The following is a 113,403-nucleotide window of genomic DNA, read 5'->3' on the forward strand; positions in this document are numbered from 1 at the left end:
ATTTTGTTCTTATTCTTAATCATTATTTTTAATCATTAAATCTTACACAACACACACACACACACACATTTAAATTGATTGTTTCTATACATTACATTGTTATGTCAGTGGCAAAGCACTTTCACTTTCAAAGCACTGAATCATCCAGGAATTAAAAAACCTATAGTATATATGCCATGTAAATACTGTGGCAGAACAGAACAAGAATTTTTCATTAAAAAGAAAAGTAATTCTAACTTTTTGGTTCCTGGATGATTCAGTGCTTTGAAAGAATCGGTTTAATGACTCATAAAGACTTATTTATGCCATTGGCATGTCATGTACAGAAACAATCAATTTAAATTCCACACTACTAAATTGTGAAGTGAAAACCAACATCATGTTTGTAATAAATCCTTTATTAAGACATTTTATCTTTCAAGTCCAAAAGCCCATCTCCTGTTGTCTTTCACATCAAAATCCAGCCACATACTTGTTTAGCGTCGTTCAGAGCTGTTTTGTCTTGTAAACGCTGCTTGATCTGCAGATTTCTCTCCTGATTCACTCCAGAACACTGTTTCACTGGAGGAAGCATTATTATGGATTATGGACTCGTATTTTAGTTAAAAACGTCTTAATGCTGGATTAGTTTCAGCTTTTGTCTTCTCCAGATGTTAACTGATGGACTGGAGTGCTGTGGATTATTGTGATGTTTTTATCAGCTGTTTGCACTCTCGTTCTGGGATGAGATCTGGGATGTTTTTATTTTTTATTTCTGTGTGAACTACTCCTTTAATAAATGAACATACTGACAGTCTGTCTGGGTAACAGACAAGTGAAGTGATAGAAACTGTCAGAAAGATGCATTTAGGGGTCTGATGAAGTTACAGCATCTAGCAGCAGAAGATTATTGGACCATGATAAGCAGCCAAACCCAGTGAGATCTGTCAGGTACAGTGACATTATACGTGCCATTTAATTCCTAATACTCTGAAGGCCAGCGGTTCCCTCTCGAGCTTCACTCGATATCGCAGAGCTTTTCTCCGCTTATGGGAACTCCTTCCCTTCCAACTTTTCCTGAAGTCCTATTGGCTCACACCAGTTCAATTGACTGGGCAATTGTTGCTAAATATGCAAATTGCATGCAAATTCAGATGCAGACCACCTTGTTTCAACGACGTGGCGTGGTCTCTAACATTGTCTTGCAATGCTCTGGTTCTGAGATAAGAGGTTTGCAGCCTGCTCGAGAAAGGAGCAATAGAGCAAGCTTTACAGCCGCTATCTCGTGGTGCCCAACAGTGATGGGGGACTCTGAATTCTAGATCTCAGGCCCATCAACAGAGCACTTAGCAAGCATCCGTTCAGGATGACAACACTGAAACAGTTCCTGCCCTGGGGACTGGTTTACGTCAGTGGATTTAAATGTACTTTCACATTCAGATAGCACCGCATCAGAGGCTTTCTGAGGTTTGCTTTCAAGGACACAGTATACTAGTACTCTGTTCTCCCGTTTGGGCTGGCTTTAGCTCCGCACACTTTCTCAAAGTGCATGGATGCAGCTCTCACCCCCCTCTCAGAGCGAGTGGGATACACATTCTCTATCTGGACGATTGGCTGAGTTTAGCGCATTCACGAGACATGCTAGTCAGCCATATAGACACACTGCTTCGTCACTTGGAGTCCCTAGGGATATGTATCAACATGCAGAAGAGCATTCTTGCCCCGAGTCAGTCTATAACATCAGGGCCGCATTAAGACCACACTGGGCCCCCGGGGCTATGACTCACTGCAGGGCCCCATCACAATAATTATATATATATATATATATATATATATATAGTTTCATTGTTCATGGCCCCTATTTCTGCCAATGGAGAATAGTTTCTTTTTTAAAAATGTGGATATATATAAAAAAGACGGCAAAAATGGTCTGTGGTACCTTTATAGTCTTTATTCTAAAAGATTAAAACACTTTACAGTCTAAAAACTTTCAATTATAAGATTAAATGGCTCTGAAGGAAATACATTTCAGATACATTTTGAAGTAACAAAGTTTGTGTTGTTACGACAGACAGTAACACCAAAGACAATTCAGCCTAAATCCAGACTTTTCTAAAATGGAGGCTGCCATCATGATGATTTCAAGATCAGGGGACAATTTGGAAATATTAGCCTAATAAATATGTATTTATCAAAATTTTGATTAAAATATGTCAGATCTGCAAGTTATCAACATAACAGACACTAATAAAGTGCGACACATGAAATTGTCAGAAGTTTAGCTAAATTTAAGAAAATGAATAAGAAAGAATGTACTCCCCATGCACCCCTCAGATCATCCAGCTCCTGCAGTGACCTTTACACACAGGAAGTAGTCCAAATAGAACCCCCCCCCTTTTCTTAAAGAGGCGACATCCATTGTAGTAACACCACAGACATGAATTTGGGGGACAACTTTTTTCTTAAATATAACAAAATATGTATTTTTTAAAACAATTTAATAAAATCGTACATGTTGGTCAGGTATGTCATCTGGGGTTACTACACGGATGCTACATGCTACATTACTACACATGCACCCGCTGCAGTTATGACTGAAATCTTGGGTCCCATGGAGGGCGTGGATTTCAGGCCGTTTGCGCATCGTGGTCTCCTGTGGCTGCATCTAAACTTTGCGGCCGTGGCGTAACCAGGATCTCTTCAGCCAGGGGTTCCCCTGGGTTTGGTGACGTTGCCTGTTGTGGTCATGACGGACACATCGACTCGCGGCTGGGGAGCAGTGTGCGACAGCATGCCGGCTTCAGGGCTATGGTCAGAACCTCAGCCGGTGGTACATAAACCGCTTGTACCTGGAAGCAGTGTTCTTAACTCTAAAGGATTTTTCAGCCTTGGTTCCCGGACCTGACAGAGCTGCTGGTGGCGCCGCCCTGGCCGATCCCCACCAGGAAGGAGCGAGCGGCTCGGTGTGGCACCCAAACCCAGAGTTATGAGGCCTTCATGTGTGGCTGCTCCGGGGATATCAGAGGAGCTGAGCGCCCTGCCTTCTCGCCTGCTTGCCACGCTCTCAGAGGCGCGGACACCCTCCACGAGACGATTGTATGCTCTAAAATGGGGAGAGTTTGTGAAATGGTGGCGTGATGTTCATATCGACCCAACTGCTTGATCCGTGTCGGATGTTCTGCGTTTTCTACAGTACAGGCTGGATAGTGAATGTCCGTTGTCAACACTGAACGTCTATGTTGCCGCTATTTCCTCGTTTCGTTCCCCGCTGGGAGGGCAATCGATTGGTAGGTGAGATTTCTTAAGAGGGCGAGGATATTGCACCCCCTGCGTCCGCCTTCAGTCCCGCCCTGGGACCTAGAGGTGGTGTTAAGAGCTGTTTCGCAGCCAACAAACGAGCCTTTAGCATCCATTGCTATAAAGGAGCTATCTCTCAAGACTGCACTTCTTCTTGCCCCTGCTTTGGCTAAGCGCATAGGGGATTTACATGCGTTTTCTGTGGACAGCGACTGTATTCGCTTCGGACCCGGAGACTGCAGCATCATTCTCCAGCCGAGACTGGGCTACGTGCCTAAATCACTATCTACCCCCTTCAGAACGCAGACTGTTTGGCTGTCTGCCCTGTCTTCTGAGTCATCGACCTTGCGTGATGCGGACGCTCAGATTCGGTGTGCCCCGTCAGGAATTTGAGGATTTACATTGACCGTTCGGCCAGCTTTCAACAATCTGACCAGCTTTTCGTGTGCTACGGTGGTTGTATGAAAGGCTGGGCCTTTCGCCTGCTCCTGGGCGTTGTCGAGAGGTATGTCTTTTCAGGATATATGCTTTGCAGCCGGCTGGTCTTCTCAGAACACCTTCGCCAGGTTTTACAAACTGCTGTCAGTGAGTGACTGACTCACGTCAATGCTATCCTCTATGCTATTGTTGTTGTTGTCTGCCCTGTACTCAGTGCAGCTTCCTGTTATTCAACGTCTGATTCACTTTGTGCTACCATCATCATGTTATGTTGCTTAACAGAGTTATCTCTGTGCAGCCCCCCTCACAATACTGTTGTTGTTGTTGATTCAGCCCTGTTCTCAGCACTATGTTATTACCAACCAGATATGCAAATTTAGTATACCTGGGGTTTAGATATTCATTGGCTTATTTCCAGCTGAGAGCCCGCCTACCAAACGTCGCTACTGGTTATGGGAATTATGTGTGTGTTCTGTCTTCGCTGAGTGTGTAAAACATGTACAGGCTGCTCTTAGCCTCTCTCACGGCGGGATTGAATATCGTTCCCATAAGTGGAGAAAAGCTCCACGATGTCGAGTGAAGCTCGAGAGGGAACGTCTCCGGTCGTAACCTTGGTTCCCCGAGAGCGGGAACGAGACATCGTGGAGATCGCTGTGCTCGCTGCTCGACCTGCAAAGCAGTGTTCAGTATCAGGTTCTGACGTAATTGTTGCGTGCCCCACATTTTATACTGCCTCTCGAGCTCGTCTGTATTTGCATGCGATTTGTATACTTCGTGACAATTGGCCAGTCAGTTGGACTGGCGTGAGCCAATAGGACTTCAGGAAAAGTTGGAAGGGAAGGAGTTCCCATAAGTGGAGAAAAACTCAGCGATGTCTCGTTCCCGCTTTCAGGGAACCGAGGTTACGACAGTAACCGGAGACATTTTGTTTTAACAACTAGTCAGAACTCATTCTCCTTGCATTTGTAGCATGTCAGCGTGTGTGTGTGCTAGTGTTTAGTGTGTGTGTGTGTGTGTGTGTGTTTGTGGTAGTGTGTAGTGTGTGTGTGTGTGTGTGTGCTAGTGTGTGTGTGTAGTAGTGTGTGTGTGTGTGTGTGTGTGTGTGTGTGTGTCTGCTAGTGTGTAGTGTGTGTGTGTGTGTGTGTATATGTGTGCTAGTGTGTGTGTGTGTGGTAGTGTGTAGTGTGTGTGTGTGGTAGTGTGTACAAGGCCACCCTTAGGGGGTGCAACTGGTGTTGTCGCACCGGGCCCCGTGCTTGAGGGGGCCCCGTGGTAAACGGACCACCCCCCACCCCCGGAACGCGATGGTGAACGGATTAAAAGGGGAGCAAAAATCCACGATGGCGCACGGATTGGCTACCCAGAACGCAATCACGAACGGACCGAGGGGGGCCCCACCCCTACCTGGCACCAGGCCCTGCGTCAGCTAAGGACGGCCCTGAGTGTGTGTGTGTGTGTGTGTGTGTGTGTGTGTGTGTGTGTGTGTGTCTGGCAGTGACGTAGGCTGATGCAGTCCAGCTGCTGGAGTCACTCAGTCTGTGAGTCTGCAGATGCACTCATATTGTTGTGCTGGAGCTGATGCTTGTGTTTTATTCAGCAGACTGGATCTCCAGCAGGAGACTCATCTGATCCCGCTAGCCCCGCCTCTGCAGCCCGATCTGTATTTATAGCTTATTGCAACAGCACTTTCAGTCAGTCAGTCATTCAGTGAGTGAGTGAGTGAGTAACTCTAGTGTAAGATCATCAGCGGGTCTCTCAGCTCTCTCTCTCTCCGCATCCAGACCGGACCAGCATGACGGAGACCGCGTCAGACCCCGCTCCAGGCGCCGCGGAGGAGCCAGAGGCGAAGCGGGAGAACGGCGACTGCGCGGCGGACGCGCCGCAGCAGCTGGAGCCCCCGGAGGGCGGCTGGGGCTGGGTGGTGATGCTGGCCTCGATGTGGTGCAACGGATCGGTGTTCGGTATCCAGAACGCGTTCGGTATCCTTTTCGTGTCTCTGCTGAAGGAGTACGGCTCCGAGGACGACGAAGATCTCCGCTTCAAAACAGGTAATAACGCAGGAGAGCGAGCGATCCACGTGCGTGTGCGTGTGTGTGTGCGCGTGCGTGTGTGTGTGCGCGCGTGTGCGTGTGTGTGTGTGAAAGAGAGAGAGTGAGTGAGCTGCGAAGTGAAACATTATACCGCTTCGCCTGCTTTCGAAACAGTCATACATAGAAAGTACGGTACTTTAGTGTCAGGAAATCGCATCATATTTACAGCTTGTTGTCACGGTGCATGTTCATCAGCCTGGATTTAGTTTCGAAAGTCAGTTCAGATCCTATATGTGACCCTGGCCCACAAAACCAGTCATAAAGGTCAATTTTTCGAAATTGAGATTTATAGCCTACATCATCTGAAAGCTGAATAAATAATCTTTCCATTGATGTATGGTTTGTTAGGATCGGACAATATTTGTCTGAGATACAACTATTTGAAAATCTGGAATCTGAGGGTGCAAAAAAATGTAAATATTGAGAAAATCTCCTTTAAAGTTGTTCAAATGCAGTTCTTAGCAATGCATATTACTAATCAAAAATGAAGTTTTGTTATATTTACAGTAGGAAATTTACAAAATATCTTCATGGAACATGATCTTTACTTAATATCCTAATGATTTTTGGCATAAAAGAGAAATGTATAATTTTGACCCATACAATGTATTGTTGGCTATTGCTACAAATATAGCTGTGCTGCTTATGACTGCTTCTGTGCTGCAGGGACACATATAGGCTCAAACCTGCATGAAAACCTAGACCAGGAAAATATTCAATATGAATTTTGACAACATGGGGATCTATTATAGGCTTTTCAGCTGAAGCTGTGTGCAGCACAAAACAACCCATGGATGTTTTATGTTAATATAAATGATGTTAAATCATTGTTTTTGCCAGCAGAAATAAAACCTGCATAACAACTCTTGCTTTGACTTGACATGTCCTTAGAAAATCCTCAGTTCATATGAGTATGTCAGTTGCTGTATCAAACTAAGAAAACAGTGGTAATGATGCAGTTCTAGTTTAGAGGACAGTTTTGGCCAAGCACTGCCAGAGAAACTGTAACAACCTCACTGTGTGACAACTAGCCCCATGTTCATATTCCGTCCCAGTGTAGATATATCAAGAGAGGAGCGGAGCCGTATGCATTTATGAGCCGAAATGTTGTAGTTGTTGAGTTATTGTTATTGAGGTGAATGTAGTGAAATGAGATTTTTACATGCCAAATGATGAGTTTTGACTGAACACACCAGAAGACAATGAGGAGCGTGTATTTCTTTCTCAGTCACGTCACGCCAGTGTTTCAGTCAATGATTCGTTTACTCTGTAGATCATTAAAGTGAACATATTCTCACTACACATGACTGTAGTCGGCAGGGAAGTCTAGAAGCGTCTGTAATGCTGTCGTGGTGTGATAGTTAGCCCTTCTGTTATCATGTGTTTACAGCAGTTCTGTGCCATCAGAGGCTTTCAGATCGTTCTCTGTGAAAGTGTTTGTGTGAGCTGCGTGAAGCTGCTCATCTGCATCTGAATGCTGAGATAGCTCAGCCCAAACCAGTGATGAAGATCTGACGCTGCTCCGGAGTCGTCGTACGGCTCTCTCACATGCCAGGGTTTCTTCAGGTCTTCAAACTCTATCAGACAGACAAATGAAGGCCTTCAATTCATAAAGTCACGGCATTAAATGTTACATGTATCGCCAAAAAATACCTTCCTTGGTAGTGCAAAATGTTCTTAAATCAAGCTACATTTATTTGAGATGAAGTCTTGTTTCGTAAACTGAACAAAATAAAGCGACTTGATGCTTTAAACAAGAACAGATATCTGTCATTGGGTATGAAAACGTGTTGAAAAAGTTGATTTTTACATTGCCAGATATTTATTCTTGCTTTAAGCATAAACTCACTTCATTTTGATCAATATCTCAGAAAACAAGGCTTATTTTATGTACACTCTTAAAAATAACGGTGCTTAAAGGGTTCTTCACAGCGATGCCATAGAAGAACCATTTCTGGTTCCACAAAGAAACATTCAGTCAAAGCTTCTTTAAAGAACCATCTCTTTCTTAACTTTTATAATCTAAAGAACCGGTAACACTAATTACCTAATTAAGTACTTAGTAGTAGCCGTTGTACTTACATGAAACAAAATATACTTACCATGTAACTAAGTTCTGGAACAGCCTGTAATTACAGTTAAGTACAATCTTGATACACTTTATTTTAAGTAGCTTATGTCTATGTACTTACATTTATAATTACATTGTTTAAGTCTGCAACACATATGTAACAATCTTTTGGTTACATAAGTAGCTGTGTAACAGACTCGGTCTGATACATATGTGTAACAGTAGCTTCCTGTTACATCTACATGATCACAAACTGTAATTACAGGCTGTTCAGAACTTAGTTACATGGTAAGTACATTTTGTTTCATGTAAGTACAACGGCTACTACTAAGTACTTAATTAGGTAATTACTCTGTATTATGGACACCTTAAAATAAAGTGTTACCGAACCTTCTTTCGCCACATAGAAGCTTTTATGAAACAGAAAGGTTCTTCAGATGTTAAAGGTTCTTTATGGAACCATTTAGACAAAAAGGTTCTTCTATGGCATCGTGAAGCTCCTTTATTTGTAAGAGTGTAATTTTGTTTCTCCAGTGAATTTGTCTTGATTTAAGAATATGAATGCATTTGCACTGCAAGAGAACAGTACTGAGGAAGACCAGTGCTTTTTTTGCAGCGTGATCAAGTTATTTCCATATTCTGTTCACATGTGTGACCCTGGAGCACAAAACCAGTCATAAGGGTCAATTTTTCGAAATTGAGATTTATACATTATCTGAAAGCTGAATAAATAAGCTTTCCATTGATGTATGGTTTGTTAGGATCGGACAATATTTGGCTGAGATACAACTATTTGAAAATCTGGAATCTGAGGGAGCAAAAAAATCTAAATATTGAGAAAATCTCCTTTAAAGTTGTCCAAATGAAGTTCTTAGCAATGCATATTACTAATCAAACATTAAGTTTTGATATATTTATGGTAGGAAAATTACAAAATATCTTCATGGAACATGATCTTTACTTAATATCCTAATGATTTTTGGCATAAAAGAAAAATGTATAATTTTGACCCATACAATGTATCGTTGGATATTGCTACAAATATAGCTGTGCTGCTTATGACTGCTTTTGTGCTCCAGGCTCACATATCGTTTTTGTGAGAAAATCTGTTTAAACCTTGAGCTTTTTTTGTAAAATCAATTATGGAGCCCTATTGAAAATATTTTTTAAACATCTTTGAAGCATTGGTAATAGAAGACATAGAAACCATATTGAAGTATTGCATACAATTTATTCCTTCCATTTTCATGACGTGGTTTTTAAGAAGTCCTGAGTCTCTGTAGAAGATCTGCAGAAACCCAGCAGAGGCGTGTGAGGACATTGTGATTGTAATGAGCTGCTTGTGCTCAGAGTGCTTGACGTGCTTTCAGAGGAAATCTGTTAAAGTCATTAACACAACAATAGAGCAGATATAGCTGTGAAACGCTCCTGACGTTGTCATCTGTCTTCACATTTGCAACTGGCTGACTCGATCTGATTTGAATAGTGCAGTCAGTCAAAGCAGTGTCTTCATTCCCTCATTAAACGCTTCCTGCGTAACGCTGCTGAGGATTGCATCATGTCCAGCTGTCTGTGCGCACATCAACACGGAGGTCAGAGGTCAAGTCTCCTTGTCACTCCGTCAAGAGCAGAAGCAGCTGATGGCACATTTGATACCCGAGGATCCAGCTTTATCCACATACACTACAGTCACACGTTTATTTGATCCAAAGTACAGCAAAAACAGCAATATTGTGAAATATTTTTACTATTTAAAAAACTGTTTCTATGTGAATATCTGTTAAAATGTAATTTATTTCTGTGACGCAGCTGTATTTTCAGCATCATTACTCCAGTCTTCAGCATCACATGATCTTCAGAAATCAGTCTAATATGCTGATTTGCTGCTCAACAAACATTTATTATTGTTATTATCAATATTTAAAACAGTATTTTTTTCAGGATTCTTTGATGAATAGAAAGATCCAAAGATCAGCATTTATCTGAAATAAAAAGCTTTTGTAACATTATAAACTATACCATTCAAAAGCTTGGAATCAGTATAATTCTAGAAATTAATATTTTTATTTACCAAGGATGCCTTAAATTTATCAAAAGTGATGATAAAGACATTTGTAATGTTACAAAAAGATTTCTATTCCAGATAAATGCTTTTCTTCTGAACTTTCTATTCATCAAAGAAACCTGAAAAAATTCTACTCCGTTGTTTTCAACATAATAATAATAATAATAATAATAATCATAATAATAATAAATGTTTTTTTTTGTTTTTTTGCAGCAAATCAGCATATTAGAATGATTTCTGAAGGATCATGTGACACTGAAGACTGGAGTAATGATGCTGAAAATACAGCTTTGATCACAGAAATAAATTACAGTTTAAAATAGATTCAAATAGAAACAGTTATTTTAAATAGTAAAAATATTTCAAAACTGCTTTTGCTGTACTTTGGATCAAATAAATGCAGTCTTGGTGAACAGAAAAAACATTAAAAATCGTACTGTTCAAAATCATTTGACCGGTAGTGTAGATATTACAGAGCAAATAATAATAATAATAATAATAATAATAATAATAATAATAATAATAATAATAATAATAATAATACGTTTTATTTATATAGCGCCTTTCCAGAGCTCAAGGACACTTCACAATAAACATCAGAAATGGGAGGAAAACATCAAACAGTAAACAGAAAGAAAGGAACATCAGAAATCCAAAGAGTAATATACAACATAAGACAGAATAAACAGAAGTTAACTAAGAAAGATAACATTCTGTAAACAAGTGAGTTCTGAGCAGCGATTAGAATTCAGACAGACTATTGGCAAGACAGTGAGATCTGGGTAGAGTTCCATAATTTAGGAGGCAACGAGAAGATCAAACCTCAGCTGCTTGATTGTTATATTGTTGCAAGAAAGTAAACTATATCACCATCCAGCTCTAATCCGCTGAATGTGAATGCAAGGCATGACGATATTATAAACATTAACATTGTGATTTTCAATGTGTTTTGTGAAAAGCGCTGTACAAATAAGTTTGACTTTGACTTGCCTGATGTTCAGAGTCTCATGTTTGTCAAACATGACGAAACAAAACGCACACAAGACCTGCCATAAACTCACTCTAGCTACCTTAGCAACCACTCTGAGCGCCTTAGCAACCGTTTAGCAAGGCTGACATCCATTGAGGCCCGTGTGAGCCGAGCAAATCTTTGTTTCTGGTGTGATCTCATCCCACAGTACAGTTAGAGTGAGAAATGAGATTTAACCTGCAGATGACGTGAGTAATGATGTTAGACGTGTGTCTGGTTTCTCCGGCGTTTACCTCGTTTCTGTCTCAGACACATTGAATTATGCAGGAACTGCAGGATGTAGCTGATAAATACAGTGAGGTAGATGTTTGATGCTCAGGTAAACTACGACTAATTCAGACTAATTGTTCATCTGTTAGCAGTGTGACTGTTTGGTGCTCAAACATTATGATTTGTTCCAGTATGTCTGCAAAGAATAATTTTCCGCCCGGCGATCACTCAGACTCCGTTTGACAGATCGTGTCAGTCTCAGGCGAGCTGAGGGACAATAACAATACAAATCTATAGAACGTGCATTCTACAAAAAAAATATTTACAAGTTTGCATCATAATAGTAATCTCAACGAATCTTAGACTCCAGCTCAGATTTCAACATTCATGTTCAGTCCAACCTGGAATAAAGAAACTTCTAAAACGTCAGTTTGAGCAGTGTCACATTACAAGGAACACGAGTAACGTAATCAGATTACTTTTTTTCCAAGTAACTGTTAAAGTAATGCATAACGAAATATCTGTTACTTTTCCAAATAAGTATCACAAGTTACTTTTGTTATTCACCCGTGTTGAGAGGAATCAGGATTGAGATACAGAGACACTTCCTTCAGATTGAGGCTCATTCATTTCACTTTTTGTGTGAAAGGGCCTTTACAGCTGCCAAAAATATTGGATTTTATTGTTATTAAATGTAAATAAGCAAGCCCAGCCCAGGTGACAAAAAGTAACATAACGCATTACTTTCCATAAAAAGTAATGCAATTAATTACTTCATGGAGTAATGCAATATTGTAATTCATTACTATTAAAAGTAAATTTCCCCAACACTGCTTTTGAGTTTGAAAGAGGAATGAAAGTGCTTGCTTTTTAGGTTTATTGTCCATTTTCAGTGAGAAGTCCTGTTTTATAAAGTGTAATCATTTTTTGATGTGTCAAATATATCAAGTTTCATTTTCTGTAAGCAAAAGCCAATTATCTCTCAGACTGAGCTTTAGTCTGATTTGGCCATTGGGATGCAGATGTGGAAGTTAGAGGTGTTAACTGTGATAGTACCTAGTTAGTGGTCATGTTTATTATAAGTGACTGGGCTTGTTTTTCATCAGCATGCTGCCGTTGTTTTGTGCAGTTTCAGAATACAGTGACGTACTCGTGTTTTCAGTGTCGACACGCACAGCTCAGTAAAGCATGATTCTTCTCAATCAGTCGTGGCATCCCAGCATTCATGAGCAGAGAAATGGCTTTGACATGGCTCGTTCATACACTGAACATGTATGCAGCGCTGTTATCAGTGCAGTCATGTTGTGCTCATGTTCCTGAGATAAGAGCCAACACTGGGCCGATCCATCTCCAGTCATTCGGAGAAGTGAAAAACTGCCAAAGGAAATGTTTCCCAGCGTCAGAAGACTGAGATCGGCTCAGTTCCTTCGCAGTCTCGGTCAAACACGTCTGAGTGACCGAATGTTTCCAGAGCACTTTCTCTAGATCAGCTTCAACACATCTCATTAATGGCACACAATATCTGACACAGCAGGAGAAACACAAGCAACTAATCGTCTAATGAACTAGTCAAGTCAAGTCAAGTCACCTTTATTTATATAGCGCTTTTAACAATACAGATTGTGTCAAAGCACTTAACAGTATCAGATTGGAGGATAGAGTGTCAGTAATGTATAATGATAAGATTAAACACTCAATTTTCAGTTAAAGGGATTTCATTATTGAATTCAGAGATGTCATTGTCTAGCTCAGTTTAGTTTAAATATTATCTGTGCAATCAAATCGGCGATAAACGCTAGAAATTAAGTGTCCCCAACTGAGCAAGCCAGAGGCCCTCTGTGACAGAATGGAGAAAAAAACCTTGGGAGAAACCAGGCTCAGTCGGGGGTCAGTTCTCCTCTGACCAGACGAAACTCGCAGTTCAATTCCAACCGCAGCCATGTCAGATTGTGTAAAGGGCTTATCTGATTCCCGTGGTCTTGTCCCGATGGAGCATTTTAATTTATAACTTAATGTATTTGTTAAATTTGTGTTTTATTCATTATTTGAAGTTTTTCATTTATATGATTTATTCATTTGCTATAATTGTAATGTATAGTTTGATGCATTTATTGTTTCTCTGTCTATTTTTATAATATACATTTGTTTGTTTATTATAAATAAAATGTATAGTTTAATTCATTTAATATATTTCTTTTGTGTATATATATATATATATATATATATATATATATATATATAAACAGTGGTGTGAAAAATGTTGGCCCCTTCCTGATTTTTTAATTTTTTTGCATGTTTGTCACATTTTAATGTTTCAGATCATCAAACAAATTTAAATATTAATCAAAGATAACACAAGTAAACACAACATGCAGTTTTTAAATGAAGTTTTTTATTATGAAGGGAAAACAAAATCCAAACCCACATGGCCCTGTGTGAAAAGTGCTTGCCCCTAAACCTAATAACTGGTTGTGCCACCCTTTGCAGCAACAACTGCAATCAAGCGTTTGTGATAACTGGCAATGAGTCTGTTACAGCGCTGTGGAGGAATTCTGGCCCACTCTTCTTTGCAGAATTGTTTTAATTCAGCCACATTGGAGGGTTTTCGAGCATGAATGGACTGTTTAAGGTCATGCCACAGCATTTCAATTGGATTTAAGTCCAGACTTTGATTTGGCCACTCCAAAACCTTAATTTAGTTTTTCTTGAGACATTCAGAGGTGGACTTGCTGCTGTGTTTGGAATCACTGAATCATTGAAAATCATTGATTTTCTGATAGAGTGCAGAATTCATGGTTCCATCAATTATGGCAAGTCATCCAGGTTCTGAAGATGCAAAGCAGCCCCAGAACATCACACTAGTCCACAGAATATTTGGCCAAAAGTCTTGGGGATAATCAAGATATTTTTTGCCAAATGTGAGACGAGCCTTTGTGTTCTTTTTGGTCAGCAATGGCTTTTGGCTTGGAACTCTCCCATGGATGCTGTTTTTGCCCAGTCTCTTTCTTATTGTTGAATCATGAACACTGACCTTAATTGAGGCAAGTGAGGCCTGCAGTTCTTTAGATGTTGTTCTGGGTTCTTTTATGACCTCCTGGATGAGTCGTCGTTACGCTCTTGGAGTAATTTTGGTAGGCCGCCCACTCCTGGGAAGGTTCACCACTGTTCCAAGTTTTCTCCATTTGTGGATAATGGCTCTGACTGTGGTTTGCTGGAGTCCCAAAGCCTTAGAAATGGCTTTATAACCCTTTCCAGACTGATACATGTAAACTATTATGTTTCTCATCTTAAGATCACGGAATGATGTGTTGCTCTTTAAACATGCTTCACTTTGTCAGACAGGTTCTATTTAAGTGATTTCTTGACTCAACAGGTCTGGCAGTAATCAGGCCTGGGTTTGGCTACTGAAATTTAACTCAGCTTTCTAAAATAATGTGGTTAATCACAGTTCTTTCATGATTTAATAGGAGGGGGCAATTAATTTTTCACGTAGGGCCAGGTAGGTTTGGACAGCTTTTTTCCCTTAATAAATGAAATCATCATTTAAAAACTGCATTTTGTATTTACTTGCATTATCTTTGTGTAATATTAAAATTAGTTTGATGATCTGAATCTTTTAAGTGTGACAAATATGCAAAAAAATTAAAAATCAGGAAGGGGGCCAACACTTTTTCACACCACTGTATATATATATATATATATATATATATATATTATACTATTTATTATTTTAGAATGTATTTATTCATTTTTTCATATTTGTTTATTATTATGTTTTAATTAATTTCAAATATATAAATGTATTATAAATGTATTATATTTCTATTTTTATATTGTTGCAATTTCTAACAATAATAGTATTATGTAGTTAGGTATTTTATTATATTTTAGTTATTTTGTTATATTTTTAGTTTTATTGTATTATAATCGAGGTCTTCACTGGGGATATGTCTCTGGGGGTCATCTGCGTGTCCTGGTCTCCGCTGACGATCAGGGCTGTAGACATCATCTCTTGGTGCTGATCCACCATCTGACCGGATACTGACTGAGAAACAGAATAAGAAAGAAACAGACAAATATTAGCGTAGATGCATTGTTCTTACGATGTAACGAGTACATCGTGTGTTATGGGGAGTGTTCCCGGTTCCGGTTGATCTAATTAATGCAGCCTAACAATCCTTTAACGGATTTGAATAATAGAAGCGTATTAGTGTGTTATGTGTAAGCCAGGCTAAAGAGATGGGTCTTTAATCTAGATTTAAACTGACAGAGTGTGTCTGCCTCCCAAACAGTGTTAGGTAGATTGGTAACACTTTACAATAAGGGTACATGAATAATCATGTACTAATGCCTAAATTAATACTTAATTCAACACATACTAATGATTATTAAGGGAGTTAACTAATTATGAACTATCCTTAACTACGACTGGAGTCATGCGGATTCATGCATGAATAACAGCAGCCTTAACTACATGTTAGTACATGTTTGATAGTTAATGCATTAATTAACATTTATGGGTAAACTAAATCAAACAGCCTTTCCAGTTTTTGAGCATTTCTTTGTGGGTTTTTATTTTTTTATTAATCTGTGTATAAGTCACAATAGGGTGAGTTTAAAGGGAACGAGATGAACATAAAACAGACAAGATCAGTCATTAGTGTATTTAGTATTTTCTACACTTGAGGAGGATCAACTAATCCTTTGCCACCCAATAATGTTTATGACAAAGCTGAAGATGTCAAATGCTCAAATTATGATAGTATTAAATTATTTAAATTAATTTCAAATTCAGAGTATTTCTTATTCCTTCTTAAAGAGGCTGTTTGATTTAGTTTACCCATAAATGTTAATTAATGCATTAACTATCAAACATGTACTAACATGTAGTTAAGGCTGCCGTTATTCATGCATGAATCCGCATGACTCCAGTCGTAGTTAAGGATAGTTCATAATTAGTTAACTCCCTTAATAATCATTAGTATGTGTTGAATTAAGTATTAATTTAGGCATTAGTACATGATTATTCATGTACTAATCATAAACGCATGAATTAGTATTTCTGCATTTGACGATGAGAGCATAGGTCGCAATTTAGATATGTTTTTGAGATGGAAAAACGCAGTTTTACAGATGCTAGAAACATGGCTTTCAAAGGAAAGATTGCTATCGAACAGCACACCTAGGTTCCTGACTGATGAAGAAGAATTGACAGAGCAGCCGTCAAGTGTTAGATAATGTTCTAGGTTATTACATGTGGGGTTTTTAGGTCCGATAATTAACACCTCTGTTTTCAGAATTTAGCAGTTAGAAATTACTCGTCATCCAGTTTTTTATATCGACTATGCATTCCGTTAGTTTCTCAATTTGGTGTGTTTCACCGGGCCGCGAAGAAATATAGAGCTGAGTATCATCAGCATAACAGTGAAAGCTAACACCATGTCTCCTGATAATATCTCCCAAGGGTAACATATAGAGCGTGAAAAGTAACGGCCCTAGTACTGAGCCTTGAAGTACTCCATACTGCACTTGTGATTGATATGATACCTCTTCATTCACTGCTACGAACTGATGGCGGTCAGATAAGTACGATTTGAACCATGCTAAGGCACTTCCACTAATGCCAACAAAGTTTTGTAGTCTATTCAAAAGAATGTTGTGGTCGATAGTGTCGAACGCAGCGCTAAGATCCAGTAGAACTAATAAAGAGATACAACCACGATCAGATGATAGAAGCAGGTCATTTGTAACTCTAATGAGAGCATTAGTCTAATACTACACTCTTTTCATAACCCAGATGATGAATCCCAAACCCAGTCCGAGTGTGCTACAGTATTTTAGCAGTAGTATCTAAATTGTCACATAAAGTTTCAGTGAATTTGGATTACACAGTTTTAACATAAACTAATGAACTCAATGCGATACATATTTGTCAGCCATATGAAATAGGTCAGATTTCTGTAATTGTACTAATAAAGTAAATGTGTTTTAAATGCACAATAACCAGCTTTATATATTTAACATCAATAAATCTTATTTGTTTCCATGCTTGTTCCACAGCTAACCACATTTAACCATCTTCATGCTTTTTAACTGAATACATTTGAACTGTTTTCACAATTTTTGATGCTGCTTAGCAATTTAACCAAATAAAAATGTAAATAAAAATTAAATTAAGTAAACATTTAAATTAAAATGCATGCATTTCATGCATTGATTGTTTAAATGGAAAAAATAAATGATGCAAATAGTTAATAAAAAGCTGTAAACCATGATTTTTTGATTGCAGAAATCCGACCTGTTTTATTTATGTATGACTGACAAATATGCTTTTTTTTGTTTAAGTTAAAACTGTGTAGTTCAAATTAATGGAAATTTTATGTGCAGTTCAAATACAAACTTGATATTTTTCGATCAAATTTGATTCGTTTGATTTCAAATTCAAATTAAATCTTAAATTTGGGCCTATTTTTGGATTGGGGATTTATGTTTTCATCTATTTATGTGAGATCACAGTAAGCTGGCAAGACTTAACGAGTTCATAAAGACTGACTCCACACAGCCGTTCATTTATATTTTATGCATTCACACACACACACACACGTTTGTTTTTGTGAAAAGTGGAGACATCCCATAGGTGTAATGGTTTTTATACTGTACAGAGCGTATATTCTATTATCCTACACCAACCCTACACCTAAACCTACCCCTTACAGGAGACTGTCTGCTATTTCAGATTTTCAATACACTCCATTCTGTGTGATTTATAAGCGTTTTGAAAAGTGGGGACATGGAGTAATGTCCTGAAAAGTCACCTTCTCCTTGTAATACCTGTCATACACTTGTCATTATACACATCTATGTCCTGATTTGTCACAAAAATGCGCACGCACACACACACACACACACACACACACACACACTACAAAATTAGATTAATATCTTATAGCAGTAGAAAGTGCACAGATTAGTTCATCGACTGCATTATCTGTGTATTATCTGGTTCTGCATTACTGCCTGCGACTGCTTTATTTGCTGTCAGACCCAGAATTGTAGGAAAAGAGCTAGCTGTTACAGTCTAATCATAAAGATGCTCATTATAATCAGTCTGATGTGTTTTTCATGAACTGCAATATATTGGAGGTTAGTAGCTCTGTGTGTGTGTGAGTGTGTGTTTGTGGGAGAGAGAGAGAGCGTGTGTGTGAGTGTGTGTGTGTGTGTGTGTGAGTGTGTGAGTGTGAGTGAGTGTGTGTGTGTGTGTGTGTGTGTGTGAGTGTGTTTGTGAGAGAGAGAGAGAGAGAGTTTGTGTGTGTGTGTGTGAGTGAGTGAGTGTGTGTGTGTGTGTGTTAGGGATGTGCATCTCCATAACTGAGGCCGATTCGATACGCATCTCGATGCATAGCCAACGATACGATACACTGAAGATACACATGAAGCAGCTAGCGATGCGATGTGATTCACCCCATTACGGTCTATTTTTATTTGATTTCGATGCGATTCGATGCAATACGATTCAATGGAAAAAATATGATCGCTTTTATTTCTTTGGTTCAGACAGACAGCAAATCATAAATTAACTTATGTGTCTTCTGACTGCTGACGCCTCGAGGTCTGTTCCATAAAACAAGTTTACCAAATAGGCCAGGCTTATTTCAGTTAGTCTGACTCACTGACAAATGATTTGGTTCCATAAAGCAAATTGAACAAAGATCAACCTCAGTCACTGTGGCTGCTTATGCTGGAAAGCTAACCTGGTCCAGGGCAGGCTAACGGTCAGGCTAAGCTGAGCTCCTCTAACACTGACCAACAGGAAAGCAATGATATTACCACTGACTCTCTCACGTACTATCATAGCCACGCAGCCTTTCTCTCTGGTTTTATAACTGTACCTTTTATAGTTAGAACAGATAGCATTAGAACATTACAATCTAACATTGCTCTTTACAGCATTAACAATCACTAAACTAAAATTAAAATCACTCAATTTAAACTACATTTTAACTGCTATAAGAAACACATGAACTCATCTGAGCTTAGTAATTAGGACTGTATTAGCTTACATTTGATTTACTCATTACAATAGTCCCTTTACAGTTACTGCTATCATAAAATGCATATTTGACTCTTGCGCTCCGTCTGTATAGTGCGCATGCGTGCAGCAGCGCTCGTCCACTCGCGTAAGCCCACTCCTGACAGCAAAATGGATAGATTTACATGACTTCCTAACATTTACAGATGAAAAATATAGTCGTGACATGTCAGATATGCACTGTGGGAACGTGCTTGAGACACAGTTTCGAGAGGAGAAATCAATCTATATATAAAATATTGGTCACTTTCTAAACAATAAAAGTGTAGCGCATCCACTAGTAATTATACATAAATAAATGGGTTTTTACTGATGCTAATATGTTAGAAACGATGCATCGCGATACAAATGCCAACTTGCATCCGATGCACACTTTTTAAACCGATGCATCGCATCGTTAACTTTTTTTTTGCCGATGCACCGAGCGAATTGGGGAATCTTCCCATCCCTAGTCTGTTTGTTTGTTTGTGTGTGTGTTGTGCACCGCAGCAGTGGATGTTTGAGGCTGATTGTTGTCGTTCCTGTAGAAACTCTTCTTGGGTGTCTTTTATTGACTTTACCTTGACAAATAAGAAGAAAGGTCTGTCAGTCCAGCCTTATTCTGTGCTGTGAGCTCAGCTCTTGTCTTCTGGGATGTTCTCTGTGAGTTTGTTTATGGAAGCAGACGTTGAATAGGATGTGTCCAGTTCTTCCTCAGTTCCTCCTTCATATAAGCAGCGGCGTCTGGCCTTGGCTCTGTCCGCGGTGAAGCAGGTGGCGTTGGTGACAGACGACACGTGCGCTGCCGCACATGCGAGTTAATGGTCAACAGAGCACTTGATCTGTGTTGACATACGCTTTAGGTGAAGGTTCCTGCAGATAAACAGGTAAGGTAAACACGGGAACGGCGAGGAGCGTCCTGTAGGAGCACCAATCGCCGCCGCTCTACAGCATGGCAACATCACCCTATAAGTCCAGCGCTCTGTGGGAAAGCAGACGTGGCCGCTGCTTGTGTGTTGATAAGGGTCCGATACGAGCGGAGAGAACATGAGGCCTGGGGGAGCTCCTGTGGACAGAGAGCAGCTTTCTGACCGACACTAAAGTTTCTGCCGTATTCCCACACTTTCTTAACCTCCTAATGTGTTTCGGGTCAGTGTGACCCACACACTAGTTAGACTATTTCCTTTTTCTTGAAATTTTGTGACTCTTTCTCATTTAGGGCCTTGATTGTGCATGCAAAGATTCAACATATACCTTTTCAAAAGGTACAAAGATGTATCATTAAGGTACTAATATGAACTTGTAGGGGTAAAAAAAAAAAAAGGTACAAATATATACGTTTTTCAAAAGAATACAGCTTTTGTTCTTGTTTTTTTCTGAGTTTGTATAGATGACTTTTGGAAAATCTGTAATTCAGTTGCCATGTAGAACAACAGCAACAACAGCAAACAAGTAAACCAAACAAACAAACAAAAAAAAAAAACAGGAACACTTTGTTGAAACTTTTTATTAGAACAAATATTACAACAAGAAAACAAATTATTACACAATATTATCAATCCTTTTTTGTGTAAGATAATACACAACCACTAAAAAGACAAAGCAAAATAAATAAATACATTCAATAAATAAAATCTACATAAATTATATAAACATAATAATATTAAACAGGAGACTTAAAGTAAACTATAAAACGACTCCATTTACTAAAATAATGACTTTTCCCAGAAAATCTTATTTTTTCTAATTTCAAAATTCCAAACCATGGTATCCACTGGCCACTGAGAGATATTTGGAGTCTTGTTAGATTTCCATTGGAGCAAAATACGGTGCCTAGCTAATAAGGAGGTAAAAGATAAACTATTCAATTGTTTATAATTAAACTGAGACCAAATCTATGATACCCCAAAGATTTCTATAGCGGGCAAACTTCAATTCTAACTGTCATCACCTCAGACACAGTGGTAAAACAATTAAGTCAGTCACCTTTAAACATATAGCACTTTTAACAATACAGATTTAACAAAACAATGTCAAAGCAGCTTTACAGTATTAAATAGGAAAATAGTGTGTCAATAATGCAAAAGGACAATAGTAAACACTCAATTTTCAGTTAAAGGCATTTCATTATTGAATTCAGAGATGTCATTGTCTAGCTCAGTTCAGTTCTAATAGTATCTGTGCAATCATGTAGAGGATATCGCTGGAAAATAAGTGTCCACAACTAAGCAAGCCAGAGGAACCAAAACTCCATCGGTGACAGAATGGAGAAAAAAACCTTGGGAGAAACCAGGCTCAGTCGGGGGTCAGTTCTCCTCTGACCAGACGAACCAGCAGTTCACTTACAACTGCAGCAAAGTCAGATTGTGTAAAGGACTCGTCTGGTTCCCGTGGTCTTGTCTAGATGGCCGTCTAGGAGACGAGGTCTTCACTGGGGATCTGTCTCTGGGGCTCATCTAGGTGTCCTGGTCTCCGCTGACGTTCAGGGCTGTAGAGGTCATCTCTAGGTGCTGATCCACCATCTGATCTGGATACGGACTGGATCAGGTGGCAACAGTGATCTCAGAATAAGAAAGAAACAGACAAATATTAGCGTAGATGCCATTCTTCTTACAATGTAACGAGTACATCGTGTGTTATGGGGAGTGTTCCCGGTTCCGGTTGATCTAATTAATGCAGCCTAACAATCCTTTAACAGATTTGAATAATAGAAGCGTATTAATGTGTTATGTGTAAGCCAGGCTAAAGAGATGGGTCTTTAATCTAGATTTAAACTGACAGAGTGTGTCTGCCTCCCGAACAGTGTTAGGTAGATTGTTCCAGAGTTTGGGTGCTAAATAGGAAAAGGATCTGCCGCCCGCAGTCGATTTTGATATTCTAGGTATTATCAAACGGCCAGAGTTTTGAGAACGCAGTGGACGTGGAGGACTATAATGCGATAAGAGCTCGCTCAAGTACTGAGGAGCTAAACCATTCAGGGCTTTATAAGTAATTAACAAGATTTTAAAATCTATCCGATGCTTGATAGGGAGCCAGTGCAGTGTTGACAGAACCGGGCTAATATGGTCATATTTCCTGGTTCTAGTAAGGACTCTAGCTGCTGCATTTTGGACCAACTGTAGTTTGTTGATCAAGCGTGCAGAACAACCACCCAATAAAGCATTACAATAGTCTAACCTTGAGGTCATAAATGCATGAATTAACATTTCTGCATTTGACAATGAGAGCAAAGGTTGTAATTTAGGTTTTACAAATGCTAGAAAACGTGGCTGTCAAAGGAAAGATTGCTATCGAACAGCACACCTAGGTTCCTGACTGATGAAGAAGAATTGACAGAGCAGTTCTAGGTTATTACATGTGGGGTTTTTAGGTCCGATAATTAACACCTCTGTTTTTTCAGAATTTTGCGTCATCCAGTCATCCAGTTTTCAATTTGGTGTGTTTTGTCGGGTCACAAAGAAATATAGAGCTGAGTATCATCAGCATAACAGTGAAAGCTAACACCATGTCTCCTGATAATATCTCCCAAGGGTAACATGTAAAGCGTGAAAAGTAACGGCCCTAGTACTGAGCCTTGAGGTACTCCATACTGCACTTGTGATCAATATGATACCTCTTCATTCACTGCTACGAACTGATGGCGGTCAGATAACTATGATTTGAACCATGCTAAGGCGCTTCCACTAATGCCAACAAAGTTTTGTAGTCTATTCAAAAGAATGTTGTGGTCGATAGTGTCGAACGCAGCGCTAAGATCCAGTAGAACTAATAAAGAGATACAACCACGATCAGATGATAGAAGCAGGTCATTTGTAACTCTAATGAGAGCAGTCTCAGTACTATGATACGATCTAAATCCTGACTGGAATTCCTCACAGATATAATTTGTCTCTAAGAAGGAACATAGTTGTGAGGATACTACCTTTTCTAGTATCTTTGACAGAATATTGAGATTCAAGATTGGTCTGTAATTAACTACTTATTTGGGGTCAAGTTGTGTTTTTTTAATGAGAGGCTTAATAACAGCCAGTTTGAAGGTTTAACCCAGAAACACTTTATTTATGCTTGTCAAACACTACAGTATGAAATGAATAAGAACTTCAAAACAAAGTTTATAAATGTAAGACTCAAACTTTACACTAAATTAAAGACTTGTCTTCTGAATTATCAAGAGAATTAGCGGTTTCTTCATCTATTTGAGTCTCAGTCAGAAATCTGTGAAAGGATGTGTTTTTTTGGATCTCAGTTACTAGTCTGTTGCAGCATTGAAAATAACTGAGAGGCATTTTACCCTCAAAAAGGTTCGAGAAAGACATAACAGAGGCTACTTGCACTAATTACAAACAGCAATAAATACTACTTACATTAATTACAAGTAAGGGATAATCAACGGCTAGCTGTGCTAGCAATTAAACGATTTGAATGCACGACGTGGAGGCGAAGAACCACCCGACGCACAGTGGAGTGCATTCAGATCGTTTAATGCACAGCTAGTTGATTATCCCGTTTATGCCATGGCCATTTGCCAGTATTCACATATTAAAGATGTTAATAATATTTGTGCTGCAATATTTGACCGGAACGATAAAAATGACGGTTATTTTCGTCTGTATTACTATTCAACTGTAACTGTATGTTACTGTGGTTACCAATGTTTATAGGAAGCGCATTAATATAGAACGTGATTAAACTGACCTGGAACTACCTGTGCAGTTAAACGAATTTAAGCAACACCTGCCAGCCAATCAGAATCCAGTATTCAGACAGACCATGGCATAAACAGCCATAAATACTACTTACACTAAGTACACATAGTTAGATACTATTTATACTTAGTTGTAGTCATTTGCACCTCAGTGTGAAAATAGTCACTACAAATAGTCATTAAAATAACAAAAAAATAAATAAAAATTTGTGCCTGTACAGCTGATTTTCAACATAGAAATAAGCGAGTTCATAACATCTAATTTTATGTGTTTTCTTTCAGTTTCTGATAAGTTACAATATAGGTTTCTGTTTGTAGATGAGTCTTATTTTTTCCCATAGTGCTGATTTTTGGAAAATTGCATAGAAATCAGTGGGGGTCAAATTAAACCCGCAGATATTCAACACAACGGGAGGGTAGATTTCAACACGGGACGCTGGAGTTTGAGCTCCATCCAGCCTCCCTCTCGACACCTGTGGCCTGTCTGATGTCCTGAAACGGGACACTGAAACATTAGGACTTGAGTTCTCTACATTATGGGTGCGAGTCTGTAAGCAACGCTCGTCTGCTGCCAGATCCTCCAGCGGTCAGCCTAATTGGTGCCAGCTGTGCATGGATCCCCATAAAGCCTGTTGCAGATTCTGCAGAGTCACGCTGAGGATCAGAAGTGCTTCTGGGTAATGAGCCGAGGTTAGGAAACGAGCTCAGAGCTGGAAACGCTCAACGGAAGGATTGGCTGATGCAATAAAGCCTCTGTGATCTTCAGGAAGAGCCTGAGGCGGTGTGCTGCAGATCCTGGAGTGTGTGTGTGTGTGTGTGTGTGAGAGAGTGAGTGAGTGAGTGAGTGAGTGTGTGTGTGTGTGTGTGTGTGTGTGTGTGTGTGTGTGTGTGTGTGTGTGTGTGTGAGAGTGAGTGAGTGAGTGAGTGTGTGTGTGTGTGTGTGTGTGTGTGTGTGTGTGTGAGAGAGTGAGTGAGTGAGTGAGTGAGTGAGTGAGTGAGTGAGTGAGTGAGTGAGTGTGTGTGTGTGTGTGTGTGTGTGTGTGTGTGTGTGTGTGTGTGAGAGAGTGAGTGAGTGAGTGAGTGAGTGAGTGAGTGAGTGAGTGAGTGAGTGTGTGTGTGTGTGTGTGTGTGTGTGTGTGTGTATGAGAGAGTGTGTGTCAGTCAACAGCAGTGCTCCCAGAGACTGGACTCACACAGCTCTGGACGTTTCTGTAAGCGCACACAGATGTGTCTGTGCTGTTCGCTCAGTCCTGTGCAGCCGTGTCTGAATTCTGCTGTACTCATCATTCCTGCGTTCGTGTTCTGTGAAAATTACAGAAACAAACTTCACCCACCTACAAGTGACCTGATTCAACAGATAGGCTGTAGGAAGATGAACTGGAATTACAGGAAATAGAATATGCTGGAACATAGCATACACAAGTATTTTTCATAGGGATTTCTTAAAGCGTGATAAGTGATGAACGAAAGCAGCCAGCTACGAGGAGAATCACAACGACATGAATAGGGCTGGGCAAAAAAAAAAATCGATTTTTCGATTAATCGTTTTTTTAATGACGTCGATTCGATATCAATTCTCAAAAGCCACGAATCGATCTCAGCACACATTTAAAACAAGATCTGATTAATGTGATTCTTATCATTAGTCTTCTCCACTAGATATCAGCCTTATTTACCATTCATTCAGTGTTTATGGCGGAGATACTGTTGATGAGAACCAAGAACAAAGCCATACGCGTGATTGGTAATGCTCAGGTGAAACGCTATAGTAATACTATAAATCTGTGAAAGCATTTGATATCACGCATAAGGCGTCATGATTTCTGCAATGAATGAATGAATGGCGGATGGCGCGACACACTGTTTTGTTTACTACACACTTAATAAGCGCGGACGACGCTCGCAGTGTTTTCATCTTCTGCCGTCTCACTATATGCTGATATTAACACACTGCTGCTCTGAGAGTGATTTCATTAGCATTTTACAGTTTAATTTGAGAAAACTACCGTCATATCACATGATACACAGCAGCTGCAAGTTCCTCACGGCAACCTGTCAAAATAAACGTTTAGTTTAACATTAAGAGCAGTCTTAAGACTCAATGCTACTACTACTAATAAACATTAATAAATCTTTATTTTTAAAGGAATAATCCCATTCGTTTTCTTTTTAATTTTAACAGTAAACCTCTGTTGTGCAGCACTTTGTTTGCCAAAAAATAAAAGGGGTTAATTTTCATTTGATTAGGATAAATAAAATTAATGTTTTATGCCTTCATCTGATTACCAGAAAAATTAAGAACATTTTATAGGGCTCTATCATTGTTTAAGAAAGGACCCTATACAAAAAAAGAATAGGTTTAAAATACAGGCCTGTGGGTCTTAATTTCTTTTTATTAATTCACCATTTGTAAACTGCGTTTACTGTTCATTTTTTAGAAATATCAATAGCTTTTGTCTTAAAACTATATTCACTGAATGTAATAAAAAAAAATCGAGAATCGAATCGAATCGAGAGCTTGCGAATCGAATCGGGACATCTGAATCGATACCCAGCCCTAGTCATGAACTTTGATTTGAAGCACAGAAAGTTTTTGAAAGCCAGACAAAAGTACAAGACTTGAACTTAAAAGCTTTATTAAGGGAAAGAACTGCAATCCCATGAAGCACTGCGGAAGATGTGTGAATGATGATGTACAAACAATATCTTTTGTTGCAATACATGCATATTATTTTCATACAAATATTTAAGTAGTTTGAGAGGTCAGGAGTTCTAATCATGAGAAATTACAAAATAAATTGAAATAATGCAAACAGATTTAACAAAAGCGCACATCACACGTTGACATCCTCTGAGCTCACAGCAGATCTGTCTTATCAGTTACCATTCAAATCAGTCTCTTATGAACACAAATGAATGGGATTTTTACCTCCAGAGCCCAAATCCATATGATTTGGAGAAATTCAGCAGGTTATTCTGGGAAATAAAGTGTTTTCCATCCTGGTCCGTTCATTTTGTTAAATTGTGTAGAATTGTCCATATGTGACATTTTAAACAGATCTGTCTGTACTGACTTTCTAAACCTATATACACATTCAGACCAGCTGTTATGTCAACAGTAATTCATCAGAATCACGTGCCTGATAATATCGACCCAGCGCTGTTGATCTGAAGTCTGAAGCGGTCCGGTGTTTCTTCAAGGAGTCTGCTCGGATGGGACAGGGTCTCCAGACATCGCTGTGAAAGCTGGATTATTTTTAACTTTGGCATGCCATCTTAAAAACACTTGTGCTGGGATGCTCAAAATATCAGCGCGAGACGCGGCACAATGGCCAAAGACGTGCGTCTGGCTGATATTTTTAGTGGCAGTGATATATAGTGTGTATCCAAACACATCTGTATTTATGAAAAGCTCACCAATGGAGTCGCCTGAAGTCATAGAATTGTACAGAAGAATTCACTTCTCAAGAGGAATATATCACAATTTTTCATTTTAATTGAAACTGTAAACCTCGCTGTGCAGCACAATGTTACCAAAAAATAAAAGGAATTGTTTCAGTTTCATTTGATTACATTTTTAAAAATGAGTTAAACTGTTATATAAAGCTGTATAGGCTACATTCATTTGATGATCAACTTTTTTTGACTGAATTGCCTTCAAATATAAAAAATACACATAGAATAAAACACATTTCTAATCATAGGGCATACACTGTAAAAATAAAAAAAAAGTTTCTCAACTTCTTTTTTTTATTTATTTATTTTACAGTGTATGACTGTAAAATTTTAGCAGTATTTTACTCATTTTGTAATATGACTGTAAAAATGTTAATAGATTGTTATATTTTGTTTTATGAAAAACAAAATGTATGAATTAAATTGATTAGACATGCTTTTTGATTATTAGTTTAATTAAAACTGAATCCAGAAAAATTAAAGAGAGGGGAAAATGAATGTAGGAAAACATGAGAAGGAATACGGCTGATTTCATTGAGCACTGAAGACCCTTGTCCTGTAAAGCTCACATGTCTGTCAGCATAAATACAGATCAGCACACTCTGGACTCGATGATAACATCCACAATCTTATCATGAAGTGTGATAATCTGAGCTGGACTCTGGGTGTGTCGCTCGCTGATGGATCTGATCGCAGAAGACAGAAACAGGAGATGGACTGGATCTTAATCTGCTCTTCACGTCACACAGTCAAGTGTTTGCAGGCGAGAGGCTTGTTTGCGGCTCTCAGGAAGCTGGTTTTCAGGAACAGGAGGACATAACTCTGTTTGAGGAGACAGCGACGCTTTTTCTCTGTTTCCGTAGTTTGGTGTTTCCATGGTCCAGAGTAAAAACACAACACAACAGAAGCGTCTGAGCATACGGTTGCGTTCACGCTCGGTTATGAAGGAGACGGACAAGAACTCAAGATGAAGACAGATGAAATGTGTCTCGTTGTCTCACTTCGATCAGTCACTAGAAGTGCTCTGTTAAGCTTTGGCCACGAATGTGAAAGGATAACAGACGTTTGGAATAAAAATGAAATCCTCAAAGATGGGATATGAAGGCTTGTAGTTTGCTCTGTTTTGTCAGGGTTAAAACCATAAAAAATATTTATATTACTAATAATTAGATCCAGTGTGAACAGGAGTCACTCCTGATCTGTTGCCAGACATCTTTATTTTTCTGCAAATCATTACTCATTTGTGAGTAATATTTTAATTGTATTCCTTGCATTTTCAGTTCTTGCAATTCAAAAATGTCATTCACATCGTTTTTTTCCCCTCAAATTAAACAACTCAAGTAACTGAATTGTTTGAGCTGATACTGATATTTCTTAACAGAAGTCAATAGAGCTTTATTTGAGCTTCAGCTGGAATATTCCTTTAAAATCAGCAGTGTTTATGCAGCAGCAAAGTCTGGACTTCAGATGGGGTTTAATATTCAGTTTAACTGTGCGTACACTATCGGATGAAAACAGCACTTGAACTGAATTAATTGTGCAACATCAGTTACTGAGCTAAACTGAATTATTGTGTTCTAGAGCAGCGTTTAGAGCTGAAATGGAAGTAGTTTCATATTTGATGAATTGCTGTTGTTGTTGTTTGTTTGTGAAGCTGCATTGATCTGTATCGTATGAAGCGCTGTGTAGTGCGTGGTCTCTCTGTGTGTGTTTGGTCCGTCTGTCCTCAGTCTGCTGTGTTTGTTCGGGACACACGGATGTGAGTGTGTTTTGTTTGCTGTGCTAACAGAGTGTTTCCAGCATCTCTGATGCTCACTGGAGTGTGTGACGAATCATTACAGACCGGAACACACACCATGGTTTCACACAGGTCCTCCTCTTCAGATGAGGCTGCACCACACTTTGTCTCACAGTGATGCCACATTGCTGGTCCTTGTCTTATTAAAAAATTAACAGAATTTATTTAATAAAAAACTTATTCATATGAGACTCATCAGATTCAGGACAGTTTTGATGAAATAAAGTAGAATAAATAGGGCATCTTCATGAGTATCATATGTGGTGTTCTTTAGGGAAGTTAGATGGAAGTGTGTGTGTGTCCTTGTGTTTCTGTTGGAGAGAGACTCGCTCCATAACCCAGATCATCACATGATCGCTTTGACTTCCCATGTGAAACTGCAGCATGAAGGACAGTAATGTAAGTCAGAGGCTCACGAATAAAACACAGTAGTGTTTGAGTGACGTTTGTCATCCAATGCATGCTAAAACATGTCAAAGCTCAATTAAGGACATTTAATTGACTTTTGTGCAACAGCTTTCTCTCCCCTTGATGTTTAATGTAAAATCTCTGTCCTGAAGTAAAACCGGTGCATGTCAACCCACAGAAATATAATGGAAGTCTGTGTGTTAGATTAATGTTTCTGTCTGTGTGTAGTATGTTGCTCTCTGTGCTTCTGTGATAAGAATAAACGGACACAGTATCCAGCGAGGACTGTGCAGAAATACAGTAGCACAGTATGAATCATTTTACAGTAAATCACAGTAGGGTTATACATCACTATATAGCTATTTCATGCTGGAAATAATAATGCTCATTTTGTATGATCTGTTGAATGAATTTCTTTACAAATGAAACATCATTCATCCCATTTGATTATTTTCTTGATTTATTTGAATTGATGGACACTGATGCACTCTTGTCATTTGACTCAACTTGGCCTGTGTTGTTGGTTTTTTAAAGGGGTCATATAATACGATTTCACCTTTTTAACTTTTGTTAGTGTGTAATGTAGCTGTGTGAGCATAAACAACATCTACAAAGTTATGAAGCTTAAAGTTAAAATGCAAAGGGAGAAATTGTCTTTTACAGAATTAGCATAGCATTGCCTACAGCGAACGGCTGGTAAGGGACTACAACAAAATAATTCTGGGTTAGTGACATCATAAACCCAGATAAACCCCGCCCCCTGGAACATGCAACAAAGGGGGCAGGGCCATGCTGCGCTGCTTTAGAGAAGAGGAAGAAAACTAGGGGTGCATGTAAAAATCTATTCATATACTGTCTTCTAACGATTCTAATGGATTCACAAGTTTCAAAATCAATGTTCTAAAGCAGCGGTTCTCAATCCTGTTCCTCGCGTCACCCTGCTCTGCATATCTCTCTCTCTCTCTCTCTCTCTCATTCAGATCAGCTCAGCTGCTCCAACAATAAACTGTTCCATTTATACACTTATTTTCACATAGCTATGACAAGCGTTAAACATGGACGTGCATGCAGTTGCCATACTGTATTAAAGCTTTAATCGTGATAAAACCGTATATTAAAAGCTAACATAAGCAGTAGCATAGCGTATCTAAAAGTATGAGACAACAACAAACAAAAAACATAGGCCTACCATTAAGAGCCGTGCTTGCACAGGTTCTGTGCGATCCCCTTCACTAATATCCTCCGCATCTCAATTAGGCTCAAACATACAACTGGACCACATGCCGCTGAGGTGAGGGGCGGGGCTCTAGAGGTGGTTTAGCCAATCACAACACACTGGGCCAGCTAACCAATCAGAGCCCATCGTGTATTTCTAAGGGAGGGCCTTCACAGAACCAGGAAATCAACCGGGCCGTTTTTATGCTAGCTGAAAAGCAGTGTACAATAAAGTTAAAATATGTGAAAAATAATGTGATTTTTGAAAAACGAAGCATGAACATATGTTGCTGTGCACCCCATAAACACAATCAAGCCTTCGAAAAATCCATTAGACCACCCCTTTAATGTAAATCTGTAAAACACGATTTTATAATGAGCTGTTTGTTATCACACACATGTAAACACATTTAAATATTTCTAATGGAAGTTTCATTTACTTAGACTGCTGGCTTCATCTAAATGAACTCTCTCTCTCTGTGTGTATGCAGCATGGGTCGGCTCTCTCTCGATGGGCATGATCTTCTTCTGCTCGCCGATCGTCAGTGTGTTCACCGATCTGCTCGGCTGCCGGATTACAGCGGTTGGAGGGGCAGCGGTAGCATTTGTGGGACTTCTGGCCAGTTCCTTCGTCAAGTAAGTGCATTATTTTCACCTCAGGTTTTAAATAAAGACTTTTTTTTATTGCTAAGCAGTTAAATTTAAGCTCTTATTACATGTAGTAATTGCTTTCCAGTTGCACTAACCCATTTGTTTTTATACCCTACTATCCTTCTTGTGTGATTTTATGTTCACTGTCAAAAGGGAGCAATGGATTTGTCTGTAAGCAGTGGATGGTGTATTGATCATCCACTGGATGATCGATGGAGATCATTCTGAACACCTGACAATAAAATGTTTTTATTTTGATGCATGATTTGAAGGACTGTGCGGATCAGCTCACAGTCTTCTCATCATACTCAGTCCTTTGAGACCCAGAGTTCAATTAAATAAATTAAACTGAAATATACAACATTATACTCTTTTCGTCTAACACTGGGGTCCCACAAGGCTCTGTATTTGGCCCTCTTTCTCTTCTCTTGTACATGTTGCAGTATGTTGCTGAGCTGGAGCGCATAACAAGCTCCATATGGAGTTTAGCTGAACACAAAACAATTATTTCATTTTTACACCACTAGCATGAGCAGAACTGAACTGAAAAAAAAAAATCTCTTTTTCCATCTGGCAATGGTCAGAGAAACAGATGAATGTTTTGAAAGCGTCACAGAGTTGCAATGGTTCACTCCTTAGGAGAATTAACCTATTAATTTCTTACTTGCAGTGACGATTAAACTGAGAGATGGTGAAGAATTCTGAGTGCACAAACATTCACTGGGGAAATTTCATAATTGTGCTTTGAATTACATTAATAGTAGCATTACAGTAATAGTAGCATTGATTTAAAATGTGCCTTCGAAGCTAATGCGGTCTGATCGTCATTCTCTGCAGGTCTCTCGGGCCGTTGTACTTCACCTACGGCATAGTCTTCGCCTGTGGCTGCAGCTTTGCCTATCAGCCGAGTCTGGTGATCCTGGGTCACTATTTCAAGCGGAGACTGGGCCTGGTGAACGGCATTGTGACAGCGGGCAGCAGCGTGTTCACCATCACGCTCCCGTACATGCTGTCCGGTTTGTTGAAGCGCGTGGGACTTGCCAACACGCTGCGTGTGCTGAGCGTCTTCGTGTTCATGCTCATTCTGGCGGGATTCACCTACAAACCCCTACTGCCCAAACCCGTCAGCAGCAGCAAGTCGGGCAGCCGCTGTCCCTCGCTCAACAGGGTGTTTAACATGCACATCTGGAGGTCTCTGGGATACCGCATATGGGCCTTTGGGATCCCTGCTGCCCTATACGGATACTTCGTGCCTTACGTTCATCTGGTGAGTGTGCTGAATTCCTCTGTTCTGCCTTAGACTTCACAACATCTCAGGAACGTCGTCACAGAAATATTACAGATAGTTCACCCAAATGCGAGCACTCTTACCATCTCTCATGCTGTTCCAAACCTGTATGCCTTCAAGGAACAATTAGAAATGTACAGGTGCATCTCAATAATTTAGAATGTCGTGGAAAAGTTAATTTATTTCAGTAATTCAACTCAAATTGTGAAACTCGTGTATTAAATAAATTCAGTGCACACAGACTGAAGTAGTTTAAGTCTTTGGTTCTTTTAATTGTGATGATTTTGGCTCACATTTAACAAAAACCCACCAATTCACTCTCAACAAATTAGAATATGGTGACGTACCAATCAGCTAATCAACTCAAAACACCTGCAAAGGTTTCCTGAGCTTTCAAAATGGTCTCTCAGCTTGGTTCACTAAGCTACACAATCATGAGGAAGACTGCTGATCTGACAGTTGTCCAGAAGACAATCATTGACACCCTTCACAAGGAGGGTAAGCCACAAACATTCACTGCCAAAGAAGCTGGCTGTTCACAGAGTGCTGTATCCAAGCATGTTAACAGAAAGTTGAGTGGAAGGAAAAAGTGTGGAAGAAAAAGATGCACAACCAACCGAGAGAACCGCAGCCTTATGAGGATTGTCAAGCAAAATCCATTCAAGAATTTGAGTGAACTTCACAAGGAATGGACTGAGGCTGGGGTCAAGGAATCAAGAGCCACCACACACAGACGTGTCGAGGAATTTGGCTACAGTTGTCGTATTCCTCTTGTTAAGCCACTCCTGAACCACAGACAACGTCAGAGGCATCTTACCTGGGCTAAGGAGAAGAAGAACTGGACTGTTGCCCAGTGGTCCAAAGTCCTCTTTTCAGATGAGAGCAAGTTTTGTATTTCATTTAGAAACCAAGGTCCTAGAGTCTGGAGGAAGGGTGGAGAAGCTCATAGCCCAAGTTGCTTGAAGTCCAGTGTTAAGTTTCCACAGTCTGTGATGATTTGGGGTGCAATGTCATCTGCTGGTGTTGGTCCATTGTGTTTTTTGAAAACTCACTGCACCCGTTTACCAAGACATTTTGGAGCACTTCATGCTTCCTTCTGCTGACCAGCTTTTTGAAGATGCTGATTTCATTTTCCAGCAGGATTTGGCACCTGCCCGCACTGCCAAAAGCACCAAAAGTTGGTTAAATGACCATGGTGTTGGTGTGCTTGACTGGCCAGCAAACTCACCAGACCTGAACCCCATAGAGAATCTATGGGGTATTGTCAAGAGGAAAATGAGAAACAAGAGACCAAAAAATGCAGATGAGCTGAAGGCCACTGTCAAAGAAACCTGGGCTTACCACCTCAGCAGTGCCACAAACTGATCACCTCCATGCCACGCCGAACTGAGGCAGTAATTAAAGCAAAAGGAGCCTCTACCAAGTATTGAGTACATATACAGTAAATGAACATACTTTCCAGAAGGCCAACAATTCATTAAAAATGATTTTTTTATTGGTTTTATGAAGTATTCTAATTTGTTGAGATAGTGAATTGGTGGGTTTATGTTAAATGTGAGCCAAAATCATCACAACTAAAAGAACCAAAGACTTAAACTACTTCAGTCTGTATGCATTGAATTTATTTAATACACGAGTTTCACAATTTGAGTTGAATTACTGAAATAAATGAACTTTTCCACGACATTCTAATTTATTGAGATGCACCTGTAAATTGGCTGAAAATGTGCTCACCCTCAGGCTATCCATGATGTAGATGAGTTTGTTTCTTCATCAGGTTTGTAGAAATGTGTCTCTGCATCAGTGTCTCAGTAATGGATGCTCTGCAGTGAATAGGTGCCATCAGAATGAGAATCCAAACAGCTGATAAAAGCATCACAATAATCTACAGGAAATCCACACCACTCCAGTCCATAGTTAACGTCTTTAGAAGACAAAAGCTGAAGCAAAACCATCAAGACGTTTTTAACTTCAAACTATTCAACTGTTCAACTTCAAACTTCAAACTAACTTCCTCCAGTGAAACTATACCTTTAAGGCTGGATTACACAACGCAACTTTTGTAAAGATTTTAGCTCCGATTTACAGTATGGGCGAGCTGAAGATAGTTAGCAAAAGTGAAAGTCAGTTTGTTTTATTTGACATACTTCACATTATTATTTGTTGGTGAATGTTCTCTGGAGGAAACCTCTGGTGTCGTGATATGTTCGCAGACAGACAGATGCTGACAGCATCATGATATTGCGTTTCTGAAGCTGTCAGCAGTCATGTGCCGAAGCATTAAGAAATGCAGATTAGCACTTTCAGCAGTCACAGTCCGTTCTTTATTCGTTTATGATCTTGATCCAGCAGATAAAGGCCAGTGGTTCACCTGCAGTTACACATGAACCATCATCATCAGTGAACCGTCATCATCAGAAAGTGATTCTGTCCAGTCGTCGGAGATCAGATATGTTTGCTATTTTTTGAGATGTTCCAATTTTATCCTTTATTTCTTCTGCAGAGCACAAAACGAGATATTGTGAGTGCAATACTCAAGATTGCTCTGACAGGGACTGGAGCTTGCAAGTGTCTTCAGAGAGCATCATAGCAGCAGTTCACATTACTGTATTTTCAGGTTAAATGATGATTTGTGTGAAGAACAGACAAACGTCTATGTGTGTTTTGTCTAATGAAGGTTGAGGTTGTGATGTTTATTGGGAATGATCCAAACCTGGCTCAGATGGCCCACGAGAGCCATCAGCAGATTATCAGTGCAGTTCCTTCATCTGTACGCTGGACTCCCATGTGGAGGGATGTTGATGCTGTGAGGTTTACCGAAATAAAAGGTCAATTTGATCTGAGGAGCACGGGGCGTAGCTGCAGACTGTGCTCTACACAAACATCAGCTCTGTTATTGTAGTATCTACAGACGTGTTTTGCGCAGGTTAAGTTGCCCTGCAGAGGGTGGATGATGGGCAGCACTGAAAGGGAAAGAGGTTGTTTATATGTGGAGAGCCGCTCTCTCGTCCGGAATCCTCTGGATGTTTTCCTGCCGCTCTTTCTGGGTCGAGGAGGTTAGCGGTGGACAAACACACATCTCAGCATGTTTTTGTCATCTGCCAGTGGCTGAAGAGCTCACTTGAACTGTTCAAGTCAAAACAAAAGCATGTTCCTCAGGGTTAGAGGGCACAGTTGTTGTGGGTTTGAGTGTTGTTGTGAAGTCCTCACAGCAATCTCCACTCACTTCAGATCAACAGCAGGTTTAATACACAGAAGTGTTTTCTTCATGTATTTTCTGTTGATATAGTCTCTAGTAGTCGTGGCTGTTAGCATGCAAGCTCTGATATATTAGTCTGAGGTGCTCGTGTGTGGTTGACTAAAGCTCAAATCTGGTACACGTCTTTTCCTGATCATTTTTATAGGCTAGCAGGAAGGACAAGAAATGTTGGTGGAATCTTTCAACCACAAGGTCTTTTGGTCGCTTTCTGTTCCCTTGTGTAAAAGAAACACACTTTAGCTAACTTTAAAAAAAGAGCTCTTATTATGAAAATAATATATTTTAAAAGGATCACAGAATGTGGTGTTTTCAGACACTTAATTGCATGTTATTTACATTCAGTCTGGCTTTTGTTCTCATCATTGTACTGAGACTGCCCTTGACTTATTGGTAGCAGCTGACTCAGGACTTGTATCTATATTTATTGTTCTTGATTTAATGGAAACGTTCAATACTATTTCACATAAATTCTTATTAGATAGATTGCAATCTATAGGAATTGTTGGTCCTTCATTTCTCAAATCTCTCAGGTCATGCTCAGATCGAAACTGGCTTAGTTGTACAAATCAAGCCATCTAATCATGACTGGTGTCCCACAGGGATCGGTTCTGGGCCCTTTGTTATTTATCATGTACTTACTCATGCTTGGAAGCATTTTCAGAAAATTTGGCATTGACATTCATAGGCAGACACACAGAGACGAGCCCTTGTGTCAATAGTCATCTGCAGTAGTTTCACTCGTCCCGCAGCTCACCACATTTCATCACTTCCATTTTCTAAGCCATTTTGTTGGCACATGTTATATATTCTGTGTAGGTGAATTTTCTTGGGACACGTTATGTATTTTTTGTTATTTTTGTGATTGAAACCTCTGGTCTCGTGATATGTTCGCACACAGACAGATGCTAACAGCGTCATGATGTTGCGTTTCTGAAGCTGCTGAGGTCAGCAGTCATGCACTGAAGCATCAAGAAATGCAGATTAGCACTTTTAGCAGTCACAGTCCGTTCTTTATTTGTTTATGATCTTGATCCAGCAGATAAAGGCCAGTGGTTCACCTGCAGTCACACATGAACCATCAACGCAGTCAGTCTATTCATAATGAAAGCATCTAAACTACATGTGAAAACTGAATGAAATGTAGTAATATGTAAACAATATGATTTACACACTAACTCCAGCACAATCTGTGTATTTTAAATGCTCGAGACGAATAACACAACCGTGACTGTTTCTCAGCTTGAGTATTTCTCAAGCCTGCTTACATGTGCTGTCAGGGAAAACATACAGCCTGCCGGATATGAGCGCAAAATTACATTTACACTCATTAGACATTGTTAATTAAAGTGGTGGTGAAGCCATTGGAATGGGTTGGATTTCTGCATTAATTGGTTATAAAGTGTTCATTAAAGTCATAATATAGACTAAATGTGTGCAAGCTAGTTACACGCAAACAATTATAATATTTCATGGACAACAAGTGGCTCATGAACGACTCATGAAACTCAACAAAACAAAAACAGTTGTGGATCATCCTGGTAAGAACAACAAGGTAAAGTTCATTTACATTTTCCACAGCACTGTGAATGTTTGATAGGATGTGTTCAATAAAGCCATGAAAGATTATAATTGTGTATCGTTAGCTTAAGCACATTGTGTTTGTCTATACTTGTGACTTTGACGAAAATCAGATGACATTTTATGACCAATTAATGTGAAAAACCAACCAATTCCAATGGGTTCACTTACTCTCTCTCAAACTGTCATCTGTATTAGCCAGCAGGATAACATGACCAGCACAATCCATTCAAAATGTTCTATTCCTATTTGGGGTGGCACGGTACACAGATGTCACGGTTCGGTACATACCTCGGTTCGGGGGTCACGGTTCGGTACGATTTCGGTACAACAGGGGGAAAAAATCTACTATGCTCGGTTTCTTTTCATTTATTTTGAACAGACAGTAGTGCAAATTACTATTTTTTCCACCTAGATGTGAAAATACCAAATAGTATTACATTATGTTATATACTGTATATAAAATCTGCAGTACATACACACACATATATATATATATATATATATATATATATATTTATTTATACATATAAAAGGAATAAATTCTTGAAATATATTTGATTTAGTTTACAGATAAACAAGGAAACAGTGTGACACATAACAGCCTAAATATGCTGAGTTTCAGTTCATTTTTGTGACACGCTTAATTTGTTCACAGAAAGGAAACTCAGATGGCAGAAAGCCACATCCTATTTGTTTTCTTTTTTTGTTTTCATTGTGAGTGCACACAAATAAAAGCAGACCTTGTGATGCATTATTAGTAAGACAATAAGTGTTTAAAGTTGATTCTGCTGGTATAAGGAAACAGTTGAAGTGATCGCGCCGGAACACACACACACACACACACACAAAACACATCAGTTCCAGCATTGCTAACTTGACAGCGCAGTTGGTACTTTATCAAAATAAAATACAGTGAGCCAAACATTAGCGCGCTCCTCTGAGTCACCGTTGGAATGCGATTGAAGTACAAAGCCTATCATTTACATAATAAATAATAGTTTCGCATTCAGATACGTTACATCGCACGGAATATTTGGATTTGTGCCGAATGAGAGAGGTAGGATACTCGAGCACAAAGCTCCATTTCGCAAACAGTTCAGTGCGCAAGCCTTTAAAGTATACTTCTTTGTCAGTCTATGTGAGAGACGCGTTCAGAATCAGCACATGGTCACTGTCTGGGGGCTTTGTTTTCAAACGCAACTCATGGCATTCGCTGTTCTTCTGCTGGCGGTTATCAAACAGTGCTGCATTACTGCAGGAGCTCCCTTCTGGATTGGGGGTGAATTGCCTGTATTCGTCGTAAGGCCTCATGCACCGAACCGAGATGTCCGTACCATGACGGTTCGGGACGAATACATGTACCGTGCCACCCCTAATTCCTACAGTAAAATAAGAAAGACTGACGGCCCGAGTCAGAGAGATAGAGAGAGTTTCAGACCCGTTCATGTGTTTATATGCCTTAAACATGTACTTATCTGTGATAAAATCTACACGTTTAAGGCTTAAAGACTCATGCATGGTTAATTTTGTTGCATGAGTTGATAGAGTATTGTCTGTAAGCTCCTCATGTGTCCAGCACAGGTCAAGAATGAAGTCTATTAGGTTGAGCATTGCTGATGATGTTCAGACTGCCAGGTGTTATGTTATTCTTCATTTTTTACATTGTGAAACTCTCTCTCTCTCTGTGTGTGTGTGTGTGTGTGTGTGGGCCGCTCCTCTCCCAGCCCTCAGATTGGTGTGTTTTGGGAGGAGGAACCCGAACGCCCAGGATCCCGTCTACATCTGCTCCTGTGTTTTTTATGTTTCATGTCGTCTTCTGTACTAATTCTACACCTCTGGATCTGATCTGCTCACATGTTTCTCTCTGAAGGAGGGAGTGTGTGTGTGTGTGTGTGTGTGTGTGTGCGTGCGTGCATGCGTGTGTGTGTGTGTGTGTGTGTGTGTGCACGCTGGCATGCAGTAAGTATGAATAATGAGCATTCATGACAAATGGCTGGGTGGTGTGTTGCTCTTACACACACACACACACACACACACACACACACACACACATACACAAACACACACACACACATAGTGCAGGAAGTGGGTTAAGGTGTCTGTTTGGAGTGTTGTAACAGAATAGTCCCTAAAACAGGCCCCTTTTCCTGCCTGTTCACTCCGGGTGAGTTCCTGTGTGTCCTACACTCACACACACACACACACAGAGACACACACGCACATGCACATGCACGCAAACACCAGCAGCGATTGCTTGAGAAACACGGGAGTCTTCTTTCTAAATGCACCAATGGTGTTCTTTTACAAACAATATCTGTATGATTTTTCAGGCGGAGACACTTCTGACGACCTGAGAGATTCTTCTGCTCCGTCTGATAAACATGATCACGTGGAATAAAGACCAGGGCTATGAACGTTTCGTATTACCACAAATACTTACAGAGTTTCTTTCGGCTGTTGAACACAAAAGAAGATATTTTGAAGAACAGTTGTTGCTCCCCATTGACTTCCCTAATATTTTATTTCCATAATATTGAAGTCAGTGGGGACCAACAACTATTTGGTTACTCAAATTCTTCAAAATATATTCTCATATCTAAATATCTAAAACGGTCTGCATCGGTAAAGACCATGTGCTCCTGTCACATCAGACACAAGGAACAACTTTCTGGAAAATGTAGCCATAAAATGATTTACATGATAATTATGACAGTACTGAGGACTTGTTATTTTTTATGAAAATAAATATAAAGTGTACGTGAGAGAGAGAGAGAGAGAGAGAGAGAGAGAGTGTGTGTGTGTGTGCACTTGTACAGCTATCTTTGTGAGGGCCGGTTTGAGTTTTAGACCATCGGAGTGAGGACAATCTTGTAAAGTGAGGACATTTTGGTCGGTCCTCACTTTCTGGGACCCATTTAAAGGCATGTTTGAGGGTCAAGACTTGGTTTTAGGAGTCAGGTTATAATTGGGTAAAGGGTAGGTTTAGGGTAAGGGTTTGGGTGAGGCACTTAGTTCTGAAGGTTAGGGTCAGGAGCTAGAGATTGCATTGTGTCAATGTATGTCCTCACAAAGATAGCTATACAGTTGTGTGTGTGTGTGTGTGTGTGTGTGTGTGTGTGTGTATGTGTGCGTGTGCGTGTGTGTGTGTGTTCAGTCTCTCATTGAGATCAGTGATGTCTCGTGGTCCGTTCGCTTTCACATACAGACATCTGAAGAAAAAAAGTCTGTAGGAATCCTAATGGCCAAATGAATGATATTTAATTCAGTGATGTTTTTAATGCAGGTGTTTTGAGGCTGTCCATCACTGATCATTGTGTGTCTCTCAGATGAAGCATGTGGAGGAGCGCTTCGGTGCGGACGCTAATAAAGAGCTTCTGCTCACCTGTATTGGCATCACGTCTGGAGTGGGTCGTCTGATCTTCGGGAGAGTGGCCGACTACGTCTCTGGAGTCAACAAAGTCTTCCTGCAGGTGAGACACTGATCTGAGAGCCGTCCAGACCTGCTCTCTCTCTCTCTCACACACACACACACACACACACATACTGTTAAGTGCTTTGACACAATCTGTATTGTAAAAGCGCTATATAAATAAAGGTGACTTGACTTGACACACACATGTTAGTTTCTGTGAATTGTGGGGACTTTCATTGTGGAATATTTACGTTTACATTTACATTTAGTCATTTAGCAGGCGCTTTTATCCAAAGCGACTTACAAATGAGGACAATGGAAGCAATCAAAATCAGCAAAAGAGCAATGATATCTAAGTGCTATAACAAGTCTCAGTTAGCTTAACACAGTACACGTAGTAAGGTTTTTTTTTTTAATTATATAATAAATAAAAAGAAAACAGATATATAGAATAGAGCAAGCTAGTTAGAGGCCTTTTTTGCTTTTGTTAATTGTATAATAAATATAAAGTTTTTTTTTTTTTTTTTTTAAAGAATACAATTAGAATAGAGAGTGCTAGAATTATGGAGCTTTTCCACTGCGTGGTACGACTCGGCTCGGTTCAGAACGGCACGGCACGGCTCAGTTCGGCTCGGTTTGCGTTTCCACTGCAGTTAGTACCGCTTTAGAGTGGGCAGGATTATTCACGTGTCGTTATAGTTGCGCCACCTCTACTGCCGTGACTCCTGAAAAACATTTTAATTCCGCGTCGCTCCATCACGCTCTCGCTGGATCCGCTCCTCGGCTATCAACGAGAGACAGTCTGTACTTCCTCAATAGACCACGAAACAGCCATTTTTTTGGTTGTTAAAAGAAAGGTGCGCTCATTCAAAACAGTTGCGTTCGATCCTTCGCTGGCCGTGCTGATTTAAATCTAGCGGGTCTGTTGTGTCTCGTGCCGCAAGTTCAATGACGCAGGCAGTGAAAAAGCGCCATTAGAGGGTCAAACAAAGATGGAAGAGATGTGTTTTAGCCGATTCTTGAAGATGGCTAAGGAATCAGCTGCTCGGATTGCGTTGGGCAGGTCATTCCACCAGGAGGGAACAGTTAATGAAAAAGTCTGTGAAAGTGATTTTGTGCCTATTTGGGATGGCAGAATAAAGCAACGTTCACTTGCAGAACGCAAACTTCTAGAGGCACATAGGGGGTGCAGAGCCAGAGGTGGTTTTGTAGGCAAACATCAGTGACTTGAATGTTATGCGAGCAGCTATTGGTAGCCAGTGCAAATCTAGCCGCGTTCTGGATTAATTGTAAAGGTTTGATAGAACTGGCTGGAAGACCTGTCAAGAGAGCATTGCAATAGTCCAGTCTGGACAGAACAAGAGCTTGAACAAGGAGTTCCCAAGCATGTTCCCAAAGAAAGGGCCTGATCTTCTTGATGTTGAATAAAGCAAATCTGCAGGACCGGGCAGTTTTAGCAATGTGGTCTGAGAAAGTGATCTGATCATCAATCATAACTCCAAGGTTTCTGGCTGTTTTTGAAGGAGTTATGGTTGATGTGCCTGACTGGATGGTGAAATTGTGATGAAACGATGGGTTTGCTGGAACCACAAGCAGTTCTGTCTTGGCAAGGTTGAGTTGAAGGTGATGGTCCTTCATCCAGCAAGAAATGTCTGTTAGACAAGCTGAGATGCGAGCAGCTATCGTCGGATCATCAGGATGGAATGAGAGGTAGAGTTGAGTGTCATCAGCATAGCAGTGATATGAAAGCCATGTTTCGTTTACACTTTATTTTGATAATCCACTTTAGACATTCTACTAACTATAAATAACTTTGTAACTACATGTCAACTAATTCTCATTAATTTGCAACTACATGTCTACTAACTCTCAGTAGGGTAGGTTTAGGGTTAGTAGAATAAGTTGACATACTTGTAAAATTTCTCATAGTCAGTATATTGTATGTTGTCGACCCATCAAAATAAAGTGTAAGAAGATATTAAGCAGACTACTACTCTAATGACTGCTAGTTGACATGTAGTTGCAAAGTTACTTACTGTTAGTAGAATGTCTAAAGTGGACTGTCGAAATAAAGTGTTACCCATGTTTCTGAATAACAGAACCTAGTGATGCCATGTAGACAGAGAAGAGAAGTGGTCCAAGAACTGAGCCCTGAGGCACCCCAGTAGTTAGATGTTGCGACTTGGACACCTCACCTCACCTCTCCAAGATACCTTGAAGGACCTATCTGAGAGGTAAGACTCAGACCACTGGAGTGCGGTTCCTGAGATGCCCTTTGCCAATAGGGTCAACAGGAGGATCTGGTGGTTAATCATGTCGAAAGCAGCAAACAGATCCAGCTAGTTAAGTAATGAAGACTTGGAAGCCACTTTTGCCAGTCTTAGGGCTTCAACAACTGACAGCAAGGCAGTTTTGGTCAAGTGTCCACTTCTGAAACCAGACTGGTTGCTGTCGAGGAGGTTGTTCTGTGTGAGAAAGGCTTGGTTGAAGACAGCTCGTTTAAGTGTTTTTGCAATGAAAGGAAGAAGGGAAACTGGTCTGTAGTTCTCTAAAAGTGATGGGTTAAGGGTGGGTTTCTTAAGTAGTGGGGTTATACAAGTCTGTCTAAATGCTGAGGGAAAAATACCAGTGTGAAGGGATGTGTTAATGATTTGAGTGAGTGCAGGTACAACTGCGGGAGAAATGGCTTGAAGGAGATGAGATGGAATAGGATCAAGCGGACAAGTAGTAGGATGATTAGAAAGGATGAGTTTGGAGACTCACTCCCAACATTCCTTGAGTGTTTCGACCCTTACCACAACACTCTCCAGTTGGTGGGTCGGCAGGGGTGGCCAAGTCACTGCCCATCTGCTCATGGCTTCCAGCTTTCTTCCAGCTTTCATGAAGCTCGCTCAGCCTCCTCTCCCATCCTACGAGCAGCGTGTTTCTTGCTCTTCTCGTCCATGCCTAAAGCTGACATCAGCCGCCATACTGATTGGGAAGGAAAGCCACTACAGCCTATTTCCACAGGAAACAGCCATGCCTGCCATCCTTTGTCTTTACACTCCTGAATTAAAGGATGATACTTCAAGGCCAAATAAGCCTGGGCAGAAGGTCATGCTGGTACAGCCAGGATTTCAATTTTCCAGGGAGTCCGGACCTATTGATCTTCTTCAGCCACTCTTCTGTTTGCCTCACAGCGTCTGCAACATTGGCACCATCTTTCAGTGATGCATTGAACCACTTCCCCAAGCACTTTATAGGGCTGTCCTCAGTGGATGGAATGACCTCGCCTTGAACTTGGAGGCCAAACTAACTCGTGACTCTGCCCTTCCTGATGACCAGCCTTCTGGACTTCCTGGCCTTAAATGACAACCTTGCCAAAGTGGCTACATTGTCCAGAGACAATGAATGTGTCATATGTGTCACAGTTGTTATTGTTAGATCATCCATAAAACCCCGCAGCACTGGCTGAGTAACACCTGACTCCAGGCCGCAGGTCGGTCCCCACAATGTCAAAGATTTCATGTTTTACCTTCCTTGTGGGGACATTTGGTCACAAATGTCACACACACACACACACACACACACACACACACACACACACACACACTCACTCACTCACTCACTCACTCACTCTCTGTGTATCTGCAGGTGTCCTCGTTCCTGGTGATCGGGCTGATGTCGATGATGATTCCTCTGTGTCATGTGTTCGGTGGACTCATCGCCGTGTGTCTGCTCATGGGTCTGTTCGATGGCTGCTTCATCTGCATCATGGCTCCCATCGCGTTTGAGCTGGTGGGCTCCCAGAACGTGTCGCAGGCCATCGGCTTCCTCCTGGGCATGATGTCCGTCCCCATGACCGTCGGGCCTCCCATCGCAGGTAATGCCACCCGCTGGCCGGAGCTGGTACTGCATCACTGAGCCCTCAGACATTCACACTCATGCATTCAAAAGAGGCCAGACACACAATAACATTACAAACGATCAACACGTCTCGTGAGATTCTTAAACACTCACACACATGCAGTTAATCAAACTTCCTGATCCATTGCCAATGTGGATTCTGTGTAAATCTGAACTTATTTTTCGGTCCCACTTTATATTAAGTGGCCTTAACTACTATGTACTTAAGGTGTAAGTGATGGGTCAAAAGTGTAATTATAAATGTAATTGCAGAAATTAATTACAGATGTAATTGCATGCAGGTATTTTTAAAGTATAAGATCAATGTAAAAACATGTATGTACACAATAAGTACATTGTATCAAATTATTAATTTAAATGTAAACCAACCTATACAACCAAACCTGTCCCTAATCTTATCCGTATCCCACCTCAATAGCAGCAGACGTGTTTTGCAATACAATATGAACACAATAAGTACATTGTAATTATTTTTTGATGTAAGTACATAGTAGTTAAGGCCACTTAATATAAAGTGGGACCCATTCTTCACTGTAAAAGCTACAGTAATAATGATAATTGGTTAACTTACTAAAAAATACATTTATGATACATTTCACAGTAATTGTACAATTAAACACTGTTAAATATGCAGTTTGTGGAAGTCAAACCGAACATTCATCTTCTAATTTACAATGAAAATCTGTAAACTGACATTCCCAAAATCCTCATTATGGTTTTTCATTGAATTAGCTTTTTTTCTTAGTTTTTGTCAACAGTTTTGTACATTAGGTTTTTATGTTACATTTCATGTTGTTAAATGAATTATTATTGCATTATTTATGGTTTGTTTGAACCATATTTGTGACGAGCTTTGATTCATCACGTCAATCTGTTTTGAGGTGGTTGTCGGTAAATTGTAAAGGTTAAAAAAAAAAGAAAAGATTTTAGTACTTCAGTAGGTTGGTATATTACCATATCAACATTTATGTCTGTTTATAAAAATGCAAATTTTAAATTTTTTTTTTTTTTTACTGTAATTTTAAGTTCTAAAAGTTAGTACTTGGGCACTAATATGCTCAACATTCAATGTAAAGATGCAATGTCGCATAAAAGCTGGACTAAATTATGCCAGATTAGAGCCACCTCAGCCCCTACCCAGCTGGCACACAATGTGATGAGACGTTGATATTTGGTTAAACTTCGGTTGCGACGTCAGATGGCCAAAATTCAATGTCAATTCAACATCTAATGTCAATGTTAAATTGATGTCCAATACCAACACCAGCTAATGTTGATATTTGTTGTTTTTAGGTTGTGTAACCAAAATCCAACCTTAAGTCAATGTCAAATTGGCGTCAAATACTGACGTCAACCCAATTTTCATTCTCAACCAAAAAGCATCATCTGTCCGACGTCAACCTGACATGATATTGACGCCTGTGCCTGCTGGGTAGTATCAGACACATTAAACACACACCTGTAATTGCAGTGTAAATGCATTCATGCCACCTCTGAGCAGCATTGAAGCATCTGTGTAAAGACTCCTAAATGCAGCTTCAGAAGTGTCTTTCAGTGTAAAGGTCGTATAGTCCAAAATTGTTGTATGCGTTTTTTCGTATTCGTCATCCTAAACATTCGTCACGCACAGAAACCTTGCACACTGAGTCCAATGCATATTAATTAATCCGTTGCGAAAAAATTTGCAAAACAATAAGAAATGGAGTCTTGTGAGGATGTCTTGTGTGGATGATTTTGTTGTCCTCTCTCTTGGATGGACCCAATATTTCCTCTTTCTTTTTCTATTTTAAAGAGGAAATATTGGGTCCATCCAATCCAGAGATTGTGTAGAGAGAAAAGAGAGTTCCATCTCCTTATCAAGGATGATCCCGAGCGATTCAAAGTTTATATTTATATATTTATATTTATATTTCGTCTGTTTCACACTTTGTTTGTGATACAGTGCTTTGTGCTGCGAGACGAAGTTTTTATTATGGACGAAAGTTTCGGGGGCAGTGTGTAAAAGTGACTGACATAACGCGAGGTCGTATTTATTTTTTAACGTGCAAAAATTTCACACGAGAATTTCGGACTCGGTGTGCAATGGCCTTAAATGCACAATATGTACGATTTTTTAATTAAAATATCGAAAAACCACTAGAACAATGTTATATATTTTGCTGACTTGTGTACTTACATTATCCCAAATGTTTCGAAGAATGTTTAAATCCAGAGAAATAACCAATTTTAACTAGTGTAACGGACCGTGTCCTTGCGTCGCCTGCCAATGACGGTTTGCATCCTCGATTTCAGGTTTTATTTTGTAGAAAACATGGAAACACCAAAGACACTTTAATATGTTATGCATTTTATGAGACAGGTGACGAATGCACAGAGTAGCATTATAACAGAACTTTCAAATGTATCTAGTATGATAAAACAGTGCTGCTTTACCCCACACACACACGACCGGAAGAAGAGGAAGCACTCGACTTTGGCATAATAAAAGCTCCTCTGCTTTCGAGCAATCGCTCCAGCGTCCTCGTTTCACGACTTTCAGCCTCACCATGCTTCATACTACAGTGACCTTAATAAGTCTTCAATACATTAGCTCATCCATGGACATGATTGCATCGGCTGTGGGGATGAAGACAACAACTCCCATGATTCCACACTCAATCATGGCATCATCAAACTACGCCTTCATTTCTCTGTTTTGAATATGCGCCGTCTAGCGGCGAAAACTTACATATTGTGCGTTTAAATCTGGCGTAGCTGAGCCGGTTTTCTGTCTGGTTTTATACGCAGGGTTCCTCAGAGACCGTCTGGGCAGCTATGACGTGGCGTTTTACCTGGCAGGCATTCCTCCGATCATCGGCGGGGCCATGCTGTGCCTGATCCCGTGGGTGGAGGCGCGGAGGAGGAGGAAGGAGGCGCAGCCGGCGGCCGAAGCCTCCGAGAAGATGCTGGAGATCAAGAGCGGCGCGCAGGTCGAGGTGAAGCCCGAGGAGCCCGAGTCCGTCATCTGAGAGCACTTACAACGGACAGACAGACTCACAGACGTGTGTGTGTGTGTGTGTGTGGAGAGCCTTGATGTGATTTTCTATCCCTGCAGGAACATGCAGACCGGGCATAAAACAGGGCTCTCCATTAATGTGATTTATGAGCTATGCATCTTTCAGAAAGTTTCCTTGAATATTTTTGTACTGAGCTTCTAGGCTTTGAAAGTTAGACAATCGTCGGTTAAGAAGGGAAGATGTTTGCTGGTGCTTCTGCGGGTGAAGCCCTTAGAGAGGAATCAAGGCATTTTATTTTAACCCGCGTTTCCTTTACTCTTATAATCTAGCTATGCATTGTGTTATGTCAGACTATATGAAGTCGCTTATATATTGTGTTAAAGGGAACGTCATCTGTGCCATATGTAATCATGTCCTCCTGAGCTGGGAAGATTGGAAAGAGGTTTTTGCGAATGCGCACTTCAGCCGTGAGTGTTTACTAGAGCAATCGTCACTGCATGGCGACAGTGTTTGTATATGCAATTATCAAAGATGTTTATTTTCACTGAGAAATAACAGTTGAGGAACCAGTCATGCTGCTTTAATGCACAGAGCAGATATGATTACGCAAGCAGATGTTTTATGATGCCGTCCCAGTGTTCTCGGTGAGGCTTTGTATTAAGCGTCGCGTTTTATGTTCGAGGAACGCTGCTCTGGAACGTTTACAGGATGGTTTCCATGTGTTTTTGCCAAACCAGAGCAGATCTCAGTGTTTGACATGAACTGGGATGGTTGCTCTTTGAAATACTATTTTTGTAAAGATGTTTTAAGAATCTGTCGTGTCTGTTGATTAAATCGAGCTGCCATTGTGAGCTCAGCTTTAATAGAGACGTCACCTTCACATTTACTGCCACTGAGGCCTTGACTGAAAAAGCACATATGCAAAGTCCTTTGCTTTAATTCAGCGAATGAATATGAATGTCCTCCGGTTCCTAGTCACATGAAGCAGTGTTTTCACAGTGTCTGGAGGTGGTGTTCTCTCGCGATTGGTCTGCAGGTTGATCTACCTCAATTAACATGATTCTGGAATCATCAGCGGATCAGAGAAGCGAATCACTGTAAACTCACTTGAAACGACGACCACCGCTCATACTTCATACCTATCCCATGTTGTGTTTCTTTAGTTTTATATCTCTTATATCAACTAGCATTATTAGTGCCTTGACAATATGATTATTGACTGATGAATTATTGATTTGTATGGAATCTTAACCAGAGGCACAACCAACAGCTTCCAAAGCATGTACTCGACTCATTTCAGTGCGACACAAACACATTTACAGGAAAAATAACCTTAGCAGCAATACATGCCGAGAGGCGTCTGTCTTTTACATCCATTGGTTTATTATTTTTAAACCATTTCCATGTTTTTGAGAAGATTGTCTCTTTTTTACTTTTTGTACATGGTCCTTTTTTTGTATTTTATTTTTTTTTAAATTTATACTGTTCATGTAAATCATTGTTGTACACCAAACCATAGAGGTTTTGCTACACACACACACACACACACATTTGTTTTTGTGAATTGTAGGGACTCTCCATAGGCGTAATGGTTTTTCTACTGTACAGACCGTATATACTATTGTCCTACACCAACCCTACACCTAAACCTACCCCTTACAGGAGACTACAGGCATTTTTACTTTCTCAAAAAAACTCATTCTGTGTGATTTATAAGCCTTTTGAAATATGGGGACATGGGGAAATGTCCTCATAAATCACCTTCTCCTTGTAATACCTGTTATACCCATGTCATTATACACATTTATGTCCTCATTTGTCACACTCACACACACACACACACACACTCACACACACACACACACTCTCTCTCTCTCTGTAATATAACCGTGGGTAGGTTTTGACGGTCCGCACACAGCAGTGATTTACTCAGGGTAATCATACATGCCAAACAACTCCAGGCCTCAGCTAAACACCAAATAAACGACTTGTCTTCTTGAAGAATTTATTGAAAACTTTTTGTCCATCCATTTGTGATTGTAAAATTAAAAAATGAAATTGACTTAATAAAAAGGAACAACACTTTAACACTTTATATTATAGTTTGTGCACACACTTACCGTGTACTTGCCAGAAGTTAGTACCTAGTTATTATTAGAGTAAGTATACAGTATGTACATGTAGAAACGTGCTGTAAAATAAAGTGCTTCTGAAAACAGACTAATGACAAAAACAGAATCACTAGTAGTGGATACTTGTTATGCTACTGCAGTTTCATTTCAGTGACCTTGATCTCTTGAGCTGCATGACTTAGAGCTTCTGTTATTTGTTGTTGTTGTTGTTGTTGTATGCACCACACAATTGGTTATAAATACTATTTTGAACTACAATAAAGAAAACATTATTGGTTTTATTAATGACATGTTTGTGTTATTGGTTTTATTAATTATTCTGCAGTGATGCTGTTGAGGAACCACTGTGTTTCCTTTCAGGAAAGAACCTCTCAGGGGACTGTTCTTCAGATTAATAACATGTTGTTCTCAATGCTAGAACCCTTTTCCATTTATAAGAACCTTCTGTCCAATCGACAGCTTAATATAAATACACTAATTAGCACTAACACTTCTTTTAAACTAATTTTAAGTGTAGCCAGATAAAATACTAGAAGTGTTTTATAATTGCATTGCTTAAAAGTGTGCTACGATCGCTTTACATTAAATTTTAGTGGATTTTAATATATATATACTATCACTAAGTTCTATTTGGATTTTCATGAAAAATACAGTAGAAATGCATTACTTCAGCAAAACTCTGTAGGTTATTGTGCTTAGGTTGCTATAAATGCACTAATATCACATGATTGGATTCATTCACATGTGTTTAGATCCCAAAATTCACAATTTAACAGTAAGCATGCTTTTAGCATACTTGAAGTGCTATATTTGTAATGTGGAAATAGTGCTACTAATGACACAGTAATTGTCACAGTTGCCTTCTGTGGCAAAACGAGAAACTCAAAACTAAACGAGATCATTAATAAAACACAGGTGGAACAGAATTAACTAAATGGGGACAGGAACAGGAACAGAACCAAATATGGGCGTACAAGAGGGACAACTAGGTCACGGGGAGCACGTACAGACAGAAAACACAGACGTGACAGTAATAGTGCACTTGATTGTACTATTTAAAGATACCATAAACATGTAGTTAAGCATATCATATAAAGGGATTGTTAACATAATTACATTACATTTGAAATTAATTAATTATTTAATCTATAAAAATATGTGGGCAATACATTATGAATGCATTTCGTATATATTCATTATATATTAATCTTACGTTTTAAATATTAAGTGTATTTTCTATGTATGATGAGTTTATTTAAAAATGTATGAAAGATGGTTTCAAGTGTACTACAAGTGATAAATAAATACATTTTTAATACAGAGAAAGTGTGTTAAAAGCACATTTTAGTTCATATTCATGGTGTCCCAAAATAGCACATTTGAGTACACTTAGATGATCTTAAGAAGTACTAAAGAATAAGTTTTCGTTTATAAAGTACAAAAGTAGAGCACTTTAAGTGCATTATGGAAGTGCACTAAGTCAAGTGTACTGTAGTGTGTTTCTGCACGTTTCTCCTGTTTTCTCCTCGTGCTGTAAGAACTAATTACGCTGTGTGCATCAAACACACAAGATTAAACACTCAAACGTCAAAATGTTATTTAATTTAGCAGACGCTTTTATCCAAAGGGACTTACAAATGAGGACAATAGAAACAATCAAATAAAACTGTTCTTTAGACCACTTCCATCTGATTTACTCAAAACTATGAGCTCAACGTGAACGTCGTAATAACTGCACTATTCATTTATTCCAATGACAGGAGTTCGAAACATACAAACCTCAAAACTCATTTAGAAGATGTCCAAACATTTGCAAACAATTTTTGAAATCGAAAGAAAACATTATTCACTGGACAATGTCTTGAAGAAGCCATCAGAATGTCATTCTGAACTCTTTCACACGCAGAAGGTTTATAACTTAAACCAGAAGCACAGGCTCCAGAGGAGGGCAGCACTGAGCAACACAGAGATTTAACCCCGTAACGCTCACTAAGAGTCTGACGCCACCCTCAAACACAGACGAACACTGTTTTCACTTCTGCAGGGTTTGTGCTACAGTGACCCAGAAAACTATTTTATTTCACACTTTAAAAATGTGCAAATGTTGTTGCAATTGACACAAAATATCAAAGGCAGTGTCAGTGATAAGAAAGAATGACCCGCAAACACACTGTACAACCAGAGCGTGACAGACAGAAAACACCAGATGAAGTGTTGAAGATGTGTGCAGCTGTATTCATGTCACTGACTGCCTTCTGATGAGCGACAGAAGACACGTCTCTACGAGCGAATGAGCTGTCCCAGTGTGCATCTGATTCAACGATATGTACAAGAAACCAGGAACATCATATCTGTCTGATAGCGCTGCTCCATCACAGTCCAGATTGAGCAATAAACGAAAGTACAGGAACACGCTCAGGTAACATCAATCATTAACAGAAACACCTACAGATCGAGCCAGTCAGCAGCCGAGTGAAATTAGCCTTGAGCCGTCCAGAGCAGATTAGTTACACAAGTTACACACACACACACAAATAATAATAATAATTCAAAATATTGATATTACAAATGCATTTCACAATACCCACGCATTTCCCACAAACCCTATTTCCTATTATTCAATAAAGCAGTTGATAATGGAATCCATCTCCTGCCGGAGGGCATCAGCTCTCGCTGCTTCTGGAGAACATGGCTTGGATCACCAATATTTTTAAGGCTCTTTGCAGACCTCTCAAAGATCTCCTGAAGAGAAGTTATTACTCCGGCTCTCCTAACCACATTATGAAGTTCTGACCTAGATTTAAGAGAGAAATTACCAAACCACATTGTAAAAGCATAACATAACAGATCTATAGAACAAGAAGTGCAAGCGCTGACAGACACGAAGTTCAGAACCACCGGATCAAAGTCTGTTTAATAAAGCATGTCTAATTCACTACAATCATCAAACATACAATTTCACACCAATTTATTCAAAGTCTAACAAAAATGACATGTTTAGGGCCCTATGAAATGCTTTATCTTTTTCTCACCTTATGTTTTATTGTTATCAAATTCTGTGTTTTAACATGTCTAATTATTTGAATGCATAAAAACAACTTAATTCATTAAAATTTATTCTTAAAATAGCTTTACGAATTTTTATTCCCTCAGAAATGTTCGGATTATCAAACGAAGGCATAAAACATTAATTTCATTTATCTTTTAATTATAGAAAATTAAACAAACAAAAAATAAAATTTTTGGTTTGTTTCATTTTGTGCATTCTACTGAACAAAAGTAATATATTTCTGTCACAATGTCTTCAAGTTGAACCAGACTTTTATTTTAAGGGGTTGCTGTGAATACCTTTACATTTCTGTGTGCATATGATAAGATGATAGTTTCTAAACAGTAAAATGCTGATGAAGTGACTCTCAGAGCAGTTCTGGAGATGTTGTTCATGTAGTTATCTCCTCATTTAGTGAGACGACAGACGCTGAAGTCACCACAAGAAAACTGTCAGTAAAAATAAACTGACCAAAAACATTATCAAGTCAAGTTGAGCTTTATATGTGAACATGGTTTGATCCTAAGCTCACAGACAGGTTCTGTGAGCTTCGTCCCATCTGCAGTGTGATTGTGTTCCCTGATAGTGCTCCACATGACATTACAAACACAGCTCTCAGACACGGACTTCAGCACAGACTTCAGCACAGTTAGCTGATGAAGCTGAAGGAAACGCACCCCAGAACACACGTGCTCAGCATCGGTCATGTGATTGACATTTTCAAATACATTAATTTAGCTTCGGAGCTGGTTTATCTCCCAGCAGGAGCTGATGCTGTCCACCTCTGATCTATAACAGAGATATTATATCAGTCTAAACACTAGAAATCTGAGACGTAGATAACTAACAGAATGTTGGAGCTTTTTTCTCCTATGAAAGTAAGAAATAATTAACAAATTAAGAATTGCTGGAATTGCTGCCTGCAGCCGAGATGCTGGGATAGTCTTAGCAGCAGTGAAGAGAATAAACACATCATTAATGAATTAAATTAAATATTAACATCATATGTGTGACAGAAGGCCTTTGTGACAATGTGTATCTTTCACACAGCAATTAAATAATACAATATACCAGCAGTGACATGTTAAAAACAAAACAACAACAACAAAAAACATGTAAATGTAAATTAATAACCTTTTTAACAAAACGGTGGAAGATTCATCATTTTCTATTTTCATAATAAAGGCACAATCATTGTCATTTGAAAAAATAAAATAAATTGTATTATTAATTACTTCATATTATGTAAACATAATATAGGGCCATAAACTGATGCAATCACACAAATCGCTAGCTAGAATATGGTTATAATAACAGCTTTTCTTGTGATAAATAGCTTTTAGGTTGTGTCATGATAATAACCTTTATTGCCACAGATTTGGACTTGTATTTCAGCCTTCCTCTCGCCCAAGCAGTAGAGCGTTTAGTATGCATATAATAGCCAATTACAGATATGGAAAATTAATGTTTTTACAATTCAAAATTAAGTTTTGATGTCAATAATTATATTTTTGCGAGTGATTGTCATTTTAGATATAAAGGATTACCAATGTTATCAATAAAAATGCATTCCTGACATAAAAAATTATAATTTTAACAATTAAAAGACATCTACTATTCATATCCTGTAAATCGAACCAATGTTTAACGCCGTACGTCATCAGTGCACGTGAGTCGTGCGCATGCGCAGAACGGAATCCCGGATGTTGACAGTCTTCTTCTGTTGTGAGACAGACAAACAGAAAGCGTCGTGCTTCGTCTGACAGGTTTGGAGGCGACAGAAAACGGTGAGATTGGGCTGTTATCAGGCTGCTCGTTTGTTTGTCTGTGTTAAATGACTGTTTGTGGTTTGTGCGTTACATCAGACTGACGCTGTGCCGTGTTCTGTTCAGTAGCGAGGGGAGAAACGAAACTCCGTGAAGCTTCGGATCAATTGAACCAACTGTTTCGCAAAACGAGTCACTGTTTCGAAGCGCTCCACACACACTAGTGACGCCTGCTGGACAAAAGTGTGTAAATGCAACAAAACTCAGGCTAAAACGTGCTTTTTAAAGCCCATTACAAATGAGTTCTGGAAAGTATAATACATTAAATGTAATAAAAATAGTAAAATACCATTAAATATGAAGTCTATGTATAATATGTGGTTTTTAACATATTTTATATTAATTTGCACGGCTTGCTTTGTTTGTATTAATGGACAGCTTCTATATAAAGGCCAGTAAAGAGACTATTAACTACTTCTCATTCTTTTAATTACACAAATGTCTCGTTAAAATGTCTACAAACTGCTGAAAGTGATCAGAGATCAGGTAAAACCCACCGACGCCGGACGATCGCACGTGATTCGCTCGTTTCCTGAAACCACGTGACTCTGGCTCCGAACCACTGATTCAAAACAAATGATTCACAAAAGTTCCGAAGCTTCGCGAAGCAGTGATTCAGAGCTCTCCTCTCTACTGTTCAGTCCACAGCACACCTGATTATCTGATTACTGACCGATCTATATCTCTGAGTATCACTCTCTTTATTACAGTTAATGCCATACACTATAAAAACTGTGTAGACAACGTGTCTTTATTTCCTTACACAGTACAAAAACAGAGCCGAAACATCCCAGAAACAGTGCTGGGCTGGTTACTCAAAAAATGCACTATATTACTCATTACTAGTTACTCCTTTCAAAAGTAATATTATTACATTACGTTTTCCCCCCAAAAAAGTCTTCTAAAATGTTACTAACAACATATTTCTCATTTGACCCAAATCCAGCCTGGATGGCACTCAGGAGTTATTACAGACTCAGTGATTGATCGTGACATGAAAGTGTTGTATTATTCTGATTAATAGTGTAGCTGATTGCAGCTATAATTTCTCTGTTACCCATATACAGTTATATTTCATGATGATCAAAAGAAATCACATAAGTTCATGAGAAAATGTTTTGTTTTCCAAAAAGATTTGTAAATATAGTAATGCAATTTATATCAGGATCTGAGGGACGTGGGCAAGATGTGTGAGTAAATTAAAGCCACACACTGGTGTTCAGATCGTCTTTTCTCCGCACAAAATCAATGTAATGGCAATATTTACATCCTCTGAATGCAAGCTTTTCTGTGTCCCGTGCTCCGCTGATGCTCTGGTGACGTGTCTGTGCAAGTTATGAAAATTATGAAAATCAATCTAGGAATTGTTGGATTTCAAATCAGTAGGAGTTGAGGCATCAAAAGTGGGAGGGTAACTAATGTTATTACTGAAATCTTATTAGTAATTAGTTACACTACTAGTTACTGCAAAATGTACTATTATTACTGTAACTGGTAACATCTTGCTGTAATGACATCATGTGGATTCTGCACAGTAGTGATTGTGGGGTGGAGTCACAGGATTAAGCCCCGCCCACACAATCATGATGCCACACCTCGTTTTTATCATCAAATAAGCACCACCTAAAGAGCCACCTAAATTAATGAAACCGTCTTCGGGGAAAATGTATTTGAAGTGTAAGTTGATTCTTTAGTGTGTCTCAGGTTGTGTTGATTTGCAGGGTTTGTGATCTACAGCCAGACACCGGCGGCGGGGCGCTCGAAATGTTTTGGCTTCACTGTTCAGGACATGTGCGGCGCGCTTGATTAATACTGATAGTAATAACTCGTGATGCTAGGTAATGAAGTGCGGTGTGAATGTCTTGCAGCTGCGATGGGCCGGATCTTCCTGGATCACGTGGGAGGGACGCGTCTGTTCTCCTGCGCTAACTGTGACACGATCCTGACCAACCGCTCCGAGCTGATCTCCACACGCTTCACCGGCGCCACCGGACGAGCCTTCCTCTTCAACAAGGTGACTGTCAGACACGTGCTGTATGATAATGCATCTGAAGCTGATTTAATCTGTTCATCATAACCTGATTCGAGTCCCTTCACATGACTTGAATTCTTCTGATAAAATACATGAAATATAATCACATCTGGCGACAGTGTCTGGCACATCTCCACAGTGAAGTCTCGGTCGTCCAGAGAGTGACGGATCAGTCTTTCAGCAGTGTGTGTGTGTGTGTGTGTGTGTTTGAGGTGGTGAACCTGCAGTACAGCGAGGTGCAGGACCGTGTGATGCTGACCGGCAGACACATGGTGCGAGACGTCAGCTGTAAGAACTGCAACAGCAAGCTGGGCTGGATCTACGAGTTCGCCACCGAGGACAGCCAGCGCTATAAGGAGGGCCGTGTGATCCTGGAGCGAGCGCTGGTGCGAGAGAGAGAGGGCTTCGAGGAGCACGTCCCTTCAGACGCGTCCTGAGCCTCAGGCTCCTGCTGATCACAGACTCACAGCACCAGAGCAGGGCTGCCGCACTCACATCCAGACACTTCTGTTACTGCAAATCTGAAGGAAGATATACAAAACTGTAACTTAAATTAGGCAGCGTTTCTCCGCCTCTGACCGTGACTCCCGTATCTGAGCTTATGCCAGAAGACATCAGAATGCTCCTTGAAGGTTTTGCACATTTCGCTTCATATTTAGTTAAAAATATTTCCTTTTCTTCTTCAGTAACGATTTGATCTCAATAAAAGTTAGATTTATTTAGTGTTAATGAATAATTTTCATTTAGTAAAATACATGCTTTCAAACTATAAATCACACTTGAATCATTTACAACATCCGTTGTTTTTATTTTTGTGAGAAATATGCGTTAAACAAACACAAAACACCATTCAAAGCTGAAGTTCAGCGTGACGTTTCATTCTCTCTCCGTCTCATCACATACTGAGCTAGAACTGCACTCATGATTAAAAGCAACCCTAGTCTTTGACCACAAAAGAAGTCATTCTAAAAACCAGTTATTTGAAATGAATTCAGGACTAAATGAGAAAAGTATGAGATGTGATCGCAGTGGGTCATTTGTAGTGGTTTCTGCAGGTTCAGCTCTCCATGTGAAACAGTGAAGCAAACACGAGTCTAATCCACTTCATTCAACAATAAAAACACTTCAAGATGCAGTTTACTCCTGAGTTAAACTAAACACTGTTCTTTTCAGTTCGGTCAGGGAGCAAACAGCTAGGAAATATATGACGACTTGAAATAAAGTTTTCATTTTCAACATGTTTTTTTTTTTTCCACCTTTATTCATACAATTGTTCAAAATATTATTACGTTTTTTTTTAAATTCGTTGTCAAATATGGTTTGTGACTTTGAGAAATAAATATATTTCAGAAGTCGATCTGGCGTGAGTGATGTGACTATGCTAAAATGAGAATATTCAAATCAGAAAACAAGTGTTTTTTACCTCAGCTAACTACGGGAGTCAAAGAAGAATATCTGATTTCTTTAAAAATGATGATGATGGTCTCTCTTGTTATATTTGATATCCCGAATAAGGACCAGAAACCCTCTAATTCACATTCCTAATTATCATAATAAGCTGCAATATAATTGCCCTCACCTCTGAAGTCAGGAGCTGCGGTCAGAAGATGTGAAATCCTTTCCAGGGGTTTAAAATACAATACGAATGTCTTCATTTCTGCTTCAGTCTGAAAAAATATTTGTAACACCTCTAGAAGCATAGTGTAAGTACCATAGACTGTATAAAAACAGGTAAGTACACATAGTCTTAACCACTAAGCAACACACATATATGGATAGAATACAAATTGTATGAATAGATAGAAATTCCATCTCATGTTTAATGTGAGATGCAGCTTCTCTCTTTACATAGTCATACAAAGCAAATAAACATACGGCGACTAAACCAGCAGCCTTCAACACTTATAGATCTGGGAACAAAATGTGTGATCTGAAAACACATCTGAACTTCTACACTTTTAGAGATGGAGCTTTCAGTTTCAATGATTCTGTATCACTAGCTAAGGTTTGCAATTCAAGATTAAAATGACTGTAATCAACCATCTCTCTTAATAGTTTCATTATTTTCTTATTCAATGTTTCTTGTTTGCGCATCAGCTTTATTATGTTTCTCATCTTAACGTTTAGGCTCTTCTGATGGTCCAGGTTTCTTCTTGCTCCGGCGGCGCCGCTCCACTTTCTCTTGTTTTTTAATTTTCCGGCTCTCTTCAATCTGCAATCCTTTAAAGCATGTCAACATATACTGTTGCACCAAATACACAAAATAATGATCTTTAAAATAGCATCATATGACCCCTTTAAAATAAAAGAAAACAACCTGAAAAACAAAAATCACAGTTATTTTCCGTAAAATTAAGGTTTTGTGTAACCCACTATTCCTACATTGCAACAAGCACTAGGGAAAATAAACGTATAGATACATACAGTGGAATCGGTCGTATATAGCAGCGCTCATTCAGCAAACGCACAGCTAAACAGATGTTCTGAGTCTGGATTTGAATGTGACTAATGTTGGAGCACATCTGGGGCCTGTTTCACAAAACAAGTTTACCAAATAAGCCAGGTTTATTTCAGTTAGTCTGACTTATTGTCAATTGATTTGGTTCAAAATAAGTCAGAATAACTTAAATAAGCCTGACTTGTTTGGTAAACTTGTTTTGTGAAGCAGCCCCCTGATCTCTTCTGGAAGCTGGTTCCAACTATGTGTGGCACGGTAACTAAAAGCAATCTCCCCTTGTTTTGAGTGAACCCTTGGTATTTCTAACTGATGTGTTCCTAATGATCTGTTAGGTTTATATTCAGTAAGCACATCTGCAATGTAAGCCATTGAGTGATTTATAAACAAATAATACTACTTTAAAATCAATCCTAAATGTAACTGGAAGCCAATGTAAAGACCCGAGGACTGGTGCGATATGCTCAGATTTTCTAATTCTAGTCAGAAGAAATCTTTTGCATACAAATAAATAATAATTTCATAAGACAGTTCGACAGAACACAAAAGTGAGTTTATTTTCGCTGCAATAGGCTAGTGCAATTCCATAGATTTGACAGAGATTTTCCTGGGATTTAGTGCTTTTCATCTGATGTCTGAGACCTGACTCTGAAGGCTGAGAATGAAGTTTGCTTATCAAGTCTGTCTTACCTCCCTCAGACTCATCAAAATTTGCATGATATGAGGCTGATCAAGTGAAGATAGTGTTGGATCATGAATGAAGAGACAGGGAGTCCGGGGTGGAGAAGAAGAGTCTTTTATTAATGTTGCTTACTAGTCAAGTGTCAGATGAGAAGAGAAGAAGTGGCCGAGAACACAGATATCCGGAGTACATATATCTCCCTCTCTGTCTGCTCAAGCGCTGGCATGCGTCCCAGTTCCTGGTGCACCATGCACTTGTTTATTAGTTCTTACCAGAAACATAGGAGTCAGTTCAGCCTTGCATATAAAGCTACGGTTATATGTTACACAGCATGTTACACAGCATTTCTCTATTGTGTCAGATTCTGTTTATAATTTTTCAGAATCAGTTTTTCTTCTGTTCAGTAGATCATCTGCTATTTGCACAATCTGCATGAGAGCCCTCAGGATCAGCACATCCATGTCGTTCTGTGTATCACTCTCCTCGTGGTAGTTCTTCACAGGGAAGATGTGGCTCACAGGGACACCGACTGAAATAGAGCACTGCTGCATCTGTAGAATGAAGAACACCGGCTGAATATTTCTGGGGGTTGTAATAAATAAAAAAGAATATGCTCTTGAACATATTTGGTGTTTATAAATCTACACGTGTGTGTGTCAGTGGAAAGAGCAGCTTCAATTTTTAAAACTCAATCGTTGTTTTTTTGGACTAGCCATACTAATGTTTTGCAGCAAATCATTTAAATAATGCATTTATTATTATTATGTTGTAAAGCCCTAGACTGTAAAACAAAACTGACCCCACATTCTGTATCTGAGAACAGAGAAGACCAGTAATTACCTTCTCTTTTATCTTCTTGCTAGTGTAGATTTTTCTTAGGCTTTTCTTGACTAGTGGGCATTCTTCATCCACCCTCGTCATGATGACTGCCTGAGGAATTTCTGTTGAATGTGAATATACATTTAAATATGGATTCATTGTGTGATGTTGCATTCTACGTCATTTTTCTAGATTTGTGTGGCCTGAAGAAAGTTTCAAAAATTTTGAATGATCCAAATTTTGGATTTTTTTTTGTAAATTTATTACTGTTTTAAAGAATCCTACAACAAACACATTAATGAGTTTTCTTGCATTTATCATGTGGATGTTTTAACAGATTATTAAAATGTATTGCTGTTACACACCCAGTGCGCTGGCCTTCTGTCTAATATGTTTCATCTTTTGGAAGACGTCTTGATTCATCTGTGATACCTTGTCAGCTGCTATGACGTAGACCAGGCAGTACGACAGATCCTCAGGGCTCGTTTCACTTCTGCAGTCTTCTTTTTTAGCAGAATTAGTTGGATTGAACTGAATGTAAAATTAAAAGAGAAAAACAAAGAGGTGAGAGGAAAGGCATTGTTTTATAATTCTGCGGTGTCAATGCATTGTTTGAATAACATTTAAATAATTTCACAAAGCGACTTTAAATATAAGTAAATGAAAAGGCAAAAGTTTCCTCCTCACATTGTATTCTTCCTTAAGGAGACCCTCAAGGGATTTGGCAATGTCTTCTGGATCTGCACCCTGTGAAGCTCCGGATTCTAAGCCCATGATGTCATTGAAGACAAAAGGCAGAACTGATTCTCCATTTCTTATGTAATAAGTTCTGTACTGTAGAAAAATGCAGAAGTATAACAATAAAAGGAACAACTTGGGTATTTCAAATGTATTTGATATGGACACATACAAAAGCAACCAGCACGTAAAATGAGACATTTGGATTGTTTCATGTAGATGATTACTTCTGCTTGTTGGTGTAGAAGCTCCTAGTCGTCATATAGGGATTGGTTGGCATAAATCCAGTAATTTTAAAAGGTTCATGAACTGAGAAATCAAATGTACTACAAAAACATCCTTTAAGTTTCAAAATTCAACATTTTTTCATTAGTTTAAAAACAGCTTTTATTGAAACCAAACTCAGAAAACGACTCTACATTACTGTTTCTTTAGCCCCGCCCACCGATTCTACGTCACTGCTTCTTTAGCCCCGCCCACTGACTCTATAGGTGTGTTCGACTTCATGCAGCGCCGTGCAGACCGATCAGCGGCTGACTTGAAGCAGTGCTTGCCGGTGTCCTGACATTTTATCCTACCCGTCAGATTTTCCTACCAGTACTGTGCATGCGCACATCAATATTGCGTCTTTTTTTTCATGCTGAACAACAATATTTAATGTATCTGCATTACTATATGGGTAGGTTTAGGGTTGGGGTAGGTGTAGACATTAATAAAACACAATCTAATAGGTAGAAAAAAATATTTATTGTTGGTTTCTGATAGCTGTATCCCTTCCAGTGTTGGGCAGTAACTTGTTACTAGTAATTTAGTTACTGTAATAATATTATTTTTTGCAGTAACTAGCAGTGTAACTAATTACTAATAAGATTTCAGTAATAATGTTACAGTTACTTTCCATAAAACAGCTTAGTTACTTAGTTACTTTTGATGCCTCAACCCCGCTGATTTAAAATCTAACAATCAAATAATTCCTAGATTTATTTTCATTATTTTCATGACTCGCACATGCATGTGATGTCCCCAGTGCAGCAGGCAAGCTTTGAATATTGAAAAGCTTACATTCAGCAGATAGAAATATTGCATTATATTGATTTTGTCAGGAAAAAAGATCTGTTGTGTAAGTTGTGGCTTTACTTTACTCTGGCATTACATCCCTCTGATCAGCATGTGGTACATTATATTAATATAATTCATAATATTTTTGAAAAATTAAACAGTTTCTTAAAACTCATGTGATTTGATAAAATACATAACGAAATTTAATCGCATTTGGGTAACGGAAAAATTACTTCAAGCTACATGTGACAATTACATTTACATTACATTTACATTTAGTCATTTTGCAGACGCTTTTATCCAAAGCGACTTACAATTGGGGAATACATAAAGCGATTCATCTTGAAGAGGCAATCAGACAGACGAAGTGCTTGCAACACCAAGTCTCAGGCATTGTTCAAATAAGTACAAGCTACCAAAGGAAGGAATAAGTAAAGAGAAAGATTTTTTTGGCCAAATTCACCACATGACAACAATTACATGTGTTTCTAACATCTTCAAATCCAATACTGCTCACAAATCTGTTTTTAGAACTTTAAAAGCTTCTTTTTTTTTTACTGTATAGTCACAATGTTATATTGAGTCACATTTAATAAAAAACACTGATAAAAGCAAATATACCCTCACTTTATTGGTATTTAAATAGTATATGTTTATGTTGAACCTTATTCTTGAACAGATGGCCCTGTATTAAGCAGTATATAAAAAGTGTTTCTGTTGCTCATGAAAACATTTTTGAAATATCTGTGCATTTGACAAATATTGCATGTTATTCACTTCAACTGTGAAAAGAGTATGCAAACACCATCACTACCGGGAGCAGAAATCAGGCTTGTTTGAGATGCGCCTCGTCTGTAATGTAGGGAGAGCAGGCGGCTGCAGTGAGGGGAGGAGTGAAATAAACACAGTCAAGACGGACAGCTCTGAGCTCTCGAGATCGAGATCAAAGGCAGATATCACGTTATTCTCAGTCATATGCTGTGCTGCTGATAAACATGATATTTCAGTTCTGTTGCTTTTATATGAATATAAATATGATGAACAAGACACTCAAAGTGCTTGCTATTTAATTCCATACGAAAGGCGTATTTATCAAACATTTTTATTTTAATTCAAACATGAATTTGAGATTTTTATAGAAAATATGACAACAATCACATATCTCACACCAGTCGTGTAGCTACAGGTGGGCCCGGGCCAACCCACTTTCATCTGTGGCCCACCCAATAAGAAGATTGTAATTTTCCAAATGGATGTAATTTATTCAACGATATTAATAAACATCTTATTTCACTGTGACTTTATTTATTAACAATATTAAATGCTTGTTTTCATGATCAATTACAGGTCGTTGTCAAAATGATGAATCGGCCGTTTCGGTTAGTCCCACCCACAAAGTTATGTTTATGACCTATGTTTACGACATAAGGATATAATAGTAAAATGCGCACATTTGTGAAGTTAAATTTGAAAATAGCCTAGTGAAGCAAACATAAATCAGATCAATTCTTTTAGAAAGTAAAAGTATTAGCAATAAATCCGAACCGTCTACAAATGAAACCTGACAGACCTGAGTGTGCTGGATTTATCGATCGGAAACTTCTGAACCAAGTGTGTTTGAAACATCATATTAGCATAGTGTAGGATCAGAACGAGTCAGACAAACTAAGATTCGATCAGAACATCGAAACGTGAGGAGCCGAAATTCCAGAAAAGCCCAACAGGACTCATAAATCTGTCCGTGGTACTCTGGCAGCCATGAGGCTGGAGCAAGCCTTACCAACAAGCCTCTTTCACAGAACAGCTCGCAACATTAAGACAAAAGAACACTTATTAATAAGTACAATGCAGGAAGGAGATCGTCAAATTTGGGACAAATAATCAAGATTAATGGTCAAAGAGATGGCCATCACATGTGTTTCATAAGAGAAATCACGAGCTTCTTTAGATGGACTTTCCCCCACACATACAAGACAAAGACTGAAATTCTTTAGGAGACCTTTTAACCTCTCTCTGGTCTTCACCGAACATGTCCCTATGTCCTACATAGAACTACACAGAGACTTTCTTTTTCATATGCACATAAAATCATCCTAAAAGGACATTTCTAGGCATAACACTATATTATGTATGTAACCCACACATTAGATTATCATGTTTTAAGCACATATTATGTATGTCTTTTTAATAACTATTGAATGACTTTAAGGTTTATTCGTGTTTGGTATGTATGAGTTTGACAATTCTAGCTTGAAACGTTTCTTCCAATTGATTCTGTGTCAAATGTATCATATTCTGGTTATAGAAATCATGTCCAAAAGTATACTTTGCAAGAGTGTGTAAAATTCGGACCATGTGACTGATAACATGCTGATTTATGATGGAAGGAACAACCCTAGCTAAGATAATAGCCTATCTAATTGGTCAAGACACCAGATGGGATGTGTCCAAAAGCCGAGTTTAAAACCTCAGGACACCATCAAATCTCCCTTCTCGTCTCTCTCTTCTTCTTCTCGCCACTGCGTTTTGACGCTGCTTTAGCGCTCTTTGAGCGTGCTCTGAACCTACAGGCCAGTTGCTACTTAACACCACGATGAGAAGAAAAACCACCTAGTCTCGTTATATCCTTTCTTTCTTTTATTTCAGTTTATTTTCCGTCGCGAGTTTCGTGTTCTCAGTTTAAGTTTTGCCGCCACGCCTTGTCTCCGAGTTCAACTCGAGCCTGTGACCGCCTCAAAACTTCAACCAGACCAACTCCGCACCTCCAGCCAACGCCCAAGACATCCCTTCAACGACTACTGAACTTCCAGCCAATCACCAACTCGGGAAACCCCTTTTCCTGCAACAAAGACGACAGAAGGGAATCCCTGTAACACAAAGGCAACGCAAGCAAGTACCTCCAGGTCTAACTGAAGTGGCGCATTTAATATAAACTTTAGCCTCATTGAGAAACTCAATGCGAGGGTTAATTAAGTGATTGATGGTTGTTCAGGTCTATGTGATAGCACATATTGCTATAAACTTGGGATTTCACATTCTCATTCTCTAAACTCATCCTTTCTCTCTTTCTGCAACGTGTGAATGTGTGAATGCGTGTGTTCATGTTAGATTAGTTTATGTCTTAGGTTTATATAAATAAAGTCTTATTTATATTGAAAGGAGAAGTATCTTGTGTTTTGTGCTTACAAGTTAATGTCTTAAACTGCCGATCTTGTTACTGTGCTCATTAATAGTGTTTTCACTATATTTTGGATTTTAATATTCAGAATTAATGTTATACGGCTCGTTCAGTGGATCGCTGCCGACTCAGTGATCAGCCGCAAAACAGTGATTCTGTTCAAATTCCCTGTAAAATCACAAATGATTCCCTTTGAGCTAAATTAAATTATTTATGTATCAAACCCTACAATAGGTACAGTGCTAACAAACTGCATAATTTGCAGCTGCGCACTTTTCTGCGGTCCTCGATGCGCGTGAACTGACAGAGCCCAGCAGGCACCGGACGTCAATATAACGTCAGGTTGACGTCAATCTCCAACGTTGGATAGACGTTGCATTTTGGTTGAAAATGAAAATCGGGTTGGCGTCAGAACCCAACGTAAGATTGATGTCAGAACCCATTGTCAAATTGCCGTCAATCTCCAACGTTGGACAGATGTTGCATTTTGGTTGAAAATGAAAATCGGGTTGACTTCAGAAACCAAAGTTAAATTGATTTCAACGTTGGACAGACATTGCATTACACCCCTATTGAAACTGGCCATTACCACATTTGTCAACCTGTGAACACAAAAGGAAGAGGAGTTAAATGTCCAAATAATTGATTATACATAACACATTATGAACCGCTTGTTATAGTTTGTGTCAAGTTTGTCATATCTAATGTAGAAGTCACATTGGGTCTACTGTGGTGCTAGATGGAAGATCATGGGCCCACCCAAACTGCTAGGTTTTTATCTTCTGGAGACACAACTGATATCACGCAGTTTCAAAACCTAAAACCTTCCTGATGTTGATGCTAAAAGGCAGTGAGGATGTGAACACATCTCTTAACATTTACTTGGGTCTGTTGCATGTACGCAAAAGAGAGAACAAACAACAACTGACTGAGCAATTTATGACTATTATATGGTACCAAAAGCAATGTTTTGGGATATTTCACACTATGAGTTCAGTAATATCAGCAGTCTGCCATAATTTTCCAAGAAGTTGGCAATATTAGCACATATTTGCAAACAGGGCTTGACATTAACATATAATCGTCCCGTATTTAAGGCCTATGAATGGTATTCCACCATTATATGAGCGTGGTTTGTCCCATTTTAAAAAAATTTACTTCAGTTTTATGGTTTTTGTTTGGCAGCCGCTACTGCCAGTCATTGGACTTTTTTTTTTTTTTTTTTTTTTACAGTGCAAAACTGTTATTTTATGGATTTGTCTTAGATTATTACTGACAAATTCAATAAAGTGACATCACTAAACACTGTATAGAGAAACACTATCATTTTACAGATTTTTCCTAGATTATTATGATCAAACGCATTCAATAAAGTGCTGAAAGCACTAGCCCAAAAGTTCTGCAGAGAAACACTTGTTATTTTACAGGTTATTAAAAAACAAACAAAAAAATGAAAGTGTTAAAGCATGCTCAAGATTGTAAATTAAAAGTTTTATTTTGACAGACAAAATACAAAGTCTTGACATATACTGTACAAAACTGAAAATGTAATCATTCAGTTTTTGAAGAAAAAAAAGTACAAATTTGAAAGGAAATACATTTCAACATTTACAATACTGTACCAATTAACAGAACAGTTTGATCAGAAGTTGAATTAAATATTCTCAAAAGAAGAAATACAAAACATCTACAAGATTGCCACTGTTTCAAATGACTGTTAATTCTAAAGGCTGGAATACACTACATGACTTTTAAAATCTGAACAGATTTTTAAAACACTAGGCATCATACATATACTGACTTTGTAAATAGCGACAAAGGAAAACTGGGCATCATACACTACATGACTGAGGATCACACACTACCAGACTTTAAAGTTGTTCCGATCACAACAAACTCACTCAGAAACATGAGCCTTGTTGCTAGGAGACGCATGATAAATGAAAACAATATGCATTGTAAAATCGGCTGAAAATATCAAACGTTTGATATCCTCCGACTGGATAGAATCAGAGTCTGAAGCTTAAGAAACCGGAGTCTGTGACTATCATCAGTGTTGGGCAAGCTACTTGGAAAATGTAGTGAGCTAAGCTAACAGTTACTCTTCTTTAAATGAAGCTTCACTACACTGAAGCTACAGCCCTGGGAAATGTAGCAAGCTAAGCTACGGCAACATGGCAAAAGTAGTTTACTACATCCAAGCTATTTAAAAAAAAATAAAAAATTCTATTGAACCAACATCATAGCAAGTCAATGCTCTCTCAGTGATCAATAAAACTGTCAGTCAAGCAGATAGACAGACATCAGTTTAACTGTTTATTCAACAGCTGTTCCAAACCAATTTGGCAACATAATCAGTATCAAATACAGGGCCGGATTGACCTCAAATTGTGACATAGGCAAAATAAATGTTTGCTGTCGGCCGGAAACCTCCTATTGGTAGTTGGTATTGTGGTTTTATTGTATACAGATACATGTATATAAATGGTAACACATCACAATAAGGTTCAGTAGTTAAGATTAGTTAACTAGTGTTAACATGAACTAAGAATGAACAATACTTCTGCAGCATTTATCTTAATGTTAATTTCAACATTTACTAACGCATTATTAAAATCAAAAGTTGTTTGTTAACATTTGTTAATGCACTGTGAACCAACATGAACTACTAATGAACGACTGTATTTTCATTAACTAACATTAACAAACATGTATTTTAATGAAATCGTATTGTATAGTGTTACCAGATGTTTAGGCCTACAGATAGGCTGTTTATTTGCATCGTTGCATGTATCATTAGATATTAATATAAACATTTCACCAAAATCAAGTTCAAATACGAAGCTTTGGACCAGCGAAGGTTTTTATTTGATTTTTATTTTTTCCTGACTCGTGTCCTGTTTTCCCCAGTTTTCTGTCATTATGTGGGCGTTCAGTTCTTTCTGTTATTTGGCCAAAGTATCATATTATGACAGATTAAGCACTTCGCACGAGCTATTTGGCTGTGACTCGACAACAAATGCTAGAGAAACTCTTCTCCGCTCCTCAAAAACAAAAAAACAAACAAAAAAATCATTAGCCTTTATAAATAGTATTTTTTTGAGTACAGAAAGCGATGTACTTATTCAGTCAACAGTTCTTTATTTACCTTCAGACTGAAAAAAAGCTGAGATGCTCCAAAATATGCGCCGCACTTCATTGATGAGGGAGGCGGGAGGAATAATGAGGTTTGACTGACAGTCTGAGGAGCCAATGGCGTTACGAGCTTTAGTGTCTGTGGCGTCACTTGCTGATCCAGGATCAGTGATCCGTAGCTGTTATATTTCTGATTTGAGCTTGAGTTTCAGAATGCTTTCTTTGGAAAATGTAAGGTTAGCTTTTGTTGACGCTACCGCGCTACTTGATCAAAAAAAGAGCTTAACTACCGTAAAGCTATTTGATTCAGAAAGCAGTGACGCTACCACCTAGATACTGAGAAATGTAGTTAAACTAATAGCGTCACTACTTGTAGCGACGCTACTGCCCATCACTGACTATCATACACTATTCAATTTTCTATGGAATCTGTCATCTCAAATCTGCAGACTGGCTCTGACTTTCGGCAACTAGCATCAACTTCTCCTGACTGTAAATTGGCGGAAAATCAGGGCAAAAATCGTGTAGTGTATTCCAGGCTTAAGTATATGATGCCCAGCTTTCCTTTGTCATTAACAAAGTCGGGGTTTACAAAGTCGGTAAGTCCGGGAAAACACACACACACACACACACATGAATATTAACAGGTTTATTAGAACAATATTGTTGACTTACTGACAGAGACATGGGCTTACAGAAATTTAGCCTACTCACCAGCTTTATTACAAAAACTTAACAGTAGATCCAAAAGCATGGTTTGCATAGTATTGTCGTGCTCTCGTCTGTAACGTTTGTTTATCAGTATCCGTGGAGGCGTGAAGAGAAGCACACAACAAAGATAATCCGTTGCAGGAACTTTACTTAATAAAGCATAACTTTACAACAGCGGGGGTTTATGCTCTTGCCCAGTGCTGATAGGTTTGACAACCATCTACACCGGAGCCTGCGAGCATACTGACGCTAAACATAAACAACCAGTCAACTAGTCCCCATGTAATGACGTAACAACATCTAATTGGACAATACAGAACTCATTATTAGTATATATGAATTAACTGTAACTCAACTTATATTTAATTAACTAACACTATAACACCACCCCCCCCTTTTTTTTAGCTTGGCAGAGTCCCTTCTGCACTACAGAGGGTGAGAAGTTAACTTTTCTTCTTCTTCTTTTCTGTTAGTCCACATAACGACTTGGGGCCCGAACAAGTCGCCCCCTTTTTGTCTTCGTCCCCTCTTTTCCACAGAGATCTGGATCATTGTTAAAATCCATTGTGAGAAGGGTCTGAGGCTCTTTCGACAAAAAGTTGTCGGAGGTTGAAGGATTTGACGCTTCTGCCGCAGTGACTACAGGTTCCTGGGCAGTTATTGGAACCAACGAACCTTCCTCAGTGCCGGTGTATTTCCGTCGCAGCCGCTGCATCCAGGTAGGGATGTGATCACTTAGATAGGGTTGTAACCAATCATGATGCAGTACTCTCTCACTTCTTCTGTCTTTGACTCGGTAGAGCACTGGTCCAAGGCATTCTGTGACGACGAATGGCCCCTGCCATGGAGCTTGAAGTTTTGGACTATACCCCTTTTTCCTGCTACTGACCCTCACTAAAACAAGATCACCCACATTGTAGGACTTCTCTCTGGCTCGTAAGTCATAGACCTTCTTCTGGCGCATCTGAGCAGAGTGTAAGTTCTGGCGTGCCACTTGATGAGCATGCTGCAGGTTAGCTTGCAATTCATGAACAAACTCGGGTGTGTCTTTAGCTTCCCTGGTAACTTCAGCTGTCCTTAGCCAGATGTCATGTGGCTGGAAAACTTCTCGCCCCAGCATCAGCTGATTTGGTGTGAAACCTGTCGCCGAATGCACAGTGTTCCTGTATGCCGCAGTGAGTAGGGGAAGATGTTCATCCCAATTCCGTTGACTTTGATCCACGTAACACCGTATCATCTGCAATAATGTTCTGTTGAATCTTCCACTTGCCCCGTTTGAAGCTGGATGGTATGGTGTGGTCCGGGTCTTGGTGACTTGAAGCAAGCGACAAACTTCATTGAACAGTGAGCTCTCAAAATTCCGTCCTTGGTCAGTGTGAATTTCAAGGGGAACACCAAAGCGGGAAATAAAGTCAAACACCAACCTCTTTGCCGTTGTCTCAGCTCCTTGTTCGGGGATAGGGAATGCCTCTACCCAGCGGGTAAACTGGTCGATTATAACGAGGATGTACCGGTTGCCTGACTTAGATTCTGGAAATGGTCCTAAGACATCAAGATGGAGTCTGTCCATAGGCGCTCCAGCCTGGTAGTTCTGGAGCTTGGCCCTTCCCATTGGACTGGTGATCTTACAGGAACTACACTGTGGGCACTTCTTGACGAAAAGGCGCACATCATTTCCCATATTGTACCAGTGGTAACGACTGCGGAGGCGCATGAGTGTCTTTTCCTCCCCTGCATGACCTGCTTGTGCTGGAATATGACAGGCTTGGAGAACCTCATTCTTCAGGGAAGCAGGAACAAGTAAGCGCCTGAGGTGACATACCTCCAGTGGCATCATCCCAGTGGTAATAGAGGATCCCATCTCTCATCTCCACTTGAGACCAACACAGCCAGTACTTGCAAACTGCTGGGCTCAGCATCATAACTTCTTCCTTAGCAGGCAAAGAATCATCAGACATCCATTTATGGAGAATTGAAAGGTCTGGGTCAGCTAACTGTTCTTCTTTGAGACTTTTGAGGTCCAGTGGTTGCAACCAGTTTGTGGAAGGACCTGGGTTGTCAGCACCTACTGCATTAACATGACTGGATGTGTTAGTGCCACTGCTCTCATTCTGACAGTTAACGGAGTGTGTGTGTCTTACTGCTAAGGGGATAACATCATCGACATCTTCCTCGAATCTGGCCCATTGATGGTGCAGCTTTCGACAGAAGGGACAGCCCTTGCACGGCAAGCTATCCAGCTCTCTTCCTGCTTGATAACAGTCACAAGGTCCCTCGTCCAGTGCCCTTCGGGACAGTGCGTCAGCGTTGGCGTGATGTGTGCCTGCCCTATGCTCGATGACAAAGTTGTACTGGCTGAGTTCTTCAAGCCACCTAGCAAGTTGGCCTTCTGGTCTCTTAAACCTGTATAGCCACGTCAGACTGCTGTGATCCGTCCTCAGTATGAAGTTAGACCCCAACAAATAGTGGCGGAACTGTCTGGTAAACCTGACAACAGCTAGGAGTTCTTTACGTGTGACACAGTACCTCTGGTGTGCTGGTGTGAGGAGACAGCTGGCGAATGAGATAACCTTCTCTTCTCCCCACTGTAACTGTGAGAGCACAGCTCCAGTGCTCTGGTTGGATGCATCAGTGTCCAGTACAAACTGTCCAGATGTAACTGGGAACACCAAGATGGGTGCAGTTGTGAGTCTCCTTTTAAGATGTTGGAAAGCCTTTTGCTGCTGCTCTTCCCAGGAGAAGGAGTCCCCTTTTTGAGTAGCATTGTCAAGGGTGCAGCTATTTCAGCAAACTTAGCAACAAACCTCCTGTAATAATTGCAAAGTCCCAGGAAAGACTGGAGTTGCTGGACGCTGTTTGGGGTCTTCCAGTCCCTTACATCATTGATGAGGGCTGGATTGGTCTTAATTCCTTCGCCGCTCACAATGTGACCCAGAAACTGAACTTCGGCCTTTAACAGCTGGCATTTTGAGGGCTTTAGTTTGAGTCCATAATACTGCAACCTTTGAAAAACCTCTGCAAGGCGTTCAATACACTGTTCCACATCTTCACCAAAGATGATTATGTCATCGAGGTATATTAGCAAAGTGTCCCACTGCAACCCTCGTAGAACCAACTCCATGGCCCTCTGGAATGTGCTGGGTGCGTTACACAACCCAAACGGCATTCTGGTGTACTCATATAATCCATACTTTGTAACAAAAGCAGTCTTGGATCTGTCTTTTTTATTCATTTCAATCTGCCAGTATCCTGACTGAAGGTCAAGTGTCGAGAATGTCTTCGCGCCACCCAGCACATCCAGGCATTCCTCTATTTTTGGTAGGGGATACTCGTCCTTAATGGTAAGATCATTAAGCTTGCGATAATCTACGCACCAGCGGACCCCGCCGTCTTTCTTCCTTACCAGGACGATAGGGGATGCCCATTCAGAGCTTGAGGGAATCACAATACCTACTTCAAGCATTTTTTTTAGATGTGTTTCGTCCTCATTCCAGAACCCTAATGGGGTACGTCGTACTGGCTGTCGAACAGGCTTAGCCATTCCTGTATCAATGCGGTGCTGCAGAGCAGAGAACTTCCCCAGATCATCATCAGTTGCTGCAAAAACTTCTTGGTGTTCACTCAGTAGAGCTATTAACATCTCTTGCTGATGTTCCATGAGCGTTTCGCTTGCAGAAGTGAACAACTGCCTGAGGTGCTCTGGAAGGTAAAGGGCATTTGGTGACGACACCCTTCTTACATGGTGCTTATCCGGAGGCTCACTGTTAGGGTCTTGTAGAACTGAGTCCCCACCTTTTGCATAATACTGTGCCTTGACTGGAACTGTATAGGCTCTCTCTCCTTCAAGTCACCTTATTTATATAGCGCTTTTACAATGCAGATTGTGTCAAAGCACTTAACAGTATCAAATTGGAGGATAGAGTGTCAGTAATGTATAATGATAAGATTAAACACTCAATTTTCAGTTAAAGGCATTTCATTATTGAATTCAGAGATGTCATTGTCTAGCTCAGTTTAGTTTAAATAGTAGCTGTGCAATCAAATCGGCGATAATCGCTAGAAATTAAGTGTCCCCAACTGAGCAAGCCAGAGGCGACAGCGGCAAGGAACCAAAACTCCTCTGTGACAGAATGGAGAAAAACCTTGGGAGAAACCAGGCTCAGTCGGGGCCAGTTCTCCTCTGACCAGACGAAACCCGCAGTTCAAAAGTTTATATTTCTATTTTAATTTTGTTGCAATTTCTAACAATAGTAGTATTATGTAGTTAGGTATTTTATTATATTTTAGTTATTTTGTTATTTTTGGTTGATATATCTAGGGATATATCTCTGGGGGTCATCTGGGTGTCCTGGTCTCCGCTGACGATCAGGGCTGTAGACATCATCTCTTGGTGCTGATCCACCATCTGATCGGATACGGACTGAGAAACAGACTAGGAAAGAAACAAACAAATATTAGCGTAGATGCCATTCAACTGACGATGTAACGAGTACATCGTGTGTTATGGGGAGTGTTCGGTTCGGTTGATCTAATTAATGCAGCCTAACAATCCTTTAACGGATTTGAATAATAGAAGCGTATTAATGCGTTATGTGTAAGCCAGGCTAAAGAGATGGGTCTTTAATCTAGATTTAAACTGACAGAGTGTGTCTGCCTCCCGAACAGTGTTAGGTAGACTGTTCCAGAGTTTGGGTGCTAAATAGGAATAGGATCTGCCGCCCGCAGTCGATTTTGATATTCTAGGTATTATCAAACGGCCAGAGTTTTGAGAACGCAGCGGACGTGGAGGACTATAATGCGATAAGAGCTCGCTCAAGTACTGAGGAGCTAAACCATTCAGGGCTTTATAAGTAATTAACAAGATTTTAAAATCTATCCGATGCTTGATAGGGAGCCAGTGCAGTGTTGACAGAACCGGGCTAATATGGTCATATTTCCTGGTTCTAGTAAGGACTCTAGCTGCTGCATTTTGGACTAACTGTAGTTTGTTGATCAAGCGTGCAGAACAACCACCAATAAAGCATTACAATAGTCTAGCCTTGAGGTCATAAACGCATGAATTAACATTTCTGCATTTGACGTTGAGAGCATTGGTCGCAATTTAGATATGCTTTTGAGATGAAAAATGCAGTTTTACAGATGCTAGAAACATGGCTTTCAAATGACAGATTGCTATCGAACAGCACACCTAGGTTCCTGACTGATGAAGAAGAATTGACAGAGCAGCCGTCAAGTGTTAGATAATGTTCTAGGTTATTACATGTGGGGTTTTAGGTCCGATAATTAACACCTCTGTTTTTCAGAATTTAGCAGTAAAAATTACTCGTCATCCAGTTTTTATATCGACTATGCATTCCGTTAGTTTCTCAATTTGGTGTGTTTCACCGGGCCGCGAAGAAATATAGAGCTGAGTATCATCAGCATAACAGTGAAAGCTAACACCATGTCTCCTGATAATATCTCCCAAGGGTAACATATAAAGCGTGAAAAGTAACGGCCCTAGTACTGAGCCTTGAGGTACTCCATACTGCACTTGTGATCGATATGATACCTCTTCATTCACTGCTACGAACTGATGGCGGTCAGATAAGTACGATTTGAACCATGCTAAGGCACTTCCACTAATGCCAACAAAGTTTTCTAGTCTATTCAAAAGAATGTTGTGGTCGATAGTGTCGAACGCAGCGCTAAGATCCAGTAGAACTAATAAAGAGATACAACCACGATCAGATGATAGAAGCAGGTCATTTGTAACTCTAATGAGAGCAGTCTCAGTACTATGATACGATCTAAATCCTGACTGGAATTCCTCACAGATATCATTTTTCTCTAGGAAGGAATATAATTGTGAGGATACTACCTTTCTAGTATCTTTGACAGAAAAGGAGATTTGAGATCGGTCTGTAATTAACTAGATCTTTGGGGTCAAGTTGTGGTTTTTAATGAGAGGCTTAATAACAGCCAATTTGAAGGTTTTGGGGACATATCCTAATGACAATGATGAATTAATAATAGCCAAAAGAGGATCTATGACTTCTGGAAGCAGCTCTTTTAGTAGTTTAGATGGAATCGGGTCTAACATACATGTTGTTGGTTTAGATGATTTAACAAGTTTATACAATTCTTCCTCTCCACAGTAGAGAATGAATGAAATTGTTCCTCAGGGGATCTATAGTGCGCTATCTGATGCGATACTGTAGCTGACGGCTGCAAGGATACAATTTTATCTCTGATAGTATCGATCTTGGAAGTGAAGTAGTTCATAAAGTCATTACTGCTATGCTCTTGGGAAATGCCAACACCTGTTGATGCTTGATTTTTCGTTAATTTAGTTACTGTATTGAATAAATACCGAGGGTTATGTTTGTTTTCTTCTAGAAGAGACGAAAAGTAATCAGATCTAGCAGTTTTAATGCTTTTCTGTAGGATAGGGTACTCTCCGCCAAGCTAAACGAAATACCTCTAATTTAGTTTTCCTCCAGCTGCGCTCCATTTTCCGGGCTGCTCTCTTTAGGGCGCTGGTGTGCTCATTATACCACGGTGTTGGACTCTTATCCTTAATCTTCCTTAAGCGTAAAGGAGCAACCGCATCTAAAGTGCTAGAAAAGAGAGAGTCCATAGTTCCTGTTACATCATCAAGTTGTTCTGAGCTATTGGATATGCTGAGGAACTGAGATAAGTCAGGAAGATTATTTATAAAGCAGTCTTTTGTGGTAGAAGTGATGGTTCTACCATATTTGTAACAAGAAGTTGGCTTTACAGCTTTAGCTATATGGAATATACAGGAGACTAGATAATGATCTGAGATATCATCGCTCTGCTGTAAAATTTCAACGCCACTGACATCAATTCCATGTGACAGTATTAAATCTAGAGTATGATTTCGACAATGAGTAGGTCCTGACACGTGTTGTTTAACACCAATAGAGTTTAGAATGTCTATAAATGCTGATCCCAACAAATCTCTTTCATTATCAACATGGATATTAAAATCACCAACGATTAGGACTTTATCTGCAGTCAGTACTAACTCCGATAGAAGATCAGAAAATTCTTTAATAAAGTCTGTATGGTGCCCTGGTGGCCTGTATACAGTAGCCAGTACAAACATCACAGGATTTATCATTAACACTTATTTCTTTGGATAACGTTATATGAAGCACCATTACTTGAGCGAATTATACTTGAAACCTGACCTCTGAGAGATACTGAAAATATTTCTATAAATTGTAGCAACACCTCCCCTTTACCTTTTGGACGCGGTTCATGTTTGTAACAGTAATCTTGGGGTGTAGACTCGTTTAAAGTAATGTAATCATCTTGTTTTAGCCAGGTTTCTGTCAAACAAAGCACATCTAGTTTATGGTCAGTGAACATATCATTTACAAAAGTGCTTTTGAAGAAAGGGATCTAATATTCAATAAGCCAAGCTTTATCATGTGTTTATCTGTATTATATCGGTTTTTATTTGTTGAACATCAATTAAATTGTTACTATTACTTTGGTTTGGATGTTTTCTGTATTTTCTAGTTCGGGAACAGACACAGTCTCTATAGCGTGATATCTAGATGAAAAAGATTCTATGTGCTGAGAGTTAACTGCCTTTGGTGACATGAGGCGGCTAGCAGACGATCGGTTTAGCCAGTCTGTCTGCTTCCTGACCTGGGCTCCAGTTAGTCAAGTACAAACTCTAAGACTATGTGCCATATTTCTAGAGAGAAGAGCGGCACCACCCCAGGAGGGATGAACACCATCTCTTTTCAACAGGTCAGGTCTGCCCCAAAAATTCTTCCAATTGTCTATAAAGCCTATGTTATTTTGCGGGCACCACTTAGACATCCAGCCATTAAGTGACGACAGTCTGCTATGAATCCCTTCCTCTTGAGCATCAGGATATGCTTCGATGAGCACCCCCAAACAGACTCCCCTTGATAAGGGTCTACTGGAAGCTGTAATGTTGCATAGCCTGACCGGAATCCTCTGTTCCATGTTAATCATGATACTGCCTGAAGACACTCCATCAGCCAGGCTAACAGGCTCTAGAACAGCAGGGAGTTCTGGTTTTGGGTCGTCTACCACACCCCAAACTAAACATTCACACTCTGGCGGCACAGTGAAATCACTCTCTAACATCACCCTCGAAATGGCATAGTCTGGCCCCTTGCCTTCAGATATATAGGCTGGGATGAGTTCTGAGCCCATGAAAACTTTGCCAGAGGCATGAATGGTAAAATCAGCAGCTTTTAAGAAATCTAAACCCAGGAGCAGGGCATCACGAATTGGTGCAATGCAAGCTGTCCACTCCAACACTTTTGTGCCAATTCTGAATTCCACTTTCACTCCACCTGTTGCTGACATCTCCCTTCCAGTTTCTGCATTTCGGAGACACACCTTTTTCAGTCCTGCAGGTGATTTAACAGGTAATTTGCTGTATGTTTCTTCAGACATGATTGTGGCCTCAGCACCCGTGTCTATAACTGCATTAACAGGTATGCCATCAACAGTAAGCAAGATCATTAAACTGGGCCCTCGACTCTCAGCTCTGCTTACATGTACAATGGATAGACTTTGCTCTGCTTGCTCGGAGAGATTTTGACTTGGGGGCTCCATTCTGGTCACAGTATTTGCAGGGGGACTTGTAGATGGACTGGGGGACCGTGAACAGTTTCTTTTGTAATGTCCCTCCTCCCCACACTGAAAACATGGCCCACTAGCAGCTCTGGTGGGGCTGTTATTCTGCTGTCTATATCTGTTTGACTTGAAGGAAGTCTGAGCTGTGCGTCCCCTTTCTGACTGGACTGCCATACTGGAATTTGTCTGATGGGTGGATTTTACCGTAGAAGGTAGAACAACAGAAGATGGAGGAGGTAGACGGTCTATGGCTAGTTGGAGCTTATCAACTTTATCCATGAGTGCTTGCAACTGGTGCTGTGTAACATAGCCCTGTGACTGCACTCTACGTGACTGCAAGGCTTGTGGCTCCTCATCAGAGTCCATGTCTAGATCAGCCCAGGATACTCGATCCCCCTCTGATCCAAGTCTCGCCCGAGTGTCGCTTTGAAGTTGTGTTCGTATGATGAAACTAGCCGCTGTGCCTCATCCAGTGATACAGGGTCACGGTTCATAACTTCGTATGCCACTTTCTGGTTGCGCAGCCCTTTGAGAAAAGCATCAGCAGCAATTTGCTCCCTGAGCTCGATGTCAACTCCAGGATAAGCCAAAATGACTATCCTGTGAACCTCCTCAGCGAACTCTGAAACAGTTTCTTTAGACTGGCGCAGTTCCCCAAGTCTTCTCCGTGCTGTGGTGGGAGGCTCTTTTTGGCCAAATCGGAACGCCAGTTGTTCTTTCAGAAGAAAGTAATCTTCACGTATGTGTTCAGGTAATGAGCACAAATATCTAACAGCAGCGCCCCTTAGACATTCATGCAGTTTATCCACTCTCTCTACTGCACTCCATCTGTAAATAACAGCTCTGCGCTCAAAAGGAATGATAAAAGAGTCCCAGTCATCCTTACCATCATAAGTGTCAAGTTTAGCTTTAGGTCCATCTGGAGCTCTGCCATAAGGGGCTGTGAGATGATGGGTGGGCGTTGAAAGAGTGGAAGGTGCGTGTATGTGTGGGCCCAAGTTGAATGAGCCATTATAATGGCTGGGTCCCTGTGCACGGCTTCTGGGTCTCACATCGGGGTCAGGTGTCGAGGAATTTTGACTAGCTGGGGTCCGTACATGTCTATCAATGACAGCGAGCTCAGCAGCAAAAAGTTGTTCAGCATCTGAATGCCATGTTGCATCCCTGTTTGTCACAAGGGTTCTATCTGGGGCAGATGAAAGTGTGGTAGTGTTGTCACGTGGGTGTGGACCACGTGTCACCTTGTTAGCATGGGGCTGCTGCGTGAGAGTTAACAGACAAGTCTCTGTTGCTTCCAGTCTTTGGAGCAGAGGTGAAATTGCATTTTGGAGTTGTGTATTTTGTTGTGACAGCACAGCCTGTAGCCAGAGTTTATTCTGCTTTGTGAGTTGTCATGGAACTTTTCAAGGCTGTATCGTAGTGCCTGTGTAACTTGGCAGGTAGCCAAAAGCAGCGATCAATTAGGCAGACTTCCAGTGCCACGCCTCTCTGCTGGGGGGAGGGGAATTCCCTGCTGCTTTTATCTCCGTGAAAGACGGTTAATGCGACGAAGAAACGTGTCAATCAGTCTTTAATATTACTTCACAAGGGCGCTTTGCAGCTTAAAATGTCCATAGAATCACAACGGATGTCCCAGCAGTTTATAACACTCACAATTCGTTGATGGTTTTCTATCGCGCTCAACTTCTGACACCACTTGTCGTGCTCTCGTCTGTAACGTTTGTTTATCAGTATCCGTGGAGGCGTGAAGAGAAGCACACAACAAAGATAATCCGTTGCAGGAACTTTACTTAATAAAGCATAACTTTACAACAGCGGGGTTTATGCTCTTGCCCAGTGCTGATAGGTTTGACAACCATCTACACCGGAGCCTGCGAGCATACTGACGCTAAACATAAACAACCAGTCAACTAGTCCCCATGTAATGACGTAACAGCATCTAATTGGACAATACAGAACTCATTATTAGTATATATGAAATAACTGTAACTCAACTTATATTTAATTAACTAACACTATAACAGTATTCTTCAGAGTCCAAGAATGGTAGTTTCATGTCCTCTCTGTTGAACAAGTGTATATGCCAGTTTTTCATGTTTCATGTAATAAAATAACAATATAACGTTAGTTATTTTTACTATTTCATACTGTTATTAAAAATAAGATCAGCAAACCGCGGCCTTCTGTATTAACATCATACATGTCCCGCTATTTATTCTGTCATTCATGCATGTTTCTCTATTAAAACGTCAGTAACTCGTAGCACTATGTTACGTGGATAACTTATATTTACATTCCGCGATATAACAAAATATTTAAAAACACAAAGTAGTCACTTTAAATCATGGCCACAACATCGTCATTACACACAGCCTTATCTTTATTAAAACATAATATCAAAACAGTAACGTTAACAGATTATGTCATCGTGATTAGCATATCACTTTAACAGTAACAGTAGAAAAATTATAAATGGTATTTACCTTCTGCCGTTTGCAATATGTGTCCATTAGCCATTGTGTCTGTGTTCATATTCGTGCTTTTTCGTTCTCAATCTGCACCGCAACTCAAAATCGGTCAAAATAAGAATTCATCTGTCAGATATGTGATAGTCCATGTAAAAGCCATTACTACTGCACTGAAAGGAGCAGGACTGCAGATAAACAGAGCAGCAACGGACTGGTGTGTAAATTCAAATTTGAGCGGTAGGAGGCATGCCCAGTTGTCATTGGCCAGATTCCTGGATGACGTTTAGATTAACCAATCACGACCAAAGCAACAAAGAGAGACATCAAATAACATTGCAACTGTAGAAAAAAACTAGTTTTAAACAAAAGATAGCAAATATGTATGTATATTGATTTTTATTTTTTAGGCTGTTACATGTAATTAATTGGTAAAATGGAGTTTTCACTTATGCTTACAAGTGTATGTGTGCTATTCACTATTCACCTATAATTTCCCTATCAATTTAGAGTTAAAATAGGGTTAGGTTTAGGAGTACAGACAGTGTGTACATGTCTGTCTATACTCGTAAATTACAGTTATATTTACATGACCAATAATGACCCTTTTGAACTTTAGCAAATCCCTTGTCTCAACTGTATAACCACTCTTATGCCTAAATGCAGCTGTGCATACAACTGTGGCATTTTCTGTATCTGACCCTTTGCTGTATTGCAGACAGTGTTACACCACCTGTTGGTTTAGGTTTATTCCTTTGTCCACACTCAGTAACACTTACTGCAAATACTGTCATAATTGCAACATTTGTCTACAGATTACACTGTTGACTGCAGTGGTAATGCCGTTACAGCATTCATGGTATAGGAAAATGTAAACTATGGTAAATTATGGTGTTTCCATAATGCAGACATGCACATTTGACAAATCGAGGATTCAAAATTTTATGGTATGCATTCCAGTCCTTTCAGACCCTTTTCTCCATGCTCTGTTTTTTTTCTAATTTCAAATTTCTCCGTAGGTATAGGGTTTCTCTCACACAAATAACAAATGCACATTCTGATCAGATAACATACCAATAATTTACAGTGGCTGTATACCATGTTTGTGAAAGTCAATAGATTTTTTTTTGGAGAGTTTGAGCTTTTAAAGATTATGTGTACTTTTTTCTGTTCACAATTTCCTTTGCAAAGTAATTTGGATCAACTGGTGTGTGGGCAGAGTCCTGAAAGTTTCAACCTGGAGAGTAGTACAGCTTTACTCTTTAAAAACAGACTATGCATTATTTGATGTAAGTCAGCTATATTTGTGTTCAGAATTGTTAAATGTAAAAACACCTAAATATAAAACTAATATGATGTACTTTAATATTACAAAGAAAAATGCTAAACAGCTAGTATGGGCATAAACCTTTAATATAATGAGCTACATATTACAGATTATTTGTGTAATTTTACATTTAAATTATATGCAATTTAAGAATACAGAAAAAAATACAGTATAAATAATACAGCCATTTTCCTGTGTTAAAAAAATGAGAACTACTATAATTTGTCATTAAAGATATAATAGCTTACTTAAAATAAGTCAAGTTTTTAATTTATAGATGTTGTTTTACAGAATTTTACTTATAATTTAAAATAACAGAAAAATACTGTAAATATGTACAGTTATATTCCGTAAAATAGATTTTTTTTTTTTTTTTTACAGTGTACCTCATGACTAAATGTCAGAATTTGACATCAGTATGATGTTGGCTTAAGACGTTGGCTCAACGTTGGAATTTGTTTAGTTAATGCCACAACATGAAACTAACTAAAGATCAACGTCTAATGATGTTAGAGTTGGACGTTGTGTGGACGTTACCAATATGACGTCTACGAGACGTTGGGTTTTGGTCGCCATACCTGATGACTAAATGTCAGTATTTGACATCAATATGACGTTGGCTTAAGATGTTGGCTTGACGTTGGATTTTGGTTAGTTAATGCCACAACCTAAAACTAACAAAAGATCAACGTCTAATGATGTTAGAGTTCGACGTTGTGTGGACGTTACCAATATGACGTCTAGGAGACGTTGGGTTTTGGTCGCCATACCTGACGACTAAATGTCAGTATTTGACATCAATATGACGTTGGTTTAAGACGTTGGCTTGACGTTGGATTTTGGTTGGTTAATGCCCCAACCTAAACCTAACTAAATATCAACGTCTAATGATGTTAGAATTTAACGTTGTGTGGACGTTACCAGTATGACGTCTAGTAGACACTGGGTTTTGGTTTCCATACCAGACCACAAAATGTCAGTATTTTCAGACGCTTAATTTCTAGCGATTATCGCCGATTTGATTGCACAGATACTATTTAAACTAAACTGAGCTAGACAATGACATCTCTGAATTCAATAATGAAATGCCTTTAACTGAAAATTGAAAATTGAGTGTATAATCTTATCATTATACATTACTGACACTCTATCCTCTAATTTGATACTGTTAAGTGCTTTGACACAATCTGTATTGTTAAAAGCGCTATATAAATAAAAGTGACTTGACTTGACTTGACTTATTTGACGTCAATGTGACGTTGGCTTAAGACGTTGGCTTGACGTTGGATTTTGGTTGGTTAATGCCCCAACCTAAATCTAACTAAATATCAACATCTAACGATGTTAGAATTTGACGTTGTGTGGACGTTTCCATTATGACGTCTAGGAGACGTTGGGTTTTGGTTGCCATACCTGACGACTAAATGTCAGGTTTTGGTCGCCATACCTGACGACTAAATGTCAGTATTTGACGTCAATGTTACGTTGGCTTGAGATGTTGGCTCGATGTTGGATTTTGGTTAGTTAATGCCACAACCTAAAACTAACAAAAGATCAATGTCTAATGATGTTAGAGTTGGACGTTGTGTGGACGTTACCATTATGACGTCTAGTAGACGTTGGATTTTGGTTGCCATACCAGACCACAAAATGTCAGTGTTTGACGTCAATGTGACGTTAGCTTAAGACATTGGTTTGACGTTGGATTTTGGTTAGTTAATGCCACAACCTAAAACTAACAAAAGATCAATGTCTAATGATGTTAGAGTTTGATGTTGTGTGGACGTTACCAATATGACGTCTACAAGACTTCGGGTTTTGGTCGCCATACCTGACGACTAAATATCAGTTTTTGTCATCAATATGACGTTGGCTTAAGACGTTGGCTTGACGTTGGATTTTGGTTAGTTAATGCCCCAACCTAAACCTAACTAAATATCAACGTCTAATGATGTTAGAATTTAACGTTGTGTGGACGTTACCATTATGACATCTAGGAGACGTTGGGTTTTGGTTGCCATACCTGACGACTAAATATCAGTATTTGACGTCAATGTGACGTTGGCTTGAGACGTTGGATTTTGGTTAGTTAATGCCACAACCTAAAACTAACTAAAGATCAACGTCTAATGATGTTAGAGTTTGACGTTGCGTGGACGTTACCAGTATGACGTCTAGTAGACACTGGGTTTTGGTTGCCATACCTGACGACTAAATGTCAGGTTTTGGTCGCCATACCTGACGACTAAATGTCAGTATTTGACGTCAATGTTACGTTGGCTTGAGATGTTGGCTCGATGTTGGATTTTGGTTAGTTAATGCCACAACCTAAAACTAACAAAAGATCAATGTCTAATGATGTTAGAGTTGGACGTTGTGTGGACGTTACCAATATGACGTCTACGAGACGTTGGGTTTTGGTCGCCATACCTGACGACTAAATGTCAGTATTTTACATCAATATGACGTTAGCTTAAGACGTTGGCTTGACGTTGGATTTTGGTTAGTTAATACCCCAACCTAAACCTAACTAAATATCAACGTCTAATGATGTTAGAATTTGACGTTGTGTGGATGTTACCATTATGACGTCTAGGAGATGTTGGGTTTTGGTTGCCATACCTGACGACTAAATATCAGTATTTGACGTCAATGTGACGTTGGCTTGAGACATTGGATTTTGGTTAGTTAATGCCACAACCTAAAACTAACTAAAGATCAACGTCTAATGATGTTAGAGTTTGACGTTGTGTGGACGTTACCATTATGACGCTCACGAGACGTTAGTTTTGGTCGCCATACCTGATGACTAAATGTCAGTATTTTACATCAGTATGGCGTTGGCTTGAGATGTTGGCTCGATGTTGGATTTTGGTTAGTTAATGCCACAACCTAAAACTAACAAAAGATCAATGTCTAATGATGTTAGAGTTGGACGTTGTGTGGGCGTTACCAATATGGCGTCTACGAGGCGTTGGGTTTTAGTCGCCATACCTGACGACTAAATGTCAGTATTTTACATCAATATGACGTTAGCTTAAGACGTTGGCTTGACGTTGGATTTTGGTTAGTTAATACCCCAACCTAAACCTAACTAAATATCAACGTCTAATGATGTTAGAATTTGACGTTGTGTGGATGTTACCATTATGACGTCTAGGAGATGTTGGGTTTTGGTTGCCATACCTGACGACTAAATATCAGTATTTGACGTCAATGTGACGTTGGCTTGAGACATTGGATTTTGGTTAGTTAATGCCACAACCTAAAACTAACTAAAGATCAACGTCTAATGATGTTAGAGTTTGACGTTGTGTGGACGTTACCATTATGACGTCTACGAGACGTTGGGTTTTGGTCGCCATACCTGATGACTAAATGTCAGTATTTTACATCAGTATGACGTTGGCTTAAGACGTTGGCTTGACGTTGGATTTTGTTTAGTTAATGCCACAACCTAAAACTAACTAAAGATCAACGTCTAATGATGTTAGAGTTTGCCGTTGTGTGGACGTTACCATTATGACGTCTACGAGACGTTGGGTTTTGGTCGCCATACCTGATGACTAAATGTCAGTATTTGACATCAGTATGACGTTGGCTTAAGACGTTGGCTTGACGTTGGATTTTGTTTAGTTAATGCCACAACCTAAAACTAACAAAAGATCAACGTCTAATGATGTTAGAGTTGGACGTTGTATGGGCGTTACCAATATGACGCGTCTACGAGGCGTTGGGTTTTGGTCGCCATACCTGGCGACTAAATATCAGTTTTGTCATCAATATGGCGTTGGCTTAAGACGTTGGCTTGACGTTGGATTTTGTTTAGTTAATGCCACAACTTAAAACTAACAAAAGATCAACGTCTAATGATGTTAGAGTTGGACGTTGTGTGGACGTTACCAATATGACGTCTACGAGACGCTGGGTTTTGGTCGCCATACCTGACGACTAAATATCAGTTTTTGTCATCAATATGACGTTGGCTTAAGACGTTGGCTTGACGTTGGATTTTGGTTAGTTAATGCCCCAACCTAAACCTAACTAAATATCAACGTCTAATGATGTTAGAATTTGACGTTGTGTGGATGTTACCATTATGACGTCTAGGAGATGTTGGCTTTTGGTTGCCATACCTGACGACTAAATAGCAGTATTTGACGTCAATGTGCAGTCCAAAACCATACCCCCTGAACGCATACAGCCATATCAACCTGCAGCCCAAGACTGGTTGCCCACTGCAGCTAAGCAGGGTTGAGCTGGTCAGTACCTGGATGAGAGACCTCCTGGGAAGACTAGGTTGCTGTTGGAAGAGGTGTTAGTGAGGCCAGCAGGGGGTGCTCACCCTGTGGTCTGTGTGGGTCCTAATGCCCCAGTATTGTGACGGGGACACTATACTGACAAAATACTGTCTTTCGGGTGAGACGTTAAACCGAGGTCCTGACTCCCTGTGGTCATTAAAAATCCCATGGCACCATTGCAAAGAGTAGGGGTGTAACCCCAGTGTCCTGGTCAGATTCCCTCCACTGGCCCTTGTCAATCATGGCCTCCTAATAATCCCCATCCACTTGATTGGCTCTATCTCTCTCTCCTCTCCACCTGTAGCTGGTGTGTGGTGAGCGCACTGGCGCCGTTGTACTGTGGCTGCCGTCGCATCATCCAAGTGGATGCTGCACACTGGTGGTGGTTGAGGAGAGACCCCCCTCATAAGACGTTAGCTTAAGACGTTGGCTTGACGTTGGATTTTGGTTAGTTAATTCCACAACCTAAACCTAACTAAATATCAACGTCTAATGATGTTAGAATTTGACGTTGTGTGGATGTTACCATTATGACGTCTAGGAGATGTTGGCTTTTGGTTGCCATACCTGACGACTAAATAGCAGTATTTGACGTCAATGTGACGTTGGCTTGAGACGTTGGATTTTGGTTAGTTAATGCCACAACCTAAAACTAACTAAAGATCAACGTCTAATGATGTTAGAGTTTGACGTTGCGTGGACGTTACCAGTATGACGTCTAGTAGACATTGGGTTTTGGTTGCCATACCAGACCACAAAATGTCAGTATTTGACGTCAATGTGATGTTGGCTTAAGACGTTGGCTTGGCGTTGGATTTTGGTTACTTTACAACACAACCTAAAAACAACAAAATATCAACGTCAGCTGACGTCGGTATTGGACGTCACAGTAACGTTGTCATTAGACGTTGGCTTGACATTGAATTTTGGTCACCTGACGTCGCGACCTAAATCTAACCAAATATTAACGTCTTATGACGTTGTGTGCCTGCTGGGAGACTTTTGATTATGAAATCATCAGCGAAGCCCCGTTGTTTCACACTGAGGTAATGCTTTTTAATAAACTTTCTTTAGTTAACGTTAGTTAATGCATTAACTAACATTAGCAATACATTTGTTGTGTTTATTCATCTTTGTTAACCAGCTCAGGCAAATGTTAAGCTACAACTTTTAATTTTAAAAATGTCCTATTAGTACATTTTGAAATAAACATTAACATAACAAATTACTAATGTTAATGCATGCTTTAGAAGTACTGTGTAATGAACCTTGGTACTGTATTTTACTGTTGTTTTTACTGTTTTGTTGTTTTTATGTTGGTTATGTTTTTGCATCAATCCAAGTTGGTTTTGTATTTAAAGTGATAGAATACTTATTAGCTGGATTTCTGAATCGGAAATCATATGCTTGGAGCACTTAAAAATGTAAACACGAAAGCTAAGTATGAGAACCAATGTTTTCATGTGTAAAGCTAGCATGTTTGAAATTGAGTTTTTATTTACCATGCACTTGTGTGGACTTTCAGTGGATGGGCTTTCTTTGTTGTCTGAATATAAATGAAAATAAATTTTACAATACACAATTTACAGTATACCCATTTTGACTTAAAGGTCTGTCCAGACCAATCCATGTTGAAATGCTTTTCTTATGTTAGAAGTGCTCTGTGACTTGTTTAAAATGATTTTAGTTTTCCTTGCATTCATTTGTAATCTGGCAATGTCAAATTAATGTTATGTCAATGCTGAAATTAAATGTGAATTAAATTAAAACATTAAATGTGTTTTTCTTTTTAAAGGTTCAGGTGAAACACGAGGAAGAAGAATCCAGCACTGGATGATCGGCCTTGAGGAGCATCCAGCCGGATTTTCTGTCTGGGCTCGCAGCTGATTTTTCTACTTACAACAATTTCAATCTTCAATGTCAAGCTGAAGACACATGCATGTTGGAATTTATGTTGGAAGGTTAGATACTTGGATGCATACATTCAATTCACTTTAAATTCAATTTTAAAGCAGCTATACAGAAAATGTATGTTTCATTGAAACATTTGGCCCTAATAAACAGGGAATCTAGCATCAAATAGAGAAATTTCCTATCAAATATTTGAGCCCCAGTGAGTAGTAGGTGAATGTCAAGGAAATAAAATGTCTATAGGTGGTGAGGTGTTGGTGGAAACCTTGAAAGGAAGCAGATTCATCTAAGACCCATCCTTCTTTAGCATTAAAATGATGATCATGTGCATATGTTACAGTTCTATCAGACATGGCTAAAATAGTAGGGTATAAGATGTGTTATGTTAATGCTTGAACAAAGAGATATATTTAATCTAGACTGAAACACATCATTCAGTCCAAAAGATCTGAGTGTTGGAGCTTCTTAAGAAAGCTTTCCTTTCCTGACAAAGTAAAGTGAAGTGTTCTTGATACAAGAATAGAATTTTATATACTTTTAATATTTATATGTTATCCGTGAGTACCCTTTTTAGTTACACTTTAGAATAGGGAACACTTATTCACCATTAACTATGACTTTTCCCTCAATATATTCCTAATTTGCTGCTTATTAATAGTTAGTAAGGTAGTTGTTAAGTTTAGGTATTGGGTAGGATTAGGGATGTAGAATAAGGCATTAATAGTGCTTAATTAGTACTAATAAATGGCTAATATTGTAGTAATATGCATGCTAATAAGCAACTAGTTAAGAGACCCTAAGATAAAAGTGTTACCATCTTTTTTTGCTATTGCCCTACACCAACCCTACACCTAAACCTACCCCTTACAGGAGACTGTCTATTTCAGATTTTCAGTACACTATAATAATTTATAAGCATGTGATTTCTAAGCGTTTTGAAAAGTGAGGACATGGAGTAACGTCCTGAAAAGTCACCTTCTCCTTAATACCTGTCATTATACAAAAATGTGGGCACGCACACACCCACCCACACACACACACACACAGTCACTTGATATCTATTTTTTTCAGGTATTCATTAATTTCTATTCACTCAAAAACATTTACTCAGGTGTTCTCTAAGTTTTTCACTTAATCTTTGTGTCCAGACTTAATTTTTTGGACAGCCTGCATGACCTATTAGAATGAATTGTTAAAGAGTTAAAGCAATTTATTTATCATTTATACAGCTGAAATGTACATTTATTGTCAGAAATGTAATAAGCTTTGGGCTTTATTTTACAATTTGTTTTCATTTTGTACCAATGTTCTTTAAGTCAGAATCTGATTTGGGGAATATTTTGAGTTTATTTTTGTTATGACCACTTCTTCCCCTTAAATTTCAATTATTGTCTTCAATGTTTTTTCTTTAATGTTTTTTAATAAAGCAAAACAAGTTTTGAATCAACACTTTAAAGCTGCTATACTTGTGTTACATTTCAAGTCACTATTTCAGAGGGTATAAATGTATATTAAAAACCAAGAAGAAAATGTTGTCCTTTTTACTAGCAGGCCATTACTCAATAGCGTACACAATGGTATAGTATATTTGTATTGTAGTTTACACATTGTTAGTTTAGTTGTGAAGAAAAGCAAAAAAAAATTATGCTGTATTTTCAAAAACAGTAGCCAACTGTAAATTTCACCAACTGTCAGTCCTGTCTTCCTGTGTCTTGTGTTTCCCCTCCTCTCGTGCCCATATTTGGTCTTCCTGTTCATGTCATTATTAGTTGATTAGTCCCCAGCCGTGTTCGATTGTTCCCCACCTGTTTCAGTTCTCCTCGTTTGATTTCCTTCTGTTTTATAAGCCCTGTGTTTTCCTGTCGGCTGTTAATCGTCATTCCTGTGTTCCTGTGACCCCTACGTATGTTTATCATTAAAGTCTGTGTTGTTAAAAGTATTCTTCGTCTCCTCGTTTCCCTGGCTCCTACAACCCATGACACCAACAGTAAGACAGTTAATTTTACAGTAACTTGCTGTCAACCTTGCTGCCAGTTCTTTATCTTTTTTTTAATAAACAGTAGCCAACTGTAATTTTACCCAACAGTAAGATACTGTTAATTTTACAGTAACTTGCTGGTAACCAAGCTGCCAGTTCTTTACTGTTTTTTTTATCAGGACAATTTTTAACAGTGTGGGTGTACAGCAATACACAATAAAGCACTATATAAATGCATCATTCATTCATTCATTAATACGCTCATTACTACATCAGCGGTTCCCAATTCCAGTCCTCGTGCCCCACCTACCCCACCTTTCACATTTCATATGTATCTATTATCAAGTGAGACGTTTGTTCTATTCAACCGTAAGAGCCCTTGCGAAGTGGACATGTGCGAGACGTAAATTTAAATAATATTTATTTACAGAGGTATATTATGCCACACTTCACACTTATCTAGTAAGTTTTGTCTGTGTGTGAAGACACTGCGCAGCGCAAATCCGTGAGTGAATGTTCCAAAGTGAACTAAACTTCAACGGATTTCCCCTGCTCAGGGAGTAGGGAGCAAAGAACACTGTGTAGGGAGCATGTCAATCGGAACACAGTTTATGCACGTAGCTCTCTTCTAATGAGCTAGTTATCTGAATCGAGTGTGTTAACTAAGAGAGACATGCAAAATATGCAGAGACGGGGGGTGCGAGGACTGGAATTGGGAACTGCTGGGCTAAAACTTTATAGTACAGTTAATAAAAGTACTACAATACCAGGAAGGAAGATCAGGTTGTTGATGTTTTGCCTGCCATTCTCGCTCTGTCTGCAATAGCGTACGTGAACATGCTGATGACGTATCCTGTCTGCGTGAATCGGGTGCGCAGAGGTATGCAAATACACTGAACAAAATTATAAACGCAACACTTTTGTTTTTGCCCTCTTTTCTCATGAGCTGAACTCAAAGGTCTAAGACTTTTTCTATGTATACAAAAGGCCTATTTCTCTCACATATTGTTCACAAATCTGTCTAAATCTGTGTTAGTGAGCACTTCTCCTTTGCCGAGATACTCCATCCACCTCACAGGTGTGGCATATCAAGATGCTGATTAGACAGCATGATTATTGCACAGGTGTGCCTTAGGCTGGCCACAATAAAAGGCCACTCTAAAATGTGCAGTTTTACTGTATTGGGGGGGTCCGTGGGGGTCCGAAAACCAGTCAGTATCTGGTGTGACCACCATTTGCCTCACGCAGTGCAACACATCTCCTTCGCATAGAGTTGATCAGGTTGTTGATTGTGGCCTGTGGTATGTTGGTCCACTCCTCTTCAATGGCTGTGCGAAGTTGCTGGATATTGGCAGAACTGGAACACGCTGTCGTATACGCCAATCCAGAGCATCCCAAACACGCTCAATGGGTGGCATGTCCGGTGAGTATGCTGGCCATGCAAGAACTGGGATGTTTTCAGCTTCCAGGAATTGTGTACAGATCCTTGCAACATGGGGCCGTGCATTATCATGCTGCAACATGAGGTGATGGTCGTGGATGAATGGCACAACAATGGGCCTCAGGATCTCGTCACGGTACCATAACCCCACATACCATACCATAACCCCACTGCTACCATGGGCCACTCGATCCATAACGTTGACATCAGCAAACCGCTCACCCACACGACGCCATACACGCTGTCTGTCATCTGCCCTGTACAGTGAAAACCGGGATTCATCCGTGAAGAGAACACCTCTCCAAAGTGCCAGACGTCATCGAATGTTAGCATTTGCCCACTCAAGTCGGTTGCGACGACGAACTGATCCCGATGAGGACGACGAGCATGCAGATGAGCTTCCCTGAGACGGTTTCTGACAGTTTGTGTAGAAATTATTTGGTTATGCAAACCGATTGTTGCAGCAGCTGTCCGGGTGGCTGGTCTCAGACGAGCTTGGAGGTGAAGATGCTGGATGTGGAGGTCCTGGGCTGGTGTGGTTACTCGTGGTCTGTGGTTATGAGGCCGGTTGGATGTACTGCCAAATTCTCTGAAACGCCTTTGGAGACGGCTTATGGTAGAGAAATGAACATTCAATTCACGGGCAACAGCTCTGGTGGTCATTCCTGCAGTCAGCATGCCAATTGCACGCTCCCTCAAAACTTGCGACATCTGTGGCATTGTGCTGTGTGATAAAACTGCACATTTTAGAGTGGCCTTTTATTGTGGCCAGCCTAAGGCACACCTGTGCAATAATCATGCTGTCTAATCAGCATCTTGATGTGAGGTGGATGGATTATCTCGGCAAAGGAGATAAAGTGCTTACTAACACAGATTTAGACAGATTTGTGAACAATATGTGAGAGAAATAGGCCTTTTGTGTACATAGAAAAAGTCTAAGACCTTTGAGTTCAGCTCATGGAAAATGGGGGCAAAAACAAAAGTGTCGCGTTAATAATTTTGTTCAGTGTACATACGTTGACAGGCAGGTAGGAAAGACAATTAAAACGCTGGGACCGAGCGTTCTGATTGGACGAACATTTCTTGGTCCTACACCTTCCACAGAATATATAAATACATTTAGACCACTTAACTTATTGATTGCTATCGGGATGTGAAGAGACTTTCAACCAGCATAACAAAAAATGTTTCTGAAGACAATCACCTATTGCACCTTTAATTATTATAGAAATTGTTACATTGTTAAATTATTATATTAGGCTAACCATAGGCCTTGGCTAACGGACTGTATTGCGCGTGATGTAGACAGCATTCGAGTGAAGTTTATCATCCGTGTGGTGCGGCTGATACAGAACAGCGTACGCAGTATGCGTCCAGCGGATATTCTCCAAAATGGCGCTACGGTGACGAATTGTTGAATAAAGTCATTATTTTTGTTTTCTTTGCATACAAAAAGTATTCTCGTCGCTTCATAAAGTTCAGATTGAACCACTGATGGCAGATGGACTATTTTGACGATGTTTTTCATACTTTTCTGGGCCTTGACAGTGTTATTTACTTGGCAGTCAATGGGACAGTCACAAGCCTCCCGGTTTTCATCTAAAATATCTTAAATTGTGTTCCGAAGATGAACAAAGCTTTTACGGGTTTGGAAAGACGTGGGGGTGAGTGATTAATGACAAAATTTTCATTTTGGGGTGGAGTAACCCTTTAACGTTCCGAATACTTTTGTAAATAATAGCCTACTGTAAATGCATGACATGCCAATGAAGGATTGATTATGCTGAATCGAATTTTTACTGAAATGCAGATTAAATTGAACATATATTTCATTTTATTTCGGCTAATTAATAGACTATAATTATAAATACTATAGTGTTTAGTTGAGGAATGAATCATTCACTTAGTTTCATTTGTAAATGAAAACACGCTCATTTATCATCACACACGGGCATAAATACAATAATAAAGTCAAAAATTTATTTGCATAGGCTAATTGTCAGGCGCTTACAGTATTTGCAAAAAATATGGAAGCAAATACTAGCAAAATTATAGAGAACGTTAATTAGGTAAAGCGATTGTAACGCCTAACCAGAAGAGGGAGCCCTCACCCGAATACAGAACTTGGCCCGCTCCCTCTACTGTCACTTCCTGTTTGACCCAAATATAAACTGAGACCTGTTCACATGCTAGTCGTGAAGTATTGCCAGTTATTCTGCCTTACCAAGTGTTATTCTGACTACCATTCCTGATTGCCTTCCTATTTATGATCCTGCCTGATATCCTGACTCACGGTATTTGTACTCTGCCCCTTTGTTTTGACGCATGATCTGACTGATGTTTGTGTTTGGAACATTTGCCTGCCTTATCACCACTCTCTCTGATTTTGCCCCTGTGTATGAAGAACGATCTGCTTGCTTCTCTGGTTTGACCCTGTGCCTGTGTTACCGACTTCTGGTTAAAGCCTTGACCTCAAATAAACTTCCGCTCATGGATTCTAATCAAAATCCAGCGATACACGAATTGAAAGGGGAAATAATAAAATGTTATATTTATATGAAATAAATATAAAAATATAGCCCTAACAAGTTAATATAATAATAATAATAATAATAATAATAATAATAAAGAAGTATTAAATGACATGTTTAATCTTAATAAAAATGTTTGATGCATTTCTGATAATCCTGGGTTGCTATGGTCACACAGGTTTGTTTACGCATTAAACTCGTGGCCATGAGAAAAAATATGTAATTCCCTCAACATAGCATCTCATGGCCATGACATAATAAGAGTTAATATGATGTGGCCATGACACAACTAAGTGAACCGAACATGTCCCCTCGTTCTCACTGTAGCTATGGTTTAACCACTAGATGCCCGTATGGCTGTTTAATAAATATAGCCTACGTATATTTAGCTCTACTCTAGATGCTGTAAAGAGTTTTACCGGTTATAATGTCTTATTTATTTTATGTTTTGCATTGTATATTGTTACGAATGGATTCGCGTGTTTCTAGGGGAACGGGATATCATTCGCTTATGTGTGTGCGTGCGTAGGTCTTTTCCTGTGTTTCTCTGTCTCTCCCTCTTCCACTCTAATTGTTTACAGGTGAAGCTGATTAGGAGGACGGAGCTGGTTGGTGGCAGGACGGATTGCTGCAGTATTTAAGTCATCTGGTGGAAGGAATCGTTGGCTCCCTGCTCTCCTGGTGGCTTTGTTGGTTCCTCTGTTTAAACGTGTGTGAAAGCATCGCTAACTGAGACATTTGTTGTCAACCATTGATTAAAGTAGCTAATGGTTTAGTTGTAATGGTATGTTTGTTGCTTATTTCCTGGACCTCGTTTCAGTGGAGCTGGGTTGGGAGACGGGTGCCTGTTTTTGTTTGTTTTCTCCTGTTTATGTTAGCAGGGAGGTAAGAACTTGTATTTTATTTGTTATTTGATTTGCAGGTTAGTTTTTGTGTAGAAGTAGTTTTGTTATTGTAATTTTCTTTGGCAATTTGCCCCTCCTGAAGTTTATGATGTCTCTTTTGTTTATCCTTCTTTAAATAAACTTATGTTTATTTGCACGTAAGTGTCTTGTGGTTGAGAAATTGAGGATGAGAGCGGGGACCCCAGGGATCTTTCTTGAATAGATCCCTGTTAATTGTTATGAACCAATTTATTTTCTCTTTGAGTAGGGTTTTATTTGTAGTTTGTAACAATATTTAGACATTATCAGACACTCAATGCTTATAAGTTTTGCTTTTTTAATGTTGAATTTAAAAAGATGAATTACTCTCATCCCAGTATTATTTTATGACATTTATGTAAGAAGACAATATAAGTGAATCTTAAAAAAGGCCAGTAAATACGGAATTTAACCCAATAAAAAAATATAAATAACGTTAAAAAAAAAAAAGACAACTGCATTCACGGAAACTCTTTCTTGTTTTCCTTTAATGGGCAGTCTTCACTGAAACTCATTCAACTTCCTACAGGGAGAGAAAGATTGCAGAAAGCAGCTGGTTATGATTGCTATTAAGGTGTCTCTCACGTTATCTAACTGCAAATATAGCATAACTGCCTATTATCTAAAAATAAACATTAACTATAATGCATTTCATAAAATACAACTTCTGGCCAGATTTCCGAGAGGTAAACTAATGCGTTAAAATGCCAAAACCTGCTGTAATTTCCTCAACTTTCTGATGAGTGTGCTTGAGAAACCCTGAAATGAATGGGCTTCAATAGTGGAACTATTGGTTGCTCCATGACACGCTTTACTCACTGCAAAAAATGGCTTATCTTAGTATTTTTGTCTTGTTTCTAGTCAAAATATCATTTTTTTTTTTAAAATTTAAGATACTTTTACTAGGTAAGCAAAATGACTTAAGATATTTAGTCTTGTTTCCAGGGAAAAATAAATAAAGTGCATTTTGCTTAAAACAAGTAAAATTATCTGCCAGTGGGGTAAGTAAAATATTCTTCAAAAATGTATTATTATTTTTTAGAGATTTTACTAGAAACAAGACAAATATACTAAGATAAGCCATTTTTTGCAGTGCTTCCGCATTCCTCAGTTCCTATCGAAGCCTATGGGAGTGTTACAACTCTGTTTCTCAACGGCTCTGCGCCCACCTATTCTACGGCTGCGTCCAAAAGCCTAGGCAGCTCACTTGCTGCTTCGCTGCCATATGAGGCAATGACTTTGCAGGCAGCGTTTTTGCACGAAGGCACCTCATGAAACTGATTTCTGACAGGCTTCTGAGGCAGCACAACGTTTTAATGATCTACAACAAAACAGAACGGGTTTTGGTGATAACTAAACAAATATTTAATTACCATAATACTGATTTCTCGTTAGAAATGACATCGAAAGTGCAAAACGTTAGTCAGAAATACACATTTACACACAAACTGACCACCAAATGCAACTTTCAGATGCCATCTTTATTTTTTAGCTCAACCGTCACGGAATGAAACGCACAGGATTGTGGGATATCAAAGGCAGCGAAGTCAAGCAGAATTTGGATTCAGATGTGCCTTGTTGCCCTCCTGCCTTGGAATGCATCCTCCGAAGGCAGCACTTTAGAGCTTTCTAATGCAGCATACATCACTAGTTCTTTAGCCCCGCCCACCGATTCTACATCACTGCCTGTTTAGCCCGCCCACTGATACATGCATGTAGTAGGAGAGAGCTGCAAACACAGGATTTCTCCATCAACAGAACTATATACAGGTGCTGGTCATATTAGAATATCATCAAAAAGTTGATTTATTTCACTAATTCCATTCAAAAAGTGAAACTTGTATATTATATTCATTCATTACACACAGACTGATATATTTCAAATGTTTATTTCTTTTAATTTTGATGATTAGAGCTTACAGCTCATGAAAGTCAAAAATCAGTATCTCAAAATATTAGAATATTTACATATGAGTTTCAATAAATGACCATCCCTACAGTATAAATTCTGGGTATCTCTTGTTCTTTGAAACCACAATAATGGAGAAGACTGCTGACTTGACAATGATCCAGAAGACGAACATTGACACCCTCCACAAAGAGGGTAAGTCACAGAAGGTCATTACTGAAAGGTGTGGCTGTTTACAGAGTGCTGTATCAAAGCATATTAAATGCAAAGTTGACTGGAAGGAAGAATTTGGGTAGGAAAAGGTGCACAAGCAACAGGGATGACCGCAAGCTTGAGAATACAGTCAAGCAAAGCCGATTCAAACACTTGGGAGAGCTTCACAAGGAGAGAACTGAAGCTGGAGTCAGTGCATCAAGAGTCACCACGCTCAGACGTCTTCAGGAAAAGGGCTACCAAGCCACTTCTGAACCAGAGACAACGTCAGAAGCATCTTACCTGGGCTGTGGAGAAAACGAACTGGACTGTTGCTCAGTGGTCCAAAGTCCTCTTTTCAGATGAAAGTAAGTTTGCATTTCATTTGGAAATCAAGGTCCCAGAGTCTGAAGGAAGAGTGGAGAGGCACAGAATCCATGTTGCTTGAAGTCCAGTGTGAAGTTTCCACAGTCAGTGATGATTTGGGCTGCTGCTGGTGTTGGTCCACTGTGTTTTCTGCACCTGCCCACACTGCCAAAGGTAACAAAAGCTGGTTCAATGACCATAGTGTTACTGTGCTTGATTGGCCAGCAAACTCGCCTGACCTGAACCCCATAGAGAATCTATGGGGTATTGTCAAGAGGAAGATGCAATATGCCAGACCCAACAATGCAGAAGAGCTGAAGGCCACTATCAGAGCAACCTGGGCTCTCATAACACCTGAGCAGTGCCACAGACTGATCGACTCCATGCCACGCCGCATTGCTGCAGTAATTCAGGCAAAAGGAGCCCCAACTAAGTATTGAGTGCTGTACATGCTCATACTTTTCATTTTCATACTTTTCAGTTGGCCAAGATTTCTAAAAATCCTTTCTTTGTATTGGTCTTAAGTAATATTCTAATTTTCTGAGATAATGAATTTGGGATTTTCCTTAGTTGTCAGTTATAATCATCAAAATTAAAAGAAATAAACATTTGAAATATATCAGTCTGTGTGTAATGAATGAATATAATATACAAGTTTCACTTTTTGAACTTTTTGATGATATTCTAATTATATGACCAGCACCTGTAGATGACACTACATGATTACAAGACACTGTGTAGTGTTGTGAAAAATAGTCTTTAAATTGTCTTCCTTGTGATCATAACACCCTGTCTAGATCGGACGCGAACACTGTCGTGTCATGGCAGGAATCCATTTCTCTTTCAGGTCAGAAGTATGCTAGTATGCTAGAACTAGAACAGGACATCAGTTTACTGTCTGGGATTTGTAGTGTCAATCCGTGCCACATCAGTTGCAGATTATAATGGGTTCTGTTGTCTATAGTCACATTGTGCCGTTTGTGTCCGGTGTAAACATGGTAAAAATAGGAAAGACCTACAGATTGCGTCAGTGAAACACTGTCTGCTTGTTTGCTTTACTTTACTACGGATTCATTTTTTAACAAGACAGTGTGATGCAGGCTTTTTAAAGAGGCTGAAAGTAAAATATTATGCAGTTCTGAGTCAGGCATTTGATATATACTGAGTACTTATACATTTTTAACCCAAATGACCCATGTAGTTTTCAGAGCAGCAGCATCTGTCTGTTATTTTAATGAGCAAAACTGTTGGCCAATCACAGCAGTGGGCGTTTACTTGCGAGTCTTGAATGGGCCCCGCCTATAAAAACAGACTGTTCTGCAGAGAGGCTCAAAAATAGGATAGAAAATAGCCTACACGTCGGGGGCGCTAAAGACCCAAATATATAATAATGATTGGTGAAACATTCATGCATTTAAGGGTTAAATGTCATGATAAAACAGTTTTGGTCTCCAAAATCTGGTTACTTAAGCAGCAGTTCAAGAGTGTTGATAAAACAGCCCGACATCATAGACTTTGGACAGTATACAAATATATTTAATTTTTTTAATTTGTTTTATTTAACTGTGATAGCAATGCCATACAATTGTGTTGCTTCAATAGGTTCATTTGGTTCAAAAGTTTCTTTGTAGAGTGTGTAGCTTACATAGTTTAGTAAACTATTTTATTTTAAATGAAAACATGGCTTCATATACTTACTGTTTTTGTAAAACTTGTGCCAGACACAGAATCAGCAAGAGCTTCTGTTGTGATTCTTCCCTGAAAAGCACTATTGACTGAGTTGATGAAGCTGGACTTTCCTGTTCCAACTTCTCCAGCTAGCAAGATCCTGACGTACTTAACATTTGAATCACTCAGCTCAAACTCCCTGAGGTTCTTCTCCAAAACTTCTTTCTTGCTGTTGAAAAAGGCACCTTTGTTACAAATCAGTGCTGAAGCTACACACTTTTGCTTGTACAATAGATTATCTTTTTTTTTTTTTTTTTTTTGTTAAAATAAGAGTTCTTTTCCACTTACTCCCAGAGTGTTTCCCTCCATGGTATATCAAATTCTGTTTTAATAGAGATAGAAATAATTTATGATTACATGATTACAGCAAAATAAAAGATAGATATGAAATGGAAAATCCATTCAGTGTTCACTCAAACCCAAAATCAAAGGTTTTGACAAAATCAAATGAATATTTCAGACGTGTCTTCCTTCAAAATTATAGTCTTCGGTTAGATATTGACCAATCTTAGACTTCATAAAGCATGTTGTGTGTTTGTGCTGAATGTTTGTCTCTTGCTCTGCCATTTTCTACTATAGACATGCACACTATACATATGTCAAAAAAGAATGTAGTGATAATGAATTTAGGTGTATCAATTCAAAAATCAAAACAAAACAAAAAAAAAAGCACATTATGACAAAAGTGGTTCATCACAGACGCCACGCACAAAGGACTGGCGAGGTAAAGCAATGCAGTTTTACAAATCATCAAAACAAATTCAACTGACAACCAAGAAGGTAACAAATGAAGAGGGACAAAACAAGCAAAGAAACGAAATACCAATAACTGACCAAACAGGTGAAACGTGACGTGTGTGATGGTAAAAAAGTATTCCATTAAGCTCATTTAAAAGCTAAGTTCGGAAGTAGTTTTTTTGCTATATTTTCAATACTTAAAGGATTCACTATAAATATGATAAAGTCTGAGGTGAGCTTTAATTTCTACATATTTCAACTAAGTACAAATTTAAAATTTACTTAATCAAGTTCATGTTTTAACCTGAAACTACTAATTAGTTTCTGATCTATTTACTATATATATTAGGGATGTACCGAAGTGGAAATTTTGGGCCGACACCAAAAATTCTGGATTCACCGGATTGCCAAAAACTGAAACTGAACATGCTTTTCAAATAGGATGTTTATTTATTTATTTATTTTTTATAAAATAATATAAAATAAATTTGTAAGACTTTTTAATTTAACTCAATAATTGTAATGATATTGAATCTAAAAAATACAAGCCAATAAAATAACCACACTTTTATTAAAAGTAAAACGGAATTTAATAAAAATGGAATTTGACAGAATATATATTAATATTAAATATTATTTTTATTCAGTTAAATGCAAAAGAATTGGATTTAACTGATTTTTTTATTTTATTTTTTAAATTATCCAAATAAGTTAAAGTCCTACAAAGCTATTATGATCAGACGATATGAGCTGAGCAGAGCATCATGAGGGGGTAGCATCTTTCACCAGCGTTGCCCAGTACATTTATTTGCAATTGTTGCATTTGTTGACATAATTCAAATGCAAGTGCAACTTGCACATTTGTGTTTCAATGTCTTACAACGTCTTACAAGTGATCACCCTGTCATTTTGGAATATCAATAGAAAATCACACAGTTGCTATTTCACATGTCCAGCCTTAACTCTCACAAAATTATATATTATCACAGCTGGCATAAATGTAAAAACAATACAACAACTCTACAATTACTTACCTGGTGATGGTGTTTCAGTTTGGGTTTTTGATTCTGATCCTCCCATTATGATCTGCTTCTCTGTTTTCTTTTCTCCTTATGAATTTAGGAAATTCCACACTAAACAGCAAATTAAAAACAAAGGTGATTTCAATTCAATACAGAGTAATAAGAAGACAGACAGAATTGCTCTTTAGTGTTCTTCTCTTTGGGATGTGCAGGCAGGCTGTGGCAGCATCTCTCCTTTCAGGCTATTTATACCTCAGGTCCAACTTTCACTTTCACCTTGTTAATGTTTTCATGACTAAGCAGCTTATTATGGAGTCAAAACAATGCCACATATATTTACAAGAGAATTAAAGTATTGCAAAAGAAAATAAAGTTTTGCAAACGAAAATTAAAGTATTGAGAAAAAATTATTGTGCTTTTTGTAAACAAAAATAAAGAACTGCAAAAGAAAATGAAGTATTGTGAGAAAAAAAATAAAGAATTGCAAATTATAAATGAAACAGAGCAAAAGCAATGATTTTTCAAAAGCAATAATTTTACATATTTTCTAGGGGTGTGCAGCGGAGCCATTATTTGTATGTGTATCTGTGACAATCTCAAAATTATTTGTATCTGTATCTGTATTCGGATAGATCCAGAAGTGGGCGTGGCTTAAACCGGAAGTTCATCAAATGACATGAAAATACCATTTTAAATGCAAATCTGTTCAATTCATAGTTTTTATTGAACAAATATGCCTTGTATAACTAAAGAAAGTATTCTTTATTAAAATTATAACTTTGTAAATATCTTCTATTTAAAACTTTATCAAAAAAGAAAAATAACTTTATTCTTCTTATTTTCCAGTGAAACTTTGTGTTCAAATTTGACAAGAGACAAGCATCCACAATCTTAAATAAGAGCACTAGTAGACAAAAAGAAGCTGAAAGAAGAAAAAAAAAATAGAAATGGAAGGAAAGTGTTCAGTAGCCTATCATAGCAGAATGACAATAAAGCTCGCTTGAACTTTAAGTAACTTAGATCATGTGTTGCGGGAGTCTGTGATCATTTACAAGTTTTTTATCAACAGAGTGCAACAAATCATTTGGACACTCCAAAAGCCTTGATCAAACATCGCTTTTCTTTGTCTTGTATAATTAAATGTAATGCCATTCAGGAAAAGGGCTAATGTAATGCGTTTTTACAGTTGGATTTCGAAAAGGTTAGAAGTTAGGACCGTTTTTAGGATATTCGAGTTGATATAACTCTAGACAAAGCTCTGATTTCTGAGAGAACCATAGAACCTTATTTTGGTGCATTTTTCAGGAGATTGGTTGTGTTTGTTTTTTGTAGCAATATCTGGCAACATTGCTTCGCCGGCACTGACAGCAGCAATCAAAAACTGAGCAATACTTTATTGCTGAGGAGACCACATTCGTTAGACAAAAGCAATGATCGCCATGATATTATCTGTACGAAACTGTGTCAAACGCTATCAAAGCAGTACTAGAGATTATTATTATTGCACAAATCTTAACAACCGCAGACCTCACTAATGTAGTGCTGTTCCAGCAAACATGTGATTGTGTCTGACGAATATTTTTTGTTATTCGGATAAATTCGTTATTCGTTTTGAAGCCATTATCCGTGCCTTTCCGAATAAGGTATTCGTCTTCGGGCACATCCTAATATTTTAGGCATAAATTAAGAAATGACTGTCACTGGAAGATTTAAAAAAAAAAATGAAGCTCGAGTCTTTTTGGTTTAACATTTTCGTGGCCACGAGATATTAATGGGTAAACAAACCAGCGTGACCATAACAACCTGGGATTATCAGAGATGTATTTATTAATATTTTATTTTGAATTAAGAAATTATAAATTAAAAAAAAAAAACATTATTAAATTATTATATTAACACCACTACGGGGTAATTTTACCCATGGCTGTTTTTCAAATAGGCTACATAATATATTTTCAATTAAAAATATCCAAGTCTTACAGTCATTGACTTTTACTAAAATTGTGTTATTTACAATCCCCTGTTTATTGTTAAAAAAATTGTTTAGATAAAACCAGAATAAAAATGGGGCATTTATACCTATAAGCGCCATCGGGACAAATTTACGCATAATTCCTGTCATCACGTTCAAATAAAGATGTTTTAGATGTTTATTCCTCTACTCATAAATGTTCAAACTTTGGATTAATTATTAATTTTTGTTTTGCAATATTTTATCGTTTATGGTTCGCTACTGTGTTGCTTATTTATTCCTGAAAAAAAAAAATCTGAATTATGATGTAATGAATAAAACAATTTTTATGATTACCCCAAGTTTATTGGTGTTGCTCTCTTATTCAAATTATAAATTATATAACTAAACAAATTCATTAATTAGGTGAAACTGTGCACTTGAATTTGTCATTGTACATCCTTTGCAGTGTGGTGAATTTTTGAATTTATTATTGCTTATAATATAATAGGTATTTTAGTAATTTAAATAACATGGTTTATCTTAAAACATTTTATCACCCAAATATGTATTTATTTGCTTGTAATTCTCGTTGTCATTGCAGACTGGTTTATATTTCAAGAAAAGTGATTAGTGTAACCTGCTTAAAAATAGCTGTGAACTTAAAACAACAGGACAAAAACATAGCTGATGACTAAAAATAATCATTTTATGACTCTAGACATTGTGAAGACAGTGGCATAATACAGTGACATGTCTAACCATATCAAAACAGTAGTCATGGCATGGGTGAATTTGACCCGCTGCGCTTTTAGGTATACAGCGACCTCTGGTGGTTGAAGTGTTAACCACAGGCTACGTACTGGACTGTATCGCGATGTAGACAACATTCGAATTAAGTTTATTATGAATAAATGTTACAATAAGTACATATAATAAAATAGGCCGACAAGAAAACATTTTTATTCATCCCACAAGTCTTGTAAGCCCATGTATTATTTTATTATTATTATTATTGGTAATATTTTTATATTCATTGTTATGTATTTGATTTATTTTCCCTTCATTTCGATCTCTTAACGTTCAGGGCTGTATAATAATAATAATAGCCTAATATACACATATATTACATATAAAGACACGATCAGCGGACTGTGGGATGGATAAATATATTTGATCAGTCTCTGATAATCCCAGGTTGCTATGGTCACGCGGGTTTGTTTATGCATGATTAAACTCATGGCCACGACATACAGTATTATCATGTTCCCACGACTTAATACCTCCTGGCCACGACAAAACTAAACCAAAAATACTTTTTAATCTTTAAGTCGAGATGGATATGAAGCTTGAGTCTTAGACCTTTTTAATGATGTATAGTTTGTGAAGTTAATTGCATTCTTTTACATTAAAACTAGCAGTAACTCTGAACTAATGTAAACAAAGAGCTGTGCACAGGTTAAGAGATTTTAAACAAGCACTATTAATGCACATTTAGTTAACCAGATGAAACAATACACATTTTAATGCTATAAAAGTGTGCACACATTGAGAGAAATAAACAGCAGATGTTCATATTAACAACTTCTTTAACTTGAGCAAACACTGCTAATACACATATACATTTGTTAATAAAACGAAAGCATGCATGTTTTAAAGCTAGTGAATAAAAGGAAATGATCCACCCGCATGCCTCTGCTCAAAGAAGGTGCCTGGATCAGCTGTGATCTGCGTCTCGGGCCGATGACGTCACTTCCAGGGAGGCATGCCCAGGCCTGTTGGACACGCCCGTCCCTGACTCCACCCCATGTCAAAACAGCGCCACAAAGTGAGGCATGCCCAGGCCTGAAACGTGAAGCGCAGGGAAAACGGTATCGCAAGCTCAAACTTGACTGAAACGCAAAATAAAAGCTGCATTGCAAATAAATTAGTAGATATGGCCATGGAAAATATGTGTTGCAAAATCATTGCTTTTGCTCCGTTTCATTTATATTTTGCAATTCTTTATTTTTGTTTGCAAAACTTCTTTTCTTCTTGCAATACTTCATTTTCTTTTGCAATTCTTTATTTTTGTTTACAAAAAGGACATTTATTTTTTCTCAATACTTTCATTTTCGTTTGCAAAACTTTATCTTCTTTTGCAATACTTCAGTTCTCTTGCAAATATATGTGGCATTGTTTTGACTCCATAGCCTATATCCTATACTTTGTGCCATGTCACACAATAAAAACACATCTGGACAGATTCTGGTTTCAAGGTAAATTATTTAATGGTTTGAAATTAAAAGAGATTTGTAAGGCAAGGCAACAGACTGATAAACTCAAAACAGCTTGCAAAATGAATCAACTGTATGTTAAGATGATTAAGATTTTTTAAAATACGCTTTTCACATATTTTGATCTTTCTATGAAAAGGTATGTTTTGTTCACATCAAATAACCATAAGAAAGGTATATTTATAACAAAATGTATTTTGAACAGGATTTTTTTTCATCATCTCCGGCATCTGAATGTACCATTGAGCCATAGGCTACTTCTCATGTGGCTTCGGTTCTCTTTTAAATAGAGACTCAACTGAATGACTGAATCACATATGCGTCTGTAGCATGTTTTCAGCAGCAAATCTGGTGATCGTCAGCTGGTTTTGCAGTACTCAGAGAGAAGCTGTCCAGCCTCTTTGCTGGGGTTTCTTTCTGACTGTCAAAACAGAACTCTATTCCGTGCACTATGTATCTTCAGTGGAAGCAGATGCTTTGTTATAACACAATGGAGTCATACTGGATATCTGAAATAGCATCACCACATTATCACACTGCATACTCTATGCTTACAGTGTATATAGTGTGTTTACCGCACACAGTATGCAAATTTCCTGTACCAATATTACCTACTGTAATCATAGTTATTTCCTAAATGCAGGCTTTATGGCCAGTAATTCAGAATTAACATTAATTTGTTGCATTAATTGAACTAAAATGTTTAAATTACTAGCCTAGCTTTCCTCTGCAGAGCTGATATCATGAACAAATATTTCCATCTGGTCAAACCTTTTATTCCTTCAGTCAATCGGTGTACTTCAAACAACCATGTTTCCAGTTTAAACCTGTATAACTGTGGGGAGAGGGAGGACTGAAGAACTGCAATGATTTCAAGGAAATGGAAAGTGAAAGGAGATTCGCAATTAATGCAAACCAATCTCTCATCGACCACTCTGAAAATGAGAAAGTGAGGGAAAGTGAAGGCTGTTTATACTGGTGCAAAGGCCAGGGCAGTGTGTTAATCATACTTCATGGGAAATTACTGAGATATTCAGAACAAGCCAGAGTCAAGTCAAGCTCGTTCGGCATAATGCATGAATACTAAATGAAACCGTACTGAGAGCTTTGTTTCAAACCCCATCAGCACTGCTATAAGCCAGACAGACAGATGAACCTGACTGGATTTACAACTGATAATTTGATATTCAATAGCAGAAGATCAAAGAGTTAAATAGGCTGCAGGTTTTTCCCTCAACCTCATTAAAACCACTGCAGCACAATTCTGCATTAAGCCATATACACCCCCGGTTTCACAGACAAGGCTTAAGCCTAGTCCTAGACTAAAATATAAGTCTGAGCTGTTTCAACTGAAAGAAACGTGCACTGACTGATCAGCATCAGTGCCTTTGTTTTGTCTCAAGATGCACCCCAGTAAGGTTTTTTTTTTCTTCTTCTTCTAAGCATGTTTATAAAAATTACTTAAATGTCCTAATTGAACTATGGCCTAATCCTGGTTTAGTCTAGGCCCTGTCTGTGAAACCGAGCCTAAGTGTTTATGATTTTCTACGGGAGGTTTAAAAGCGCTTCATGAGAGCACTGCGTTCATATGGCCATGGATTTGCAGGTCTTGTCTTTTTCTCTTACAGATGACTTGCAGGACCCTGTATGTTATGATGTTAAATTAGTTTTAATCGTTTAAGCACCACAGCGTCTCGTCTCCATGGCAACACGCATGATTTGTGTGGATTGCAAGTGACGTCACAGACAGCAAAGCGTGCAAGCGGCGATTGCAAGTGACATTTTAATTTAGTTTATTTTTTCTTGTCTTCACCACCTGGCTGCTTGTGTAAAATGTTTAGAGATTCAATTAAAAAAAAATACTTAAAATAAAATAAAATAAAAGAGACTGCACGTGACGTCACTTGCGGAAGTGCAAGTGTCTGAGAGAGAATCCGTCCCTGCGTCCCAGTGTTCATACTATCCATCCTAAATAGTATGTGAGATTGCAATAAGTGTGTCCCAAAGCATAGTATGTTGAAAAGAGTATGCCAAAAGGCCCCGGATGGTCTACTATTTCAGGTCGATTTTTGAAGTGTGGATCCGTGCACACTCTAATGGCTAAAATTGCCCACAATCCATTGCGCTTTGGCGAAGGATTCGGTCCAGAACTACAAACACGAATAAAACGCGTTAGAAAAACTACAAACGTGGCGGATGCGCGCGATCGACCATTAGGTAGAGAGGTTTACAAAAAGGGGTTTGAGTTACTAATAATCAACATTTAACCTGGTAAAAAAAATATTTACTTATTGTTATCCGTGTTATATTTAATCTGCAACAGCAATGTGAACTTTTATAAACATCCATTTAGTCGTTAACTTTTAAATGCATTATTATGCAGAAAATATGAGCAGAGTTCTCCGCATGAAAGACCCGCGACTGGAAGATCAACGAGCTACTTTTCTGTCTAATACGGTAGAAAGTTAAATGAAATGAAATATGGAGGATGTTAACTGCGACAAGATGATTGACAGGCCAGTTTACAGTAACAGGGTGCGTGTAACAGGTGCGACAGAGCAGTCCGTTAAAGACGCAGTTGTGTGACGTGATAGTATGTCCCAAAGCTTGCCTACTCTTCTACTACACACTCAAAAGTGTGTACTTTTTCTTCACCAAAAGAGTACATACTTTAAGGGCGTAGTATAAGTATGCACATTGGGACGCAGCACCTGTGTCCCAATGTGCATACTATCCATCCTAAATTCTATGTGATATTAGTCATTTTCAATACTGTTTAGGGCAGATAGGGTGGATAGTATGCTCATTGGGACACAGGGCAAGTCTGAAGGTCTTTGCACACTGAGTCTGAAATTTTCGCACGTAAAAAAAAATAAATACGACCTCACGTTGTGTCAATCACGTTTACACTGAGTCCGAAATTTTCGTCCGTCATAAAAAAAAAATTCGGATCAGGTTCGATTTTCTGCGTTTTCGTAGCGTTTGTATAGGAAAGGATGAGGAATATGAAATAACGGAAAAACGCATGCGAAAATTTCGGACTCAGTGTGCAATGATGACCTTGAGAGTGCAAGTCTGAAAATGCAAGTGCATGTCTGCAGCCAGACCCTTCTCGATAATTCAGTCAGCGAGCGGTTCCAGCGGTGACTCATCTGATTGGTCATTGCATTCATAAGCTCAACAGAATCGTGTGTGATTGGTTATAATGCAGTCTGTATCTGGCTCAGCGCCAGCAGCGAAAGCAGAGTTGAATTTAGCAGCTGATGCTGTGCTGCACTGAATGATCTAATCACACCGGTGTGATCGTATCAAATATAACAAATATCATTCGGCTATTTTTTGTCTTTTGGAAGCTGCATTCAAAATCCACTTGGCTCAGAAATCTGAGGGGCACGTGACCTGTGATGTACATTTTGAGTAGCATTATTCTCAAAACCCTATCACTCTGCACCAGCCTTTCTTCTAGTGGCCAGGGTGTGGTCTTCAGCAGGACAAGTTACTGAAAATACACATGGTTTGGCCTAAATAAATGTGAAGAACACAGCCCCATTTATGGCCTTGTATAAATGAATATTCTGACTTTTTGGGACTATTTTGTCAAAGATTTCTTTGTTCCCTTGAAGTATGATGAAGAAAACTTTTGGACTTAAAGAGGTAAATTTAAACATTTATGCATATTATTATAGACAGAATAAGATGCTGGAAAGATGATTAGTGTATAAATGACATAGTTATCATATGTGTGTTTATAGTTTTGGGAAAGGGAGTACGTTAGTGTTCTCTTACAGAAACGTACAGTGTTTTTGGACATGGTACCATGGTATTTTTGAAGTAGCTTGAATGATCAAGTTACTGTTTTTAAGCATTTTTCAACCAATTTAAACAATGTATTTTATCTGTGAACTTATGTTCAGCTATTCGTTTCAATAGTTAACTTTTAAGTAGGCCTATGATTTTTTTGGATCATCAGTAATCAAAGCTCAGTAAATATTGGTCACAGACACAAAAGATTTACTTGTAATTTCACCTAGCTGATTACTCACTTAAAACTCCAACAGATCGTATTTTCATGCCATTTTAAGTCTTAATTTGACATAAAGAGGTTATATGCAAGTATGAGAGTTGATTACTTTTTAAAATTAGTATTCCCATTAAAGCCATTATATTGTTCATTCAGACTGATTCACGAATGCGGAACATGCACGAACACAAGAGGCGGGATTTATAGCATGAACCAATCACATCAGAACATAACCAGTCATATCCACTGAGCCCACGTTGTTTGCTAAACAAGTCCTTAAGGCCTTCGCTTACTGGAGGGTAGCCAAACTCGTGCAGCACTGCATCTGTCTGGGGGTCGCCCAGGTAGAGAGGCCGTGGATATTCATTCTGAAGGAGACATGGGAGGTTTAGGTAAACAAGGGGGATGTGGGAATTGACTTGCTCAGAGTCAGAGCGCTTTAGGAAAGCTGGAAATGGCACAGCCATGATTTCCACGCATTTTTAGACACTGTGAACAGGGAAATCTATTTAGAGCACCTTATTGTATTAATTAAAATATTGATATTTGGCGCCAGATATCGATTCTCGTATCGCATGGAGAAGGATCGCGATATATCGCCATATCGATTTATTGTCCCACCCCTAGTCATCAGTGTAATCAGCTGTGTATGTGTCATCAGTGCAATGGATGATGGGAAATGCAGTCCAGTGTGATGTGTGGTGTGAGAGTCAATATGATGGAGAGGTGACCTCTTGTGGCAGTCGGACAAAAGACCACGAACCAGATTCGTGACAGTTATACTCACTGGAACGTTGGAGGAGATGGCAATCCAGGCACCGTCCACTGAAGAGCGTACCTTCAACGACAAGCGATAAGAGGCTTCTCTTGGTTGTTGTGACCAGTGGGCTCCTGGCCGTGAATAAACCTTCATTCCTGTAAAGAGCAACTTGGGAGTGGAGTGTGGTATATGCTGTGCAGCTGAGGAATAGAAGTACTAAAGATCTGCTCAGAAGACCACAGCAGAGACAGTGACAGTGTTGGAAGACTGTAGACCCGCTCTCGGGCTGAGGCTGTAATACTCAGAGTTAGTATTAATGATCCTGTGTCGGACCAGCGTACACCTGAGAAGAGCGGTGCGAGTGTATACATGCGAAAGACCTGGGCCCATATTCATGAAAAATCTTACTGCAAAAGAGTTGTTCCTAGTAACAAAGTTCTAAGAAAGTTCTTAGAAATGTAGGTGTTTCCTCTTACAATTATAGAGAAGATTCTAATAAAAAAGGGTAACACTTTATTTTAAAGTCTCTTAACTAGTTGCTTATTAGCATGCATATTACTAGAATATTAGCCATTTATAGGAATTAAGCACTATATTTCTGACGTGCGGACGGTATATTTCTGATGTACAGATGCACTCCAAGCGCTCGCGCTGTTTCTGACACGAAGTACAAACAGATTTTTCCATTCATTACAAGCGATGTAACACATCCAGTGTAGTCAGTCCCAAGCTGCTGCGGCGTTGTAGACACGGTGCAGCGCGAATTGTGTCAATCCAAATGTAAGAAATGAGGAAAATAAAACAACCTCAATAGAATGGTGCCAAAAAGACCGTTACAGTAAATACAGTAGTATACAGCAATTTTTAAAAATACAGTAAGTCTCTGTATGTGGGGTCTGATGTCACAGAAAATTCCCATGATGCAAAGGGTATTAAAGTTATTTACTGTAAAGGGAATTTGCAGTATTATACTGGGTGATATACAGTAAACAACTGCAGAAATTACAGAAATGTCTAACAGTGTATGTAGATCTAATGATGTATAAAACGTTATACAGTAAATAATATTTTCAAACATTAACTAAAAGTATTAAAAAGTTGCCATTGTTTGGGGAGGAAAAAATATATTTGGGTTCTTTTTTAAATGTGGTGCAGGTGTGTTGACTATAAATGTAGATAAATGTAAGACGAGATGTATTGGTTAAAACACTAGATCACACAAACAATATTTCATATGAATCAGACAGTTTCGATTGTAAAAGATACTTAACAGCATTCAAAGTAAGTACACAGCTTTTATTTACATCATCCACTCACAAATCCCCAATACACACTGCAATGATGCCGAGGCTGCTACCCAGATGGTTATTTGGGCCCATGTTTGACATTATACCTGTTATTCTGTTCTATATTTGTCACCATGATTGTGCTGTAAAAGGCCATGTCTCATACCATGTCTGCTCTGTTCGCTGTCACGCTGTAACTGTAACGGGACGCATCAAAGCAAATGTGAATCGTTTGTCCTTCATTGTGTCGCGCCTCATCCAGTGTAGACAGTATCGCTGATTATAATGATTTCTATTTGACTTGGATGCATCGCGAAGGTTACTGATGATTCTTGGGATCAATGATTGTAAATTGTGTATAATCCTAACGTTATCCTCATTCACTGATCCTGATGGAAATATAAAGAAGCCTTACACTCCAACAATCTTTTGGAAACAGGATTTTTTAACCACACAAACAGCACTTCAGCTGAATTTGAATGAAGTGTCCACAGAATGAAGTTCCTTACAGGGGTGCAAAATGAATCTGCTTGGTTTATAACCAACCAATCTGATTGGTTATAGCGAGAATGTGCTATGATTGGACAGCGAAGTGAGGCTGTTATCTGATTGGCTTGAGTAGACAGTGGGCGGAGTCCATGCATTTTTCAAAATCCACAAATGCGCACTGCGATCCACAAATGCACAGAAAGTCATTCACACATGAATGCCAGGCAAAGTTGTGTTTGTGACCATAAGAAGATATTTGTGAATATGTGTTTTATTTGCAAATCTCATTTAATTGTTTTCGTGAATTTAATTAATCTTTGAGAAACCCTAAGATTTATTTGTGGATCTCATTCTATTTGTCAATATGTTTAATTTTTGTTAATCTCTTTACATTTATTTGTGAATAATAATCTATTTATTTGGAATTATGCAACAATGTTACCTTCATAGTATTGGTATTGTAGTTTTGTATTATGTTTTTGACAACCTGAGGTTGTCTGAATTGTCCGTGGTAGTGAAGTCAGATTAGTTTTGTACTGATTAAGATGTATTTGTATTGAGAATTTCCACGACATACACTGTAAAAAAAAAAAAAAAAAAAAAAAAGTTGAGCCAACTTAAAATTTTAAGGCAACCAGCTTCAGCAGATTTTTGAGTTTTCTCAACTTGTTGTTTTAAGTTTATACAACAAAAAGTTGGGACGATTAAAAAATCTCCTACAAAATTAAGTTGAGAAAACTCAAAAATCTGCTGAAGCTGGTTGCCTTAAAATTTTAAGTTGGCTCAACTTTTTTTTTTTTTTTTTTTTTACAGTGTGGGCCATTCGTGCAAGTACATTTACATTTAGTCGTTTTGCAGACGCTTTTATCCAAAGCGACTTACAATTTGGGGAATACATAAAGCGATTCATCTTGAAGAGGCAATCCGACAAAGGAAGTGCTTGTAACACCAAGTCTCAGGCATTGTTTAAATAAGTACAAGCTAGAAAGGGAAGGAATAAATAAGTTTTTTTTTTTTTTTTTTTGTGTAAGGTGAAGTCAAGTGCTGTCGAAAGAGATGAGTTTTCAGTTGTTGCTTGAAGATTGCCAGGGATCCAGCACTCCGAATATGGGTGGGAAGGTCATTCCAGCAGCCAGGAATGGTGAACGAGAATGTTCTGGAGAGTGATTTTGAGCCTCTTTGTGATGGTACCACGAGGCGTCGCTCACTAGCAGATCTCAGACTTCTGGAGGGGATGTAGATTCTTAATAGTGAGTGCATGTAGGCGGGTGCTGAGCCTGTGGTTGTTCTATGAGCAAGCATCAGTGTCTTGAACTTGATGCGAGCTGCGATTGGTAGCCAATGCAATGAGATAAAGAGAGGTGTAACATGGGCTCTTTTGGGTTCCTTGAAGACCAGTCGTGCCGCCGCATTCTGAA

General features: G+C 39.0%; 3 protein-coding genes across 3 annotated transcripts; 2 read left to right on the forward strand and 1 right to left on the reverse strand.

The window, feature by feature from the left end:
• Positions 1–5,236: 5,236 nt before the first annotated feature.
• On the forward strand, positions 5,237–50,345 carry slc16a10 (solute carrier family 16 member 10). Its single transcript, XM_058755892.1, has 6 exons — positions 5,237–5,762; positions 31,322–31,466; positions 32,319–32,748; positions 40,936–41,079; positions 44,655–44,883; positions 47,715–50,345. The coding sequence occupies exons 1-6, from the start codon at positions 5,507–5,509 to the stop codon at positions 47,933–47,935; spliced, it is 1,425 nt and encodes a 474-aa protein (XP_058611875.1). The 5' UTR covers positions 5,237–5,506; the 3' UTR covers positions 47,936–50,345.
• A 4,408-nt stretch (positions 50,346–54,753) lies between these two features.
• On the forward strand, positions 54,754–58,319 carry ypel5 (yippee-like 5). The gene is made up of 3 exons (XM_058755897.1): positions 54,754–54,891; positions 56,799–56,944; positions 57,175–58,319. Exons 2-3 carry the CDS (start codon positions 56,804–56,806, stop codon positions 57,397–57,399), a joined length of 366 nt encoding a protein of 121 aa, XP_058611880.1. The 5' UTR covers positions 54,754–54,891; positions 56,799–56,803; the 3' UTR covers positions 57,400–58,319.
• Positions 58,320–59,501: 1,182 nt separating this feature from the next.
• On the reverse strand, positions 59,502–101,309 carry LOC131527056 (interferon-induced protein 44-like). The gene is made up of 7 exons (XM_058755894.1): positions 101,215–101,309; positions 99,731–99,764; positions 99,413–99,611; positions 61,606–61,752; positions 61,284–61,449; positions 60,940–61,040; positions 59,502–60,650 (listed from the first exon to the last, which is right to left on the reverse strand). Exons 1-7 carry the CDS (start codon positions 101,258–101,260, stop codon positions 60,468–60,470), a joined length of 876 nt encoding a protein of 291 aa, XP_058611877.1. The 5' UTR covers positions 101,261–101,309; the 3' UTR covers positions 59,502–60,467.
• Positions 101,310–113,403: the final 12,094 nt, after the last annotated feature.

This window comes from Onychostoma macrolepis, chromosome 20, assembly GCF_012432095.1.
Source record: "Onychostoma macrolepis isolate SWU-2019 chromosome 20, ASM1243209v1, whole genome shotgun sequence".
NCBI lineage: Eukaryota > Metazoa > Chordata > Actinopteri > Cypriniformes > Cyprinidae > Onychostoma > Onychostoma macrolepis.

What these genes read in the sequence shown, in the direction of transcription:
- slc16a10 (XM_058755892.1), top strand. Translation starts at nt 5,507, where the DNA reads ATGACGGAGACCGCGTCAGACCCCGCTCCAGGCGCCGCGGAGGAGCCA. An exon ending in CTGGCCAGTTCCTTCGTCAA is followed by an intron (nt 31,467 to 32,318) that starts GTAAGTGCATTA and finishes CATTCTCTGCAG; the next exon opens with GTCTCTCGGGCCGTTGTACT. An exon ending in CGTCGGGCCTCCCATCGCAG is followed by an intron (nt 44,884 to 47,714) that starts GTAATGCCACCC and finishes TTTTATACGCAG; the next exon opens with GGTTCCTCAGAGACCGTCTG.
- ypel5 (XM_058755897.1), top strand. Translation starts at nt 56,804, where the DNA reads ATGGGCCGGATCTTCCTGGATCACGTGGGAGGGACGCGTCTGTTCTCC. An exon ending in GAGCCTTCCTCTTCAACAAG is followed by an intron (nt 56,945 to 57,174) that starts GTGACTGTCAGA and finishes TGTGTGTTTGAG; the next exon opens with GTGGTGAACCTGCAGTACAG.
- LOC131527056 (XM_058755894.1), bottom strand. Translation starts at nt 101,260, where the DNA reads ATGGGAGGATCAGAATCAAAAACCCAAACTGAAACACCATCACCAG. An exon ending in TGGAGGGAAACACTCTGGGA is followed by an intron (nt 99,612 to 99,730) that starts GTAAGTGGAAAA and finishes CTTTTTCAACAG; the next exon opens with CAAGAAAGAAGTTTTGGAGA. An exon ending in TCCTTAAGGAAGAATACAAT is followed by an intron (nt 61,450 to 61,605) that starts GTGAGGAGGAAA and finishes TTTTACATTCAG; the next exon opens with TTCAATCCAACTAATTCTGC.